Here is a 141,819-nt window from a genome sequence, read left to right as displayed (position 1 = left end):
GTGATCTGGCCAATTATCTCATCCGGCACCGGTCAGGTCCCGAGGTTGCCAGTCGGGAGAGGTTTAACCTGTACTCACTTCCCTTTATGAGTAGCTCTTATACATGTATATCCCCAGACACTGAGAAGCGCACTTGTTGTATGAACTGATCCTTGTGTATGAAGATTTAGAACAGATGGGATGAAATTCTGCACTCGCTTGTGCCAATGGCAAAACTAATTTCGGGCTGGCCCCGATTACACTCACATTGTATAAGGCTCCTGCGGGGCTTAGTGCTTCTGGGTGAAAGGCATATATAAATGCAAACTTTTACAATTAACAAAGAGGCTTGTGTCCAAAAAGGAGTTGGTTGTCACCTCCAAGGTGGACAGGAATGGAAATGGAGTCCTTCAGAAATACAAAATATTCTTCATATCTGGGAGGGGAAGGACTAGAGGGGCAGGAATGGTCAAAGCAAAGGAAGGTCCTACCAGCATTGTGAAGATTCTGTGTGGCTAGAATTTTAATCAGGTAGGAGTCAAGTTATGTTCATGATAGACTAAAAAACGTTTTGACTGTTTTAGACAACTGTTTTCAAGGTGGATGTTTTCCCACCATGCTTAAATTGCCTATCAAAAACACAGGGCATTAAGCTAGCTTCTGGGAAAGCAAGGGAAAGCATGCAGATGTTAAACACCTCGTTATACTGCTGAGTTTTTGAACTACAACAGTTTTCTCTCTGCAGCCTTCCTCTGTGTGAGCCACTTTCGCAAGGAACAGGTCTTTTCTAATGCAGACAGGGAGTCATTTCCAAGGGCATTCATTTGGTAGGGCATCAAAGTCAGTCACAACGGTGGAAGGAGAAGTAATGTTTAAGTGGTGCCTTCATAAAATAAAACAACTAACATCCCCTTTCATCTGTCAAACAGAGTCAAGCAACAACTTTGATCATAACACTGATCATAATACTTCCCCTTTGTGGTTAGGCCAAAATGTTAATGTGGAAAACTCCATACTCTTTCTTTCGTTAATGAACTGTTGCTGCCACATCCCGCTTCTTGACTAGCTACTGAATCTCATTCCTTCATTTAGGTAGCAGTATGCATTCCTGGCTGATTCTCTACACCAGGCGTGTCCAACCCGCGGCCTGCAGGCCGCATGCGACCCTGGACAGCTGGTAATGCGGCGCACAAGATCATAAACTTTTAACATTATTATGTGATTTATATACATTAACTATATTATATATTTTATATGCGGCCCAAGACAATTCCTCTTCACTCAATGAGGCCCAGGCAAGCCAAAAGGTTGGACACCCATGCTCTACACCCTTGAAAAATGTGAGTGCCAGCTTCAGGAGCACCAATGGTTTGCAGGCAAATGCATGTTTTGCCCATGAAATCTCTTCCGCCCACAATTTTGCAGGTTCCCCCAGAAAATCAGGCCCTCACTGCTTACTATGGGACAGCAGTTCCCAAACTTTTTCTGGTTGTGAAACAACTCGGATGTTACAGTGCTCTCTGCAGAACACTTCATATTTTTTACATCATACTAACTATGAGGAACATTACTAATTGACAATATTTCACAATAATATTAATTATAATTATTGTACGGTAAATGCAACTCAACAAATAATAATGAAACCAGAAATTAACAAAAGAAATACAGCAGAGACAGCAGATAAAACATAAATAAAATCAGCACGCTTAATTAATAAATGCAATGTGATGGATGATGAGCAAAGACACCTGATATCACGTGTGACATATGACAACTAAACCCCGCTCTACATCCTGTTTCCATCCTTAAAATATCAATGTCATCATGTGCATTTTCTTGTTGCAAGTTGTTTGAGGAATCAGCAGTAGGGACACCACGATCTCTTGTCAGCAATCCAGTTTTCAGCCAACAAGCCGCTGAATTTGAATAATATTTAATGTAACTATTCTAACTTTAAAAGCGGTAATTTGTTGAAAATTGTTGAATTATTCAAAACGTGAACACATGTCATACACACATCAGCAATAATGACTTTTTGCAAAATCTGCCAAGCCCTGCCTCAACTTACATTTAGCAGCTTTATTTACAGGAAATTACACCAGTAGTACGTTTGGTAGAGACCAGTATGGATGCCAATACCTACCCCCAGGGCTTGCCTGCACCCTCCTGTATTGCAGCTCCAGCCTCAGATCACACACTTCTCTGCACATTCCCCTAGTCCCGATTTGCAAGCACACTTTCAGTCTCAGCTTCCACGTTTCTGCCTCTGTCTCCACCACAGGGCTGCACAAAACCAAACACCCTTGCTCCACCCTCCACCCTGTCCCCTCTTTGAGGCCCTATCTCCTGCTCACTCCATCCCCCCATCCCATTGTGGATTGCTTTCCCCACCTTCATGCACATATTTTCACCAGGCTGGGACAGGTGGTTGGAGTGCAGAGGGGAGGAGCGAGGGCTCTGGCTGGGGTGCAGGCTCTTGTGTGGGGTCAGGGATGAGGGCTTTGAGGGTCAGGAGAAGGCTCTGGGGTGCAGCTATAGGATCTGGGGTGCAGCTGAGGAGCTTGAGGAGGGAAATGAGGTTCTGCGCTGGGACCAAGGAGTTCAGAGGGCAGATCAGGGCTAGGGTAAGGGGTTGAGATGCAGGAAGCAGGATGAGAGCTCTGGCTGGAGGTGTAGGCTCTGGGAAGGGGAGTTGGGACCCAGGGGGGTGGTCTGAGCTGGGATCCAGGGGTTCAGAGGGCAGGAGGGGGATCAGGGCTGGGGGCAGGGGTGCAGGCTCTGGGCAGTGCTTGCTTCAAGTAGCTCCCAGAAGCAGCGCATGTCTCCACAACTGTTTCTAGGCAGAGGTGTGACCAAGTGGCTCTGCACACTGCCCCATCCATGGGCACCGTTCCTGCAACTCCCACCGGTGGCAATTCCCAGCTAATGGGACTTAAAGATGTTATGCTGCAGGGAAGCATGCAGAGCCCTCTGGCTGCCCCTCTGCATAGGAGCTGGAGCATAGGTGACACATGAGGGTGCACAGGGGACCACGTGCACCCCTGTGACATCCCAAACACACACACACATCACATGTGCCATGTTGCTTTCAATGAGCACAGGAGCAGCGCTGCCCCTCCACCACAGCAATGTGGCCCAAAACAACTATTGCTCAGCCACACTGTGTGGGGGCAGGGGGAGTCACTACTTCCACATCCATCAGAAGTGGTGTAGCACTTCCATGGGAAAAAGCAGGTGAGTCATGGACAGAGCGGGGGGGGGCGGGGCCTGGGCAGACCAGGGACTGGCGCATTCCCTTTGATCCTTGCTACCCCCAGACCCCTCAGAGCTGGAGGGAAAACATGCTGCTGCTTCCAGAAGCCACAAAGCACCAAGGAAAGCAGGGAGTCTGCCATAGCTCTGCTGCATCCACTGGATTTTTAATGTCCTGGTCAGTTGCTCTTGCTGGAGCCACCAGGGCGTCTTTTTGACCAGGCATGCCCATCAAAAACCCCACACCGGGCAACCATACTCCGACTTATTGAAATAAGCAAGGCCCTCCAAATGTGCACTGATCTGTTTTGTATCCACAGGATGTCAATACAGATTGGCACACCTTTTTGCGTATACAGATTCAAATTCTGTACCCCACAGGATTCTAGGCCTATACCTCTCCTATTGCAATTCTAAAGCCCTATCAACCTTGCTTTGACCCCCGCCTTCATATTGCCTCCAGACCAACTCCAAGGGTCCATCTTGCTCTGTTCTACCCTACGCTGGGTTTGCAAACCCTCCCCCCGCTTACTTTGCAACCCCATGCTGCTCTACCCACCCGCATGGTTTGCAACCTGGGCCGACTGGCGTCTCCAGGGGAAAGGATGCACGGCGGGGGCACAACGAATGCAATATTGGCAGATGCGCAGGGAGCCGCGTTCCCACCTGTGGCCGCAACCGAAGGCTGCCCCCGCTCCCAGCGCACGGTCAGCGCGGGCGCTACAAAACCGCCCTGCCCCGCTCCGCCGCGCCCTTCCCGTGCTCCAGCCACGCGCGCACCCCGCCCCTCTCGTGCCCGGGCGCTGCCGCCCGCCCACCCCTGCGGCGCGCGGCGGCCCTCTGCCCGTCACGTGCTCCCCGAGCCAGCCGGAGGGGCGGAGCCTCTTGGTCGGGTTACCCGGTAGTGCCGTGTCCATGGCAACGTTTGTAAAGCCCGCGAGGGGGAAGTTGGGCCGGGCCCTGACTGGAGGAGTCGCCGCGACGGGACGAGGCTGGGGAGGGGTAAGAGCGGGGATCAGGGCGCGGGGAGCCCTAGCCCAGCCCAGCCCCTCACGGATCCCAGCCCCGCTCCAACTCGCCCCCCCGGCCCAGCCTCTCTCCTGGGCGCCTGCCACGCCCCTTTGACCCCAGCTCACCCTCCAGAGCCGCTTCCCCTGTGCAATCCCAGTCCCTCTTCCGGCCCCAGACCCCGGCCCCCTTCCAGCCCCTGCCCCCAGTGCAGCACCAGTGCAGCCTCCCCTGCGCAGCCCCTGCCCCAGCCCGGCTCCCAGCGCATCTCCAACCCCCTCCTGGCCTGTCCCAGCCACACACACCCCACACACACACCTGATTGCACAGCCCCAGGTTCCTTGTCCCCAATACAGGGTGGGGCCCCACTCCCAGCAACGCCTCTGCCCCCCATATGCACCTTCCCCCAGCACAGCCCCTAGTTCCACCCCCCAGAGCACTCCTCCTCCTCACTGTGCATAACAAGGTCCCCACACCAATCCCAGGGGGAGGGGAGTCCCCCACATGGCCCTGGTACTTCCTCTGCCCCCTTCCAGACATGTGTGAGGCTCTCCCCTCCTGCTGCTGCGAGGCCCTGGTCACAAGTGCCTGGTGGTGAGTGTGGCACAGCTAGGTTGCTAGAGAGGCAGGGTGTTGCTTAGGCCTTTCAGAGGCTGCTGCTTTGCTGGTGCTGGAGGTATACACCGAGCCTGCAGATCCCACTCTTTTGCTTCAGCCAGCATGCTCCAGTCTCCACTTGCCCAATATTCTTGTGCTTTTCTGAAGCTTGTCACAGCATCTCCCACTTTTGCATCATTCCAGTCTGGAGATCAGGCTACAAGTCACACAAGAGGACTGCCTGGGTCCAGCTGGGTCAGTCGTCATGTCAGTTCCTTGGCAGGCTGCTGAATCTGTTGACGTAGAACTAATGTATAAAATTGAAAAAAGAAAAAAAAAAATCCAGACTTCTTTGCATCTCAGATATGGTTGGGTTCAGCTGTAGTTCAAGATACTTATGAAGCTGATTTCTATTGAATCCAGGTATCCTATTTTATCTGCATGTCATTGTGTCAACTGAATCTGCACTTTGCCATGCAAGTCGCAACAGAATCACAAGTTTTTTTTAGTTATTGTGGTGAGATGCTGGCATTATTCACAGCATCCTAGTTGCCAAAACTCAGTTAGCACAAGTGGATATGGATGATGTCACCAACTCTGTAGTGTTTAGTGATTATCTTCAATCTGCAGCTCCTGGACTTATGTCATTATCTGAGAAATTCAGCTTTCATTTTGAAAAACATTAATACTCAGATTCCATGCCTGAGTTGTGGAGAAAGGTTTGAAGAGACAAACCTTAAAAGGTTTAAATCCCAAAGTCAAATAAAAATAACTCAGATATTATTTTGATTGTGTGTAAATCAATCTTATGTGTTTTGGGGGTTCGACTCATGATTTTTGAATGCTTGGATTTGTCAGTTCCATATCGAGGCAAAGAAAGCACTCTGAAAAGTGACAACAGGTGAGCTCTCCAAAACCTCAAACTGAATCTTGAGCTTTTCAGGATTTGGTGGACTGCAGTTGCACAGATCTTTTGCAGAAAGTTTGCCATGATTCATTTAGCAGCTGTGCTTGTCCCACAAGTTTGCTATATTAGTGAGGGTCCTTTTGCTATATGGAGTCATAGGCATTGTTCCCAAAAATAGAATTTTTACATCTTCTAATGCGTGTTGTCATTTTATTAATAATTGCAAACAAGTATTGCAAACTAGTGTACCAAGCACTTCACAGAAGGCTAAGAAAGACATGATCTCTGCCCGAAAGAGCTTATATTCACACTTGTGGAAATAAGAGTAAATGAAGGACACAAATGTTAGAGAGATGCTGGAGATAAAAAAGGACCTGTGAATCATGCATTTTGATGAATACCTGTTAGCTGGCTTCAGGTTTTGCCCAGATCAGATGTAGAAAAGTTTCCAGACGTACAAGGGTTCAGTACCCCACAGCTGCCATTGTGACACTTCTGCCCATATTTTCAGGTCCAAAGTACTGAGTTCTTTTCAAAAAGTAGACATTTATTTTGGTGCCTGAAGGGAAGCTGAGTTCTTTTATTTTGAAAATCTGGCCCTACCTGTATGGAGATAGAATTTGAGACTTGCTGAGGGCATGCAGCTCCAACTGAGCCACTGCTCAGCACATCTGACTCACATTATTAAAGAGGAGTTTGCAAAAATAACCCCATCAGAAGATCTTTCTGTTGCAATTGAATCTGGTGACGGTTGGTGACACATTATACCTCCAGTAGGATATGACTTGCTGTCTACTTTTTTGAACAGGAAAACCACTGTTGTCTTATCTAGGACCATAGGAATACACATCACTAAACAAGTTTGACCTCCTCTTAAGAAAGTGGCTGAGTATTAAACTGCACAGTACAGACATTACATAGTTAGAGAAATAATATATTTAACCCTCAAAAGAGTGGAAACCTTGAACCTAAAATGGAGACCCACAATAATGTTTGTTAGGCTATGTTACCTTTCTTTGGCTGATTTTCGATGTAGTTATATTTTATTAGGTGCCTAGAAGCCTTAGAAAGTAAAACGTATTAATTATTTTTATTAATGTTAATATTGTATTGATGCAATGCTTTTTACCAACTAAGGTCACAAAGCACATTCTTACTTTGCAACATCCAAGTCACTTCAGTGAAGTGCAGATCCTGGGACTGGAGTGCAGAAGCTTGGCAGACAGCTGGTACACAGCACATTCCACAACAAGAACAGGAAAGGAACGTTTTGGGCCAGCGACATTAGGGTGAACTGTTATTTTTAAAAGGGTCCTGGAGTCTTTAAGGTTATGATACTGAGCATAGTCATAGTTTGTTCTACAATGCTCTGGAAACATCCCTGCAGCGTGCAGGCATTCTTAGAGGGTAGATATATTTCAGTCTTGTGCAAAGGCTGAGAATTGGCACGCATGTGTCATTGATGCTGGAATATTAAAATATATAAAAATAGACCTGTGCCACCTCTGGCTATGTTATGTCTTGTGGATTCAGTTTCCTGAATTTCTATTTGATGGGTATCCGTGACCTAGAGATGAAAGTCTTTGTCTGAGGCCACAGAAGCCATCCAGGCTTACCATCATAAAATTTTAAATGAACAATTTATGCTTGGATTTGCAGGAGTTTCTATGATCAAAAGGAACACGACTTTAAGGAAACCAACAAATTGTTTTCATACATTTGAATGATTATAGTCAAGAACATTAATGTTGTGAACTAAACAAGTTAGATTAAATAACTATATATATTAATTAAATAAGGGTAGAGAGAATTAGGAGTTCTCAAACTTTATTGCATGACAACCCTCTTATGAAACAAAAATCAATACATAACCCTGGGAGTGGGAACTGAAGTCTGAGCCCTGCTGCCCCAGAGGGGAGGGTCAAAGCCCAAATCTTATCATCTCAAACATATCCAAAGCCTACAGACTTCATCCAGAGGCAAGGGGCTTGTAATCAAAAGCCAGAGTCTGAGCCCGAGGTGGTGGGATTTAGGTTTCAGCTTTGGCCCCGGGTCGCAGCCAGTCTAATGACAGTTGTGGGGACCCCATTAAAAAAGAGGTTGTGACCCGCTTTGAGGTGCTGACCACAGTTTGAGAACTGCTGAAATAGAACAACTTGGAAAATAAAATCTATACTGAGGCCTACATCTTTTGATTAAAAAATACACAATTATGTTCTCTGAAGTTCTTGCCTACATATGTATATGTAAATATACACACAAAATAGGTGCCTGTGTCTGTATGTATCAGTTATGTGCCTAGTTACTGTGACTGTATATACAGCTATAGTAATTGACCACACAAAGGACCAATTATTTCTGAAACTAATTGTCTTTCTGTGTAAATGCTGCAGCTAAACACAAAACCATGGTAATTGTGCATGCACTTTTGTGCACAGTCTTAGTGTAACCTAGCTCACAATATTCTAAAACTTCCACTAAAGCAAGTACCTTAAGTATGGCAACCACTAAATCTACCCATTTTACTGATAATGCATGGGAAAGAAACAAGGCAACTACCTCTGTGAAAATGAATAATCTTGCTAAATGTTATTGCTTCATAATGGCAAAGAAAGCGTTTGGTTGCTGAAAAAAGACATACAAACTTTGCTCTTTGTTGCAGGAGCTCCTGCCTGCTCTTTGTTCTCTGTTTTTCACACATGGAGTATAGTAAAAAAAAAAAAAAAAAGAGAATTCAGAGCGGGGGGTTCTTCAAGTTTCTCAACTAGACTTGAAATGTTTCAGTTCCTGAACATAGTTTTGTAAGAGCAAAACCCTGAAATAATAAAAGAGCTTTTCTGGTTTTGTTCATAAGCCATAAAGTCTTAAAACAGCAAACAGTTCATCATAATATGCATAGCTCTTCTGGCATCAGAAGTTAAAGAAAGCATTGGAAGTAATGTAAAGTACAAGTACCATCCTGAAAACCACTTCCTCTTTCTTGTCAGTAGCATCCTGTCTGATTTCCTGCTCCGGTTTTGTAAGAGCACTACAAATGAGAGGAATTTTCCTTTCAAGAAGACCATTTTCATTGCTTTTCTCTAACTTATTTTATTACCTTAAAAAATAACAACCAAAAAACCAAAATCCAACCTTTCTGAGCAGTCTACTGTGCAGTCAAACTGGTTTCTTCCTACAGTCAAAATATTTTCCCCTAACTTTCTATTATATAAGAAGGTTCAGCACACACAAGATACAAGAGGTATAGAAAAAACGTTGTTCCTGCTACTACATGTTTAGCATGTGATGCAGTGTAGTAATGTTTTTACTTCATGGGTAGAAACTTTTTTTCAGAATTAAATAATTCAGTGGTTTTACGAACTACAAAAATAGTGGTCTTTATCTCATCAAGGAATTCACTTTCAACTTTTGCTACTACAAAATCCCCCCTCCCAGCTTTGCAAATTAGTTTAAAATAAATGATACATACCATGTAACAATTCTAAGACTTCTAGGATACAACTCATGTAGGCAGACACAATAGGCTGGTCATTCAAGACCTAGAACCAAATTCTGAGGTGAGTTTACTCATCAAAATGGTTGCAGCCTGACCATTTTTTGGTTCCCTAAAAATACTTCTTACATAGTCTCAGAGCAATAGCCCTGTTAGTCTGTAGTTTCACAACAAACAAGCAGTCCTGTATGTGTTAAGTAATGAGCTTTCATGGAGACGGCCCACTTCAGCAGATTCTTACCCGTGGGAGCTCATTACCTAATAAATAAAATTGTTAGTCTTTAAGCTAGTACAAGACTGTTTGTTTTTTGTGACATCTGTTATTAGGCTGCCTTAATTCGATTCCTTTGGATTTAGTTATTGATTTAAACACTCACCTGTGTTACATTCTCAAATCATACCTGAATTAGTCCATCTAATTTGAGTATACTGAGCCTTCTTCAGCTGAAAGAGCGTGAACTGTAAGCCAAGAATCCTGGTGCAGCACCTTTAACTGCTGCTTTTACTACTATAGGTTGAATCTCACTAATCCAGAATTCTCTCGTCTGGCAAACTCCATAATCTGGCTTGATTTTAGTTAGTCAGACAACCACTTATCATGGATGTGGCCAAGTTTCCCATGGTCCCATAAAGCATGTTTACAGCCACCAGTCTTGGCTGTCAGTGTTCAGTGCTGTTACTTAGCTGTAATTTACCCATACTTATCTTCTAAGAGCCCAGTAAGCAGTGAAAGTGTTAATAATGTTCTAGAAAATGTTGACCTCCCATCATCCAGTAAATTCTCTCATCTGGCACTGTTATGGTCCTCAGGGTGCCCACGAGAGTTTCAACTTGTACAAGCAAGTGTAAAAAGTGTATAGTTAGTAACAAAAGTAGCCATCACTCCATTGCAGTTTACATCTTTTTAAGCATTCTTCCAGCATGCTAGCGTGGAAGTTAAAAAAAATTACCTTGCTTACTCTCATTTACACATTAACATCTGTACGTAAGTATATTTAAAGGACTGCAGAAGAGCTACACACCATCTCATAACCTTTTGATATGCATCTCGTTCTTAGTGTAGCCAGGGTTGTCTTGTTTTCTTTTGTCCGAGCACAGTTTATTGGAAAGGCATCTTCTGAAATAAACTTTTGGATCTACATACAGTAAGTGGAGTCTAAGGCTTGTTACATTCTAGTCACGTGGCTGTCCGCACTAGCAGATGACTTGTTCTTTACTTATTTTCTGTGACAAGAATAGCTTCTGGTTACTGCAGACTGGCACAAGTTGCTGGGAAAATTCCATGTTCTGAGAAATAAATGAGCACTAATCAGCATTGCCCTTTGTTTGCTCATTACAGAGCTGTGCTAGTTTTGGTTCACATGGGCTGGTGTAAAACATTTTGTACTTCTGGTTGACATGTGGCTTCTTGAGCACATCTCCCCTCTATCCCGTGCCTGCCCCAGTTTAAATTGCCATGTTCTGTCTGGTTTCAAGTCAATGCCAGAGAAAATCACTGCATTTGGTGTGATTCTCACCTTGAATCATACATTGGCTCACATTAGTTCCAAACTCAACCAGATTTTATATTAAAATTGAAATGGGAAGAGTTTCTTTATAAAATGCTTGCATAACTCCAGTGAATTGGGTTGGGTAGTTATGGGTTAACTTTAATTTATCAGAATTTCTACCTGATTCAAATTGTATTCAGAAATTGTTGAAATATCCCAGCTTCTCTGACCTTTTAAACATGAGAGCCCTTCTTTCATGATAGGTTCTTTGAGAAGTGTGGGGTCTTCAAGTCAAGTGTTCTGGCTCAGCATCTCTGCCTGCTCTTATTCATACCATAGATACAGATCAGTTCTAGCTCATAATTAGAAAAAATACTTCTGAATTCTAATCTCAACTCCACTTTTCATTTGTATAATCTCAGGCAAGCCAATTAACCTCTGAGCCTCTGTAAAGTAGGGATAATGATGCTTGCTTACCTCACAGGGCTTTTTGAAGCATCAATATGTTTGTGGAATGGTTGAATATGTATGCTGTCTGCTGAGTGATATTATCATCACCATTATTACAGGTAGATATATAGTAAATTTGTTTTCACAACTGTATTTGAAGTCTAATGTCTTGTGCTTTATTCCTTGCTTTTAATCTACCAGATTATATGAATCCTGATTTGTATGTTTTATATGTAATTACTGCCTTTTTAGGCTTTGTCTCATGTTTGGTTCATGCTGCAGTCTAGATGGCTGCTATTCACCTCAGTGTTTGTACTGAAACTGAACTGAAGTTCCTGACATCCTTGGGCCGAATCCTCTGCTGATGTAAACTGTGGTAGCTTCATTGCTTCAGTGAATTTACAGTGATCTGCATCAGCTGTGGCTCTGATTCCCTGCATTCTTCCATAAATACACGTTTGCACAGAGTGCTGATGAAGCAGGGGGAAATCCATAAGAATGTACCTGACAAGCTGATGCAAGCCATCGTGTAAACTATTAAAGCAAATATTGAAAGCATTTGCTTTCAGGGATCCTTAGATCTTTGACCAGCATCCCATTTTACTGCTCAGTTTAAACCCCCAAATTCAGATAAGACCCCATCCTTCAAACCTAAGAAGGGCTTACTTCATAGCTGGAAAGCTTCAGTCCTTATGCAACCAAAGAGACCAATGAGTGATTTAAGTTATGGGGTTCAGTACGTTTCTATTGTGCTGCCAAGCTCTGTGTCTCCTATGTAGCAGTGCAGAAGACCACCACCATTGGGCCTTTGGTCTGGTTGAAAATGTTTCTAAGATTGTATTAAAAATTAGACTATGAATACTAAATACTGGAAGACAGAAAGACTGACCTTAACCCCCACAACTGGCTTTCTTAGTACAATAGCAATGATGTGCAACTATCTAAGCATTTCTAAACAAGTCAAGTACAGTTTTTAAGAGCTGCCGAAGAAATCAGAAATGCATATGTAGGTTAGACAGATGGTTTTATAGGAGAGAGAAAACAACACACCCCAAAGACATCAGGCACTTGGACATTGAAAGCAAGAGTAGCTATATCGTAATGGCCAACACAGTGTCTTAATCTACTTGCTGATGAGTAAAGGATTTGAAGAATTGAAATAATACTGATTAAAGAAAAATGTGCAAAAAGTAGGATTAGACCATTATAATGATGTATATTTCATTAATGCCTAGGGGCCCCAACTGACGTCAGAGCCCTACGGAGCTAGGTACTGTACGGAATAGAGATAGTCACTGCCTAAGGACCTTGCAATCCTAGTAGCAGACACAAGGGCTATGTCTACACTTGCCCCCAACTTGGAATGAGGCATGGTAATCAGGGTGATGGGAGATTACTAATGAAATGCTGCAGTGAATATGCAGCACTTGGTTAGGGAAATTCTCCCTGAACTTCAAAGTGTCATACTTTGAAGTGCCAGCATGCCATGTAGCCACGGGCACTTCGAAGTTTCTGCAGCTGTATGGCATGCTGGCACTTCAAAGTTGCCGTGGGGGAAAATTTGCTGAATGAAGTGCTGCATAATTGCAGCACTTCATTAGTAATCTCCCATGACCCTGATTACCATGCCCCCTTCCAAGTTGGGAGCAAGTGTAGACAGGGGTAAGGCAAAATAGAATCTAAGTTAACTTAACCAGGGCCAAAGAGCAGGTCAGCCACAGAACCAGGTATAGCACCTAAATCTCCTGAGTCCTAATCCTGTGTGCTTATTTACTGGACCACAGTAAATAACCTACTGGCACTATTATACAGCATTTGAATCCTGTCCTCCATCTGACACTTCCTAAGCTGCCTTCCCCACTTGAAGAGTGTTGGATAGTACCAAGTACTCATGACATCCCATTGTTACAGCTATACATTGTTTTCTTCTTTTTCAGACTTAACCTGGAACAAAGATGACTGCAAGAGAAACATCTATGGGCAAAGTGACAATGAAGCCTAAATCCCAGAAGAATTTTCTTCCATTTGATATTAACACAGCATCACCACAGCAAAGAGAGAGGTATCTGGCATTTGCTGAGCCCACTGAGGAACCAGTGAAATCCATGCTGGCGTCAGAGATCTTCATGTTGGATAAACTTTCCCAGAAGCACTGCATGCGTGAAAGAGATGTGGAGCAAAAGAAGCAGGCAAGGCTTATTGGAGTTCTCAAGGCTGCAGAAGCCCGGAACCGCCTTCGAAATGTGAGACTCCGATTTCAGAACTTGAGAGTAAGTTAACTTCAAAATGATCTTTCATCAACAGGTATAGAGTTGTGCGAGATGGGACTGAGGAATTGTATGAAGCAAGGATCATTTCTGTATCAAACCCCAAGATGTCGCTTTTCATACCCATACCAATTTTTATATGTTGAAGGGAAAAAACATATTTTTCTTCCTAATGTTCAAAAAAGAGGAAATTTTATCCAGTTGCACCTTGAAACCTGTTTCATGAAACAACCAGAAATGCGTGGGAAATATTCTAAGTCATCATCTATGTTTGCAGCTGACAAACTTTTCCTCCTCCTAAAATAGCAAAGGGGTAAAAATGAAGATTATAATGGAGATGTAACTTCTGGCTCAGGTAGATATACCTATGCTGGTTTGATCACCAGAAGCAATGGTGTGGCCTAGCCAGGCTGAGTCCAGTCCCCCCCAAGATGCAACATACAGAGTCAGGTAGCTGATTACATCTCCAGCTCCAGTCTGTATACAGAACCCATATAAAGGAGCACATTTTCTGTGGCCCCTGTGATACTCCATTTCATTCAAGAATGTACATTCAAAGTCCATGTGCAAAATGAAAACAATCCTTTGGCTGGATTTGGCTAGGACCTGCAGAGTTGTACATGCATATGTTTGTATACCCAGGTTTAGAATGTGCCTGCCATAATTGTGCAGGAAGCCATAACAACTGTTATTGAGCTGATTATTTACCTATATAGTTTCCGCTGTGATGCATGCAACCAAAGTAACTCTACACAGTTGTCTTTCTAATTGGCATTAGAGCAGGGGTGAGCAAACTTTTTACAGTGGGCCCCACTCTTTGTTCTTGCAATTAGCAGGGCCCCTCAACCCATCTAATGTAATCCAAACCGATGGAAATTTCAGTTATGTTCATGTGGAAAACAAAAAAAGACTTTCGGCCCATGTAAGAAAATAAGTATGTAGAATATAAAAACTTTCCTAATTGTTATATAAATGTGAATATGCATACATAAAAATAGCAACATATTTCAACATTAATGGGATGGATGAGCCTGGCACCCAGCAGCCAATCATCCTGTGGCCCTATTATGAAATTTCACACATCCCCAAGGGGGCCTGCCCCCCACTTTGCTCATTTCTCCATTAGAAAATTCTAATTCTTAGAAGAAAGAGAGTTTGTGTGTTGTACCATACAACAAACTGCTGTTAGAAGAGATAACAGCCATACACTGTCATTCATTAAGAATGGAATTTTCTGAGTACCAAAGGCTGTATCTAGCCTAGCCCCCAACTTTGAAGGGGGCATGTTAATTAGGGTGTTGGGAGATTACTAATGAAGTGCTGTGGTGTGTATGCAGCACTTCATTAGGCTAAATCTCCCCCGCGGCAACTTTGAAGTATCAAACTTTGAAGTTCTGGCTTGCGCTGCTTTGAAGTCCCTTTACTCCCTTTACTCCGCGGCTACACGCAAGCTGGCACTTTGGAGTTTGACACTTCAAAGTTGCCACATGGGAGATTTAGCCTAATGAAGTGCTGCATATGCACCACAGCACTTCATTAGTAAGCTCTCAACACCCTGATTACCAAGCCCCCTTTGAAGTTGGGGGCTAGTCCAGACACTGCCTAAGTGAGTTAGGAGCACACACCCTATGGAATGTCAGTAAGGTGTTGTGGTTCTAACTCATTTGGGTACTTTTGAAAATCCCACTCTAAAATTCTAGTGTATCAACCAACACATCTCATCTCATCTCATCAAGTGCACTAAAGTAACCCTTCCCGTTTAGAACCGCAGACTGGAGTTTTTCTGTGTATTCCCTATGAGAAAACCAGTTCTGGAAAAGTTTCTTATTTTAGACCCTACAGCCTCAAGGAAGATATTTTCCCCTAATCCCAAACTAAATGATATCATACTTGGCTAGCACTGTAACCATGGTACTGAAGTTATTTATGACTCTGAAATTAATATAAACTATAGTTAGCAACAGTGGAACAGGGTTTCTTCTATACTGCTGTCCAACTGCCTTTCTCACCCAGCCCCAGGCTTTTCTGGAAATCAAGACAGACTGTCTCCAGAAGGTCTTTAGTTTGCAATAACCAAAGTCAGTTTCTTCTGATTTCCAAAACTTGGCAACACACAACCGAACATATGCAAAGATGCATCTTCTAAACATAAGATGGCTTTTGGCTGTGTTTTTTTAATTGATCTTCATTTGGCTGAGAGATTAGTTTGCTTTTGTTTAGGCTCTTTAAAGTGAATTTTAGTGTCCAAGACTGGCCTTGCAATGATGGGACACAGAACAAGGACTCAGAGGGGTAGCCAAGTTAGTCTGTATCTTCAAAACCAACAAGAAGTCCTGTGACACCTTATGTACTAACAGATATTTTGGAGCATAAGTTTTTGTGGGCAAAGACCCACTTTGTCAGATGCATCTGTTTTTGAAGAACAAGGACTAGCAGCAGCAATACAAGCTTTTCTGCACACTGATCCTCTATCCTGACCCTGCCCTACTGCAGGGCAGAAAGGGAATTTCAGTCCTTGTCTGGGATGCTGCTAAAGCTGCCTACAAGGGATCCATTGGGAGTGAGGATGTCTGAGAACTGGACCAATATCTCCCAAATTGATCCCTCTGCAGAGGCACCAGAGAAGCCCAAACAGAACACAGTAAAGTGGAGAGGAATAGAGAAAGCTGCATGATCCAGAAAACCCTCTTCTGGGCACACGTTACTGAAGGAGCCCAGGCAGCTCCCTGCTTTCACTGTGACCCTACGGCAGATAGCCAGAAGAACAGCTCATGTCCAGATCTGCAGATTCAGGCACACCCCATTGGCCCAACCTGTTTCACTCCGCTCTATGACACTCAACTCAGAGGGTGCGTCTACACTAGCCGGCTACTTTGAAGTAGCTGGCATAACGTCGAAATAACACGCGTCGCGCCTACATGCGCCGTGTGCTATTTCGACGTTGAAATCGACGTTAGGCGGCTAGACATCGCTATTCCCGTCCGAAGATCGTCGAAGTAGGGCGTGTGTAGATGATCTGCATCCCGCTATTTCGAAATAGCAGGGTCCTCCATGGCAGCCATCAGCTGAGGGGTTGAGAGACGCTCTGTCCAGCCCCTGTGGGGCTCTATGGTCACTGCGCGCAGCAGCCCTTAGCCCGGGGCTTCTGGCTGTTGCTGCTGCTGCAGCTGGGGGTCCATGCTGCATGCACAGGGTCTGCAACCAGTTGTTGGCTCTGTGGATCTCGTGCTGTGCAGGTCGAGTGTGTCTGAGAGGGGCCCTTTAAGAGTGGCTTGGGGCTTTGCTGGCCACTTATTTCAATGGGGAACACTTGTGTGTGTGGATGCTCCGCATTTCCTTCCAGGGCGGCTCCTTTCGACGTTCTCCGTCACTACTTCGACATTGAACATCAACGGCACCAGCCCTGGAGGATGTGCAGACGATACGCGTTGAAGTAGCCTATTTCAATGTTCTTACGTCGAAATAGGCTACTTCGACGTAGTGTGCTAGTGTAGATGTAGCCAGAGTGTCACATGTGCTGCCTTCTCCTTGGAGAGAAAATGAGGAGAGGGGAATCATCACATGAGGAGGAATATAAAACAAGAGGAAAGGCAACAGCAACAATGATAGATGGGGAAAAAACAAGGAAAAATATAGGGAGAAGGAAAACAAGTTCAGAGGGGAAAATAAATGAGAGAAGAGAAAAGGGCAGAAGAATTGGGCCGCACACTGGAAGCATGATGGGACACATTAGCTGTGTCTACACGTGCACGCTACTTCGAAGTAGCGGCACTAACTTCGAAATAGCGCCCGTCACGGCTACACGCGTCGGGCGCTATTTCGAAGTTAACTTCGACGTTAGGCGGCGACACGTCGAAGTCGCTAACCCCATGAGGGGATCGGAATAGCGCCCTACTTCGACGTTTAATGTCGAAGTAGGGACCGTGTAGACGATCCGCGTCCCGCAACGTCGAAATTGCCAGGTCCTCCGTGGCGGCCATCAGCTGGGGGGTTGAGAGAGGCTCTCTCTCCAGCCCCTGCGGGGCTCTATGGTCACCGTGGGCAGCAGCCCTTATCCCAGGGCTTCTGGCTGCTGCTGCGGCAGCTGGGGATCCATGCTGCAGGCACAGGGTCTGCAACCAGTTGTCGGCTCTGTGTATCTTGTGTTGTTTAGTGCAACTGTGAATGGGAGGGGCCCTTTAAGGGAGCGGCTTGCTGTTGAGTCCGCCCTGTGACCCTGTCTGCAGCTGTGCCTGGCACCCTTATTTCGATGTGTGCTACTTTGGCGTGTAGACGTACCCTCGCAGCGCCTATTTCGATGTGGTGCCGCGCAACGTCGAAGTTGAACATCGACGTTGCCAGCCCTGGAGGACGTGTAGACGTTATTCATCGAAATAGCCTATTTCGATGTTGGCTTCACGTGTAGACGTAGCCATTGTGTGGGCACAAGGGCTGCCCAGTTCCTCTGCTGTCTTCTTAGGGTACAGTTTGAGCAGTCGTAGGGGTTGCCTGTAACAAAGTAGGCAAGACACTCTCTGTTCTCCAGAACAGTTTTTGAATCATGATTTGATTGGACATAGCTGATTATTTTTCAGTACCACATGCTTTCATTCAGAGTAACAGTCTCATTCCATTGCGGGTCCATATCCCAATAAACCTTTTAATGCCTTCCATTGTCATTTCTAAAAGTCCATCTACACAGTAATAGGATTCTGCTACCTAAAGTAAATCCCTGCCCTTATTACAGGACTTAACAACACTGGCATTGGGCCCAGTCCTCCTTCCACTTCAAGTCAGTAGACTCTTGAGGGTTTCAGTGGGAGTCAGACCAGGCATTCTAAAAAAAACATAACAAGATGTTTTTAAGGGGGCATATGCAGGCACTGTGAGGGTTGTTTAATTTAGAGTTGTTTTATTAGATCATTTTCTTTAACCCCCAAGGCCAGATGCAGCCCATTGACTTCACAGGGAATTACCCTACAGATTTATTTGGCCCCTTTTGGTCTATCCTGGCTGCTTTTCTTATCTTTTGGTCTTTTGTTTTGTTTGTTTTTTCACCACAGGCTCAGGAAATAAACCATCTGATAGCCTGCCAGAAAACCGCCAGAGGCGCTGTGAGACTGGAGGTGTTTCTCCCACCCCGAAAGAACATTCAGAAACTAGCAGATAACTTGGACAGAGTTCAGGTATGTCTGAGCACATACCAGCACTTAAACTGATTTCTTCCACTATCTTATCTGTCCATTTCTAGTTTTAAAGGAGAGGGAGGGGGGCTTAGCAGGCAAGTTACTCTTGGAATGTGTTCAGTAACCGATGGAACTGTAGATCATCAGTAGAAATAGCCTGAGAGATGGAGATATTATTTAACTAAGTTTAGCACCAAGTAACTTATATTGCTGTGGTGGCCAGTCAGTTAGGGACCAAGAGCCATGGATAGGGTGCAAACAGCCATATACTCTGTCTGTCTGTCTGTCTGTCTATCGATATAATATATATCTAGATAGATAGATAGACAGAAGTAAACATGTGGCTCAATAAATATGTGGCTCATTGCCCTCCCACTCCCTCAGAGCCAGGCAACCCCAACAAACCCCCACTGTAACTCAGTGCCTTCCCCATCCCCCAGAGCCAGGAACCCCCAACCCGTCCCCTCCCCACACACTCAAACTCAATGCCCGAGACTCACTGTAGCCGCTACTGCCACCACGAACTTCTCCCGCCAAGCCCTGGGGCACATGTGCAGAGTGGCAGACAGCACTCCCAGTGCGCAGCTCTTAGGAGGAGCCACATTTAATGGCTCAAAGAACCGCATACGGCTTGAGAGCCATGGGTTGACCACCCTTGTTATACTGGTTAGAGCAGGGAACTGGGATGCAGGGCATCTGGAGTCTGTTCTCAGCTTTGCCAGTGTTTTAATATGTGACCTTGGGTAAGTCACTTTCCTGCTCTTTAGCTCAGTTTCCACATGCATAAAAGGCCTATTCCACAGCTGGCCCAGGTAGTGGAACTGAGTTCCCTGGAACTCTCAGTCTCAAAGAGTCCTAGGGGAAAATATAAAACTAGGTCCTGTCTGCTCTCTTTAACACCTCCTGTCTCAGTTGCGGAGAGACAGCTGGGTTAGTGTGTTTCAGTAAAACAGCACAGAGTCCTATGGCATCATAAAGCCTAACAAATGTATTTTGGCATAAGCTTTTATGGGTTGCAGCCCAAATACATTTGTTAGTCTTTAAAGTGCCACAGGGGTCCCTAGTTGTTTATGATTTCTGTGCACTTTTTATAAGACCCACCAGGGTTTAGTTCGCTGTCCTTGGCCGAAATGCTCTTCCCCATCTCCAGCACAGCTGTTTCTCATTGCACTGAGCACAGCTTATTTGCCTGGGCAGAACACTCCACCCTTGGGATAGCTGCAACTTAGGTGAGTTTATATAGGTTGTGAGGCACTTTGAGGCCCCTTGGGAGGCAAGGAGCTATATTAATATTACTCGTGGCGATACAGATAATGCATTACAGTTCTATATGAAATTAGCTGTGAGATGAATTAATTATAAAAGATTATAATTCCCAGTTCCCACCTAATAACTGCAGAAAAAACAGATTTGCTGCTTGCTGTCTATGACTGTTTATTAAAGATGGTTTCCTTTAGAGTGACAGCTAAAATACAGGGTATTAACTCGGGATTTGCCTCTGCCTGTCCTGCCTGCTCTCCCCTCCCCCATCTGTGAGCATTTGTAAACATGTCTTTCTGCTTTACTCCTGACTGCCTAGAGCAGATTCCTGGGATGTTAATGCCAGATACAGCAGAGGCCTTGGCCTGCTGAGAAGGGCAGACAGTCCCACAGCTGTAGCAAGATGGAACTGTATTACAGCACAGAGAACATGTAAATACACTGGAATAGTTGGCTAGCAAAGTCTTCACCCAAGCTTTCCAGGCAACTGAACCAATGTATTAGACAGGCCTTAGCCATCCCAGAGGTACCTACCCCCTCTCATTCTGTTGTGAGCAGCAACCTGCAGTGTCCAGAAAACTGAGCTCTCAGAAAACCCAAGCTGCAGCCTGGCTTACACATAACTGAATGGGAGATTGGCAGCACTGACGTGCTTGGACCAGGTACCCAAGCTCATCATTAATGCTGGGATGGGAAATCTGGAGTAAGAAATACAACAGCATGAAGTACCGTACAGTGCTAGTATTTGTATGTGTACCAGGCAAGCACAGTCTTTGCTGCACAAAAACAGGAAACTGCCCCTCCCTTCACCAGAACAGAGGAAGAGCTGCATGCCCATGTCTGTGTCAGAGAGATGGGGTGACGAGTCCGAGCAAAGGGGCAGGGGTAAGAGCAAGTTAGTCATTTCACCATCACCTGAAGAAGTGACAGTGCAGCTTTGACAGCTTTTTCTGGAGCACCATCTCTAGGCACACTTAAAACTAACCTGAATAAAGACCTCAAAAATAGATTGCTGAGAGATTCCTGCACTGACAGAAGGATGGGTCATAAAACATCTTTTCCATCTCTGATTTCTGAGGGTGAAGTCATGAGTTTTGCCACTGACTCCAATGGGGGCCCTGATTTCACCCTGTGATTCTATAGAATACAGGAACTCTCTCTCTTGGCCTCTGGTCCAAATTCCATGCAGGCTGGCAGCAACTGACGCTAGTTGCCATCTGACAGCTACTCAGTGATCCTACAAGAAATGAGTTCCCCCGTACCTTTCCATATCCACACCTTCATTGGCAGTGTCATCAGGGAAGCATATGATTAAATCTGTGTTGAGACTGAACAACCTTCTCTCAGCTCGAAATGGTTCCTCCAGAAAAGGACTGAGGCACTTTACTGGGATAGTGAGGGAAACATTCATTATTATTGTCTCAATTTGACTTTTTCTGTGGCTATAGAGAGGATATCTATCATCAGAATAGTCCTTTTTTGAGGATCACATCCACTGGAAATAGAAATGAAGCTTCTATATCTTTCTGTTAGCTTTTCCCTGCACCACAAATCTGGCATTTTTCTTGCTACAGGTGTAACTTTTGAAGTAGCATTTGAGTCCACATTGTCGCAGTGGAGAGCTTTATGCTGTTGTTCAGTCTTTCACTTTCTCTTTGTCTTTGTTTTACAGAGGAGTAGAGTTGAAGCGATTCTGGAAGATGAAAATGGTGAAATATTCATTAGAAGACCCTGAAACCTTGGAGGAGTTGGTTAGAAAAATGTGCTGTAGTGAGTGAACTGGGAGTGAGCCCCTAGGAGAGCTATAAATTTTCTCAGCTCCTGACAATTACTGTTAAATAAATCACTTCATTGTCTTCTCATGTATATCCAGAGATGTGCAACAATTTAAAGTATGAAAGGCAGATGCACAGATCTTACCAGGAAACTCCTAAAGAAATGGAAGATTTAGCGGGGCATGGGATCACAATCTCTTTTGTCTTATGCAGTTATAAACCCAGAATTGCTCAGCTGACTTCATTCTACTTAGTTTGGATTTACCCAGCATTTATGAAGTCAGAATTTGAACTGGTGGCCTTCACTTGATTAGTTGGAAATAGGGACCCTTTAGTATTAGGCCAAATTGTATGTATAACAGTGAATTTCCCCCTTTCATTATACATAGGTGAGAAACCCTCAGTGCCTTTACTAGCCTTTTCTTTCGTGAATCCTTGGCCTTATAATCTTAAAACCCTTAAGTATCAAAACACTGCTTGCTGACATAGTCGGACTGTGACGTAACTTGTTCCCTCCTCCACCTGACAGACAGCAGGACACCACTGCATGCTTTGAGGTGTGTCAAATATCACCCTGTAAAAACTGTGCAGTAAAGGTTAACAGTGGAAGCAGCAGAGGAGATGTGGTTTCATAATTATTGCTGTAGACTGAGAACCAAATGTGCAAAGTTCTGCTAGCTTAGAAAAGCTCTGATTTCAACAGGGGTGGAGGAATGGAAAGACTGCTGTTAGTAACACTGACCATAAAAGGGATGAGGTTTTTTAGAGAAATAAAAGTCATCAGATTGAACAAAGTGAGCAAAGATGAGGAAAAGATGCAGAGATTTTAAGTTCACTAAAGTACAATAAAAAAGCATATTGCAGTATGCGCTGCGTTAGTTGGTTCATGCTAACAGACCTTTCTGCTGCCTCCCTGCTTGTGCTGGAGAATTCCTTCTCTTAGAATATTCTCTGATCCCTCAGAAGACCTTTGCTCCCAGAGAGAGTCCTTCTCACACCAATATTCGTGTCATTTCTTTCTCCCACTGAGACCTTTGGTGCTCTCCTTTTCCCTCCTACATACCCACTGGTGCCATTTCACCTGTACGGAGATACTAGCTGAATACACTACACCTTATAACAGAAATCAAACCAAAAATCTCCTGATCTGTTTGAGTGATAAAATTCCCAGAACTGCTGTTCTCTCTTCAAGCTGTTTGTGCAGGTCAGCAAGGTGATTGGAGGACAGCAGGGAGCTGTTGCAGCTGGCATAATTTAGAGCAGCTGGGAAGTCTCTCTGAATTTTGCCAGGGGTAGAACTGGTCCCTGTCTGCCACAAAGATTGGAGAAACACAGTGGTGACTTTAAGCTACCTTCCCTTGTCTTCCCAGCCCGTTGACCATGGTCCTTCTCGAAAAGCAGCTTCACCACATCCAAAGAGCTGGCTCCGCACTCTATCCCTATATTTGCAAACTTTCACTTGTTCCCCTCTCCTTGTGTCATCTTGTGTCAGTCATGTTAATCACCCCATCTGGAAAACTTTGCTAAGAAGCCCTGTTTTATAAATCCCTTTGCAATTCTTAGGTGAAAAGTATTGTGGAAATACATACCACCATATATAGTGCTAAAACCAATTAAATTCTGAAAAGCAAGACACAGTATGATCTGGAAGAAGACTTTTTCCCTACTTCTATTTCTGACTTCACTGTCCAGTGTTAGTTCTGCTTGATTTTGTTTTGCAAACAGAAAACATTTTGGAAGCTCCCCAAAACAGCAAGCAATTCTTAGGCACATCACAGTATATAAATAATTCTCTTGAGAACATAGCATGGACTTGATTGTGCTATTGCTAAGCAAAGCTGATATTCTTGTTTCTGCCATACCAAACACAGTAATTTGGGGGCACAGCCCAGTAGTCTGTTCTTAATCCCTTTCCTGGCATGCTCTAACCAGCCGTTCCTTCCCTCTGCAACTTTTCCTATACCTATATTGCGGCCAGGCTCAAAAAACATCAGAGAAAAATTAATAGTTGGTGTTTATATGTCTTCACTGGACTTACTAGAAACCCCCAGAGAGAAAGCTGTTGGCTATGCAAGGCCTTCATTTACTCATCTTTCTCCTATGGCCTGTGTGAGAGCCATACTCCGGAGCTCCAAGCATTATAGGCTTGTCTACACTTGTGGAGGGGAGCGGGAGGCAGGGTTGGAAGAAAACTTTTCTTCCATAAATTAAAAAAAAAAAAAAAAAAAGAGCAGAGCATTCACATTCACACTGCTGTGCACAGAAAGCGGAGCTAAGTGGGCTTCTCCATCAAAATAATAACTCCAGCTCTGTGAATGACTTCTGTTGGCCTCCCCGCTGTCCCTTCCAAGTCGAAAATGAATGTGTGTGAACGAGGCACAGCTATTACTAGCTGATGTGAACCCTCCTTTTGCAATGCTGTGGCTGTGTGAACACAATTTTTTCACTACTTATTTCGACTTAGAGATGTCGAAAAAAGTGTCGTCAAAAAGAAAACATGCAGCGGAGGCACAGCCTATGTGCGTGAGGGCCTGAGGACAAGCTCCACCTCAAATTTCACCTCTGTTCCTATGATGCTGTCCTGGGAAAAGGACGGATTGTCCTGAGCCATATGTTCAAATGCTTCTCTGTCGAAAGGAGACTAAAAGGGGGATGAGGCTTTGCCAAACCTGGATGCAGACATCCAACACCAAGGGTATGTCTTCATTACCTGAAAGAAGGACCCTGTCAGGGTCAGTCTGCAGGGTTCAATTTTGTGCGTCTAGTAGGGACACGCGAAGTTGAACAATCACTGGTCGACAGTTGACCTGTGGACTCTTCAGTATCACACGGCATAAGGGAGGTTGATGGGAGAACTTTGTGGATCAATTGCAAGTGTAGACAAGCCTAAGTTGCTTCAGGCCATCAGGAAAAGGCAGACAGAAGGAATCCATTTGAGTGAAAGTAAACTTCACCCTTTGCTGGAACGATTCGCAGCATCCACACCAGTAACTGCCAGTGACTTTCCTGGCTACATATGCTGCTATCCATCCGATGGCTAAATCAGGACCTCTCATACCCAACATTGCACTTGAAAGCTTTCTGTGGGTTTCTGATACTCCCTAGCTGACAGTTGAGCCATGAGGAAGGAATGGGTTACAAGGAGATAATATAAATAACAAGCAGTCCTGTAGCACCTTAGAGACTAACCATCATATTAGGTCATGAGCTTTCATGGGCAAAACCCACTGCCCTAGATGAAAAATGGAGAGGAAAAACAGAATCCAGGTTTAACTGGGGGGAAGGGGCAGCGGGAGGGGAGAAGTGAAGAAAAGGTTACCTCTCATCAGGAGGCCCATGAAGTGGGTCTGTCCCACAAAAGCTCATCACCGAATAAATCATTTTGTTAAAGTGTTACGTTTCTGCTGCTTTGTGTTGTTGAAGTACAGACTAACACAGCTACCTGTCTGTTACTAGTAGGCCCAGGTAATGAAGCAAATTAAGTAGCATGCATCTCATTCCTGTGAATGTCAAAGGTGGGGAAAATGCCCTTGTAATGCATAAGATACTGTAGTTAAGATCTCCGTTCAGGCCAAGGTTTAAATGTGTCACATTTGTAAAGGAATTCCAATTCAGGTGACTCCCTCTGTGACCTTGTGGTAAAATTCTTTTGTAGAAGAATTGCTACTTTTTAATCCCGTAATGAACATCCAGGGAAACTGAAGTGTTCCCCTACAGGTTGATGTGTGTTCACATTCCTGAGGTCCATTCATCCTTTGGGGTGGAGACTGTCCAACTTGTCCAATATACATGGCAGAGGACCATTGCTGGCACGTGCCACGCAGATAGTATCCTTCCAAGAAATGACTTTGGCCAAACTGCACAGCTTCCCCTATATTGAGTGGATCTCAGACACAGAGATACCAAAGAATATGACTTTTAATGTCCAAGTCCCTGAGATCTAATCTACCATTTAATTAATTAATTTAATTAGTTTGGAAAAAAGAAGATGGGGGGGGAAATGAGAGCGGTTTTCAAGTATCTAAAAGGGTGTCATAAGGAGGAGGGAGGAAACTTGTTCTTCTTGGCCTCTGAGGATAGAACAAGAAGCAATGGGCTTAAACTGCAGCAAGGGAGGTTTAGGTTGGACGTTAGGAAAAAGTTCCTAATGGTCAGGGTGGTCAAACACTGGAATAAATTGCCTGCGGAGCTTGTGGAATCTCCATCTCTGGAGATATTTAAGAACAGGTTAGATAGATGTCTGTCAGGGATGGTCTTGATGGTAATTGGTCTTGCCATGAGGGCAGGGGGCTGGACTTAATGACCTCTCAAGGTCCCTTCCAGTCCTAGCATTGTATGATTCTATGATTAAACACGTTAAGGAAAACCTATGCATACTTCTCCTTTCTATAACTTCCACTATAGTCGCATTAATTCAAACAAGGTGCTGCCATCAAAGGGCCAAATCCTGAAGCCCTTGTTCGATATTTTTTCTCTGGCCTTGCATAAGGCCAAACTTCCACTGGCTTCCCTATGAGTCAGAAGTAAGCAGACATTGTCTAACTGGTGAGGGCTCTTTCCTCCCAAGGAGATAAGAGCATCCATCCCTACAAAAACGACAAGTCCTGTGGCACCTTATAGACTAATAGATATTTTGTCTATATCAAAATATTGTCAAAACCCCATGAAAGCTTATGCTCCAAAATATCTATTAGTCTATAAGGTGCCACAGGACTTCTTGTTTTTGAAGATACAGACTAACTCAGCTATCTCTCTGATACTCATCCCCTACAGCCATGCAGATAGCAGGAAAAATCTTACTGGATCAATCTTATTGGCACATTCACTAGGATGTGTAAATGTATGTAGGGCTGTTTTTCCAACGAATGCCTTGGAGAGCAGGGCAGAAGCACTCTGTATAATTACCTGTTTAATCCTCATGGGTGCACCATCTAGGAACAAATGGCAATTTGGAGACATTCACTCCTCTGGCATCTCTGTTGGTGAGATCACAATTCTTCTCCTTAAGATGTCTCTGGAGCAGCCATTCTACCACTTCATTATCGCAGGTGGGTTTGCAGATGGCAGGGGGAAGGATTCAACAGGGAGTGGGGCCATGCAATTCATGGGAAAATATTGAGAGTGGCTGAGTCTGTTCTCAGGTACTGATTGAAAGAGGCTTCTCTGCCCATAGATGTTCTGCCTGGAGTTAGTGAAATTCTTTCTATATAGGGAGAAGTCAAAGCTGCAGCTGCTTTTTCTGTGAGCTGTTATTGCCATAAGGTGCTGTGCTTCTGTAGCACACCTGTCTCTCAGGATCCCAAAGGTCAGGGTCCACCCAGTGCAGAACATGGAATGCCCAGTGTGATTCTGGAGTAGCTCCAGGAACACGTCACAAAATAAGAGCGACTGAGGCCAAATTTAGACCCTGCATCACCAGACTCCCAGTGGGGAAGACTGTCCCTTCTTATATGGCTACAGAGTGCCTAGAACATTGGGATGCAACCCAAATAATAACAGGCTCGCTTCCCCCACCAAGGAAATGCAGCTGATTCTGAGGTGGGTATCTGCAGCTGTTAACAGGGACAGCAGCTCTACCCACCACACAGGATATTCCAGATTTTCCTTGAAAGCCTTTGTTTCCTTTTGCCTTTTCCTAGTCAAGGTCATGGTTGTCTACAGTCCTGGACGCATCTGCTTGCAAGATGGTGGCTTCTAAGCAATGCCACTTGCAAGCTACCTGGAAAGATGTGCGGAGCGGATGCAAAGACGGAATCCCCAGACGCAGGAGGAAACCCCCCTCAGTGATTACACTCTTGCCCGCGACAATCGCAGGCTCGCCTAATGGTGGAGTTGGGCGACACCTACTGGCGAGACTCAGTATTACACCCCACAGCGAAGAGCTCGGGGACGCGTCCCCCGCCACTCGTGGCGTGGAGGATGGATCGGAGTGAGTGTTTAATTCAGTCACGCTGCAGTGCCTCACCTGAGCCCGCAGGTGAACACAGGTAGCGCAACTGCAGGAGTCTGGTGACGGGTTTTAGCTACACCCAGGGGCTGAGGTTAGACTTTATCAAGCTGCGGGGATCACACGTCATGTGTCTACACTACAGCAAACCCCCACTTACTCGGAGGTTGTGTTCTTGCCCAACGCGCAGGTAAATCAAATTTCGGGTAACTCGTGGAAGCCGGGAAACTGACCAGCGCAGCAGCGATGGTCAGTTTCCCAGCTCCCGCGAGTGAGGGGCAGCCCGGAGCCAGGCCAGCTCCCTGCCACTCGGAGTCCCCTAAACCCCAGATTCCCACAAGTTGAGTGACCACATCTGGGGGCTTTATTGTATTCTAACCTGCTGCCGAGCCGGCTCAGGGGGGATTTCCCTTCCTTCCTGGGTCCCTGTCAAAGCCAGGGCGGACTGAGCTTGGCCGGCCCAGGATTAGTGCAATGGGTGCTGAGCCCGTCTAAGGGGAGGCAAAGGGTGCAAACAGCCATGGGGGAGCGCTGGCCCATGGCTGTGCGGCGTTAGCACTTGTCCTTTAACTGAGATACTTTCCTGCCCAGCCTGCCTGTGCTCCCGGCGCGGATAACAAGGACGAGCTGCCTGTCTGTCTCACAGCACCTGCAGCCTGCGGTTTACTTCAGATAGTCTAACACAATGCTACATTGTTTGTAAGTTGGGGGGGCATTGTCTGCCTCGGGCGAGGGATTGGGGGACCCCACTGTATAGGGCGAGGGACTGGGGGACCCCGTTCTGTTCAGGGCGAGCAATTTCTTTTAAAAGGACCTCCGAAACCGTTACTGGTTCGGGGGCGGGGGGGGGCGCTACCGAGGAGCTGCTCCCGGGAAAGAAACACAAGCGGGACTCGTTGAGGAGACGAAAATCCACCAAGCGCTGAAGCTGCTAACGGAGCCTTGGACCAGACTTGAAATTCACCCCTCAAGCAAACCCAGCGGCTCGGAGCTGCATGCGGAGGCGGGGGGGGGGGGGGGTGACCGACAAGCGGCATCATTTAAAAGTGGAGGGGGGCGACGATTTGGGGAAGTTTATGTTGGAAGGGCCCGATCCTGCCCCCCCACTGAGGCTTTGAGGCTGAGTGCAGAATCGAGCCCCCCCCCCCCCCGCCCGGGGGAGGACACGAAGATCCTCCCGGCGCAGGGCTGAGGGTGGCTGGAAGCGGCGGGGGGAGTTCGGACCCTGCCGGGAACCCCCGTCGCGGGGCGTTTAGTCAATAAGCCCTGCCTCGGCTGGTGCCCTGCGGGTGACCCCGGACCAGCCCAGCGACGGGGGTGCGCCGCTGTGCGTTTGCACGGATCCCAGCGCCTCGAGGCCTCTGTTAAGGGCTCCCCCGGCACCTTCTGGGGAGCTGGAAAATGCACCCAGCTCTGCGCGCCGCTTCTCCCGGGACAGGGGCTTCCACTGCGGGTTTAAACCGCCCACAGGGGCAGCGCTCCAGCAGGAAGAAAATGCGGGTTTTATACCCGCCTGTCGTTCACACCCCCCCCCGAAGTTTTATAATGTGCTTTTTAGTAGCAAACACCCCCCGGCTCGGGGCACCCCACTCTTCTTCCCCGCCCCCCTCCTGCCTCTCCGGCCAGGCCCTAAGCACGGATCAAGGCCTTTGCATTTGCAAAACGTGCAACCCAGCGAGGAGGGAGAGGCGCGCCCTCGTGCACACAGCCAACCGACGCATCTCCCCCGGGGGGCAGCGCGCTCTGCTCCGCGCGGAGGTGAGGGGCTCCAGCGGCTCGCCCCCTTGCAGCAGCGGGGGACGGAGGTGCCCACTCGGGGCGCCTCTGAGCCTGGGCCCGCCTGTTGCTTTTTGCATCGAAAACGGCTGCTGCGGGGCCAGCGGCGGGCGGTGCAGGGTCGCGGCGGGCTGCTGCCCCGGGCGCTCCCGGGGTGGCGGCGGGCGGCTGCTTTTTGACGTGAGGAAGTGCAAAAACTGCAGTTGCTTTGGGAAGTCAATCGCAGGGGCCGGGGGACGCGTGCGCAGTGCGGCCCCTCGCCCGCCGCTCCAAGCGCCGCTCGCCCGGGGTGTCGATTCTGGAGCGAAAAAAAAAAAGAGGCGGCGGGGGACACGGATGCGCCTCAGCCACGGGCTGCGCTGCTGCGGGGGACTCGGATGCGCGGCGTGTGAGTACCCCTCTCTCCCTCCCCTCGGCTCTGTAGCCGGGTTCCCCCACCCCCTCCCCGGCGGCTGCTAGCAATGTGCGAGCCTGGATGCAAAAAAAAAAAAGAAAAAGCCTCTTGCTTCCCTTTTGTGCGAGTGGGGGGTGAGCGGGTTGTGCAGGAGCCGGGAGGGGGGAGCTCCGGACGGGGGGAACCCAGCCCAGCCGGGGAGGAGGGAGGAGCAACCCCAGCCTTGCAACCCCCCCACTTCCCGCTTGCAAATCCTCCATTCCCTGGGCATTGCTCGGGGTTTTATCTACTGGGAGAGAGGCACCCAGTCCCCCGCCTTCCTTGGCTCCCTGCCTTGCATTCACTGGGCTGCCCCGGCTGTCCCCGTCCCCCCACTTTAACGCGTGTCCCCCCTCGCTCCAATAAATGCATCCAGTGCCGCCGGTCCAGCCTTGGAAACTGCTGCTGGGGGAGGGTGTGAGCGCTGCGGAGGGGGGAGGAGAGGAATTAGCCCCCGAGAGCCGCTCCGCTTCCTGGGCAGCGTGCATTCCGCCTGAGCCCCTTCTGCATTTGCATCCTTGCTAATGAAACCCATGTGCAATGGATTGCAACTGATTAGAGGGCGGGACATGCAGCGAGGAGCTGCCGGGGGCGGGGGGGTCACTGAATTGCATTCAGACTACAGGCGTGGGGGAAGCCCCAGGGAGGAGGAGGAGGAGGAGGAGGAGGAAGAAGAGTTGGGGGCGGCGCTGCCCCTCCATCCTCCCCCCTTTCCCGCATTCACTGTATGGCTGACCCGGGGATGTGCCTTGCGCGGCGCGTGGCCGCGCTGTCAGCCTGCACGAGGCGGGGAGAGGCTGGGCCCCCGGCAGCTGCAGCGGGGTCTCCGCTGGGGGCATGCAAAGCCTGGGGAGGCGGGCGGATCCCTCCTTGCCGTGTCGTTGGGAGGATTCCCCTGGCACAGGCTAGGAGAACCTCAGACACTGCTGGGGTGAGGGGGAGGTGGCTCCCAGTGACAAACCCCTCCCTACAGGTGGCTGGGTGGGGCAGGATTCCTGGGGTTCCCTTCCTGCTAATTGCTTGTGCCACCCTTGTGTAAATCACCTATGTGTTCTGTGCCTCAGTTTCTGCATCTCTCAAGCAGGGATGCCCTGGGAGTATATAGGACTGGGTGGGGGGATAATACGGAGAGGCCCCACCCTGTGTCTGAGGCTCTGGGCGATAGGAGAGTGTCCGTGACATTTAAAGGTGCTGTGCAGATCTAGACCAAAGGGCAGGCCCTTGTTGCTTGCTCCCTTTGAGCATGACCTGCGGAGGTGCCTTGGAAAGGGGCAGGTTCCTGCGGGAAGCGTGGGTGCCTTGGGAAGCTCTGGCTGGGCTGCTGGTTTGGCGCGGAGCCAGGGTCTTTTTAAAGAAATGACATAAAAAGCCTTTAAAGGGAGTGGGAGGGATTTCCCAGCTGGTAGGGGAGTTGATTTCTGTCTCTGAAGCTGGCCCTCCCGGGAATGCCTCTGCATAGCCACCAAAGGTGTGAAGAGCCGGGTTCAGCCCTGCGCCAAATGGCAGGTATCTCCAGGCTGTTTTCCTAGGGGCGGATGCCACCTCAGACTTCCCTGCTTGGCCCTTTGCCCATCCTCCCCTCCTTGCAAATGTCTGGAGCTGCACGCTAATAAAAAGGAGCGCAGTGCTTCTCTCCCTAACCTTACTGGAGCAGGCAGTGGCCAGGGTGGGCTCTGTAAGATGCTTCATTAATGGCCTGGCTGTTTTCAGATTATTTTCGTAGGAGCCAGGGCACCAAAGCAGTCCTGGAGAGAGGGAACGTACAATAAGAAGTGACTTACAGTAAAGTCTGTCACAGTTATAGGGCATGCGTCAGGCCGCCCGTCTTTGCCTATCCTAGGGTGCAACATCCCCATTCTCCCTCACTGAGAACAGGCCTCTGGGTCTCAATTGTGTTTACCCAGCAGATCTTGCTGAGTTCAGGTCCCAGCAGTTCTTTCCTGTGGGAGTGTGACTGTGGCATTCAGGGACCAAAACACCCTTAAAACCCAGGTGGTGTTTGTTTCAACAACAGAAGCAAAGCATTTAGAGAAAAAGGATTTTGACACAACAGGCACACATCTATCTTACCCAGAGGTGTACGGTCCCTGATGTCAGCCTAGGCAGGCTTAATTTCCTTAGTTCCCTGCCCCGGTGTCTGCTCCATTTTCCCTTGAGAGGAACCAATTTTAATGGACAGAGTAGTTTGGTTCATCTGCATTTCCTGGCTTGTGCTATTGGGTCAAAACTAGGGTTTCAGCTTGGCCAGGCAGGAGTTAAAATCTTCAAAGCTGACAGTCTGGGCCTCCTCCCTTCACTTTCAGGTGTGACAGCTGATCCTCAGTCATTTCCTTCCCTTCCTGCATGTTTTTCTCATGAAGGTAAACCAATGTGCCCATACAGTAAACATGCCAATAACCGGGTCAACCTACACAGGACCTAGCAAGAGCAAAGCAGTGAGCAGTTCAGTTTGTTGTTGCCGTTGCACTTGGTTTCTTCTGGGATTCAGGGCACCATTTTGCCCTATTGTAACCCTCTGTGCACCAGAACTCACTCTGGGTTTGCAAGGCTTCCTTTGGCTTGTTTGGTTCCTTCCTTGGCCTTACGTGTGCACTTGTAAACAGCTCAAAGAATACAGGAAGTATTTTAAAGCAAGAGATTTAGATAGTTCAATAAATATTTTTTTTAACGTTGGACAGTATAAGCAATTCCTGAGGAAGAGGGTGAGGCAGGATGGGAATTCCCCTGTCATTTCATGGTGGTCTCTGAGGGGTCACTGTGTTTGTAGCTTCACAAAAAGCAAGCTGTCCTGTTCCACCTTAAAGATGAACAATTTTATTTATTTGGTGATGAGTTTTTGTGGGTAAGACCCACTTCATCAGATGTGGAGCAAATAATAAGGATCCAGGGTTTACGTAGTGGGGTGGGGGGGTGGAAGTAGGGGGAGAAGAAAGGGGATTCCCTCTCCCTTTTTTTCCTCTATCATTAATAGGACCAGTGGAAGAAGTGAATTAAATGGGATGGGGCCATTCTTGCAAATATCACAGATGGGGAATTTGCCCTTGTAATGCGTAAGATAATTGTGTTAAGTCTCAGGTGAAATGTGTCAAACTGGCAAATAAATTCTGATTCAGATTTCCAAAGTTACTGGAGGCCAGTTATCCAGAAACTTGAAGTCTGAAATATCTTAACCACCTACCTGTCCAGGATCATTATAACTCACTCTTACCAAAGCCTTCTAAAAATTTTGAGCTGCAGATTATCCTCTTTAATATCAAAGCACGTGCGCAACTGTCATCATTATGAAGGATACCAGGGCCCCTCCCAGTTCTAGAAAGGAGCTTAAATTATTTGTTGTGGCCAATCAAATTATTTTCCTGATTGCTTAGAGCTCCCCGTCACGGTTTTGTCCCTGCTTTAGATTTCATTCCCCTCTGTTCTGCTTCTGCCTTTTTTGAGTGGCAACCGAAGTATTTTATTCTGCTCATTTCTTTCTTAATTCTTGCAGTCCAAGCCAGGCAGACCCAGGGGAATTCTTGTGCTTTTGCTAGGGCTCAGTGGCAGCAGTGGGTGTCACTAGACACCAGGGCTGAGTGTTTTGTTCAGTTCCTAGAGGCGCCAAGCCATGTGCCATCGGTCATACTGGTGGCTGCAGTTTTAAGAAGAGTATTGTACACAGACTGCTGCTACGTTGCTCCACTTGCAACAAGACACAGTTGTAGGACAGAGAGCTTTACTGAGGATACAGAGAGGCCATGGGAGTTTGGGAGCCAGCAGTCTGGGGTCAGTGAGAGTTGCTGAGCTCCTGGAGGACATCCTGAACAGGTTCTTCTAGGAACCTGGCCTCCTTTCTCTAGTTCCAGTCAACATACTGTATTTCATATGACCATTTTTCTCCCCAGCCTGGAACTTCCATGCTTTGGGTTAGGTAATTTTAGGCTGTAAAAACACAAGGACATTATGATACCTCACTTGTTTTCATGGCCAAAGCAGATTTAACATTTAGGGCCCATTTCTCCTTGAAACTTGTACTGACATACTATGAAAATTGGGACAAGTATCAGAGCCGAGTTAGTACGTATCTTCAAAAACAACAAGTCCTGTGGCACCTTATAGACTAACAGATATTTTGGAGCATAAGCTTTTGTGTTAGTTTATAAAGTGCCAGAGGACTTCTTGTTGTTTATGAAAATGGGACCATTTCTAATTAGATTGAAAGGCAATAGTTCTGAGCATTTCAAATTTGGTGTGAATGGTTCATGCATTTTTGCTAAACCACCTCATGCCCTGACCCTGTAAAGAAGCATGCATGCTCGTAACCTTTTTGTGTGTGAGTGATCCTCTTGAAATCAGTTATGCATGCGCTTACATTTTTACAAGGTCAAGGATGAATGTGGAAGCCGTTCCTAAAGTTGTTAGTGAGTTGGCTTGTGTAATTAAACGCATTTAGCAATATTATGTCCGACTCAGTAATAAGCAGTCAGATGAGATCGGGGAGAACAGAATGGTTGTTGCAAAATAAAACTACATATGAAAAATGTTTGATAATTAAAATATTCTGCCACTTGCAGTCAGTAAAGAGCCATCTCTGAGCTGGGGCTCAGTCTTTCACCTTTCTGATGGAGTAGATCTTTCTTCCATCTCTGTTCAGGTAGAAATCCATTGTTTTCCCCTCTTCCTTCTGATCCAGGACAGAGAGGTGGGGGGAATTTCTTGTCCCCTCTGCTGTATCTGAAAAAGAAGGCCTTATTGTTTGAGCCACTGTATAGCTGTGTCTACACGTGCACGCTACTTCGAAGTAGCGGCACTAACTTCGAAATAGCGCCCGTCGCGGCTACACGTGTCGGGCGCTATTTCGAAGTTAACTTTGACGTTAGACGTCGAGACGTCGAAGTCACTAACCTCATGAGGGGATCGGAATAGCGCCCTACTTCGACGTTCAACGTCGAAGTAGGGACCGTGTAGACGATCCGCGTCGTGCAAGGTCGAAATTGCCGGGTCCTCCATGGCAGCCATCAGCTGGGGGGTTGAGAGATGCTCTCTCTCCAGCCCCTGCGGGGCTCTATGGTCACCGTGGGTAGCAGCCCTTAGCCCAGGGCTTCTGGCTGCTGCTGCGGCAGCTGGGGATCCATGCTGCAGGCACAGGGTCTGCAACCAGTTGTCGGCTCTGTGTATCTTGTGTTGTTTAGTGCAACTGTGTCTGGGAGGGGCCCTTTAAGGGAGCGGCTTGCTGTTGAGTCCGCCCTGTGACCCTGTCTGCAGCTGTGCCTGGCACCCTTATTTCCATGTGTGCTACTTTGGCGTGTAGACGTACCCTCGCAGCGCCTATTTCGATGTGGTGCCGCGCAACATCGAAGTTGAACATCGACATTGCCAGCCCTGGAGGACGTGTAGACGTTATTCATCAAAATAGAAATAGCCTATTTCGATGTTGCTACATCGAAATAAGCTATTTCGATGTTGGCTTCACGTGTAGACGTAGCCTATATGTGACTCTGTAGTACAGAGACAACAAGAAGTCCTGTGGTACCTTGTAGACTAACAGATATTTTGGAGCATAAGCTTTTGTGGGCACAAACCTGCTTTGTCAGATGCATGAGTGGGGGTTTCAGAGGAGGGTCTAACTTTATAGGCTCATGAAAAGGAGGGAGTCCCAGTCAAGAAGAGGGCCAGAGTTGACAAGGTCAGGTCAGTCAGGGAGGATGTGGCCCATTATCAGTAGTTAATGTGAAGGTGTGAACATCAAGAGAGACAAAACTGCTTTTGTAATTGGCCAGCCACTCCAAGTCTCTGTCCAATCCTACAATTCATTGGTGACCTTCCTGAAAACACCATTCTGGCCACCATGGATGTAGAGACCCTTCACACCAATATCCTACATGAAGATGGACTCCAAGCTATTAGGAATATTATCCCAAATGAGGCCGAAGCACAAGTGATGGCAGAGTTTTGTGACTTTGTCCTCACCCACAACTATTTCAGATGTGAGGACAATTTATACCTTCAAATCAGTGGCACTGCTATGGGCACCCGCATAGTCGCACAGTGTGCCAGCATTTTTATGGCTGACCTGGAACACTTCCTCAGCTCTCGTCCCCTAGCACCCCTTCTCTATTTGCGCTACACTGACGACATCGTCATCATCTGGAGCCATGGGAAGGGGGCTCCTGAAGAGTTCCACCATGATTTCAACAGTTTCCACCCCACTATCAACCTCAGCCTGGACCAGTCCACACAAGGGATCCACTTCCTGAACACTACTGTGCAAATAAGTGATGGTCCCAGAAACACCACCCTATACCAGAAACCCATGGACTCCTGTGCTTACCTACATGGCTCCAGCTTCCATCCAGGGCATACCACGTGATCCACTGCATACAGCCAATAACTTAGGCATTTGCTTCAATCCCTCAGACGACCACCTACAAGACCTTTACCAAGCTTTCCTGAAACTACAATACCCACCTAAGGAAGTGAAGAAATACATTGACAGAGCCAGGCATGTACCAAGAAGCTAGCTGCTACAAGACAGGCCCAATAAGGAAAACAACAGAACACCAGTGGCCATCACATACAGCCCCCAGCTAAAACCTCTCCAGCTCATCATCCATGATCTACAACCCATCCTGGAGGATGATCCCTCACTCTCACAGACCTTGGGAGGCCTCGCCTACAGACAGCCTGCCAATCTTAAGCAAAATTCTCACCAGCAACTATAGACCACACCACAGTAACTCAGAACCTGGAACCAATCCCTGCAACAAACCGCAGTGCCAACTCTGTTCACATATCTACACCAGTGACCTAATCACATCAACCATACCATCAGGGGCTCATTCACTTGCACATCTACTAATATTATATACGCCATCATAGGCCAGCAAGGCCCCACTGCAATATACATTGGCCAAACTGGACAGCCTCTGTGTAAAAGAATAAATGGACATAAATCAGACATCAGGAATGGTAACATGCAAAAACTTGTAGCACAATACTTCAGTCTCCCTGGGCACTCAGTAAAACAGATTTAAAAGTAGCCGTCCTGCAATAAAACGACTTCAAAAAGAGACTGCAAAGAGAAACTGCAGAGCTGCAATTCATTTGCAAATTTGATGCTATCAACCAAGGATTGAACTGAGACTGGGAGTGGTCGGCCAATTACAAAAGCAATTTTTCCTCCCTTGATGTTCACACCTCCACATTAGCTACTGATAATGGACCAGGTCTTTGCTGACTGAACTGACCATGTCAGCTCTGGCCCTCCTCTTGACTGGGACTCCCTTCTTATCATGAGCCTATAAATTTCGACCCTCCTCTGCAGCCCTCACGCATGCATCTGACGTAGCGGGTCTGTGCCTATGAAACCTCATGCTCCAACATATCTGTTAGTCTATAAGGTGCCACAGGACTTCTTGGTTTTGAAGTTACAGACTAACTTGGCTACCCCTCTGATACGCAGTGCAGAGGTGGCCCATGAAGAGGTATCTTCCTCCAGGGTGTGTGTGGGGAAGCCAGAGCAGAACTGTGATTCCTCTGGTGCTGTGAGCTGAGGATTGAAGTCTTTCTGAAGCTTGTTTTCCATTTCCTAGGTGCTTCCTCATTCCCCCAGTCCCAGCTGGTGATACCTGCAACTACCGGGCTTGTAAGTTACAGAGACTTCATGCCCGGCATGTCATTTTGGTAGAGCACCAAGTCTGCGGCTGCCTTAGGGTTATGGGCATTCCAGAGAGAAAAACCATCTCTCACTCAGTGTGACTGGCTCACAGTAAGTGAGTCCTGTCGTGGTTACTGACAACAGTGGGTTTAGTCCTAAATGGCAGGCTGATGTTTGAGTCCTCACCTGCCCCTGCCAAGCCTGCGCTTTGGCCTTTTTGTGAAATCCAGGGATTAACTTGAACAAAACAATGATTCTTAGAAACAAAAAGGGGTTTTCCTGGCCTTAAGTGTATCAGGCCTGTTCAATTCTCAAGCCGTGCTCACCCTTCAAACAACAGTTTGAAAGACTTGGTTTGACCCTCAGAAGATGTTCTGTTAACATACCACGGGCTCAGCACATTCTTTATGTGCATTTTAAATGTTTTTTGCCCAGAATATTTGACGCAGCATTTCAAATACAAAGCTTTCCCCTTCGCCGCAATGCTGACAATTTGCTGTACTGGTGCTCTCGCGTCGTAACGCTATCGTGAGCGGAAAGTCAGAGCGTGAAACGCCCGTCTTGCTGTGTGGGGTTCCAAAACCTGTGTGAGTGACGATAGCTGTGAGGAAGGAAGAGCAGCTGGCAGGTTTGCGTTAATGAGGCTTCTGCAGACAGCCCACTCTGTGGGAGCCTGGCCTCACTGCTAACGCGGTGTATCAGAGGGGAAGTCAGACAGCCAGCAAGAAACATTTTTTTCCCCCTTTCTCTGTCTCTTGCACAGACACAAAACTGACTAGTTCTTAAACAGTTTCCTCCAGCTGAAAGCAAACGTCCCAGCCATGTTTTGGAATAAAGTGCAAGAGAAGTGCAAATAGGTATATATCCCCCAATGTATAGTGCAGGCGAGCAAGGAAAGCTCAAAGATAGTTCTTGGGGAAGAAGAAAGCTGTGATATGGGCGCAGCTTCCAAGGCAGAGCACTTTCTTTTGCTTGTTGTGAGAGGGATTTTGGGGCTAGCGAGAGGTACAGGTTGAACTTCTCTCATCTGGAACGCTCTCATCCGGCAAAATCCGTAATCCGACATGATTTTAGTGAGCCGGACGCCCACTTATCACAGCTGTGGCCAAGTTTCCCACAGTCCCATAAAGTTGGTTTCAGGCCACCCGTCCTGGCCCTCAGGGTTCTGTGCTGTTATTTAGCTGTAATTTACCCCTAAATGTCTTCTAACAGCCCAGTACACAGTGGAAGTGTTGGTAATGCGCTAGACAATATTGACCTCTCATGGTCCGGCGAATTCTCTCCTCTGGCACTGGTTAGGTTCCCGGGGTGCCAGACGAGAGAGATTCAACCTGTATTTTAGCAACAGTCCTGGAAACTGAACTCCTCTATCCTCAGATCAGGTGCAGCCCAGGCAGCGTCAGCTCTTCAAAGCTCCTGTGCCAGCTGGCCTCCAGCCTGACCGAGCCCCTCTCCCTTCTTCATGAAGAGCGTTTGGTGGCCTCTCAAATCCTGGCTCTCCACTGAGACTTTCAGCAAGGGCTGAGCTGCGGTGTGACCCTTCCCCATCCCCTGGGAATGTGAGCGGAGACCCAGGCAGCTCATTGTATTTAGTGTCGGTCATGTTGATGGTGTTTTCCCCAGCCCTCTCATGCAGGCCTTTAGTGAGTAGCGACGTCCAGATGTGATGCTGCTTTTTTTTTTGTCACCTTCTAGTCTTGGCCTTTGTCTTTTGGAGACTGAGGCCCCTGTAGCACTCAGAGCTCCTGCCACCTGGATGCACCTTAATCCCAGTGCCTCCTCCCATTACAGTCCTAGCAGTTTAAATAGTGCAGGGTCTGCTGCCCTGAAGCTGAAGGCAAGGTTACCTCAGTTACCCAGATAGGTGTCTGCAGGCTAAGCAGGAAGAGGCAGAGGTGTTTCCGTTCACTCTTCATACCTGGGAGGGGCTCAGAAACCACAGTGACATGGAGGACATGTGAGCCGATAGATGGTCTTGCATGGCAGGACTGGCATGGTAAAACAGGAAGAAGAATGGGCTTGTGGTTTGTCTCCTGGAAGTGTGAGCAGGTCACCTGATCTGTACCTCGGTTTCCCCAGCTATTGTCTGAGAAGAGCTTAGGCACTCTGGTGAGAGGCGTCCCATATATATCTAGGTAACAGTGAAGAAGGCTGGAGGGGGCGGGGAGAGCTGGGTGCTGGCGTAGTTTTCTTTCTGTCTCAGTGGTTTCTAGGGGTTGATATTTACAGTGGTTCACGGTAAGTTAACTCTCCCATCTTCATGAAGCCGGTGGGTTGAGCTCCAATGTGCAGCCTTCAGAGAACCAAGACACTCAGCCATAGCAAATAACTAATTAAACCAGTTACACTTTTCTTTTCAGGAAGGTAGTAATTGCCAGGTTGGATCAGACCCAAAAGCCATCCTACTCAGTGCGCTGTCTCTGGCAGTGGCTAGTGCAGAGGAAGAAGCCTTGCGGGTGAGATGAAGTTAGGAGATAATCTTTTTTCTTTTTTTCTGCACTCCCAGGAGCTAGAACTTGGTTTAGCCCTCAGCGTTGCTAAACCAAAACTCTTGTTGGTTTCATTAATATTTGCTGTTAACACTGGATACTCTGTGTGTATAAATGTCTCGTCTTTTCCTGTAATCTGCTGAGTTCCTGGTCTCAGATAACTTGTAGCAATGAGTTCCACAGGCTTATTTGTCCTGTCTGGGAAACTGTCTCCTTTGTTTAGTTATGAATGTGCCCTTTTTAATTTCCTCCCTTGCTCCTCTATACCAGTGTTTCTCAACCTTGTTTTATAAAGTACCCCTTAAAAAAAGTACCCCCCAGATTTTTCTCATGTATCCCTAAGGGTATGCACACCACCGGTTGAAAAACATGGTCCTAAATTAATCTGAGGTCTTGAAACAAGTGCCGTTCAGCCTGTCCAGATTCCTGTACCCTTTGCAGGAGTCAGATTTGTTTTGTATACCCCCAAGTTACACCTCACTTAAAAAACACGTATTTACAAAAACATGCAAAAGTATCCCAGAAGACACCTACTGAAAATGTGCTGACTTTCTACCACCTTATAATCAAATAAGTGAATTGGAATAGAAGTACTGTGCTGACATTTCAGCGTAAGGCATATGAAGCAAGAGAAACAAGTCACTGTCTGAATGAACTTCTAGCTCGCGCTGACTTTACTAGTGTGCTTTATGTATCCTGTTGTTAAACTATATGTCTAGATGGGCTTACATGTCCCTGAAGGACCTCGGTGTACCCCCTATGTACATGTAGATCTAGTTGAGAAAGACTGCTCTATAGCACAGGAATGCTCAGGCAGTCTCTGCGTAGACAATTTCTGGGCAGGTAATGTCACAGAATTGTAGAACTGGCAGGCACCTCAAGAGGTCACTAAGTCCTGTCCCCTTCACTCATGGCAGGACGAGGCACAGCGTAGACCATCCTTGATGGGTGTTTGTCTAACCTGCTGTTAAAACAGTGTACCTTCTGTAAGCCTTTTGTTACACTGTGGTGGAGCTGAACATAACCAAGAACTAGAGTGTCTTTTGCAGATTGAACATGTGTGTCCCACTATTCTCTTAAACACGTGTTCTGTCTACAAGTATTCCTAATGCTTCGCTTGCTAAAGCAGCACAGGGAGGAACAGCAAGAAGAGAAGGAACGGTGTCTGGGGAGAGGGAGTGGATTAGTGAGCTGGACGTTAATTGTGAATGAGGTTTGGGGTGGAGGATGGCTGAACACTCATGTGTTCTATTTAAAACTTGACTTCTCTTGCTGAGAGAGCTTTTCTCCAGCCAGTGCTCAAAGCTTCTTGTGAGAGGTGGTGCCTTTTCCTTTGCAAGGCTTTTGGGGTTGCCGCCTGGTCCACTTTTTGTTTTGCTTTTGTTTTTTTCAAATTGGTTCAGTGGTTTGTAGGGTTTTTTGTGATCCAAAATGCTAAACAGACTTAAGTGTTGTTAACGAGGTTCTTCTCTATGTGTTTAAACCTGGAGGATGCTTTCCTGGATGTTTACACAAAGTTTCCAGAGCAACTCCCATGTGTTAGTCAAAGTGAGTGTAACTAGGATTGTCCATGGAAAGCACCATGCCAGCTGTCCTTCCCTCTGACTGGGGCTCTAAATCAGAGGTGGGCAAAATCAGCCCAGGGGTCCGATCCAGCCCTCCAATCATTTCTCTCCTGCCTGCCCCGCTGATTAGCAGAGCATGCATGCTTACAGCCAGCAGCATGTGTTCAGCTCCCCCTCCCTGCCCCTTGTTCCTTCTGCAGCTGAGCTGCTCGTAGGATTCTCCTGCTGGCTGTGCAGAGAGGGAGGGGAGAGGGTAATGCTGATGTCAGGGTGATCCCCTGTCCCCCATCTCTGCAGAGCAGGGATCAGGCAGCAGGAGACACACAGCGGAGCTGTTCCAGTCTGAAGCATGGATAGTCAGCGGCTCACTCGGTGCAGAGCGGGAGACAACAGAGCAGGGCAGATCTCCCTTAGAGACAGAGGCCGGCTTCTCTCAGAAACTCACCCAGCAGCTGCCAGCGCTCTTGTTCCGTGTCACTGTCACACTCACCCAGTCTGTGCCACACGCACACATTGTGACGGTCACGTGCACACTCAGTCAGTGTCATAAAGTCTCTCTCTCTCGTGCAAAGGGTTTCTCTTTCACACTCACACACCCTCTTTGTCTCTCGGCAGCCCCCAACCCTTCTGCCCAAGGCCCTGCTGCTTCTGGGGTCCCGAGCTGGCCTATGGCCATAACCAAAATGTGTGGAGTGGCCCCTCTGTGAAAATTATGGCCCACCCCTGCTCCAAAGTCTTACAAGAGAAGACGTGGTGTGAGATTGTTTCCCCCAGGTGCTGCTGGTGCTGGAAGAGTCCTTAGGAGTTAAGCTGATACCTGTGCCTCCGTGTGGTGGTGAAGAGGTCCTGGTGGTAGGATTGGTGAATTGTAGCGGAGACTCTCGTCCCGGCATTTAGGTGCATCCAGAGAGGTACTAGCATCGGCCTCGTGGTTCCTACTGTGTGAGAGAGCAGACAAGGCCAGGGGGACACCTTGGGGTGCCTTTGGAAGTGATGGTCCTTATGCCTGTGGCTGGCAGTGCTGATGTCCCTTCGTCCTCGCGCCGATGGAAGGGAAGCACCCATCTCATCTCTTGAAATGAAGTCTGGAGCAGGGTTCCCTGTAAGCAGGGTGCTTGGCTGGCTGCCCAGGAGAGATTCAGGTGCTGCTCAGCTGATTAGCAGAGCACTTGGAGCAGGCAGCTGGTGTTTCTCTTGGTGGAGCACAGCCGCACACACCTTGATGCACGTAACAAAGTCTGTCCTGTCCATGGATGGGAGAAATTAGAAGCAGCGCTGGGCTAGAGGCTGAGAGGTGTTGCACACGTCTTTGCTTTCTCAGCGTTTGGGTCCAGGTCTTACCCTTCTGTTACACTGTCGTGCGCCCTTTGGAGTTGGCGGGGAGACCCTGGGTGCCTGCAGACATTCCCAGGTATAAACCAGGGCCGGGTATTGCCAGTTCCTGGTGCTACCAGGACCTGGCTGGGGAAGAGATGCAGAAGGCAGCACTCTAGTTACTGAACTGCCCTAGTGTAGCCCACACACCTCCTGGGTGTCCCATGTGGTGGCACCTGGACCACTTACGGAGCAAGAGAGTGAGTCTCCTCTGCTGTCTGAGGTGAGAGCCAGCTGGCTTTTCATTCCATCAGTGAAGTCTCCTGCACTAAGCTCCAGAGGTCCCAGGTTTGGTGCTTCACTCGCATATTCCCAGAGGCAGGGCTGATCATTTCCACTAAGGAAGCTCTCGCTTGGTGTTGCAATGCCTGGGCTGCTGGATGCAGCATTGGGAGTATGTTGTGTTGTTCATTGCCATACGTGCGAGGGTGGGATTCACTTACCACCAGCCTGCGAGTGGAGAGCAACAGAGAAGAAAAGCAGATGATGGCGATTGGCTCTGTCAAGGGAGGTTCAGCAAGATTCCGCTGAAGATGGGTACAATATTTGGCTCTTGCAAGTCTGGGTCTATCCACAGCCCTTTACTAGAGTAGCTGATGTCCCCTGGCACAGGGCATGGTGGAGTTCAGAGTTGCTATACCTTTTCAGGGCATTGTATATCTTCAGTGCTTCACTGCACTTGTTCCTAGTTATGAAGAATTAATTAATTGGCTTCCACTGCTCATAATTATAATCCTCTTGCTTCTGACATGGTTGCTGCTTTGTCTGGAGGTCACTGTGATGGCAAAAGCAGATAATTGGGCTTCGGGGTGGGAATGAACCAGCAAACTTCATCTCTTCACCATTGCAGTTTGCGTGCAGCTCTCATGTTCTGAATAGAATTAGAAGAGAGGAGAAAAGCAAAAATAATCATCATCTTCCTTCAGGAAGAAAGTCTTCTCCACTGCTGTTCGTACTCCGCCCATGAGGAATCGCAGCACTGCAGGGCTGGAAGGGACCTCGAGAGCACTAAAGTAGGTGCAAGTAAATCTATTATCCTTGACTGGCGTCTGTCCAGCCTTCTTAGAAGCCTCCAGTGACGGGGATTCCACAACCCCCCTTGGAAGCCAATTCTGGAGCTTCATTGCCCGTACTGTTAGGAAGCTTTTCCTGAGATCTAACCTTCCTGCAGATTCAAACCCATTGCTTCATCCTGGCCCTAGGGAGTTGGACTTATAGCTGCATCTTCATATGATAGTGAAGAGGTCCTGGGGGTGGGATTGTGAATGGTAGCAGAGACTCTCATCCAGGCATTGAGGCTCATCAAGAGAGGTGCCTATCGTCAGTGGGGGCATTCAAAACAATTGAACATGGTCTTCTTTATGAGAACCCTTAATGTATTTTCAAACTGTTGTCGGGTCTCTCCTCTTCTATCTTTTCTCAAAGCTGAACATGCCCAGCTTTGTAAACCTTTCCTCAGGGGTGTCTAAACCGGTTATCGTTTTATTGCTCTCCTCTGGACTCTCCCCAGAAGTGGACCCAGGAGTCCATCTGAGGCTCATGAGTGCGGAGTAGAGCCGAACAATCACCTGCCGTGTCTGCTCTCCGAAGCACTTGTTGACGCCCTCGAGGAAGATACTCGCTGTCTGTTTTCCTGAACTCTTTGTGCTGCTTTGAGTTATGGGCCTACGATAGCTGTCAATAACCCTTTGAGCTTACGTCTTTCTTGGAAGCATCCAAGTGTGTCTTGCTCCTGGAGAGAGTCTGGCTAGACGTCTCCCCCTGACCGCAGCTGCCCCCCTTGTTCTTTCTTTTAACAGTCAAAGCAAACCTTTCCCTCGAGAGACTTCGGCTATGAGGATTTACTGGGGTGATCTCGGGCGCGCAGTATGCCGTGTGGAGCAAGAGGGCCCCTCGGAAAAGCTGATTCATGCTCTGATTTCCCTTGCTCTGCTAAAAACAGTGTGCTTAGCAATGATGCCTGCTGGCAGGTGGAAACCTCAGTGACAAAAGAGCAGAGCTGTATTCCCTGTGAGCTGCGCGCCTGGGCAGCCGCCCAGAGGAGAGTCAGGTGTCACCCAGCTAATCAGCAGAGCGCCCACGCTCGGCAGCATTTCTTTCTACTGGTGGTTCACGTTCGCACATGTCTTGGGCCACGTAAGAAAATGCATTCCACCCCAGATGGAAAAAAATAGTGGGAACACTGCTGGAGAGGTTCAGGCAGAAGGGCATGAGCTCCTGCATCAGGCGGCGGTAACCTGACGCTAAGCAGATAGCCTTAACCATCTTTTTTAGGAGCTGATCCAGCAGATTTTATTTGACTGTTCTGTATGTTACCTTAGGAGCCCCAGTTGGGAACTAGAACCCCCTTGTGCAAGGTGCTGTGCAAACACTGAACCAAATGCCAGCCCGTACCCTGAAGAGCCGATGGTCGATGTACTCGTTGGCCTGAAGAGAATAATGGGACGGTCTTGTTGCTTCAGAGACTTGGGGCAGTGTTCTTCAGCTGGGGTTTAAGAGTTCCTGCCTGTAATTATCTGCAGTTGGGGCACGTTTGTGTCCAGGCCTGGGAGGGTTTCATTTAGTAGGCTGAAATGGAAAACCCACACACAAAACCAGTCATCAGTTGCCTGCCTGGGCAGTGCCCTGCTGGTTCCACGGTTGGTCTCTGAGGTCGCCATCAGAGACACAGCGCACAAAGCAGCTCTGTCGCCCCAGGCTAAATGCATCCCACTCCGTGCACCGCCCAAGGACGGGGCACCCGGGTTATGTTTTATATGTTGCTGCCTTTGGTGTGAAACAAGGACAAGTGGTGCAAGATGCAAGGTGCATCCTAGAAGGCATCTGTAAAGCCAATTCAATGACATTAAAAAGACACCCTTCTGTGTTAAGGCCAGAGCTTTGCATCTCTGCCCTGTGAGTCCACACCCTGGTGCTGGCGGCTGCTGGAGAAAGTGCTCTGGACTCCCCTTGTGGAAGAAGGGCACTCCCTTTGCTGAACAGCAGCCCCTCTGGCCAGTCAAGGTAGGGAAGACAGGCTCCCACCAGTGTCCTGCTGAAACCTGTGGGGAGATGGGGGCGGAATGCCAGGCTGGTCAGCTCTGTTCTAAGGGTGCGGGAGCAGTGTGTGTATCTCATGCGTCTGGGGGCCTGGGCACAGTCCCTGAAGAAACGATCACGCCCCCAATGTGACTGGAGAAGGCAGAGTTGCCCTAGTGTTTAAATGACACACCCAGCATCAGTTGCTCCCCTGCTTTGCAAGCTGCTTGGAACAGGCGTTCCAAACAGCATGCAGGGCTGGATTCTGTGGTCTGGCCCATGGCCCCGCCACTTTGGGCGTAGTCTATGCAGAGCACCCAGCAGGGAGGGCTGGAGGGGGTGGCTCTGAGAGCCAAATGTTGGCCTTGCTGGGGAGTGAAAGTGGTGTATAAAGGACACCCTCTGGAGCGGATGCTCCCTGTATATGGCTTTGAATATGCACTGTCCTCCTTGGAGGTGGCATCAGAGTTCCCCGAGGGTCTTCACTGTTTTTCATCACTGAGTGACTTCCTTCTGAAGGGCCAGACTGGTGCAGTTTTGTTCCTGTTTAAAGACTAGAAGAACCTCTTATAATAAATAAGAGCAGGTCCCTGTTCAAAGCCCCTTCCCAAACTTCCATAAAACTGGAAAGAACCATCGACTCATCTCATCTGATTTCTTGCAGAACACAGGCCACAGAATTTCTGCCAATTATTCCTGTCTTGAGCCCAATAAATTAGTGTCAGCTAAATCATATCTCCCAGAAATACTTCCTGTCTTGATGTGAAGACTTCAGGCGTGTTCTCTCTGGTGCTTCAAACCCTGGGGGTGTTAAACTGGATGGAAAAATCTCTTTAATTAGCAAAGGCACCCAAAGGAGTTAGGCCCTCAAGGGCCCTTTGGCGGTGGAAATCAGGTGCCTAAACCATTTGGGTTCCTCTGACTGTCCCACCTTACACAACCAGCACATTTTCCAAGGCCCTCAACCCCACACAAATGTTTAAAGGAAGAAAACGAATGTTGTTTGTATCAGAGTGAGAGCCCCTGTTATCCCAGCTAAAAAGACTTGCTTACTTGCCTAACAGCAGCTTCGCCAAAACGTCCGTGGTTTCTAGCATTCTTGCCTGATGTCGGCATTTCTCAATTACATGGGAGGTTTGCTTTTGTAAACATTCATATGGGCTGAGTCCAATGTTCCCTCTAACTTTTTCCATCTATGTCCAGAATGAATTTTGTTACATGCACTGAGGTATCAGGGGATGTGCACCACCAATAAAACTTGTGCTGTGTGCACTCTGCTAATCAGCTGACTCTCTCCTGGGTGGCCGCCCCACGGCTCATTTTACAGGGACCCTGGCCGAGTCCCTCTCCCGCTGGTGACACCTTTATCTCTGAGTTCAAAATAATAGCAATCCTTTGAATGATTTGTTCCCCTCCTGGCTGTTGGGGCAGGAGGTGAATTTAAAGTGGCACCGTCGAATCCATGTCCTGACTTAAAAACAATCATTGTAACCAACGTGGAGAATGTTAGAACTGGCCATGCATGTCTAGGTCCATCCCATAGTTAATTCGAGGACTGGAAGAATTAACACGGGTCCTTTCCAATTTTCAAAGAGATGCCTAAAATTGAGCTGGATAATTCTGATTGATGGCTTATAGTCTAAATCTTACCACAGATGACATCTCACATTGCCAGTCTGTGCACAGTACATGCAGTAATCTTATTTACATATTAACTGTTCAAGTGGTAACAGAGAGCCATGTTAGTCTATATTCTATCAACACAAAAAGGCAGTCCAGTAGCACTTTAAACCCTAACAAAATAATTTGTTAGGTGGTGAGCTTTCATGGGACAGACCCACTTCTTCAGACCATAGCCACACCAGAGTGGATAATTCCTGTACTGAAGTAAGAAGTGCTCAGGTGAAATAGGAAGTGCAGTTCAATGGCAGGATAGAACTTCCCTGGATCTGAAAGCGTGCACCTGTGCGGCTTGAGCTGATGAAAAGATTTGAAGGAGCAGGGTTACTTTGGCTAGCTTATTTGTTGCCTTAGCTTTCACCATTGTCTTGTAATTGGACCCATATTTATCTTAGGCATCCTGTCTTCATTTTTCCCACTCTTTCAGCAGACCACTGTGTGGGTTGCTGGTACCAGTCCGGGCAGATCGTTGAAAGAGAGTTCAGTGTGCCTTCGAGGCAGTTGTAAGCAGATGCTAAACAAATAACGATTGATTGTTAAGGTATCTTTTCTGGAGCATCAACGATTGTTGAATAGATTTCTGTGTATCATGGTAGTATTAATCCTTTAATATGCTCTGTAACCTCCACAACCAGATTTTTTAACATCTTCACTTAGGGTTGGTTACTGTGTGCCCTGCTTAGTCTTAGTAATAAATGATGTTCTTAGGGCAGTGGAAGGCTAAGGCATGGCACCGTGACAGCTAGGTATGGAGGGCATTGATCTACTGCAGTGCATGGTTTTAATGAACACTTAACAAACCACAACTCTCTTTGGAGATTCCCATTAAGTCCGTGTAGGGCAGGGGTCTGCAACCTGCGGCTCCGGAGCCACATGTAACTCTTTAAGGGTTTTTTTGTGGCTCCTGACGCTACAATTGCCAAGTTAAAAAAACCGAACCAAACCGCCTGATTATTTTAAAACAACATTGAATGTCTGAAAGTCCCAAAATGAACAACTCATAACTCAATAGCAAACAATATGTGATCTCAAAACGATGGGTCGCTCCCCCTTTAATATGTGCAGTGCTTTGGGAGATAGGATACTGTATCTGTGTTTTGATGGTTTGGCTAAGAAATTCTTGATTTTGAAAAGGAAGCGCACGGCATTCCTGCTGTGCAGGACAACACGTGTTTTAAGAAAGAAAACTGAAATTAAATGTGAGATAAAATTGGCATAATTAAAGCGGAGTTGGAGTGGCACTTAAAACAGAGGTTACAAAAAGTACGGTTTGACATGACAGCAAGGCCCCCACGTTTGCAAACTTAACGTTCGCAAATTGAATTATTCGCGAGCAGCTGGAAGCACCAGGAGCCACTGCTTCCCCAGGGCTCCGAATCCCCCCTCCATTATTCACAAAAATCAACATTCGCAAAGGTCCTGAACACCGAACCCTCGCGAATGTTGCGCCCCTACTGGATTTATTAAGGGCCGTCTTGTGTTCACATGCAGTATGGCTCTTGAACTATTGAGTTGTTTTACCGAATTCGGAAAAAATGACTCTTCTTGTCATTTTGATTACTGACCCCCGACGTAGGGGAATAACTTTATAATTAAGCAACTTCTTTGACAGTTGTAACTTGTATCAGAGAGGGAGCCGTGTTAGTCTGTAGCTTTGAGAACAACAAGAAGTCTTGTGGTGCCTTATAGACAAACAGATATTTTGGAGCATAAGCGTTCGTGGGCAAAGACCCGCTTCATCAGAAGTTGTAGTTGAAGTTCATGTGAAGTTGAAACTTCACATCTGTACCCTGAGTTGACTGGAGTTCAGCAACCTCTTGGGATGTCACGGCTTTCTGGATGGCGCTAAGCAGAGGTAGCAAAATGCCCCTTGAGGCCCCAGTGCAATTAAATATATAACCTAACAAATGTGCGCCTCGTAGAATTTCAGAGCTGCTGAGGAAACCCACCAGATCCCCAGAGGAAAACAAACTATGCAGTGCTGAGACATATTTACGGCTGAGAAGTTTTCCGTAAGACAGACCCTTGGATTGGAAATTTCAGCACATGGAGTCTTGTTTGATCACTCTTTGCTGATTCAGGGCACAGGATCATGCTGAAATTTGGCACCCCTGCTGAAACAGTTTTGCAAGATGTTATCTGCTCCTGGAACTTGTCAGCCCCTGAACGAGGTTCTGCTAGATTTTAAGATAGCGGTTCCCTTTCCTTGCCTGCTACCCCTCAGCACTTCTGTTCTGTCGCTACTGTAGCTAAAATGGGCTCAGATCTATGGCATTTTATACAACCCTGTATAGCTGTGGACAGATTTAGGACAAAGCAGTCGATTTACAACTTGGTTCCCTCCCTCCCCACCCCATGGCGTTGCTCATAAAGAGATACAGTCACATGCTGATATTTCACAAGCTGTTTTTACCAGTTGCTTGTGAGCAGACCTCAGCTAATTCTGTTCCTTTTTATTCCAAAGGAGCTCGAAGTGGGGATGAGTGAATGATGCCACTCCGTTCCCACCTTTGTTGTAGATACAAAATATCTGGGGGGATTCTCTCCCGCTGGCATAGATTGTCACCGCTGGTCCAAAGTCGGGGGAGCTGTTGCAATTGACACTAGCCAAGAATCTGTCCCCTTGGTGTGGTTTAAAATAGACTTTGTTAGCCTGTGGTTTTAGTCAGCGTAGATCATGGTTGCCCAACATGGGGGTCGTGCCCGCCTGGGAGGGCATGAAGAAATTCCAGGGAGGCGCGGGGCGACCCAGCCGCCTTCCCCCCCCCGTCATTCGCCCTACCCAAAGAAAGAGCCGGCCTTTGCCTCCGGCTCTCAGCCCCTGCCATTTTATGTGGGTGACCCGGCACAGCCGCTATACAAAGCAGGCAGCCGATGAAGACCCACGTGGAGTGAGCTGCCTCTTGCAAAGGGCAGTGAGTGTGGGTTGGGGAGGGGAGGGGGAGGAGGGGAAGGATGAGGTTAGGTGGGGGCTAGGGGCTGCTGGCTTGCGGGAGGGGGATGGAGTGAGTGGGGGACTGGAGGTGCCTGGCTTGCAGGTGGGGAAGGGCTTGGCCAGGGGGTGGCTGGCTTGCGGGGCTCGTGGGGCTTGGGCGGCTGGCCCCAGCATTGCGGGGCTTGGGCGGCTGACCCCAGCATTGCAGGGCTTGGGCAGCTCAGGCGGGAGGGCGGCTGGCCCCAGCAGTGTGGGGCTCAGGCAGCTTGGACGGGCGGCTCTGGCAGCACAGGGCTCGGGCGGGCAGCTGGTGCAGGCAGCTCTGGCGGCTGGCAGGGGGCTCAGGAGGGTGGCCGGCTGTGGCTGCACCAGGCACCCTCAAGGAGCCAACAAAAACTTTTCAAACTGACTTTAATTTCAAATAACATTTTTAAGTCAAGTTTTTGCATTTATTTTAAATTATGAGTTGAATTTTTGATTAAAGGGGGGTTGGATGATGGTAAAGAAGAGGTTGGGGGGCATGAGGGTTTCTCAAAAATCAAAAGGCGGGGGCGTGATGCCAAAAAGTTTGGGAACCGCTGGTGCAGATGGAGTCACTGAACGTCCCTTCAGATTAGGGCGACAGATGGGTTTTGCCATCACATCAGAATGCAAGCGATGCAAATCGGTTTCAGGCCTTTAACCAATTACGTGTGGGATGTGGGGTGAAGCGCTCCAGGTAGGTGTGTCTGCTTGGCTTGGCCGAGCCGGGAGCATATCGAAGAGCATTGCCGTGCTGTACAGACGTCACACAGAGATTGAGCTAGCAAACAGCCGGCGCAGGGCTAATGGAGCCCAGGTTAGGGTTAGCGCATTGGGTGGTTCCCACAGCCATCTGCCTTCTACCGATCCAGTTTGTAAAAGTGTCCGGTAACCCTGTGTGAGTCTGACTGCTATCAGCAAGCCAATGTAGAAATTAGGCTTGGCAGAGGTGGATCTGAGGCTCAACTGAGCGCTGGCTCTCCTCTGAAGGGTGAGTGGCTGCAAGGAAGAAGCACTTCTCTCTCCTGATTAAAATCTGGCCATTGGCTGTTGAGCTAAATCACTGACCAGGAGACAAGGGTTCTCTCTCTTTTTTCCCATCCATGGGCGAAATAAATTTTATGTGCACTGAGGCATGTGTGAATGTGCACCACCAATGGAAACATAGGCTGTCTGCAGTTGTGGCGCTCGGCTAATCAGCTGAGCAGCCCCTGAATCTCTCCTGGGTGGCTGCCCAAGCACTCAGCTGACAGAACACTGCAGGAGACACCTGAGTAGGAAGAAGCAGCTTCTAACAGCCATGCTGGGCTTTGTCTCCTGCCAGGGCAAAAGAGAGGGCTGGTTTTCCAGCAGACAGGTAGATTGGCAGCAGCTGTGCTCCCTACCCCAGCAGGGCTGGGCCTCTCTCTCCCCTCCTAGGTTTTGTCGTTTTTTAGCACAGAACCTGTTGTCAAGCCTTGGGGCTCATTCCTCCTGGATCCAGCTCTCCTCCCTATGGCTTTCGTGCTGAGAAGGGGCCATCAGCAACGCTGAGGGCTTCCCAAACATGGGACGGACCTGCAGGTGAGTCCTATGGGTTGCTCCGCCCCAGGGTGTGCCCTCCTGCCACCTCTCGGATTCCGGTCTTTCCTTGTGCTGAATCCTTGACCCAACAGTGAACAGGACTGCACCTCAGAAAGAACTAAACTGGGGGAAAACTGTGCTGGAAATGGAAAATTTGATGGAGAGACAGCAGCCACCGAAGAGGAGCAGCTGTGAGCCAGGCTGCTAGGTCAGGGAAGGACTAGGGCTCATGAGAGAATGGTCACCAAAATTGCAAAAGTTTTCTGCCTGCTTCAGCCAGAGCAGCATGCTGTAACGGCCATCACTTCACCTGGCTAGGACCACTGAACAAGTAAGAACTGCCTGGGCTTTCTAGGTGAGCTAACAAGCCAGGAGTGGGTTTAGACAGGTGGAAGGGAGCTTGCAACATGTAACCTCTTGGACAGACAGCTTCAATCACCATTATTTCCCAGTTGGATTAATCACTTAAACCTGGGCAGAGCAGGTGTGGAATGTTGCCTGCGATGCAGAATCTCGACTTGGTTGTGTCTGACGTACCTTTGCCTAGGCTTGTGTGACCAGGTGTGGTGCGACAGTCAATCGAGAGCTTGTTTTGTTTCAAGTCACAAAGGGACGTTGGCCGGTCCGTTGTGGACAGCCTGGTGTGAATCAGTGAAATATAGGGCTGGGAAAGGACCGTGAGGTCATCATATCCAGATCCATGTGCTGAAGCAGGGCCAAATACATCTACACCCGCACTTCCCAACCTTTTCCCTAGCGCAGACCCCCAATCACTGCTCCCCCAAACCACTCACGGACCCCCATCAGAGCCAATTCTAGCTGCTACGTACACTTCATTAAATGGAAACGGAAACCACAGTGTCAGTTTTCGGACAGACATTAACATTATTGGAAGACGTTTAATTTAAAAATCCTAATTGGTTGTAACTTTGCAAATTATTTAAAACTTCTTTCCAATGACCCTTTGTATTTTATTTTTTTCACGGACCCCCTGCATTGCCCTCGGGGACCCCCAGGGCTCTGCGCACCCCAGGCTAGGAACCACTGACCTAGACTATCCCTGACAGATGTTTGTCCAACCTGTTCTTAAAAACCTCCTTTGATGGGGTTCCACAACCTGCCTTGGAGCCTGTTCCAGAGCTTTGCTACTCTTGGAGGTGGAAAGTTTTCCCTAATATCTCCACTAAATCTCCCTCACTGCAGCCAAGGAAGCCCATTCCTCTTGTCTTACCTTCCCTGGGCACAGAGGACAACTGATTGCTGTCCTCTGCATTGTTCCTATGAATCTTTTCCATCCATGCGGGGAATAGAAATGTTTTATGTACCACCAGTGGGAACACCAACCTACCTGTGGGCAGCATCTGAATTTCTTCTGGCCAGGCACCCAAGCACACAGCTTACAGGGGACACTGGTTCTCTGTGTAAGTAACATATTTGAAGGCTGTGATCAGGTCCTTGTTCAGTCCTTTTTCCCAAGCCTGGCTGTGCCCAATTTTTCAAACCTTTTCTCCTAGGTCCAGTTTTCTAAACTTTTGAATTATTTTTGTTGGTCTTCTCGGGATGTTTTGCAGTTTGTGTTGTGTCGGCTAATTACTTAGTTTTGCTGGCTAGTGAGATGTTGTGTTGATTAGTTGCCCTAGTTTTGCTGGCTTGTTAGATGTGTTGATTTGTGCCCTAGTTTTGCTGACTAGTTAGATGTTGTGTTGGTTAGTGCCCTAGTTTTGCTGGCTAGTTACATGGCATTGATTCTGCTCCTTGCCTGGATGTTTCATTTAACTAACTAATGATGTGAAGATGAAATTCAATACTCATTTGTGACCAGTATTTTTGCTTAAACTGTGTTTAACACAAACGTGCACTGCAGCAAGAGTCCTGGAGCTGATGAAAAAGGGAAAGGGTTGTTGTTTTGGGCCAATCAAAATTTATGTTCACGAGCGAGTGATTGAATATTCCTGGGGAAACATTTTCCACCAATGCCATGTACGTATTTTGGGTGGCGTTGGCCTCCTTGGTCCCCCTCTTTCCCATAGCAAGCTCTGTCCCAGTGCCTGGTTCAATAGGTGGCAAGAGAGGTTGGAGTTGCAGTAGGAAATAACATGTATTCTCCATCATCTGCAATGATTGCAAGTAGCTTGGGCCTTGCCTTCTTTTCTGGTTAGACCTACACTGCCCCTTCTCCTCCAGCCCACCCCTCACCCCCATCCCACCCCTCGCCGCCATCCCTGAAGTGTGAAAGAAGTGCTTGCCTTTTCGTTTGTGCTCTGAGATGCCAGCACAATTGTTGGGTGGTAAAAGATCCCATCAAACCATTTTGTCTCTTTCTCCCATGGGTAGAGATGGAAAAAATGCATAAAAATTGTGAATGGGTAACTGCTCGAAATTCTGTCGGATACACAGTGAAATGTTTGCCCAGAAGCCGAGGTGGGGGATGGGGAAGGATGGTAGAGGGGTGCCCCCATGCCCAGGGTGTCTGCTGCTCTCTCTGCACCTCGGGCTGTGCCGCCGGCAGGTATCCCAGAATGTACGTAGCTGGCAGGCAGGACCCTACCCGTGCCAGGATGCTGCCAGCAGCAGAGCCTGAAGTGCGAGGCCGGCTGCTGGGAGGGAACCTGGAAAATTTAAACCTTAGCAGCAATCGACGAGCATCAGTTAATCAGTTAAACTCTTACATCCCTACCCATCACACGCACAAGCTCCTCTGCATTTGTTCCTGGAAGCAGAATTTAAAAGAGTGAAATGCAGAGGGGAAACAAAGTGTTCAGGAGCATTGGTCTACTGGGAATCTCAAAGCACCTCGCAGCCCAGCTCGTAAGGGAATGGAGGCTTGGAGAGTTTATGTGACTGACAAGGGTCAGAAACTTGAGTGAGGCTTCCTGGGGGTGGGGCAGAATGGTGGTTGAGGGCTCAATGGACTACTGACAAGCTGCTGTTGACTTGGTTCCCAAGGAATTAATGGTGGAGCTAATTGGAAAATGAGGCTTTTGCTCTGAGGGAAATGTCAAGGCTTTTGGGGTGCGGGGGAGGAAAACCGAAACATTTTGATTCTGGAGCGCTGCTGGAGGCTTTCATTGGGGTGCTTCACGCTCCCCCTTGTGTCGGTGGGCCAAGCCCTCCTGGTTGGACTACATCTTGCAGATGCACCAGGGGCTTCCCTGCTGGGGAGGCGGTGTATTACGGTGTACCGCTTGGTTGTGGTGCATCATGGGAGATGTCGTCTGCCTGAGGAGCCTGGCCCAGAGAGGAGAAAGAGACCCCGAGGTCCCTGAACTGACCTCCCACGAGGCACTGTGGTGACATTTCAGAATTGAAGTCATTTGGTTTCCAGGCATTGGGTCATTTAGACCAGAAGACCCCAATTTCCCTCCCCCCTCCCCACACGAAGTAGATAGAAAATTTCCAATTCCCTAGTTAATTGGTCAAGGAAACCCTGTATGTTCACTGCACAGGAAGTAAATGCCCCTGTGTCTAACACACACACACACACACGCTTGCACGGAGGGGCTTTGCAAGGTTTCTCCATAAGGAGCTTTCCTGAGTTGCCATTGCTCCTGGTGGTTTGATCCCTGGCTCCCATTTGTTCCCTCTACCCAAGTGGCCAGCGGTGTGGGCAACTGAAAAAAGAGGACCGTGGGTCTTTAGCAGATGAAGGAGAATGGAAAACTCTAGCTGGTGCCTGCCAGCCAAGCCCGGCATTCGAGCTGTGTCTCTTTCCCCAGTCAGCTTCAGGTGGCAGGCACTGGGCATTTGTCTTTGGTGTTGAGGGAGTTGGAGCTGGACGGAGCGAGATTGCAAGTGGATGCAGCAGTGTCTGGAAGGGGGTTCCCCACGGTGGGCTCTCCTCCAGTGTTCCCTGGTGCAGCAGCTCGGGAGAGATTCGCATGCTGCCCAGCTGATGAGCAGAGCTCCCACTGCGAGGTGTTTTGTTTGTACTGGTGGTGCCCATGCCTCGGTGCGCATAAAAATGTACTCCGCGGCGTGACGGAAAAGATGAGAGGGACCACATTGCTCGTCCCCAAGAGACTCCGCTTGCAGAGTTCCCAAGGGGCACATCTGCCACAGCTGTGGCTGAGAGGGAATGCAGCCTGAGCGGTGCTTGGGGAGCCGTTGCAATGCCAGGGGCATGGCACTGAGGGGTTTCTGGTCGGGGTCGTTAGCAGGCAGTTCTGTTGTCCAAAGCTTGCCTGGGGATTAGAGGAGAAGAGCGAGTCTCAAGCAGCTGGCAAGGTGGAGCCTGCTGAGTGTCTCTCCTGAGAGCTGGCCTGTCAGTGTCTGGTCTGGGTTTCAAGCCCCGACTTCTATTCTTTTTTTTTCCTTTTTTTTTCTAATATATTGCTAAAGGAAAATACTGACTCTAATAATAGCGCAGATGGCTTCCTGCCCTGCTGCCAGGTGGCAAGTGTGAGCTGCCGCGGCGGTGCGGGGCACGAGCGTCCCAGGAGGTAGCGTGCCGCTCGCTGTGCGTGGACGATGCCAGGCGTTTCACAGAGGGGCTTAGGGAGCCTGGGGAGTTCTGACTGCTGCACCCCGTCCCATGGCAAAGGGCCTTCCCAGTGTGAATTCTGTCCTCTGGTGAGATTTCTTCCCCCTCCGTCTCCCTTAAAGTGAGTCCAGAGGGGCTGACAGCCACTGCAGGCCTGGGGGCGAGGTGGGAAGGGAGCCTGACTCAGCTCCCTGGGAAGGGGCGGGGCTTAGGACAGAAGGGGTGGGGCCTATGGCAGGAAGCCCTTAGCACCGCTCAGACTGTGGCGCTGGGCCCCTTCCCCTCCTCGGAGTGGCACAGCAGTACTGCTGGCATTTCAGAGGGGCTTGGGGCATTTGCCCCCTTTGCCCTCGCCCATCAGTGGGCCTGATTGACTCGCTCTGTTTCCAGCCCCTGGGGTGTCTCTTGGAGGGATTTAAAGTCCTGTCCCAATTGTGTTAAGAACCTGGGGCTCAATCAGCCAAACCACTTCCTGCGCCGTTAATGTCACAATGAGCCTAAGCCTGCCCACTGCCAAGGCCCATCCCCAGCCTAGTGCGGGGGGCTCTGGATCCCAGGCCTGCCCAGTGCTAAGGCCCCTCCCCAACCTCATGGGAGGAGCTACTGGACCCTGGGCCCGCCCCCTACTAAAGCCCCTCCCACAATCTAGCCTCCAGCAAAAAACAGGGACAGTGTTGCAGGTTTAAAACGAGGGAACCAGAGGGGGACACCGAGCAGAGACAGCACCCACTGCTTCTTGAAACCGTCTAGGGAGCCAGTGGATGCCACCCAGAGGAATTCTGCCCAGATGTGTGAGACAAGGGAGGAGCGGAAATAGGCTCCGTAAGCACAGAGCATGTCCCCATCCATCCTCCTCTTCCTGGATTTATAGATGGCCGCATTCGCGAGGACCAGGTTGACGAGGAGGTCCCGCGATGTCAGGGGGCTACGGATGGGGTGTACATAAATCTGACCGGAACACAGAGAACTGGCAGTATCTCCCCACCTCATGGTACAGCATGAATCTGCGGAGAGCATAGCTGAATGCTGCTGCAACCCTGCGTGGGAGTCCAGTCGGTGCTCGGAGTAGAGAGGCCTGGGGGAAATCCTGTGTGACTTGGGGCAAATCATTTAATGTCCGGGAGCCTTTGCTTCCCCCTTCCCTGTGCTGGAGACATTACCAGCCCCTGGGGCAAAGTGCACTGAGGTCTTTGGATCGCGAGCCCGGGTGGCAGGAATGCACTCTGCTTGGGGACCGTGTTCCAGTCCAATTCCAAAAGATCAGGCAGCGTCCTGGAATTAAAGGGTTAGAAGGGACTGCGAGAGTCATCTAGTCCAACTCCCTGCCAAAGAGGTCGGATTTGTTGTGTCTCTAAATATATAGACTGCAGCTCTCCTGCTTACAGTAGGACCCTGAGATACACGCACTTGGGTTGTGCTTATCTCGGGTTAATGCGACTCTGAGTGGCAGGGAGCTGGCACCTGGCTCCAGGCTGCCCACCACTCAGAGCAGCCAGGAAACTGACCAGCAGCAGCACTGGTCAGTTTCCCCTCTCCTGTGAGCTGTGTGTAGCCTAGAGCCAGGTTCTAGGCTGCAGGCCACTCACAGGAGATAGGACACTGACCAGCAGTGCTGCGTTGGTCAGTTTCCTATTTCCCCTGAGTTACACAACATTTGACTTATGTGGGGTTGCGCAAGAACGCAACCTCTGCGTAAAGTGGGGCCTACTGTAGGTATTAGTTGAGTGGTGGAGAATAATGCACCTGTGCTTTGTAATTTGCAAGGGCTGCCTTCTCTGTTCTTCGTGCAGTTCAAGAACCAGACTTTCCTTTATAAAGGTCTAAATTCTTTGGTTTGGGTTGCTGTAGAAAGTGGTGGCTCCCCTCATGTTCTGGCCCCAGGTGCTGCAGGGAAAGACCCTCTGTTCTAGTATTTTCTTTACCCCAACTTGGTCTAAAAGAGTCTGGATTTGTTTGTGGTTCAGCCACCTTGCAAAGCCTGTTCACTCAGGCTCTTCCCTGTAAGCTGAGCACTTGGGCGGCCACCCAGGAGAGATTCAGGTGCTGCCCAGCTGATTAGCAGAGCGCCCACAGCCAGCAGCCTATGTTTCTATTGCTGGAGTACATCTGGTGCTCATAACAAAATTTATTCCACGCCTCTATGGAAAAAATTAGAGGGAACATTGCAAAAGAAGGTTCTTCTCTTTTTTTTGCTGCAGGGAGGATAGAGGACGAATCTGCTAGTGCTGGTAGCATCTTGCCAGCATATTTTTTTCCTCCCTCTGTCTGTGCCTGTTCAAATCACACCAGGCAGGTGCACCAGGGGCACGCTGTGCAACCGAAAGCATCTCAGAAGGGTTGCTTTTCAGTGCATTCGTCTTTGGAACTGTAGAGAGTTGCTGTCGCTTTCGTGTGAGCACAAGGGTTTGCGGGTTGCCACAGTGTGAACCTGTGAAGTCTGAATGTCCAGTTTGCGACTTCACACTGTTTCCTTTGCTAGCACCGAATGTGCCGGTGTTTTGAATCAGTGTCTCCCACCCACTCGTATGGTTTCTGCATCCTGCAGCGAATCTGTTGTTGAACGCGCTCCTTTGTAACGCTGCAAAAGGTCATGACAAACCAAGACTTCCTTCCTTTGGGGGCGCGGGGGCAGCCCATGAAAGTTCTCATTTTGGCCACCTCCGACTGGAGGAGGTTTTAGAACAATGCAGCTTCAATTTTGTTTAATATAGTAACTGACTTCAGATGTGGTTAAAGGCAGCCTTCAGTTTGGGCTGTAATGGGCAGTAACGATAAACTGTGTCCTGCCCAGATCCTGTTGGTGCAGATAACAGGCTGGGATTGATGGAGCAGTTCTCAAATGGAGATTAACAGAAAAGAGCCAAGAAGATCCTGGAAACCCACATGAAAGGCCAGTTCAATTCATGCTGTTGACACGCTGCCGAAAAAGTAGGTGTCCTCTAGGAAAAGCCCTTCTTTAAACCCTGCCATTTTCTTCTGTTGGGGACAGGTGGTTCGTCTGATGTATGGACCATTCTGCTGTCTTGAATGAGGGGAGCCGCTGTTACAACTTCCCAGGCAGATTCTCCTGGAGTGTCACTCCCCCTTGTGATGTGTTTAATCCCGTGGCCCTGTGTCGTGCACCCTTCCGTCTGTGCCACTGGGATGGGAAATGCAGTTGCCTGGCAAGAGTCCCAGGTCCCTTCTTTTCTGATGCCCCAAGCCAGCTAGTGCAGGAACATCAGGCTTCTCTCTAAGGCCTTGTCTACACTAGGGTACAAAGTCGATCTCAGATACACAATTCTAGCTATGCCAACGGCATAACTCAAATCGACCTATCAGGATCAACTTGTTCCCTAGTATATATCGGGGCTCTTTGGGCTTGTGCCAACGTCCCTTACTCCATGCGATACCATGGAGTACCAAGGTTGATGACCGAGCCCAGAGAGATCAATTTTGCCGTGTCTTCACACTCGTGACAAAATCAATCTCCGGAAGATCAATGACACAGCTCATTGAACCCACCGTAAGTACAGACAGACCCTTGGGGTGATCTACACTCACCAGCAAATTAGATTGACGCAGCTACATCAATGAGGGGCGGGAGAAATGGCAGATGCAGCTAGGTCGATGGTCGAATGCTTCTGCCACCCTCGCTACTCTGCCAGGCAAGGTAACGTTCCAACGCTGCTGGAAAAACCCCTTCTGTGTACACCAGGGTCTCTTAAAATTCTTGAGACCACAGAACACCAAACAATGGTGTTTTTTATGCAGAACAGCGAGAAACATTTTCTTTTAGAGAAGAGTTGTCTGACCACCTCCACCCAGAAAAAAAAAATTAAAAAAAAAAAGCAAACACCTAGAGCAGAAACAAAAGGAAGGCGTTTAATCTGGTAGCGTAGCAATGAAGAAGTAACTTTGTATCTGGTTGCAGTAACTGCAAACACAGACCAACCGTGCGTGTCTCCAGATGCTCACGGCACAGCTGCGCTTTGTTCACGGAACACCAGAGTTCCGCGGAATGTCGTTTTCAGAAACATCGGTGCACACGATGTCTGCGATGGGGTTAAGCCGGCATAGCCAGCGGGATCGGATGGTCTCTGTTTGATTGACCTCCAGCCTGTGTGGCACTGGCCCTTCCTGTTTAGGAGCAGAGGGAGGCGCACACTCTCCCTAGAAGGCAAAGACATGCCAGTGGGATGGTGCCGTGCTCTATGGCAAGCGACAGGGTGGTGCCCGCTTGGCAGAGGGAAGGAGCGGGTGGGCTAACCAGAAAGCTGTCACTCCGAAAAGGGGAACCCCTGGTTTTCCGGCGCAGCGACAGACAATGACTTTGCAACAGGAACCCTTTCTTGGAGCAGCCGTTCGCTTGCAGGGGCTGAGCTGTGGCAGGGCTGCAGTGGAGCAGGTTTCGGGGTTAAGGAGTAGAGGGGACACAGGTGGTCCTTGTGCCCCTCCTCCCTTTTGAAGCTGAAGAAAACAGCTACAGGTTGAACCTCTCTAATCTGGAACTCTCATCTGGCAACATCCGTAATCCAGCATGAGTTTAGTTAGCTGGATGAGCCAAGTGTCCCATGGTCCCATAATGTTTGTTTCCAGCCACCAGTCCTGGCTCTCGGTGTTCTGGGCTGTTATTTAGCTGTAATTTACCCCTCGATGTCTTCTAAGAGCCCAGAAGACAGTGGAAGTGCTGGTGCTAGACAATATTCGCCTCCTGTGGTCTGGCAAATACTTTTGGCACCAATCAGGCCCCAAGGGTACTGGATGAGAGAGGTTTAACCTGTAGCGTTAGGCGCATGCTTGCACTTGACTGATAGGTAACCCGAGCACAGGCACACGGAGGTTGGAGAATCAGCTCGGTTTTTCTTTGGCTCTTCAGATCAAGGCACACTCCCCCACGGCACAGTCCCACTCTACCCACTCCTCCTCCCCGAGGCACCTGCCCCAGAGAAGCTGTAGAATTATCCTGTCCCATGTGCTCGCAGACCTCTGTGGTGTTCTCTTTGATTTGAATCCTACTGTTCTGTTTTTCCCCGTCGTGCTGCAGAATTGCTTCTTTCCGGCATTAACTGAGACATGGGGAGTGGCTGGTGTTTCCAGGTGTACGCTGGAATTGGTGGCATCGGTAGAGGAGGGAGGGGATGTTGGAGCGTGGCCATCTCAAATCAGTTTTCGCTCTGCTTCGGTCTCGGGTCGACATTCTGGGTGCAGAGCTCTGAGTCAATGGCAGCGAGTGGAGCATTTCAGTGAAAAAGGAAACTGAGGCTGCATTTCTGATCGTGTTGCACCCAGTCCTTGGCCATGCAGCCCCAAAGACTGCCTTGACCCCGTGTCTGACGCAGGAATATCTCCTCATTCGTTATACCCAGGTAACGAGTCGTAACTCAGCCCGCAGGCCAGGAGGGGATGAATCGGAAAGCGACAGCCCTTACGTAGGCTGAGAACAAACTTCTTTCGCTTCTGTTGGGATCCGGCACTATACGGGAGAGTCCCTGGCTCATGACTGCAGCCTACAGCGATGGAAGATTAGAAGCAGTATCCCACGCCTAGCAGTGAAGCTGGCTGCTTGTGGAAGGGACAAACAATGTAGACAGGTGACGCATTACCTTGTTGGGAAGTTGATTCAGGCTGAACATGCAGCTTTTACAGGTGATGCTGGCTTGTTGCTTACAGAGAGGCCATGTGATTACCAGAAACCTGTGCTGATCATTCAATAATGCCATAGAATCATAGAATCCTAGGGCTGGAGAGGACCTCAGGAGGTCATCTAGGCCAGCCCCCTGCCTAAAGCAGGATCAACCCCAACTCCCAGGGGATGACAATCAGCATGTCACGAATTGTATTCATACTGGTGCATCTTCGAGAGCCGTTTGCTGTAGTAAATCTATTTTACCATCAGGAATGCCAGGACATTCCAGGTGTTCCCAGCAAGCCCCAAACTTGTGTGTCCGTATTCACAGTTGTTCTAGCTTTCCAGGTGTTGGAGGTGTTCTGCCCTCAGGCAGAAGGACAGACTCATCTTTGCTTTTAGCTTAATGGCAGAAGCTTTTGGAAAGAGGCTTGTGCATCACAGGATGTTGTTATCTCAGAGCATCCGTCTTTGTAGCTGTGCCCATAGCTAGTTTTGCAGTGACAGTCTGTATCCTGCATTGCCTTGCAAACTACAATCTTCCAAGGCTCTTGAAATGGGAAGAAAAGATGCTTGTGTGATACTACAGGTTAAGCCTCTGTCATCTGGCACCCTTGCGACCTGACTGGTACTGAACAACAGAAATCACCAGATCACGGGAGGTCAAGATTGCCTAGCACCTTACCCACACATCCACAGCTTCCTGGGCTCTTGGAAGACAATTAGGGGTAAATTAGACCTAAATAACAGCATGGAACACTGAGAGCCAGGGCTGGTGGCTGGAAATAAGCTTCATGGGACTGCAGGAGACTTGGCCACACCCATGATAAATGGTCACCTGGCTTATTAAAATCATGCCGGATAACGGATGTTGCCAGACGAGAGCATTCCAGATTAGAGAGGTTCTTTCTGTACCAGAGTAGGTTTTGCACCATCCCTGTCTTTGACTTTGATCAGTGCTGTGCATTTTAACATCATCCCTCCTAAGAAAAGTGAAAGTGTGGGCAGGAGCATCTCCATGAGGATACGGACCTTTCTGCTCCCCGTTTGTCTAGTTACAGTAAATGTAAGAAACACAAGCTCTGAGTTTCCTGGGCCACGTCAACACAGCTGGGAGCAATCGGGGACCAGCTTGTCAGCTTTCACTCTGTGCAGGAAGGCTCACCGGGGAGGAAAGCTCATTGATGGTGCTTTCCCAAAAAAGGTCTGAACTCTTCATTTGATTCGGCCACTTCCCTTGCCACTCCCTTTCCTGTTAGAGGAGGTACTCGCTCTTGTATTCCTTTCTTCAGATCTGCCCGGCTGGTTAAGGGCTGCACGTAAACAGAGATGCTGCATCAGGAGCTAGCGCTGGGCTGCTGCAGGAGGGGCACTCAGAATGGCTAGATTGAAGGATTCCAGCCGCAGAACAGGTACAGATGTGGGACAGGGATCTGCTTGGCTGAATGGATTCAACTCACCCGCCCAGATCCTTTGGTCTGGGCCAGCGGTGTTCAACACAGGACAGGGAGCAGGGGAGGGAGGGTAGTTTTATGTGGTCTTTGAAGCTCCCCACTCCTGGCTAGCATGGTTTAGAGCAGCGACAAGGCTGCTCTCTTGTGCTGACCTGTACGTGTCATGTGTTGTTTAGTAAGACTGGGATTTTTCAGCTTGGAAAAGAGACAACTAAGTGGGGAATACAACAGTGGTCTCTAAAATCACCCACCCTCCTTTTTCCACCTGTGGGAAAAGGGAGAAAAGGAAGTGGTATTGAGTCCTCAGCACACAGGAGCTAGGAGTCACCAAATGAAATTAACCGGCAAGCCGGGCTAAAACAAGGCAAAGGAAGTATTTCTTCACATGTCAATGCACTGTCAAGCTGTGGGCCTCCGTGCCGGAGGATGTTGTGAAGGCCGAGGTTATAACAGGGCTGGAAGAAGAGCTAGATAAATTCAAGGAGGCGAGGTCCATCCACGGCTATTAGCCAGGATGGGCAGGAGTGGTGTCCCTAGCCTCTGTGTGTCAGAAGTGGGAATGGAGGGTGGAAGATGGATCACTTGATGATTCCCTGTTCTGTTCGTTTCCGCTGGGGCACCTGGCGCTGGCCACTGTCAGAAGACAGGACACTGGGCTAGACGGACCTGTGGTCTGACCCAGTCTGGCCCTTCTTGTGTCATGAGTGTATTGGGAGCTGATTCTAAAGCACTGAGGTTTAAAGGGGCAGCCCTCAAGAAGCCAACTTCCCAGCTGCTTTGCACAAGGAGACCGAAAACAGACCTAGCCCTCCACCCAGCAATGGGGGGGATACAAGTCACTCAGAGTGTCCGGCCAGCTACTCGTGCCTCCAGAGCTGCCAGCCTTGTGCAGAAGTTTGAGCAGCCAGCTCTGAGTCACATGCAGAACTCAGCAGGGTCTGAGCTTTGGCCCAGCGGCTGGGGTGGGCGAGGGCTGCATGATCATGTAACTGCTCTTTGAAAGCACCCAGTCCTTCCCTGGAGATGGTGTAGAATTCAGTGCACGCTCTCTCCTCTTGTGCGGTGCTGCTGCATTCTGGATATGCTCCTTGGTTAGAGGTTTCTTGTGTGATAACCCCCTGTGTGGCCTGTGCCCACGTGGAATCCCTGCCTGGTAGATGAAGTCAGCCCAAAACTTTCCAACTCAGAGACTTCTCGGTTCCCTCTCGTTCACACCTGAAGTTCTCCTAGTCTCTGTCCTCCTGTGAGAGCCTTAAAGTGGTGCTTCATCCCACTTCTAATCGCAGCGTCTCCCTTCCTGCTTAACTTGCTGTGCTAATTGTGATCTCTGTCGATCCAGGAGTGGTGCAAGCATTGTAGATCCCAACTGTGAGCTCGGCTGTACCAATCGAGGAGTTTCCCCCAGTCCCTAAAATGTAGGTGGAGAGTGTGTGGGTGCCGTGTTCATTTCAGTCCACCTTTGTCATTTGCTCTGAGACAAGCTGATGTCATGTCTGCACTGACACTTGTAGAGTGATATCTTGTGAAATAAATTGACAGTGAGTTTGGAAGCAAATTTGCATCCCGCCAATGGTGTTTGTACAGGTTGAAACTCTAATCTGGAACTCTCTCCCCTGGCAAACTCCGTAATCTGGCATGATTTTAGTTGGCACTTCTCATAGGTGTGGGCAAATTTCTCGTGGTCCCATGAAGTTTGTTTACAGCCACCAGTCCTGGCTCTCAATGTTGTTATTTAGCTAAAATTTACCCCTACATGTTTTCTAAGAGCCCAGTTAGCAGTGGAAGTGTTCGTAATGTGCTAAACAATATTGACCTCCCATCATCTGGCAAATTCTGTCATCCGGCACCAGTCAGGTCCCGAGGGTGCTGGACAAGAGAGGGTCAACCTGTAGTTATAGCCCATTGAAAGGTACAAACAGATCATTAAATGGACGTACTCTCAAACTGGGACATCTGACTTAGTGGTAGCTTACCCTGAATTCACAGGAAACTACTCTATGGAAAGGGGGGACTGTTCTCATTTATCGGCTGCTAGAAAAAATACACAACTTTTCTGTATGGCTTTTTACTCTCTCTTGCTCAAAATTATATTTTTTCTCTCTTGGTGAAATTGAAATTAACATGGCTTTTGTCGGTCTTTATCTGTACACAGACTGTTCTGTATTAGAGTTTGGACTGCACATACCTGTAGCATCAGTGTTATTTGCTTGAGAAGCTCAGATATTGCATCTGTATCCCAGGGAACGCTGTATCTCTTGGAGAGGAATAATATCATTTCTCAGTGGTAGGGAGCTGACTTTGAATTTTGAAATGGTAAAGACCTGCTCCGTTTAGGCTTTTAAAATGGGGACAGGTCAGAATCAAGATCCTGTGTACACCCAGAGTTTATTAAAAATATCCACCTCTGACCCCTCACTTCCTTTTTTATTACTGATGTCCACTCCACGTGTGTTTTGAAATACAGACCCAGACATCCTCATTTAGGTGCACAGTGGCTGCAACTATCCATCCAAAATACGCAGCTGTTCATACAAAATGTGTCTAACAAACCACTTGGCTGCACGCTGAGTCACTTTGCGCACGTGTTTGGTACCAGCTCACCAATTCAGCCTGCCCTTGCATGCCTGCCTTGCAAAGCCAAAGCCCCTCACTGTTGTTTTAAACCTACTTTGCACGCTCAGAGCTGTGGGCAGGGGCACCCTTTGCTGTAGACTTGTGAAGACCAAAAGTGAAATTGATAAAACGCCTGAAAATCTGTCAAAGAAGCACATGTCCGTGCAAATCCTCCCCTTCTCCCTTTCACGTCGCACAATTGCTGGCCTCAGAACCCCTCAACAGTGACTTCTGAGGCCCCTCATCACTAAACTCTGCCCCGCCCCCCAAGACAAGGGAAGCATGGTAGGGGGAGGGTAAGTGACGCAGAGGTGGGTTTTTGCAGACACAGCTGGGTAGCTAGTAGAGATGGGGAATAGGCCAGTTACATTGGGCTTTGGGAAGTTTTGCTGGACATGAGCAACGGCGCCTTTAAGGGAGGGTTTTTTTCGGTCCGCTTGGGAAATCTCCCCTGCTCACGGCTTCCTCTTTTCAGAGTTATCTCTCTCAGTTCTCGCACACACTCTTCCCTCTCATAGGCTCTTGAGACAAAGTATTTCAACTCCAACTGCTGGTATCAGCTGCCCTCGCCAACTTCCTTCTTCTGGGGGCTGCAGTGTGGCCTCCCTATAAATTGCTCTAGTGTCTCTCTGCACTGCCTAATCCCATACCTTTGGCCAGCCACGAGTAATACAGCCATAAACACCTTTAAAATACATGCACAGTATCAGTGGCAGAGGAGTTAACTCTCCAGCTGCATTGCAAAATTAATTCCCCTCTTCTGCCCCCGCACCAGTCCAGGCCAGCCAAGTGCACCAGGCTGCCCCAGTCAACACTGCAGCCTGCTCCGTGTGGTTCCGGATGCCGTGCTGCTATCCTTCCAAATTCCACGTGGTGGAGGCAGGAAGGAACCTGGGTTGTAGCTGGGGTGAGCAGACATCCATCATGCGCTGTTTAACTCCTCCAAGCCTTCTACATCCCTGAACGTTCAGCATCTTGATTTGTGTGTACCCTTGCGGCTCTTCCTATGGGCCAGTGTCCTTCTGCCTCAGCTTCTACTGAGGCTTGGTCTACACTGGGCAGGTACATCCATTGCAGATACGCAATTCTAGCTGTGTTGCTAGCATTGACTTATCTGCAATCGACTTACCTGGCTGTCCTCATGACGGAAGATTGATGGGAAAGTTTCTCCCGTCGACCTCAGGAGGTCAAATTCGTGCATCTTCTCCAGGTTTCCTGAGCGGGTTGGTCTGGGTAACGTAGGCATGGCCTGAGAGCAAGTCAGCACTGCCGCCACCGTTGGCGTGAGGGATTTCTTCGGCGTCACCTAATGAAAGCAAAAAATCTGCTTCCGTGTGCAGAACAGCAAGACATAGGTCTGGCCAGTGTTGCCTGGGCATGAGCCTTGCATAGGGCTACCAAATAAACCCTATAATCAACCCGCCCCGTTTTTGGAGTGCATGGGTTCCGTGGTGCCCACAGAAGGAAAGAGGGGTTCCCGAGGAGTTGTGTTACCTTTCGGAGTACTCTGTTACAAACCGACCCCTTCACTTGTGCATCTCCTTTGGCTTCCTGAGAACTTGAGGACAATATTTGTCTCCATAGTTTTCGTCCACGTGCAGATTTTTTCCATTCTTGTGCAAAATAAATTTTGTTGTGTGCCCCAAGGCCTGTGCGAATGTGCACCACCCAGAGAAACAACCTAGCTGTGGGGCGCTCTGCTAATCAGCTGGGCAGCATTGGAATCTCTCCTGAGCAGTCACTCAAGTACACAGCTTACAGGAAACGCTGCTTGAGGGCCTTGCATGTGAATGTATTGGCAACAACCCACCCTGTCAGCACGTGGCGTAAAGCTAGTCCACCCTTCCCCCACACCACACACACACTTTGCCTTCATGGGTGAAAGAGCGTTGAAATCTTTTGACCAGTTCTGCTAGACCCAGGGGTTGGCAACCGAAAGACAAGAGGAGACATTTTTTTCTGAATTCGGTCAAAGAATCAATCATTCAAGAGCTGCAATGCATGAGAATACGAGACGGTTCTTAATAAATTACTTCAAACCAGACCTTTTGCAACCCGTTTGAAGAGCAGCGCCCACACAATGATTTGTAATGTGATACATGTTGCAGGATGGTCACAAACTTTTTACATTTTCTATTTCCTCACGCTTATGAGTGTGTGTTTGTACCCCTGACTTTCACTCCCAAACCTATTTTATTTAAGCCCATTTTACTTTGCATTTAATTTCTGGTTTTTATTTCTTAAAAGGCCTGTTGCCCTTTGCGGCAGGAACGCCGCAAACTTCCTGTTCCTTTTCACAATCATGACTTTATTAGCAACACAACCAAAACACAGCTACAGTATCCTATCCCACAATGCACTGCGCGTATTCAAGGGGGAGTTGGCCAACATTTGGAGATCAGAGATCATTTGCTATTTAGATATGAGTTGTTCATTGTTGGGCTTTTAGACGGTCGCCGTTTATCAAAAATAATCAGGAGGGTTTGGGGCTTTTTTTTTTTTTTTTTACTTTGCAATTCTAGCGTTGGAAGCCACAAAGAAGTCCTTAAATAGCCACAGGCTGGAGACCCTTGGGCTAGACAGTGGCTTCTACCAGGCTACGGAACCACTTGTTTGCAGGCTGTGGCTTGTACGTATTACAGCACAAACAGGGTTAAATATACCACGCGCATCATGCCAAAAATGTCCCTGGTGTTTTTCAGTGCCTCTGGCTCTCCTTAGCAGTGCTGTTTCTCACTATCCCAAGGCCCTTTGCCACCCCACGGCAGGATGGTGCCATGGTCCAGGCTGAAAGCTCCAGTCTGAATCCTCTGATCTGCTGGGTTTAGAACTGGGACGAGCGGATCCTTGTTTTGCTGCACCAGGCCATGGACCTGTTCCACAGCAGCAAAGACAAAGCCTTTCCTCCTTCAAAGGCTCCCTTGCCTTTACGCCACCGACCTGCCCAGACACCATCGTGCTCACTAGTGTTATCTCCGTGTTTCTTTGTCCTCCCTCCCTCCATCCACTTGTATCAATCTGTTGTCCCTTCGCTTAGGTTGTAAACTCCTCGGGGCAGGGCCCATCTTTTTGTTCTGGGCTTGTACAGCCCCTAGCGCCAGGGCTCGTAACTAGGGTTCCTGAGTGCCCCTTCAGCATGAGTAACACTAAAAGCAGGTCAGTTCTAAAAGTCCAGCCTCCTCATGGAAGAGTTGTGCTCACCACAGGCATGCCCCTCGTGCCTGGGTGTGGGGTGGCAGCTCCTGACTCTCTGGCGCCCCCTTCTGATGGGCCTGGTGGTCACGCTTTGGTCTGTGTCTTTTTGTGACTCAGCCTTTTGGCCAAGACACATCAGAATCTCCCTCCTTCCAGGGTGACAAAGTCCAGAGTCCTTGCATGGGGTGGTTGTTACTGATTCTGGGCCTCCTGCACACCTGTGAGCCCCCCGAAGAGGGGAGCTTAGCAGAGGTGGAGCAGAGCAAGCCCTTTGTAGGCAAAAGGAGAAGCTTGCCAAACATTTGGGCGAGCCGGGTTCCCTCATGTTTACGCTGTCCCTGCACATCCCCCCGTGTTACTGAAATTAGAAGCTCTCAGCGCTGCGTTCCTGCTGGGAATTGCTACCTTGTTGGGCCGCAAGGGTTTGTATTAGTGGATAATTACTTCTCTACATCGTACTGGAGCCTTGGGTTAGTTATCGCGTGTCCCAAGGACAGGGGACCCAAACAAGGCCATGCCGCTTGTTCGTGGTTAACTGCTTCCTTTTCCTTGGAACAAAAGTAGGGGCAGTGCACAAGTTTTGGAGAGGGACTGAGGAGAGGTTGCTGCAGTATTTGCAGCTCAAGTTGACTGTAAAATGGAACAGCAGTTATCAGAACAGGAAAGGTTCAGTCAACGAGAAGCAAACCAGAAAGAGAGCAGCTTTTAAAGGCTGCCTGGTTGCAAAGCCCCCTTAAAGCAAGGCCGAGATTGCTGCAAAGCAGGTTGACAAGGTCACAGGCATCCTGCCAGCATTTGCAAGCTAAAAATAGGGACATTTGGCCAGGGAAATAAAGACGCTCCCTTTACACTCCAGAGCGATGTGGTGGATGGGAGAATTGTATAAACGCTGTTGTTAAGTGTCAAATCAAAGTAAATTTGTGACTGGCCCTTGTAAAGGAAGATGGCTTTCTTGTGTTTCCTGTGGCACAGAGCGTGCCTAGTGTAATTCGCACAAACACACAAACCCTCTGAACTAATGCCATGCTAGGAAAGCAAGCTGGACCCCGAGCACAGCTGGCTGTGCAGAGATGGACTGCTGGGTGTTGTCAAGCACCGTCACAGTGACAGGTCTGCAAAAACAGCCTCGCATAACATCCTGATTCACAAGCAGTTCCCATTATAGGGGGGGTGTCTTCCAAAGCGCAAAGGAGCTGACGCACCAAAGACCTCTCACCCTGTGCCTCCTGTTCTTGCAGTCCTCTTCCTGCCTTTCCACTTGGTACAGGGGAACAGGCGAAGAGATCACTGGGCTGGGAGTCAGGAGATCTGGATTCTGTTCTCCGCTTTCTCATTTCTTTGTGTGATGTGGCAAGGAACTTTGGGTCTCTGCTCCTGTTACTCATCCCACTCTTCATCTGCCTTATCAGACTGCAAGATCTTTGGGGCAGAGACTGTCTCTTGCTCCTAGCATGATGGTTCCCGCTGTCTGGGTGTGGTATTGTTTTACCTCTTATGTTATTATTTTTGGGGGGCGGGGGGGGGAAGGCTCAGATGCAGTGTGTTCTTCAAGAGGCTGAATCTGACCCTGCAGCAAGACTTATTGACACCTCTGGCACTCTAGAGCTGAAATATGCAGCAGATGGGAAAGTCGGTGACAAGCACCAAGTGATTTTGAAGTGTGGTTATTGACTAGGAAATTGACCAAAATATTTTCTGCTGCCTCCGAGCATTTCGTGCATTGGCTACAGGTATTGTACGACCAGCACAGAACTGTGTTGTAGGCGTTGTCGGGGTGGGGAGGGTGGGAATTGAAGGCTTAAGCTCATAAGTGGCTAAAACAGGATACATCAGTGCCCAGCAAATCTGCAACACAGTTCAAGGGTTTGCTTTTCCCTCCCTGCAATGGGCAGAGGCAGAAGTGATGGGTAATTTGGGTGAAGGATGTCAACTCTTTGTCCCTCATCTTTGGCAGCAAACGCCACGCTTCTCACTGCCCCGGTGTCCACAACACTACCCCGAAATGATGGCCAAGCATGTGAGCTGAATGTTTCTGTAGTGAAAAAATTAACCATTGTGCCATATCCGTTGTTGTCATTACGACCCAGAGTCAACGGTGGGAGGGGTGTTATACGTGTTAGAACCGTTGCTTTAGGCTGTCTTGTTTGCAGATGCAGGCAGCTGAGCATCGCCAAGTCAGGGCCTGTGGGGTTCGCATTGCAAAGAGGCTTTTGCAATCCCAGCGTTTAATTTTAATTCAAGCCTGCATTTGGGGGCATAGTTGTGCTGTTGACTCTGCAGCTGGAAAGCTGGGGAAGCTGTGAGCCTGGATGGAGCAGGGCCTTAAAGTGAGGTCCCATCATGCAGGGACATACCCAGGGTGGGAAAAGTGGATGGGCCCCAAATTTGGGTGGGTAGGAGCAGTGGGGTCACCTCTCCCCCTCCTCCAGTCAGTCTTGGGGGAGAGGGTGAGGCAGACGCTCTGGCCAGGAACCCCCATAAAAATGTGCACCCTGCGCCCTCACCCACTCCCCCCGCAGGCACTCAGCGCTTGCCCTGCACTGCCCACCTGGTGCTCCAGCTGCAGAGCAGAGTCACGGTGTCTGGGCTTGCCCTGCTGCTGCTGCCTACAAGCCCCGTCTCCCCAGGCCCAGCCGGAGCACCGAGCAGAGGGGAGCAAGTCGCTGTGCCCCGGCTGGAGCAGAACTGGGTTGAAGGTGTAGATGCTAAGTAGGTGAGCCCCAGCTCACCTGTGGCTACATCCTGCTGTCACGTAACACTGAAGTGAAAACTGCCGTACATAAGAATCAAACGGCCGGTCTCATGACCAACAAGGAAACCGGGGGCACCTGAAAGACTAGCAATTTGATTATGGCATAAGCCCTTGTGAGCTGCAGCTCACGTCATCAGCTCCATGTGAGTGGCAACTCAGGAGAGCTGATGCCATAATAAAATTGCTCGCCTTCCAGGTGCCACCAGACACCTTGTGTTTGTGGAAAAAGGCTACGATGTCCAGGCACCGAGGGAAGAGTAGCAGTAAAAGTGAGGTGACCCGCGGATAGTTGTATAATCAGTGTTACCATCAGTGTTCCCTGTAAGTGGAGTGCTTGGGCAGCCGTCCAGGAGAGATGCAAATGCTGCCCAGCTGATCAGCAGCACCCCGCAGCCATGTGTTTCTGCTCGTGGTGTACATCTGCCCAGGCCTTAGTGTGCATAGTAAAATTTATTCCACACATGGATGGGTTAAAAATAGAGGAAACGTGGATTACCATCCAGAGTCGACTTACGGGGTGGCATTACTATGCAGCTGTTGAGCGATACTGTGGGGGAAGGGGTGGGAGAGATACAGAGTTATAGTCTTTGAGTGGGGGCCTGGCTGCTGAGGCAGTGGATTAAGGCTTTTGGCTGGAAAGATTCTAAGCCCAAAGCAGGATGGATTGAAATAAACATGGTTTAAATCCTCAAGGGGAAAGCCTCAATTTCACCTTTTTTCAATTTGTACTTCTGTCACTTTCATGTATTCTCATTCACTATCAGAACCATTAAACATGTGGATTTACAACCTGAGCCTTTACACTGCATGTGGTCCATCTCTTTGCTACCGAGGAGGGTTTGCCCAGGTTACTTAAGCAGTTATGTAGCTTAATATTTTTCAGATTTTTATTACCTGTATCTTTTTAGTATGTTAGAACATGGTGAAAAATATGTTGTCTTTTTTTTTTTTTTTTACTGAATAGTTAATGTTTCGTTCATTATTTGTGTCAAGCATTAGGGTGGAAGCTGACATTTAATTAAATGCACTCAACAGCTTATACAATTTATTTTTATTAAACAAAGCAAGCCTTAACACAGTAGCTGACCTAGTGTGCCTTATTTATAAAGCCTGACCTCCAAATGTTGTTCTTCCCCACATTCTTTCTTTTTATAGAAAAGCAGCCTGTAACTCCAAGTTTTTGTGAGATGTTCGGGGATATTTATTCTTTTATTTAAATGTTTTAAAAGATCATCATAAGTTTAGGCCTTAATGTGTTTTGTATCCAATTCAAATTGTATTTTAAGAAGGTTTATTTTTAAAAAGATAAATATGTTGTAATTTAACAGGAAAAAAATCAGCTTCCCACATCACCCCTCCAAAAACCCATTCATTTTTTTCCACCTTGCCTGACGGGCTTGTACCCAAGGCAGAAATGACCTGGAAGCCTGGGGAAGGTTTATTTTCTGTGGCTTTTCCTGCTTAAGAAGTAGACTGCAAAATTCTTCCCACGTGGAAAGTTCCACATTGCCCTATGGACCACCCACTATTACTAAAGTGACATGCACGGAAGGCCAGGGCACATGAAGGTGCATGTTGTCTGACCATAACATCAGCATTGCCTGTAAGCTGAGCATTTGGGCAGCAGCCCAGGGGAGATTCAGGTGCCCCGGCTGATTAGCAGGACATCCACATCCACCCACAGTGGGCAGCATGTGTTTCTATGGGTGGTGCACATTAGCCCATGCCTTGTGCACACAACAAAATTTATTCTGCCCCAGATGGAAAAAATAGAGGGAACGCAGCGCAGCACTGACTGTGAGAGCTGTGAGCGCCTTCTGTGCCAATCAGCGTGCTGCTGCGTGTCATTCGGCACGCCCCACAAATTCTAGGTACGCCGGCGCCGTCAGCAAAACTTGCCATATCCTGGGAGACCGTGTCAGTTACAACTATCTTGCAGTTCACTGAGGGAGGTGGGCCGCTGATGGGGCCCACTCACCAGCCTCGATGGCCTGCTGCCCCAACTTGGGGCTACCTTGATAGGTGGCAGGGAAAGGTTGGTGGTGGCTAGGTCACTTCATTCTTGCTTCAGCACCCCTTGACCCAGCTGTTCTGCTCCTTGAGGGACTTAACCTTATGCGGGCATTGGTCTTGCTTTTGAGGGGTATTGCACTGGTGCTTGGAGACCCCATCGTGCAGAGACGGGCCTGGCTCCAGCCTGCCGACGAAGCTGGTTATTGTGCTGCCGTGGTTTCTGGGAAGCTGTGGAGTTGGCTGCCGTCCTTGCCTGGTGGTTTCCATCACCGGGGTCTCTGGTAGAAGAGGTGGAAGGACTTAGTGAATTGCTGCAGAATTGGGAGCTCTTGCAGAGGGAGGGCAGCTGGGTATTGCACCGCTGCTCGGGTCTGGTGGGTGCTGCTGTCATGCTACTCCACTGCTTCAGCAGTACTGGGGGGCTAACAGCGGCGCCCTACTTCCTGGGGTGTTGTGAGGGGAAGTACGGCTCCTGCAGCTTGTGAGGGGGTTGGCTGCTAGGATGCTGAGGGTTGTGACCAGTCCCTTGTCAGCCCCCTAGGGGCTCTGCACCTCTTGGCGGACTCACTGTGGCCATTCTCCTGCCTTGGGCCTTTCCAGATGCCGGCGTCTCCTCTTACCAAGTCCTTCTCATCACAGGCAAGTCATGAGAGAGGGAGCAAGCCCCCTTCTGAAGGTTCAGGCACCCCGTCCTTCCTCTAGGGCAGCTCTCCAGGGGAAGGAGGCAGCCCAGGCCCACCCACTACCTTGGGCTCTGGCCCAGGAACCCTTGATGGGAGGCAGCTGATGGGGCTTTACCCCTGCCCCAAACACAGCAGTCTTCCCTGGGCTGCTTTTCCCACTGCTTCCCTCCAGTACCTTCCCTTGTACCTGACTGGGCCACTTTTCTCTTCCAAACCTCAGTTCTCCAGCCTCTCTTCCTGGTCTGCTTCTCATCTCCTTCCCCCCTTCTGCCTGGGGGAAACCTTTTATAGCAGAGCCAGGCGGCCATAACTGGCAACAGGGGTCTCATTACACATTTTGCTGCAGACTGATTTTTAAGGAGTCTCAGCTGCCTGCCCTGGCTGCTGGTCCACTGTCTGCGAGCCCAGGTGGGGAACAAAAAGGCACCGACCCAGCACCTGGTATATTTGCCTTCCACCAGGCTCCTGAAGGATGCTGCCACTGGGTATAAAAGTACCTGTGCTCACTGGGTTTGGTAAGTGGATGGCAGCACCTGGAGAAGAAGCTGAGCAATACAGTCCTGGCATGTTGACGTTCCTCTGCCGCTAGGCTGGGAATTGTTCTCTGTTCTGCCAGGCAGCGTCCTTCCCCAGAGAGGTGGCCTGGAATTCAGTGAAATGCCATCCAAGTGGGCTGAGGGGGCTCTGCCATGGGAAGGCCGGGCAGACCCTCCAGTTTGTGCAGCCCACCACAAAGAGTCACGTTGCTGTCTGCTCGGTGCTTTCAGCGGCGATTCTGCCCCGTCTCTGGTGGAAGAGGAGGAGGTGGGTTTTACCCCTTTCACAGCCTGGGGGCAATCTAGGGAAGTTCTTATTCCCCTCTGCTCGGCACTGGGGAGGCCACATCTGGAGTATTGCGTCCAGTTCTGGGCCCCCCCAGTATAGAAAGGATGTGGATGTGCTGGAGCAGGTTCAGTGGAGGGCAGTGAAAATGATTAAGGGGCTGGAGCACAAGACCTGTGAGGAGAGGCTGAGGGATTTGGGCTTGTTTAGTTTACAGAAGACAAGACTGAGGGGCGATCTGATACCAGCCTTCAACTTCCTGAAAGGGAGCTCTATAGAGGATGGAGAGAGACTGTTCTCAGTGGCGACAGAGGGCAGAACAAGGAGCAATGGTCTGAAGTTACAGAGGCAGAGGTGTAGGTTGGATATTAGGAAAAACTACTTCACCAGGAGGGTGGTGAAGCACTGGAATGTGTTACCAAGACAGGTGGTGGAATCTCCATCCCTAGAGGTCTTAGCATAGTCCTGGCTGGGATGCTCAAGTGGGGGGTTGATCCTGCTTCAGGCAGGAGGCTGGACTAGATGAGCTCCTGAGGTCCCTTCCAGCCCTGGGATTCTATCATTCGATGATTCGAAGTCCTCCAGCCTTGGGAACCGTTCTGAATGCTTCTCCGTACGCGGGCAATTGACGCTTCTGTTAGCAAACGCAAGCTGATGTTTCTGATGCAGGCAGGTAAGAAATTTTTCCCTTCCCACCACCAGCGTCCCCTGGAAGCTGAGTGCTCGGGTGGCCGCCCAGGAGAGATTCAGGTGCTGCCCACTCGATTAGCAGAGCGCCCACAGTGAAACCTTCGTTTCTACTGGTGTTGCACCTTTGCACACGCCTGGTGCACCTAATAACATTTATTCTACCCGTGGGTGGCACAAATGAGCGGGAGCCCTGCCCAGTACCCTCCTGCACTCAGACACCACTGTCAAACTCCCTGGGCTGCTCCAGCCCAGTCCCATCCTGTGTCACCAGACTTGCCTCTGGCTCCTGAGACTGTCGACTCCCCTTCCACGTGCAGCTTGGAGGTAGAGGCAGCTGTGTCTGAGTGTGAGGCTCGCCCCGGGAAGGCAGCAGGTTTGGTGGCAGCGGAGAGCATGGGTTGCGCAAGCAAATCCCAAGCAGAGGGTTGGATCATAATATTTGGTGTAACACACCTGTTTCCCCGGCGTGTGAGGCACGCACAGCCAGGCCAGAGGCCGGCCCCGGGGAGAGCATTCGGGGAAGTTGCCTCGCTGCTCAGGAAGGGCTGAATGCAACGCTCGGGGGATATTTTTGAACTGCCTTCCGGGGGAGTCGGAGATCTGCCAGCTAGAAATCCTCCTCTCAACGAAGCCGGCCCTGGGCAGGCCGAGGCTTCGAGGGAGGTATGGCGGAGCTGGTCCTCAGGGCGGCCTTTCGCTTTGTGCCGTGACTGCACAGACTCCTGGGCAGGCTCTGGGGTGCCAGGGGCTCTCTGTGAAACTCAGCTCTCTGCGAGGAATATGGCTGTGTTGGGGGGTGGGGGGTCAAACTTTGCCCTGCCTTCTCCCATGGCATCAGAGGCGCAAACTGGTGCCGGGGCAGAGCTGACCTGCGCACGGCGCTTGCTTCCAGCCTTGGGTTCTCAGGGCTTGTGGGGCACAGGGGGTCTTTTCTTCTGCTCTTAGGCACCAAGTTGCCCTCCAGCCAGTGGGTGTCTAAACAGCCAACCCCAGACCCTGCCCCACCTCCTCCCCCGTGTACCTCGTCCCAGCCCCTCCTGGAGCATCCTGAGTGCCACTAATCAGCTGTTCGTGGCATTCCAGAAGCGCTGGGAGGGCAGGAGGAGACTCGGGCATCAGGCCCAGCAGCAAACGTGGCTACCAGTGGGTGCTGAGCACCCACTAGTTTTTTTCCCCCCGGGGTGCTCCAGCTTGAAAGCCCCTACAGAGACAGCACCTCTAATTTTGCCTCTCTCCAGCCCATCCACGGTGTCCCGCCCTGCTGTTCAAAGTCGCTCCTACCCACCCGTCTGCAACGGCCGGTCCGACCCTCTGCTATCCATCTGGTGGAGTAGACTCTCCCCAGGTTGGAGCAGCGTAGAGTAGGACGCGCCCCTGTTCGCCAGATCCAGGTTCCTCCTGGGTTTTTACCAAGGGGCTGTAGAGGTTTATTTGGCAGGGTCACAGGAGTTCATAGAGGCAGAAACTCAGGTCTTGTCATACCCCCATTGCCTAAGGCTGTGTCTGCACTGGAGGAGGCTGAGAAAAATTCCCACCCCGTGGGAGCTGTCGAGTCGGCAGGGCTGGATGACCCCAGGGCCACAAGTACAGCAGGGCTCCCAGCAGAGCCCACGAGCCGCCCACACTACCAGGCAAGGGAAAACCCCTCTGCAGCCGCAGTGGGGCTCTGAGCTGGGGGCACAGCGGTGTACGCTCCGAAGGGGCTGCAGGGGCAGGCGCCCGGAACTGAGCCGTCCTTTCGGCCTCCCGTTTTATTCCTCCCTTGCGGCTCTTCTTGGCTTGCCCCTCCGGAGTGGTGCGCTGGAGAGGAGCCCTGTTGACCTTGAGCACCTCCCTCCGTGGCTACGTCTTACCTACAGGAATCATGGCCTCGTGTCCCTGGCCTGCAGGAGGGGGTGTCCCTCCGGCGAAGGGTTCGCACCGCCGGCAGATTTAGCTTAAGAAATGCTTCTCTGCTCTCACAGGCTCCATCCAGTAGGCTGCAGAGGCCGTAGGTGGGTGTGTGGACAGTGCGGGTCACTGGCGCCTGGGCCGACGGGCGAGCGGAGGCGGGCCAGGAGGGAACGTGCACGCTGCCCATGCCAACTGTGTATGAAGCTGGGAAGCAGGTGAGCCGGATCTGACCTATTTGGAGGGGACAGCAGGAGACAACTCTTGTAAAGGAGAATCTTTGGCCGGCTGGGGAGAGCCTTAAGGAAATCCCAGTGAACAGCTAAGCCGGTAGATCCTGCGTTCGCCCTGCTAACGGCTGAGGTTTTGCTCATTGGGCAGCCAGGCTCCTCCGTGTACTTTGCATTCTGGGGGCAGAACAAGCCTGCGCCCTCCCCGCACCCCTCTGGGGAAAGAGGATAGATGTTTGCATGGGGGGTCTGGCAGCGTGCCCTCGGATTTCTTCCACCCATGTGCAGAATAAATGTTATGTGCACCGAGGCTTGAGCAGCTGCGCACTGCTACACGCACTGGTGGCAGAGGGGCGAATCTGGGTTTGAGGGAGTGTGGGGAGCGGGGTGGGGATAGAGCTGGGAGGGTGGCCGTAAGCCTGGCTCCTTTACCCTCTCCGTGCCCTTCCCTTCCAGTACACGGGGCCTGAATCCACAGAGAGACCCCCTTCGATGTCCCGGCATGAGACCTCTCCAGCGACAGTGCAGCCGGCTGGCAACCACCGCCCCAACGCCTGCTGCTTCTGCTGGTGCTGCTGCTGCAGCTGCTCCTGGTACGTTCGGTGCTCTGCTCGGTGTCGCGGTTCTCAGAGAAGCCGCCACTACCAGCACACCCACGTCTCAGGCCTGGGGAGGGGACGCCCCTGCTGCTGTTCCGGCACCATTGTTGGTTTCCCCGCTGCAACGTGTTCCAAAATCTTCCCCCATCCGCTCCATGTTGCTCCGGAGCCTGGTGCATTGGTCCGGGGAGAGACAGCAGCCTTCAGTTCCCACCGGCGGGGGGTGAGTTTAGCGGTGACAGAGGAACAAGGCACTAGCATAAGTCGAGCCGGTTTGTTTGTGCTTCGATTGTAGGGACCTTGCTGGGGTCTGAGACGGTGCAGAGCACAATGCACAACAGCCAGGCTAGCAGAGCGGAGCTCCTTTCCTGAGCCCAGCTCTGCCAGAGCCTGATGGCGCTGCGCTCCCCAGCCCCCTTTGGAGGGGTGTCTGCAGGCCCCTCCAGGGGGTGTGGGGGCTGCATTGGTCCAGGCCTGTGAAAACGCATCACCGCCTTGTCTTAAGCTGCCGTGAGAAGCTTGCTGGACATGTGCAGGAGCAGCCTCCCCCGCCCACCCACCAGGCTGAAAATGTCCCGGCCGTTTGTGTACTTGGTTGATAGTTGAAGGCTAATTGGGGCAGTGTTTAAAACCAGCCTGTAAACAGCGTTTGGAGCAGCTGGCCCCGTGTCGTGCTGAGGGCCGCTCTGAGCCCCGGGCATGTGCTGCGTGCCTGTTTTCACGCTCCTCCAGGCCGAGCCTTCGGAGAGCTGCACCCGGAGGGTCTCAGCCGAGTGCACGGGCTGAGTTTTCTGAAACGAGCAAAGGGTAAAGCGACTTACCGTGCAGGGGGAGCCCACGAGGCAGGGCCTTTGGAAGCTTGTCACAGCCCCAAGTGACAGGGCTGCCCCAAGACGCAGCGTGGCCCGGCGAAGCGGGAGAGATGCTTTTGGGATCAGACCTGGTGCCCATTTCAGGGGGGCGCAGAAATCCCATGCAAGTCCTCAGACTCTCACTCCCCCAGGATCTGTTTCAAATGAACCTAATGAATCCACAGTTGTCTCCAGATTCAGAGAGACGAGTGCCTCCCTGCCTAGGGCCAGCACAGCTTTGTGAGCTGGTGTATTTCCTTCTCTTGTGCCAACCACACTCACTACCCAGCCCTGGATTTCTGTGCCCAGCAGGTGAGGAGTCTAGTTGTCAGGTTACTCCTGTGCCTGGCGGCTCACTCATGTTAGGATGCCTAACAGAAGTTATTGACATTTATTTGGCCAGGGGAAGGGGGAAAATGACTCTTCCTTGTCAGTCTGTTACTTTCTCGCTGGAAGCCGTTTGCAGCCATATAAACACATGTGTAAGAGGAGCTGCCAGTGCCCCTGCCCAGGCAACAGGTCCTTGTTTTCAGCATTGGTGCTCTGCACCACAGGCACAGAAACGGTCACTCTTCCGAGCAGGCAGCCGGAGGCAGTGCAGGAAACCATCCGGAGGATGTACAGAGCGTTGGTTCCATGCCCTGTACTGGTGGAGAGCACGTGTGAACCACCTTCTTGTGAAAGAAGGTTCCACAGCGCCCCCCCTTTGCCCCCCATGCAGTGTTTGGCATGGGAAGTGTACGTGCATGGGCCCTTAGCCATGCGGTTACCCCCTGTGCCGACTTCAACCTTGGCCCCCTCTGGGTTGGAGTCATAGAATCATAGAACGCGATGACTGGAAGGGACCTTGAGAGGCCATCGAGTCCAGCCCTCTGCCCCAGTGGCAGGACCAAGTACTGTCTAGACCATCCCTATTAGATATTTATCTAACCCGTTCTTAAAGCTCTCCAATGATGGAAATTCTGCAGCCTCCCCAGGCAAATTATTCCAATTTATTTTATTATTAGATAACTAAATTTAAATGCGATTAATTAAATTTATTCCAATTTAATGTATTAGAACCCGACGTACCCCCTGAGGAGCTGTCTGGGTGACTGCGCTGACGTTCCCTTCTCCCGGCTTGCCTTTGAGCTGTCACTCAGCTCCTTCTGGCTGCCGGCTCTTCCTGCCCGTTTCATTGGAGCAAAACTGTCCCTGCTGCCAGATCAGTGGAGCTGGTGGCAAATTCCAGGGTGGAGTCTGGCCTGCTGAGGTCTTGGCTATGCAAGACGCTGAGTAAACCAGAGCTGGTGTAGCAGCCCCTCCCTGTACGGGCTGGCATAAGGTACCCAGGAGCGGTCTCCGCTCTGGGCCTGTCTGTCTGATGACCCCTTGGCTGTGCGTCAGCCCCTTCCCCACGCCCCCTCTGCACAGCCATGGCGGGAGGGCATCACAGCAGGTCTCTCCCAGCTGCACAGCTTCCTGCAAGCAAAAACCAGACCTGCTGATCCAGGCAGACTGGCAGTGGCCAGACCCTCAAGGACCCTGCAGCTCTGTTCTGCCTCCAGCAGGAACCCCTTTGCAGAGCGATTGTCCCCCCGCCCCCAGGTTCCCCAAGGCTGCAGAGGAATCGGATGCTGGGTGAGGAGGCAGGAGCAATGTCACGCATGCCCAGCCCCTGCTGGGCGTGCGTACACACACACACACACACATTTTCCAGAAGCAAATGAACCGTGCTGAGACCAGCCCAACTTGCTTCCTTATCCCTGGGCATCCTTTGGTTTTTGGCCTTGTGGATTCATACTGCTAATATTTTTTGTCCTTGCAATAAACTTCCCCATTGCAAACACCATCAGCCCGGCACGTGCTTCCCCCAGACTCTGACGCCTTCTGCCATGGCCTTTTCAGACCTTGCAAGCTAAGCAGCACTGGGCTGTGACTGTGCTTGCATGGGGGACTGCTAAGGAACACATAGTGACTGCAGGAGATGATATCAGCGGAGGGCCCTCTTCCCGCTGAGTCAGGACCAAGCAGCGCTCCTGCAGAGGGCTAGAATCGCAGGGTGCTGTCGCTTGGCTATGATCCCGTTGCAGTCTCTACTCTCCTCCCGTTCAGAGAGAACGGGGAGGGTCTACTTTCGCTGATCACATTTGGCTGCTTTAAATTTCCCCTGCACGTTTTGCTTTGCCGCCTGCCCTAAAGTGCTGCAGGGTGTAACCCCGCACTGGCTGAGCTCCACCCCAGAAGTGGCCGCATTGCAGAAGCAGGACGTGTGTCCCGGAAGCACCTGGCTGAGGGGTTGTGAGAGCCAAGGAGTGTTCGGAAAGCCCTTGGCAGTTCTGGAACGGGACAAAAGCTTTGAAGCACAACCAGCCCAGCACAAAACGATTTAAAAAGAGAGCCGGGCGCAAGCCTCCACCATGCTAGGCTGGGGACAGCCCAGGGACAGCAGGACCACCAGCTGCAGAGAGCCCAGGCCCGAGCAGGATAGAGGAGATGGGGCTATGATAAACTGGCTGATGGCAAGCCCCCTATCAGAGTGGCCGGAGCCAATCCCTGTGCGAGAACGGGCCCTGGGAGGCAGCGAGGGGTCGCCTTGTTCTCTCAGCCCCACCCAGCCGTGCGGCCTGGGCCTTGCGAAGGCAGAAGTGCCTGCGTTAGTCGGGCGAGAGCAGCGGAGGGACAGTGTCGCAAACAGGAAGTGCTGCTCCTGCTGCGGTTTTCGACGCATGTGAAATTGAAGAGGCCCCAGGGAAGTTGCCTGCCTGCATGCGCTGCTTTCCGGTTGCCACAGCCCCCTTCCTGGGGGGAGAGGGAAGACTAAGCCTTCACTGGGGCTTGAAAGCCAGCCAACCCCGGGGAGCAGCACCTCCCGGGGGAGCCGGGCCACCTTCCCAGCCCCGGCCGTCACTCCATGGGGCAGGCCCCGTGCAGCCTGTGGGGGCAGAGACTGGCCGGCAGATCCCCAATACGCAACTGGGCTGGGTTCAAGGCCTGCCCTCCCCTAGCTCCTGCTCAGCGCTGTGCTGCGCTGGAGTAGATTTCATGGCTGGAGCTGTGAGATGCTCTTCATGTGGCTGTTGCCAGGGCGGGGCTTCCGAGGCAGCCCGATTTGGGTCGCCCTTGTTTCATTGCGGGGAAGCCGCTCGTTCTAGGGAGAAGTGAACGGGTGCGGCGGTTAGAGAGCAGAACTGAGCCTCCCGAGTCCTCGTTTCAGTCCCGGCTCAGGCCCCAGCTTCCAGTGTGAGCAGTCGTACCTCAGTTTCTCCTTCGGGCGAATGGGAGGGGGTCGTCCTGACCCAACTCCCGGGGAGGTCTAGGAGTTAGGTCGGCCGTGTGAGCTGCTGGCCGGAGGGCTAGGGAAGTGAAAGCATTGCTGTGAAGCCTGCACAGGAAGCTCCTGTTTCAGCCGTGTTCATGCAGCTCAGCTCAGAGGCATAAGGGGGGAGGGATGGCTCAGTGGTTTGACCATTGGCCTGCTAAAGCTGGGGTAGTGAGCTCAATCCCTGAGGCTGGGGCTGGGGCAAGTAGATTTAAAAGCACCTGCTGTGAAGGCAGGGGACTGGACTCAATGACCTCTGAAGGTCCCTCTGTGAGGTGGTATATCTCCATGAGGAGGTGCCTCTTGTCAGGCCTGTCCTTGCTTGGTGGTGGTGGTGGTTACTCTCCTACCTGCTAGCAGGGCTCAGAGAACCTGGGCTGCCCCTGGAGAGGGCAGCTGATGCTGGTCTGTACTTTCACCAGGTGCTGGGCCTGCAAGTGTTTATCCCAGTCCCCTTCAGGGGGGAGCAGCCAGAGATGCTCAGCCCTGGATCTAGGGTGTGGGCCTTTGAAAGGCAGGGGTGCACCTACAGACCCCATGAGCCCCTCACTGGGTGCCCTTGCAGAAAGCTCAGTGTCCAGGAACTAAATTAAGCTGAACTCACAATACTGCCAAGTCATGGATTCCTAGGGCTGGACAGGACCTCAAGAGGTCATTGAGTCCGGCCCCCTGCTCAAAGCAGGACCAACCCCACCAAAATCCCTTCTCAGTCACTCCCTTTGCCTGAGCCAGCCTAGAAACAGGCACCAGCTGGCAACTCTGCTCCCCTCACAGGGGTTCATGTCTGAGGGTGAATGGCTCTTCCTGGGGCAGCAGTGACCTCTACTGGCTGGTGCTTGTAATTGCCACTCTGAATTTTCCTTCCGTGGGTGAGGGAACAGGAGGTCTGGAGAACCTCTGGGTACCCAGAAGCTGGGGTCCTTCCCAACAGACTTGGGTGCGCTCAAGGCTGTTCCTTCACCTGCTTGTCTCACTAACGTCCTGAGACCACCATGGCTATCACAGAACTGCATCCCTCTCACTGGGCATTTATATGGCTCCCCCAACCAGGAACCGAACACTCAATCTGGGGCTATTTCATGTGCTCCCTGCATCCTCGGGGCTTGGATTTTAGTACTGAGGAGACAGTGGGATCTAATCCCTCAAGTGCTGCACGACCAAGGGCAAGTCTTCGCGCCTCTGTCTTGTCCAGTCAAGCTGCAAGTTCTCTGGGGCAGGGACCAGATCTACACTAGACATTAAAGTTGATTTTAGATACACAATTCTGACTACTGTGGTTGCGTAGCTGGAATCGATGTATCTACAATCGACTTACCTGGCTGTCCTCACAGAGAGAGGTTGACGGGAGAAACTCTTCTATCGACCTCCCTTACTTCTCGACTGCCCACCCCAGGTACTTTGACTTTGCACGTTCCCACTACATGCATGAAACGAAACCCCAGAAGACTGACCCTGACCCGGTCAGCTTCTGCAGAACGAAGACCGTGCTATAAGCCTGCAGCACCTCGCACAAAGGGGCCCTGGTCTTGAGTGGGGTATTTCCTAATGAAACTGCAGTATTCATCCTAACAATAGCAGCCAGGCCTGGCCAGGTTCTTCTCTGTTAAAGACACCCCCAGATGCCTGACTTGGATGCAGGGAGGGAAGGAGTCACAGTGCTGATGATCTGGCCTCTGATGGAAAAACGCCAGAAGCATTTCCCATTGCGCTGCCGTGCTCGCAGCAGGCAGAGAGCAAGCGATCGCGGGCCCCTGGCAGGAGAGCGTGGCCAGGGCTAGTGTTGCTCCCTTGCAGCAGTCGCGGATAGCGTAGCCTGGGATGGTGGCATATGGTGCTCACCTGGCGAGCAGGTGAAGCTGCAGCAATAGATGTTTGTGTATTTGGGGGGCAAAGGGGGGGGATCAGAGACCAACTTAGCTCTGCCACTGTCCCCTGAGGGAAATGGAGACCTCCTTCAGCCCTCGTGATTGTCTGCCTGTCGGCAGTCACCTGTCCCGGCTGGAGGGGTTGGAAGCAGGGGATGTGTGCTCACGCTTGTCCGTGGGACACCACCATGAAATCACAAGGAGGGGCCCAGTGAGGATGTGGGTTGGAGGCTGCTGCCCCATCGACGGGATTTGCTGGTGCTACTCCAGGGCGCTATTCCCTGGAATAGCCGCAGTGCTGCAGGTCAGGCCAGAAGCAGCTGGCTGAGCTGCTGGGGGTAGAGTTCCTCTCTCAGCACTGAACCAGGCTCTGCTAGGGCTTCTGGTCGTTCCTGAATCATGTTAAACTCCCTCAAAGATGAGGAGGAGCATTGTGAGCAGCTCTAGAGAAGTGGTTTGTCCCCTCTATGGGGCACTGGTGAGGCCACATCTGGAATATTGGGTCCAGTTTTAGCGCCCCCCACCCCCCGGTACAGAAAGGATGTGGATGTGCTGGACCAGGTTCAGCGAAGGGCAACAAAAATGATGAAGGGGCTGGAGCACATGACCTATGAGGGGAGGCTGAGGGGTTTGGGCTTGTTTAATTTGCAGAAGAGAAGACTGGGGGGTGATTTAATAGCCGCCTTCAGCTTCCTGAAGGGGAGCTCTAACAGGGATGGAGAGAGGCTGTTCTCTGTGGTGTCAGATGGCAGAACAAGGAGCAATGGGCTGAAGTTACAGAAGGAGAGGAGTAGGTTGGATATTAGGAAAAACTAGTTCCCCAGGAGGCTGGTGAAGCACTGGAATGTGTTGCCTAGAGAGGTGGTGGATGCTCCATCCCTCGAGGTTTTTCAGTCCCGGTTGACAAGGTCCTGGCTGGGATGACTTAGTTGGGGTTGATCCTGCCTGAAGCAGGGGGCTGGACTCGATGACCTCCTGAGATCCCTTCCAGCCCTAGGATTCTATGATTCTATACAAGTCCACGACCAAAGAGAACCCCGGTTGGGCAGGTAACATTATGTGACCCTACAAATCCCCTTCTCTTCAGCATTGCTGCCCATCTGGGCCCCACTCTCTGCCTGGACTTCAAACATAGGAGAGGCAAATGCTCCAGCAGCTTGTTCTCACCCTGCTTTGTTTTAATATGTAATTGGAGATACACAACTCCTAGAGCAGGAGCTCATCTAGTCCAGTCCCCTGCCCTCTTGGCAGAACCAAGCACCATCCAGACCATCCCTGACAGATGTCTGCCTAACCAGCCCTTAAATATCTCCAGTGATGGAGATTCCACAGCCTCCCTAGGCAATTCCTTCCAGCGTTCAACCACCCTGACCGTTAGGAAGTTTTTCCTCACGTCCACCCTAAACCTCCCTCGCTGCGGTTTCCGCCCACTCTCCAGCTGCTTGCCAGAATGCTGGTGTTGTAAAACTGAGATCCCAGGAAGCAAGAATGTCTCTCAAGCCCAGTCTGGCCCAGGGGCACCTCTTGTCTGGGAGGTCCAGTTCTAAAGACTTGGCTTAAAGACACGCTATGTTCAGTCCCATGCAGAGTGCGTGAGAGGGGCTAATAGCTGCAGTTTCCCACTGGGTCCAAGCCAGAGCAAGGGTGGGGGCAGCAGGGGGTCTGCTGTGTTGGGAGAGCGGGGTGAGGAACGCCTCGCTCCAGGGGGCTCCTCGTGGGCAGCACAGCCAGAGCTGATTTCAACAGCCAGAACTCGGCGGGGCTGAGTCACAGACATGGCACCTGCTGGTGTGGAGTGGCTGTGTGGTGCCATTGTGGCAAGGAGTAGCAAAGGCTTGGCCGCCCTGGGCCTGAGCCGGCAGCTGGTCCCTGAGTGCCATTGACTACCTTTCCATCTCCTCGTTAGGAACGAAGATCGGGAGCGAGCCTGGCGGGCGTCCCGAGAAACCAAACTGGAGACCATTCCAAACTGTGAAGCTTGGTGAGTGGCTCTGCACCAGCTCTTTCCTTCTGTGGGGACGGCCGCCCGCGGCCGGGCCCTTCTGCTGAGTCCCGGTCTGAGGGTGGCCTTTGCTCCCGATGGCCGTGCTGGGCTGTACCAGCGCACATGTCGAGTGGGGTAGCCTGGGAACAGGGAGTCGGGACGCTGGAGTTCTGTTCCCAGCCTTGCTCCTTTCCCTTTGATCACTCGCAGTGTCCCCATTCTCTGCCTCAGTTTCCCCCAAATGGAGACGTTGTAATAACGTGTTCCCAACTCAGGGGTGAGCAAACTTTTTACATTGGGCTCCACTTTTCATCCCTGAAATTAGCAGCACCCTCCACCTGGCAATGTGTCTTGTAGTAGTAGGCATCCTTCAGTCTGCATAGACTATGGATCGCGCCCTTTAAAGTTTCAATTGAGGACTTCATTTACAGCATGTATTGTGACTATGAAGACCCACACGAGAGTGACAGGAAACTGATGGGAATTTTGGTTATGTTCCTATGGAAAAAAGAAACCTTTCAGCACATGTAAGAAACCAGGTCTGTGGAATGCACAAACTTCATTTGGTGGTGTATAAAAGCGCATACACCAACATAAAACCAGTAACAGATTTCAACGTTTTAATGTGCCGGATGAGCCTGAGACCCAGCAGCCGTTCGTGCTGCACCCCCCTTACCAAATTTCACGCCCCCCCGCCCCTCACTTTGCACACCCCTGCCCTAGCTCTCAGAGCAGCTGATGAGACTTAATTCGTTCCTGTTGGACGGTGCCAAGGGCGTTGGAATGCGGGGCTGTGGGAGGTACAGGTGGAAGATACCGGGTCAGACCTGGTCAGTTGTGTCCCTGCCTCCTCGCACCCTCTGCATTGGCTGCACACCGTGTGCCCTCTCGCTTTCACCGCCTGGGCTTTGGCTTATTCGCTCCCCCTTGCTCTCTTTTGCTTCTGTGTAAGATTTCCCGTTGCCGCTGTGCCGTCCGGCCAGTCTGAGGAGGCTGCAACGGACTAAGCTGCCCTGGCAGGACTCCACACCGCTGTTCCCTTGCAGCCGGGGCTCAGGTGCCAGGGCCGGAGGGGGTGGGCGGGAAGGGGCAGTGGATGGACACAAACAGAAGAAGTTGGGGAAGGAATAATGAGCCCCGCGTAGGTCTGTTCTCTGACCCTCCCTCCCAGCATCCAACCCCAGCTCCGCTTGCTGCTTGGGCTCTCCCGCTGCAGACAGTCCGCCGGCTAGAGGAACAATCCTCCCAAGCATTGCAGTGCTTCCACCCCCCGCCCAGCGTTGCTACTTTTGAGCATCCCCTGCAACAGGAGAAACTGACGCATGGAGAGAAGCTGAGTGGCCTGCCAGGGGTTGTAGCTGGTCCAAGCCCATTCCTCCGGCTCCCAGGCCTGTGCTTCAAGTGCGAGACGATGCTCTCTTTCCAACAAGAGACCACGTCGCCGTGAGCCCTGGTAGAACGGGAGGAGCGGCTCCCAGGGTTAAGGTACCAGCAGGCCGAGGCCTTGGCTGTGCCCTTCCCTGCCCGCATGTCATGCTGGTGCCAGTGGTACCCTGCTGCTTTGTGGGCCTATTTTTCCCACAGCTGAGCGATCTAAATATACTCGGGCCGTAAGGTCGTGGAATACCAAGGCTGAAAGAGGGTGGCCGGCCCGGCTGCTCTCGCAGCCGTTGCCATATAAGGATTTTATGATTAGCCGAGGGATTGCTCCATCCCGTTGGTAAAACAAGGCTCTGTTTGCCTGTGGAGCCCTGTGGGTGGAGGAGGCATGGACCTGCTGGTGGCCTGTGCCTGCTCCTCCCTGCACCTTGCCCTCCAAAGCCAGGAATCAGCCCTGTCCAGAGAGGCAGGAACCCCTTGGCAGCAGACTGGGCTGTGGAGTTTGCATGAAACCCCCAGGGGTCTGTCCATACAGCATGAGAGAGACAGGCTTGATTCGCTCTGAATCCAGCTGGGTCAGAGCGTGGCCCTGCTGCTGGAAGAACAGTCCCTGTGTGACACTGAGAGCCCGCTGGAGTTTGTTGACAGCTGAAATCAGGAGCTAAAACTAGGAATTTGCTAAACATACGTCTGGTATTCGCTTGGTGTGCTGGGCGGGGAGGTTAAACGGTTAATCTGCCCTTGCTGCTGAGCTCGGCAGCAGCCAGCTGTGCTGGGCCAGAGGAGCCCTGGCTGGGGAGGGCAGGTGGGCTGGGTGATGGGACCCCGTGGCTGTGGCAGGACCAGTGGCAGGACCTCACAGCTGGGGCCGGAATCCACAGATGCAATGGTTCCAGGTGGCAGGTCATAAGTTAACAGGTTAACTGCGAGCATTTAACCGGTTAGTCATTTTCACATCCCTAGTCGTGGTTTCGTACAGCACCAAGCACAGTGGGTTTCTGGCCTGTGACTAGGGAGCCGAGGGGCTACTGCAACCGAAATCAGAGAGGTCTCCGAGTTAGTCTGTATCTTCAAAAACAACAAGAAGTCCTGTGGCACCTTATGGACTAACAGATATTTTGGAGCATAAGCTTTCGTGGGCACAGACCCACTTCATCGGATGCATGGGGGGGGGAGTTTCAGATGAGGAAACCCTTTAAATCCTCCTCTGAAACCCCCCACTCTTGCCTATGACCAAGCGGGTCTTTACCCAAGAAAGCTTATGCTCCAAAATATCTGTTAGTCTGTAAGGTGCCACAGGACTTCTTGGTTTTGCAACAGAAATAATAGCAATAAAATATAACCGACGTCCCTGCCCAGTGACTTTCTCGCACCGCCTTAGAGAAAATGGCGAGGAACACTTGGTGATATCATAGACCTTCCTCGGCTCTGACAGTTGCCACGTATCCAAAACAAATTCCTAAGTGGACCACCATCAAGGCTGCCCAGCGAGAGATGAGATAGAGCAGAAGGTTCCTACCCAGCAGAAGAGTTCTGTGGTCACAGCTCAAGCACTCAGGGCTGGCGGTCACACGCATGTTGGGGAGTCACTCCAAAAACTTCCAGAAAGGAAACCAACAATAAATGTAGCTTTTGGGATTATCCTAACCTGACATTCTGCAGAAGCAGCTCTATTTTTTATCCCGAGAGGTTACAAAAGAGGGTAGCACTCAGGGCCCAAAGACAGATGTGCTGTCTTCAGAATTCTTTTGTTGCAGTAATAAAACAAGGATGGTTCTGTTTGCGGCTGTTCTTTCCTTGCCAGAATGCTGTGAAGCTGCCACCCTGCCGCGTGATGGTGTGTCTCAAACTGTGAACTTCAGTTGAGACCAAGAACAGCCTCTCCACTGGTCAAATGGCCGGTTAAACAAAGCAAAAAACCCTGGCGTGAACATTTCCCGAAAACTACCAGAGGTGCAACTAATACTAATAGGACATTCCAGCATTGCCAGGAAGTGTTTGACTCACAGGGGTCCAGATCCTGCAAACTATTTAGGAAGATCATTGAAATCAGTAGAAGCTGGAAGCCTAAATACCTCTGCTGACCTGGCCAGAGTAATGACCTTTCCTTCCCCTAGTGCCTCTCATGTCAGTTGAGCCCATGATGTTAGAACATAAGAACGGCCACACGGGGTCAGACCAAAGGTCCATCTAGCCCAGCGTCCTGTCTTCTGACAGAGGCCAAGACCAGATGCCCCAGAGGGTAGTGAACAGAACAGGTTATCACAAAAGTGATCCCCCTCCTGTCATCCACTTCCAGCCTCTGACATACAGAGGCCAGGGCCACCGTTCCTACCCAGCCCAGCTAACAGCCATCGATGGCCCTCACCTCTGTGAATTTATCTGGCTCTTTTTTGAACTCAGTTAAAGTCTTGGTCTTCACAACCTCCTCTAGCAAAGAGTTCCACAGGCCGACCGTGCGCTGCGTGAAGAAAAACTTCCCTTTGTTAGTTTTAAACCTGCGGCCCATTCGTTTCCTTTGGTGACCCCCAGTTCTTTTGTTACAGTTACAAGTAAATAACTTTTCCTTCCTCACTTTTTGCTACACCAGTCGTGATTTTCTAGACCTCTCTCATATCCTCCTGAGTGTCCTCTTTTCTACGCTGAAAAATCCCAGTCTTTTTAATCTTTCTTCACGTAGCAAACCCTGTTCCAAACCCCTCATCATTTCGTTGCCCTTTTCTGACCCTTTTCCAATGCCAAGATACCTTTTCTGAGATGAGGCGACCACATCTGTCCGCAGTATTCAAGATGTGGGTGTGCCGTGGATGTACCATGGGTAGGCAGGTTTAAGAGCTGATCAAACTGGAAAATGAAACGTGACCGTCGCAGCATGATTCCTAAATGCTATAGCCAGGTGTGTTTGGACCAGAGAGAGGCTGACTGGAGGAAAGAGATGGGCAGGTTTGCTAACAGGTGAGGAGGAGGACAGGGTGAGAATTTCTTGACTCAGGTTAGCCTCATAACTACCAGACTGGGGTGGCTCAGCGAAGGCAGGTGATGTAGGCTCACAATCATCCTCTGTTCTGTTCCCTCCTGTTCCTTTCTCTCCCTTTGTTTTGGTGACGCCGCGGCCCGACCAGCCTCAAGCCGACGCCCGACGAAGTGCAGGGCTGGGCCCAGTCGTTTGACAAGCTGATGAAGAACCCCGCAGGCCGGAACGTGTTCCGGGAATTCTTACGGACTGAGTACAGCGAGGAAAACATGCTCTTTTGGTTAGCATGTGAGGAACTCAAAACCGAGTGCAACAAGCACCTCATCGACGAGAAGGCCAGGATGATCTACGAGGACTACATCTCCATCCTCTCACCCAAGGAGGTACTGGCTCCCCTTCCCATGGGCTGGGGCGGGGGACGATTCTCTGGCCCCTGTGCTCCCAGGCTGCTGGGTAGCCATGTCCCAGTGGAGCAGGGCCTCCCTGTCAAGGCAGTCAGAGAAGCCCAGTCCGCGGGCTTACGTAGTGCAGCCTTCACTGGCCCCACCTGGGCAAAGGTGCTGATAGGCCCAAAAAAAGCTGGTTCCCCACTTGCGACTCGGAGCGGAATAAGCCCTGCCCAGCCAGGGCTGAAGCAGCGTTCTCTGCTGATATCCCTTGTCCTCACATGCCGTCTTGAGCTTCCCTGGGGAGCTGGAAGGGAGACTAAGGTCAGGGGAGTCAATGCTCCCAAGAAGATGGAAGCTGTTGTGACATCCTTCCCCCCTGTGAAGGCTCAAGATTGTTACAGGCTGGGGTCCAACTGGCTTGGTAGTAGTTCTGCAGAAAAGGACCTGGGAGTTGTAGTGAACGAGAAGCTAGACATGAGTCAACAATGCGCCGTTGTAGCCAAGAAGGCTAATGGCATATTAGGTTGCATCAAGAGGAGCGTTGCCAGTAGATCCAGAGAAGTGATTGTCCCTCTTTTTCGGCTTTGGTGAGGCCACATCTGGAGTACTGTGTCCAGTTCTGGGCCCCCAATTATAGGAAGGACGTGGATACACTGGAGAGGGTCCAGCAGAGGGCGACCAAAATAATTAGGGGGCTGGAGCATGTGACTTATGAAGAAAGGTTAAGGGAACTGGGACTGTTTAGTCTGCAGAAGAGAAGACGGGGGACTTGATAACAGCCTTCAACTTACTGAAGGGAGTTTACAAAGAGGCTGGAGAGAGGCTGCTCACAGTGGTCACGGATGGCAGAACACAGAACAATGGTCTCAAGTTGCAGTTGGGAAGGTCCAGGTTGAACATCAGGAAAAACTTTTTCACTAGGAGGGTGGTGAAGCACTGGGATGCACTACTCAGGGTAGTGGTGGAATCTCCATCCCTGGAGGTGTTTAAGTCTCGCCTCGACAAAGTCCTGGCTGGGCTGATCTGATGGGTTTGGTCCTGCTTAGGGCAGGGGGCTGGACTCGATGGCTTTTTTAGGTCTCTTCCAGCTCTATTGTTCTATGATTCTATGATTCTACGATGACGTCACTAGGAGTTGGCTGAGGGGGAGCTGTCGGGCTCAGTGTAAACCACCTGGGGAGCAAACACTGGCGTGGGTGCTCTGCTCTGGCCAACGAAGGGATGGCCGGACGTTTGAAGCTAGGCAAATTCAGACTGGCAAGAAGGGGTAGATTTTCAAGAGGGAGGCCAATTAACCCATGTGGAGTCGCCCTCCTTGGCTGTGTTTTAGTCCAGGTTGGAGCTTTGTCTGGGTGGTGTGTGCTAGCTCACAAAGGAATCGTTCCAGGGACGTGCTGAGGCCAGCTCTCAGCCGGAGGTCAGGCGAGGAGTATGCCTGTGCCGCAGTTAGGGAGCTGGGGCTGGCTCACAGGGCTTGGATTGGTAGTGGGGTGTCAGGCTGGAGCTGGGCTCTGGGCCCTGCAAAGCAGGAGGGTTCCAGAGCTGTGGCTGCAGCCTAGAATCCCTTCTCTGCAGTTCAGCAGCCCTGTGGCCCAAGCCCTGCAAGCCCACATCAGCTGTCACGGGCCAGTCGCAGGTGTCTAGCTGCAGTGTAGGTATACCCTAGATTGGGGCAGGCAAGATATGGCGCAGGGGCCACATCTGGCCCAACAGCCCTTTAATCCAGCCTGTTCTGCCCTTGCAGCAAGACAAGTGTTGCACCAAGCACCAAGCTGCTCCCTCTGCTGGGGGTTGGTGTGGGGGTCGGTTTCTGGCCGATTGGAGCAGAGAGATTTTCCTGGGGGTGGGAGCACAGCTGAAACCCTCCCATCCTCTGCAGCAGCAGAGAGCTGCATGCTCCCACCTAGGAGCAGTCTGGGGCACCTTAGGTGAGCAACTCCTGGCCAGATCCTGCCTTTGGCACCACATGCCCTCCTGCACCCTAAGTTCCTCCTACCCCTGCACCCTCCTTCCCTGCACCCCTACCCTCCTCGGTCCCTGGACCCCAAGCCTCTGCCCCAGCTGACACCCCTTCCTTCATCCAAACTCCCTCCCAGACCCCACACCCTCCCCTGCACTCTAGTCTGCTGTCCCGAGCTGCCTTCTACATCCAACCGCTGGTGTGACCCTGGGCCACTTACCAAAACCTTGGAGTATAGTGCGGTCCCCTATCAGAAATCATTGCCCGTCCCCGCCCTAGATAATCATAGAGGTACCTGGGTGCTAGGGATTTGTAGGTTAAAATGTTCTGGGACTGCGACTAGGAGCCAGGGCTCTCCACTTTCTCAGCCTGCCTTTGGCACTGGCCCCGTCTGGGATTTTAGGTAGGTCCCTCAAGTTTTGAAAGTCCCACGTCTCCCGCAGAGGTTGTTCTGAGGTGCCAGAGAGGTACAACCCGGCCCCAGGGCAGGGAGCTGAGGCTTGGCAAATTCAGACTAGGTATAAAGTGTAGATTTTGAACAGTGAGGGTAGTTCACACCTGGGACCGCTGACCAGGGGTCCCAGTAGATTCGTCAGCACTGGCGGCCGTTAGGTGAAGATGGGCTGAGTTTCTAAAATCCCAGCTCCAGGAGCTGTCCTGAGGCTGGGCTCTGGCCTGTGTTATACAAGAGGTCAGACCCCACCATCACCATGGTCCCTTCTGGTCTTGGACTTTGTGCTCGGCGGCCGTGAGGCTCGACTGCAGGGGCCGTTGAAGGTTTGCCCCCCCCTCCCCCCGAAAACTGAGCCGCTGGGGCTTGCTGCTCTGGTGCCAAGGGCCCTGGTGCTTGCCCCTAACAGCCTTGTCCCCTCCTCCTCCTCCTCCTCAGGTGAGCCTGGACTCCCGGGTGCGCGAAGTCATCAACAGGAAGATGCAGGAGCCCTCGTCGCACACCTTCGATGACGCCCAGCTACAGATCTACACCCTCATGCACAGAGACTCCTACCCCCGCTTCCTGAACTCTGCCATCTACAAGGCGCTGCTGCAGAGCGTCTCGCGCTCCTCCTCCGAGTCCTAAGCGCCTGCTGCCTTGGGCCCGTAGCAGCACCACCAGCCGCTCTTTTGTAAACTGGTGTCGGGGGGGCGGTCCCCGGCTTTGGCTAGGGCACGTGGGGAGGCCTCTGGGAGCTCCTGCTCTACCCCCCGGACCTGCACCATCCACCTCCACTTTTTAGCTTTAGCAATGAACATCAGCCCAGTTCCCCGGTCACTGGAAAACACTGCACCCCCCTCAGCCTGCCCCAGCCTCCTCTTCCCTTCTGCTGCTCCCCCGTCGCCACCGGTGCCACCCTTGGGCGCTGCTGAATCGGGCCGGGCCGGCGGTTGTCAAACTCAGGCCTCACTATTACTACTGAATCCCCATTGCCGTCTGGAGCAGATGGGGGCGAAGGAGGGGGTGAGGGGAGCCCCAGCCAGCTGGACTTGACTCCCCTGCCCTCCGGAAGAGGTCACTTTATCCCCTCCCTGCTGCACCTGGGAGCGCTCAGGTCCCATCTCGGAGTCACCCAGCGGGTTTTTTTAAAAAAAAACCACATTTTTATTTGAAAGGCTTTTTATTGGCTCGGGGCCGGGGGCGGATTTCCCAAAGCACACGTGTCTGTGTAAACACCACCAAGTGCCAGGTTTACATTGTTCTGCCTGTTCAATTGGCCGAGGGTCAGACCCAGGGCTGGGGGCAGGCCGGTGCCCAGCCGTCTGGTTACAGCTGTTCAGCGTTAGCACCTGACTCCGCCCGCTGGCGCTGGTGGCCTCCCTGCTCTGAGCGTGCGGGGGTCGCTCTGTAATACCAGAAGAGGCAGGTGCACCTGCCCCTGTCGTGCTCGCCCCCCATCCTCTCCCACTCGCGCCTGGTGCTGCCTCCAGCCCTTTCGAACAGAGCAGGGCCACCCAGCCTCTAAGCTGCCAAGCCATCTCCAGGGGCTGCCACCCAACGCAGCGGTTCCCAACCCGTGGGGCTGGGGGGCCGTTTTCAGGGCCCGATGGAAACCAGTGCTGTCCTGCCTGTGGGGGTCAGCGCGGGAGCCTGGGGCACGTCGGTTCCGCCTTTGCAGAACAAAAGTTTCAGGAAATTTTAAAATGTTTCCTTTTTGTTCCTTTTCACGATGCACAGGGGTTGGAGTTTTGTGCTTTCCCAGGCCCTGGGCTGCGGCAATGGGGAGACAGAACAGGACATGGAGACGCCCCACCCCTTTTCCTCGTCTCCCCGAGGGGCCCGTGTTCGAGAGCCAGGAGAGTGAGGGGCAAAGGGGGTTAAGCAATGGACAGAAGGGAGCTGAGATTATTTACCTCGGAGCAGCCTCCCGGGGTTAATGGAACTAGATTCAACTCGCTGCTTCTTGGGGCATGGCTCTCTTCTCCTCCCGCCCCCCTGGCTGGGCACGGCCCCTCTGCTTCCTGGCTCACAGGCCTGCAGGCGGGAGAGGAGAAATGCGCCGCTGTGAAGAGGCACGAGGCACCGGCCTCTCTCAGTTCACTGAAGAAGCCCTGCCTGGGGCACGTGCCCTGACCGGGCTGAAAGATGCTGTGGCTCTTTGGGACAGGGGTCAGAGACTGATGGTGCCCCTGTGCGCAGAAGAGCCAGACGGGGGGCAGCGGCCTCTGGCAGAGGAGGGAGATGGCTGTCAGCCCAGCTGGTGCACAGCTGCTCCCATGGGGAGGCCGAGCCGAGCGGCATGCCGCCAACTCAGCTCGCTGTCCCATGCCAGGCTGTCGCCTCCATCCGCTCCTGCCAGGCTGTCCCAAGCTGTACTTGCAGACAAGGGTAAACAACTAATAACCCAGAGGCAGAAGGGGGGGCCCCATGTCTGGGAAAACCAGCCTGGAACAGCTCAGCTCAGCTCAGCTCAGCTCAGCTCAGGCTCACAGCGCCAGGGTGGAAGACAGATGGGGACATCCCAGGAGGGGAGCAGGCTGCAGCTCCCGGTTCCAGCAGGATCCCAGTCCCCTGCTGAAGTAAGGCACTAATATACCCAGGGCAAAAAGCAGCAGGGAAGTCTTTGTCTACGTCCCGCGGGAGCATCGAGCAGGGCAAATGCACCTTATGCCCTGCCCCAAGAGAAAGCTGCTGGCAGGGGACTCTGCCAAGCTCCATTCCTCCCTCCTTCCCCCCACACCCATCCCCTGCCCTGACCCAAGGGCCGGTCACTGCTGCCCTTACACGGCCAGTTGCTCATGAGATTTGATTTAGTTGAGGGCTTGTGACCGCGGGGGCTGGAGGCGATGCTTAGAGGGCACCAATGTGAGCACTTCCCAGGCAGCTTTGCAATGCACTGCCCCCCTCCCGCCACGCACACCCTGCATCAGCCGCCGTGTGGGGCCTTTCCCCAGGGAGCCCCCGCAGGCATGCGCGGTGCAGCTGGGAGGTGACTCAGAGTCCCCGAAGGCTGAAGCCACAGGCTGCTGTTTGTGTCCGGATCCAGATTCAAACCAAGATCAGATGTGTGTGTGTCCCCCCAGCCCCGCCTCTCTCACTGCTCACTTAGTTCCACCCACGCCTGCTGCCCTGCAGGGCTCAGGGGCTACATGGCTCTCCTTTTTGCACCCCTGGGGCCAGGGCAAAGCCAGCTGTAAAGCAAGAGGCGCAGGCTCTGGGGGTGTGCTAGCCAGGTGACGCTGCCATGTCCTCTCCACTGTTTAACTGGGCCACTTCCAGCAGCGGTCGCGGATGCTGCACCCTTCTGTCTCTGAATACGCTCTTGCAGCTGCCTGCCAGGTCACTCCATGCATGCTGCAAATGGATGCAGCTGCAGTGAGAGCCAATCGCTGCCCCCAGGGAATCACAGTTCTGGATTAAACACCAGCCAGAACAAACCAACCCATCCGCCTTTGGGTGCCCCTCGGCGCCCCGTTTCCCCGTATTAATTTGTACAGACACAAGCATCCCTTATGAAAAGATATCCCAGCACACCGGCTCCTTGCACAGTGTCTTACTGTGCTTGGGGCCGTACTGCCAATCGCATACCTTTGGGAATTGAAGGGATTTCCTTCCTGACAGGGCGGGTGCAATCTTTCCCCCAGGGACCGTTTGCTCAGGATGAGCAATGCCTTTGGTGGAGGACGCAGCTGCACAAGAAGTGGTTTCTTGCCGCCGCCTGCTGCAGCTCCCCTAGTGAGAACATTGCGCAGATAGCTCCTGTCCCTTCCTGTGACACAAACCAGACTCCCCAGCCGAGCCAGCTGTGCCCCCTGGCCCCGCCACACGCACAGCCCAACGTGCTGTTGTATCTTCAGAGTATTTTGAAACGCTGTGGCCTAGCGTAAAAGGCGGCTGATTAGTCTTGACTGTATGTTCGGCCAAAAACAGCTTGTGGTTTTAATATTTATCCCCTCACGTCACACACACCCCCCTAAAAATGAAGGCAAAAAAAATCAGGAATGTTATTTCTTTTTACTGAAGATATTTTTAAACAAAAGAATTCTCTCTTTACTTTTTATTTCTTTCCTGGTGGTTGCAGCTGGAAAACTGTTGCAAGTGTCTCAGAGGGTAGCCCTGTTCATCTGTGCTTCACGAGTAACTCTGTAACACCTTAAAGACTAACGTATTCATTAATAACAGAGAGGTGGCCGTGTTAGTCTGTACTCCAACAAAACAAACCAGCAGAAATGTAGCACATTAAAGACTAACAAAACGATTTATTCGGGGATGAGCTTTTGTGGGACAGACCCACTTCTTCAGATCAATCTCATTTCCAATATTTATTAAGTCATGAGCTTCCTGAAGAAGAGGGATTTTCCACCAAAGCTCATGACCAAATATAGTTGTTAGTCCTTAAGGTGTTCCAGAGCTGCGTGTTGTCTGTGTTACAAAAGATTGTCAACTAGATTTTAAACTAGAAAGCCAAATCCCAGCTCTCTGTTGCCGCCCTGAAAAAGGTGAGCGCAATAAGAGTGCGCTCAGTTCTTAAGGCCTGATCTTGTTATCTTAATGAGCTGGTTGCTAATGACAAAGGCCCATGGGTCTGCGTGCTCACTGCCTCGGAGCAATGGCTTTATTGCAGCTTCTTTGGAAGAAGGTGCAGAATTTCAGCACGTAAAGAAGCTGTGATGACAGGGCCAAGTCCACTCACAGTTACAGGGGTCGTCTGCAGCGCTGGCCCAGTGGAAAACGCGTCGAGTGAAATAATGTGCCATGAGACCTGCCCAAGCACCTTTGGTAGACACCAGGGTGAGTTGCCTGCAGGCAGCATGGGGCACGTCTCAACACACATCCAAACTGTCACATGCCGATTTGAGTAGCTCAGCTCACACTCAGCTGGGTGGAAGTGGGGATTTGTGTGAGCACTCCCCACTTTGCACACTTGGAGAGAAGTGCACAGGCCAGGCTGGGGAAAATGGCACATTTCTAAATCGGACCCAGGCTTTCCTCTTCATTCGTTCACAGCAAGTGAACTGCCGGCTGGTTACTCAGCTCATCAGACTGCAGGGTCTCACTAGCAATGATGCGTGGGGCCAGCTTGTTCTCACCCGCCTTGTCTCACTGAAGTTAAAGTTCTTCCCTTTGCGACAACCACTTTGTGCCCAGCCACTAGCACAAAACCAAGGCCCTGGTGGAAGGGAGAGGGTGGCCAGAGCCCTGCAAATCAACAGCTGTCTGCTTTTTAGCAGCAGCCACGAACATCGCTGTGGGTAGGCGCAGCTCCTTTTTGCTGCTCTGGACATGCAGACGAATGTTGAATCCAGACAGGGCTCCAAGGCTGGGTTCTCCAGCTATCCAGCTTGTGTTTTGAGCTTAGCTTTAGGAGCAGGCTTGCTCTGACCCAACTCCTGCAGGCCTGACCCTGGCAAGAGGAGAGTGAAATTCCTGAAGGCAGCAGGGGGATCCAGGGTCATTGTGTTCCCTTTGCCTGACGATCCTGAGAGACGTGGGGAAAGGAGGCGCAGCAGGAATGCAGGGTGAGCGTCTGTGGCAGGAGGCAGAGACGGTGGAGAGAGACATCTGACTAACGCCACGGTGCCCAATACGCTGCCCCTTCGCCACATGTGGACAGCAGGATGAGGAGCCCGTGCCTAATACCCCCAAGGGACGTGCCTGCGGGGAGTGTCTTTGGGTGCTTGAATCCCGGGCCAGGCTAAACAGACATTACACTGCCAACACCCAAAGGCTGAGTTCTGCGCTTTGTTACACGTGTGCAGACTAGTGCCCCCTTGATTTTTTAACACCCATGTGTGGAATAAATTTTATGAGGCATGTGTGGATGTGCACCACCAACAGAAAGCCACGCTGCTGGCTGTGGGCATGCTGATAATCAGCTGGGCAGCATCTGACTCTCTCCTGGGCAGTTGCCCAAGCACTCGGTTTACGGGGAACACTGGTGCAGGCCCACTGGCTTCAATAAGCGCTGCAGGCATGTGGGTGCGGAGCATTCCGATTAAAAAAACAAATCAATGACGATCCTCGTTCAGCCACCATCAAAGCAATGGGGCCAGGTTAGCGGGATGCCACTGGATGAGTTGAAGTAACTGCTCTTATTTTACCAGGCCAAGACAGTCACTCCAAAGCCACTGTAATGCTTGTGCTTGGAGGGGTTGAAAGGGGCATGTAGCTCACTGTGGAAGTTTTCCGCCCAGGGTATCTCTGGTTCCATTCAGGGGGAAACTCAAGCTGCAAAATTCAGCAGCCTCGCCGCCACTGGGGTTTTCAGCACTGGAGTTTGTTTGCCCTGTTGTTACAGATGCCAGTTTAAGGACAGGTTTGCAAAGTCCCCAGCTCATGCTTGCATCCTGAGTGCCCCCTCCGCTGGAGGGTGGAACCATGCAGTCCTGGTTGGGTGCCTCTCTTCAGCACCCATGGGTCTGCCAGGGAAGCAGGGGACAGGGCGCTCACCCAATTTGGGCAGGGACTGCTGCTTAACAAAGCAGAGAGTTGCCAGTGACAGCCCGGTGACCTGCTCCCAATAGCTGACATGGGAGTGCAAATGCCCCCCACCCGGCTTTTCCCCTGGCATGACAGACAGAGGATATGAACTTTGCTGCTAATTTTCTTCTTTGCACCATTAAACGATGACGTCTTGGCTAAACCAGCACCGAGCGACGGATTAAGCTTGGACACAACTCACTGAAGTGCATTGGCTGAGAAATGGCAAACGATTTTTATGCTCAGAGCCTCAAAATAACGAATTCACAGCTCCACCGCCAGCCCTTTCTGCACGTGCTCAGCGCTCCATGTGTGATCACAGCATGAGCTGTGCGTGAGCTTAAAGTCAAACGTGGGTGTACGTCCTTGCAAGACCAGAGCCTGCAGGCAGGGCCATTGGGGGGAGGGGGCAACTCCCCACCAGCACCCCAGGCCTTACCTCTCCCCTGCTCCACCCCCCAACCCCTCCACCAGCGATGGGACCTAGGGATACCTGGGACTGGTGTCGCACATAGCAGCAGCAGGCTGCAGTTCTTGCTGCCCGCATGGTGACTGCAAGGGTGGGCAAGAGGAGAGCCTATTGCTGCTACCACAGCCACATGCAAAGCCAGGTAACCCTCCCTGCCTCCTGTCCATAGGATGGCTGGGGCGGCCGCCCCAGCTTGTTCAATGCTGGGACAGCTCTGGCTGCAGGACAGAGAGCGAGAGATGATGTACCTGGTGCAAAAGCAGCACCTTTCCCCGGCTCAATTTCAGCCCTGAAGGAGCTGTTGGTGCTGCTGGCTGTACTGGGTGGGGGATGTGACTCGCATAGGCCAGCACAGGGCTCTGCAGCTTCATTCACTTCCGCAAATCTCGGTGCTTTGCCGGCAAGCCCCACTTTTCAGCCCTTTGGGGAGGCCTGGATTGCAAGGCCCCTTGTGATCTAGGCTGACCCTCCTGGGTAACCCAGGACATTTGCTCAAGTGCTGTGACACTCCCACTTTCACTGCCTGCAAGACGGTCGAGCCCAGGCCAGGCCCGCCAAGTTGCGGGAAGCTGTCCCCGATGCTGTGCGAGGGAAGTGAAGCGCTGCCCGGGCACGACAGAGCGAGCCCAGTGTTGAGCACGGCTGGAAGGCTGAGGAGAACACAAGGAGCAACACTGACGCCCACCGGCTGGACGGGACCAGAGCCGGTCAGGACAGTCTACAACCAGGGAGTGGCTTTTGAGGCTGAGTTCAGAGGCTGGTGCCGTAGAGGGCAGCTGAATTTCCAGATGGGCACTTGGTAGGCCACACGAATGGCCCTCCATCTCCATGGGCTGCAGCAGCCCAGGGCCCACTGAGGCGCAACCTGTGGTCCTGAGGAGCCCCCGGCTGCTGCCCCTCCCTGACGTTCCTCTTGTGCACTGGGATGCTGGAGCCCTGCACCTCCTACCCATCCCTCACCTCCTCTGCACCTTCGGAGAGCCAGAAATCTACTGATCCTTCCCCAGGCTGAAACAGCTATGAACAGGGAGGCCACAGGCAGAGCCCCATGGGGCCGCAGGTTGCCCACAACTACCGCAGGGCCCAGATTGTGCTCCGGGCTGACATGGTTACTGCAGTGGTTCGGGGCCAGGGGGCAGCCGCTGCTACAGCTGGTATTACAGCCAGGGAACTTATTTCCCTCTCCGGCACATTACCGTGCCTTCAGGCATCCAAGCAGTGATGCTGAGGGGCCTCCAGGCCACAGGAGCACTTAACAGCTTTTTCCCTTTTCAGGTCTAGGGGCGGGTGCTAGATGGTAAAGGAAAAGACAATATAATGCAGATTTTTTTTTCTGGCCTGAGCGGGAAAGAAACGTTCATGAGGTGTGGGGGGGAGGGCACTCACACCCCCACCTCTTTAGATTTTCAGCTGACTAATGCCCCGCCAGCAAGAGGAACACCCCTGCAGCAGCACCTTGTCAGCTCACAAAGCTGCACTGAATTTCTTGCAGTGGCCGGTAGACCGTAGGACCCAACTCCATCCCAGGAGCACATCCCTGGAGAAGCACCAGCACTGCTAACTGGCTAGCTTGCAATGCCCCCTGTTCACACGCATGGGCCTCGTTTCAGTGGTAACTGCCAGGAACCTTTATTCCACCCCCACGCTGCTGCAAGAGGCTTTCAGGTCAGCAGGAGGTGGCCTGTAATTGAACATGTCCTAATAGGATTGGCTGGTCCTTGTAAATCCAACAGTCTCCTGCGAAGGAGAACCCTGGGTGAACCAGCCGCACGGAACCCCTTTCACGAGAGACGGGTGTTACTGAAGGAAACTGAAGCCCACATCATGGGAAACCATCAGAGTCAGGTCTTTAATGGGGCTCTTGAGCATGACCCATTCAGCTCTGAAGCGCGTGGAATTTTCTGCCCTCTTTAAATCCTCCTCTGAAATCCCCCCACTTATGCATCTGACGAATCGGGTCTTTGCCCACGAAAGCTGATGCTCCAAAATATCTGTTGGTCTACAAGGTATCACAGGACGTCTTGTTGGTTTTGAAGATACAGACTCACTCGGCTACCCCTCTGATACTCTGCAGCTCTGCTCAGCCTGCTGAAGGGAGAACTCAGTGGCAGCTCCTTTGTCATGCAGGGGTGCTGTGGTAGGAGCAGATGAGCAATAGAAAGAGTGATTATTTGCAAGCACCTTTGTAAGTAGCCGGAGGCAAACTGGAGCTGCTGTGTTATTTTATGATCAGCCACAGTCCAAACAATCTGTCCTTGATTTGTCTTTCCAAAGCCGTCCTTTACATCAGCCTCCCCAGCTGGCGGAGCCTCCCCAGTGGATCCTTATGTCTTAGGGCTCGTCCACACTATGCAGTAATGTGGCCTACGGAGGTGTGATTTCTAACACACGCTAATGGGCTGCTTGGCTCAGACTCGAAATGGGGGGTGCACTGATGGCGCCCTAGCAGGTGTCAACGTAATGCTGATTGAGGCATGTGATGTTAAAAGTGCACGAGGGAGCACTGCAGAGATCACAGGAGATCTGCATAACGTAAGTTTAAAATATGCACCGGAGAGAAAACATTAGCCATGACCACATACACAGAAAGCGCCCCCCAGCCCAATTTTTGGACGCCAACATATAGCTCCACAATTGCTAAAAGCAACCTCCCCAGGAGATTACTAACACACACTCACACTCTCTCTCTCTCTCTCTCTCCCCAAAAGACGCTCCAGCTATGTGCTACCACAGATGCTCAGTTCGGTGCTGGAAATTCAGCGTCACTCTCCGGGCTTGAGATCAGAGTCTCCCCCAGAGGTGGGTGATAGGCAGCCCGCAGGCAGGATGTGAACCAGCAGGGTTAGCCACTGGATGCTTTACCTGTCCATCCACAGGCATGGCTGCTTGCAGCTCCTATTGGCTGTGGTTTGCTGCTCTCGACCAGTGGGATCTGTGGGAAGCAGTAGCCCCGCCCACACTGCTGCCCACAGCTCCCAGTACCTGGGAACAGCGCACGGTGGCTGACAGGATAGTAAGTGGCCATGCCCACAGATGGGCAAGTAAATAAATCACCCGGCAACCACTTATTGCCCACCCCTGCTCTAGCCCCTACTCTGCCCGTTCCCCACATACAGTCCGTGTGCCATGTCCCACATTCAGTACCCGAGCAAAGCTTCCACTGACTCAGCTGGAATTTTTCTTGCGTCATGAGTGCAGGATTTGGCTCAGGAGATTTTGGTTCACGGGTTGATTAAAACCACAAGGGCATATGTTTAAGACAAGGAAGCCTCCTGAGAAAAACCCCAGGGTCAGTGAAACTGGCAGGCAGCGTTCCCTTTAATTTTTTCCATCTATGTGCGGAATAAATTTTATGTGCATCGAGGCATGTGCGGATGTTCACCACCAGTAGCAACACACTGCTGGTGGTGGGTGTTGTGGGCGCTAGGCTAATCAGCTGGGCAGCACCTGAATCTCTCTTGGGTGACCCCGCACGAGCTCAGATTACAGGGAACACTGCTACCAGGGCATTTTTCACAGCTGGCTCTGCAGCCTGTGTTGGATAGCAGGGGTGTGAAGGCTGACCCCTTTTCCAAGACCGCAATGGGCTCACACATTTCCATACCGCCCTGCCAAAAAGGGAGACCAAGTTTCAGGGTACACTAAACCCTCAATTTAATGGACTAATGGGGGGAAAGGGGTGTCTGTTAATGCCGAAAGTCCGTTATATCTGAATGGTTATACTGTGTGATGATGCACTGACCTTCCCAGCCCATCACTCACCCATGTCCTCTGCCCCACTTTCCCCTTCCTCCCTCCTGCCCCATTCTTCCCCTCACACCTCCATCTCCCTCTCCCAATTACTGGGAGAGGAGCTGCTCACTGGCCTGGCTCCTTCCACCTCCTGCTGCTCTCAGTGCTGCGGCTTCTCCGGCTCCGGGTAGCTCCAGCCACTCCAGCAGCTCTGGTGAGTCGCCAGCGTTTATTTAGCGGCACGGAGGTGCCAGCAGACAGCGTCCGGGATTTCCAAAGTCTGTTAAATTAGGGGTTTACTGCATCTAACTAAGTCTCTGGCAGGTGGTGTGGTTTCTGGCTGGCTGGTATCTCGGACGGTACCCACCCTCTAAGTCCATGAGTTTTAGGCAGGAAATGCAAAGTGCTGAAAGCAGCAAGTTCAAATCAAAGTCAGAAACTGGCAAAAAAAGTTTAATACTTTATGAAAAAAATGACAATACTTATCTGGATGAGAAAATACAGCCATAATGCATGAAGCGAACTCTCCTGCCAGTCTGTCTGTCTGCCCCCCAGATGCCAGTCTCACCTGCTCCTCTGCACAGGTTCACAACCCGAGAGCCAGGCCTCCCACCAAGATGATACACTCCGTGTGTGACACAAAGGAAACTCACTTGGGATACAGTACACAATGGCTGGAGACGTCAGAGAAGAAAGGTTGCAGACTGTCCAGGTCCGGCTGCCGCCGTCGGGCTCAGAGACAACTCAACAGAACTGCAAGAGATAGATGTTTGAATTAGAAAGTCCCATTGCACATAAGGGCCGAGGGCATCACTCGTCCACCACGAAGGAGCAATGGATCCAGATGGGTCTCCCTCCTTCTGGGCCTGGGGATATGCTCCTCCTAGAGCAGGGGGAACCGCCTCATCTAAAGACAGGTGGTCTTGCCAACCTCCCGCCCCACCATTCAGATCCCCGGCTGGGGAGCTACAGGCACCACACTGGCTACATCTACACTAGCCAAAAACTTCGAAATGGCCACGCAAATGGCTGTTTCGAAGTTTACTAATGAAGCGCTGAAATGCACATTCAGCGCTTCATTAGCATGCGGGCGGCCGTGGCACTTGGAAATTGACGCAGCTCGCAGCCGCGCGGCTCGTCCCCACAGGGCTGCTTTTCGAAAGGACCCGCCTACTTCGAAGTCCCCTTATTCCTATGAGCAGATGGGAATAAGGGGACTTCGAAGTAGCCGGGGTCCTTTCGAAAAGGAGCCCCGTCTGAACGAGCCGTGTCAATTTCGAAGTGCCGTGGCCACCCGCATGCTAATGAGGCACTGAATATGTATTCCAGCGCTTCATTAGTAAACTTCGAAATGGCCAGGCCATTTCGAAGTTTTTGGCTAGTGTAGACACGGCCGCTGTGTAAAAGGCAGTGACTAACACAAAGGAAGAGGAGAGAGAGCACATTCTAAGCACTCCTGCCTGACCGCTCCTTCCTGAGTGCTAGCAGGAAAGGCTGGCCGGGCTGCTAAGTGGCTGGCTACCAACTGCCAGGCCCCACAAAGAGATCTGAGCCATGATGGTCATCGAGCAGGAGTCCTGAGAGCTAATCCCGTCCCCAGGGACTCACTGGGACACGGTGTCCATGTCACACTCTGTCTCTCCCTGCAGCAGGTGCAAGAGGCAGTTCAGGGTTGGAAGGCAGCTAAGGACTGAGCTCTACGATGACAAACTAGAGTGGCAGGCACCATCAATCTACATGACCTTCACCACCCCCCGTCCCCACTTCAAACCCATGTCACTCATGCTCTACCTTCCAGCGGTTCCCACACTCATTACACACGACGAAGGTGGTCATGGGCTCATCGGAGCTGCGGGTCTGCACCTGCAGGAAGGAGACAAGGAAGGAAATGGAAGAGGAGACCTTCCCCCGGCTGGACCTTTCAGAGAGATTCATGGGGAGGTTTTCCCTCATGGGCCTCAATTACCCTGTGGGTTCATCAGCGAGCAACCAGCCTGAGAGCCGGGGGTAGGAGGCACGGAGCCTTCCGCACCCAGACGTGTGATTACTCGCTGCTCCCTCTTCCCCGCCGACCATCCTGGTCCTGGGCTCCTCTTCGCCATTCCACCCCCACTGCTGGGTCTGTGCTGCAGAGCCTACAGCGAAGGCTTCATTCATTCAGCAGCGAGTGCAATGAGGTAGGTTGGATTTATGGCCCATCAGCACCTGTGTAACAGGGTCATCCGCTTGTGAGCGCCCCTCTGTGGCCTCGTAAGGGCGCACCTGGCCACCTGACGAGACTCTGGGGCTAGGATCTGACTAGCTCCGTCCGCAGTGCTGTCAGGACGTGGGGCAGGCTTGCGGCCAATCTTTGTGGCAAGCCCAGGTCCAAGCTCAGCTTGCACTCAGAACTGTCCAGAGTGCTGCTGGTCTCCCAGCCAGCATGGAACTGCCCGAGCCAGACTCCTGAAAGGAACGGCCTGGCCCTAGCCCAGCAGCTTCTTTTATACTGGTCTGCTGGGCCCTGATTGGCCGCTGCAGAGACAGCCGCTCTATTTCCCTTAGAGGACCTCTTGTCTGCTCCTCTTACCGGGATGGTGTGGGGCAAGGCCTCTGGCCTCCTGTGGAGGGCGTTGGGCTTAGTCCACCCTTCACAACCTGTCTCCAAACTTATGCCTCATAGCATGCCTGTGACATGGGCACAGACCAAGCCAGAGAGCCCAGCCCTTCCAGCCTTAGAATTGCGGTGCTAGGAGCCAGAGGGCCTTCTCTAAATACCCTGAGCATGGTCAGCCCATGGCTCCACTGGGCACAACCCTGCTGCCCACTGGTGGCACAGAAATGGCTTCTCTGCTGAGACTGGCAGCCCTGAGGCTGCAGCGACAATGACGTCAGTCTCCTGCTCCCTTCCATTCCTCCTGCTGCCCTGTGCAAGGAAAACTCTGGCTGCAGCTCAATCCCACTGCTTTTCGACAGAGGTGGAAAAAGTACCCCCAACCCTACTTGAGTACAGGTGCAGCTGCTTGGGTGGGGGGTACTTAAGTACAAGTTATTGCTGTCCCTCTGGAAAACTACCTGAGTAAAATCCCATGCACGTGGCTCATCTAGATTGTACTCAAGTATCCAGAAATGAAAGCAGTTGTACTTTTACTCAAGTAATTTTGGGAGTACCTTTTCTGCCTCTGCTTCTCAACCACGCCCTCCCATCGCACTAGCCCCAGCAACATCAGGGCCAGTGGAAGTAGGTCACAGGGATTTCCAGCATCTTGCTAGATGACTGCCCACAGCAGGAGTAGGCAGCACGGTGGTGAAAATGCCATGTTACGCTATATTAGTATATATTAGTGTGCCCACCATTACAACAGACAAGACCCAAGGGCTCCCAAGGCAGAACTGTCAGAGCCCAGCATAAGCGAAGCTCTCACCCCTGGGGCATGGCTTCTCCATGGGGGACACTTTCTTTGACAGCACCATGTATAAGAATCCCCAGTGATCCGTAAGTCACTGCTACCTCCTGCCATGGGGGGTGGTCCGTCTGGCTGCTGCCATCTGGCATGACACCCTCTGAAACTGATCAGTGCAGAAGCAGCAGGAACGTCAGTTGGAGGGGCTAAATCACCAGCCTCATGCAGCCCGCCCCTAACGCAGAGCCCCACAGGCTGTGCTGTACGTGCTCCCTCTCACGGCTGATCCGTTTCCCCTCTAAAATCTGGAACGAATGCAGCTCCCAGAACCCACAGTCACGCTTCTGGCGCAGGTGAGGGCCTAAGGAAATTGCCTCTGTAACTCCCAACCCACCTGCCACTGATTTAAGAGGAAAACGTTAAAAGCACTGAACCCATTCCGTTTTACAGGCTAGTCCGAATGTCACCCCCATGGTTTGCCAGGACCACATGCTAGGTCACCCCGGCCTGCAAGCAAGCTACCAATCTGGTTTGTATTTACGCCTGTAGGGAATCCCGGAATTCAACCCTGGCCGTGATCGTTGCCTCAGAACAAGATTGTCAGATGCAGGGACTTTGGGGAACACTGAAAACCAGATTTTCAAAGCATTTAGGTGAAACTGGGTCATTGTGGCAGCTCATATTACTGCAGTTACCAGCACGTATCAGGCCACAGTACTTAGTCAGGGATAATTAGGGGGCTCTGCACGGTAATGACACAAGTCCGTCCTGGTAAGTACACAAGCAAATGAAGTGAGCATGTTTTGCAAACACATTGTGAATCTAAACAACGGAAAAATCTGGGCCTTTAGTTTCTCCTGATCAGCTGCAGAAATCGCACCCCCCCAGTGGTATCGAATCCCATGATGGGCCCAGGGCAGCGGGCAGATGCTGAGCATTGACAGCCACTGGGCTGAGGGCAGTGGAGATTGCTCAGCACCTGGCAGGTGGGTGCCCTTTACCAGCAAGGACAACAGCTGACCTGCGTGTATGTGCAGTTCTTCTTCTTGCACTTCCCACAGGTGAAGAGGTCGGTCTGGGTCCCTCCTGTCCGAGCAATCTGGTGCTCCCGGATTGCCTCCTTCGTCATGGCTTTCCTGATCTCCTTCAGCTCGTTACTGGCCATTTCCTTTAGGAAAGAAAGGCACATCAGCCCAGCTTTCCCACCGCCCTGCTGCCTGCCCACAGCAGGAGAACACAGCCAGCGTGGCTGGATGGCTCAAGGGATAGACAATGGCCACAGAGCCTCTCCGGGACAGGCTACCAGGTCCAATCCAGCCCATGTGGTCAATGGGAAGGGATGGGAATGCTCAGCCTTAGCATCCAGGAGATAAAGGTCCCCACCGCTGACTGGCCCCATTGTGTGAGATTGTCAGCTAAGTACCGAAGTGCCCATTTAACTGCAGGAAAGTGCTTTCTGCGGCCAGTACTGAGAGAGAACAGGGAGCTTGGGCTTCCACTTCCAGGGCTGTCCAGCACCAACCTCTGGCTCTAAACTCCTCCGAGTAACTCCAAAGCACCCCCTGCATATGGTTGACCCCAGCATGCTGATCAGAGCCCTAACGCTGTGGCCACCTTAAGAACATAAGAATGGCCACAATGGGTCAGACCAAAGATCCATCTAACCCAGTGTCCTGTCTTCCGATAGAAGCCAATGCCAGATGCCTCAGAGGGAGTGAACAGACCAGGAAATCATTGAGTGAGCCCTCTCCTGTCATCCATTGCCAGCAGCTAGGGACTCCATTCCTACCCAGCCTGGCTAACCGCTACTGATGGCCCTCACCTCCATGAATTTATCTAGCTCTTTTTAGAACCCCGTTAAAGTCCTGGTCTTCACAACCTCCTGTGGCGAGGAGTTCCACAGGCCGGCCGTGTGCTGCGTGGAGAAAAGCTTCCTTTGGTTAGTTTTCAATCTGCGACCCATTAATTTCATTTGGGGACCCCCCCAGTTCCCCTGTTAGGGGAACAAGCGAATACATTTTCCTTTTGCACTTTTTCCACAACTCTCATGATTTTACAGACCTCTATCTTCCCCCCCACCCGCTCCTTAGTCTCCTCTTTTCTAATCTGAAAAGTCCCAGTGTCTTTAATCTCTCTTCATCTGGCAAACTCCGTTCCAACCCCTCTTCATTTTTGTTGCCCTTTTCTGAACCTTTTCAGCTCAGCTGTTCACTTGAAGTTAGTCGGTGCCATCCCTTCATGCCAACGAAGGGCTTCCTCACCTCTGAGGTCATCACTGCAATCTGCTCGGGGGTAATTGCACCGCACAGCACGTTCTTTCTCAGCTCAGGGTTTTTGGAGTCCTTCAGGTTGGAGATGCGGCTCCTCACACGGTTTTTGTACTTCATGTCGGTGTTCTTGACATCTTGGTATATACGTACGAGGACAGCTAAGGAGCTACAATGAATTATTAAAGACCTACAACCTATCCTTAATCAGGATGCCACAGTCCAGAAGGCCTCAGGTCACAGGCCTGTTCTCTCCTTCAGACAACCTCCCAACCTCATGAGGATCCTCACCAACAGCCACAGTCTATACCCCAGGAACACCAGTCCTGGAACCTTTCCTTGCAACAAAGCCCGCTGCCAGCTTTGTCCACATATCTATTCTGGAAATACCATCACTGGACCTAACCAGGTTATTCACAGAATCACGGGCGCATTCTCATGTTGCTCAACTAACATCATATATGCCATCATGTGCCAACAATGCCCAGATGCTTTGTACATTGGACAGACTTATAACTCCCTTAGACAAAAAGTTAATGGGCACAAAACAGACATAAAACCACTCCAGATCCACAAACCGGTTAGCCAACATTTTAATGAAGTGGGCCATTCTGTTAATGACTTAAGAGTTTGCGTGTTACTGAAGAAAAATTTTCACACCACTATTGAAAGGGAGACAGCTGAGCTGTCTTTTATATTCAAATTCAGCGCATTAGCACATGGTTTGAACCGGAATGGGAAGTTTCTGAGTCACTATAGGGGCTCGTTTGCATACTTGGCTTAATTTAATTCTTGACCTTCCCCCCGCCCCCCGATTTGCTCACCTTGATCATTTTTTTCTGATTTGTCCTCCTTGATTACTGTTTTTGGTTCTCTGTGCCTTAAATATTGAGTCTGTTCTGATACAGCTATGGTCTGAAGAAGGGGGTCTGTCCCACAAAAGCTCATCACCTAATAAATTATTTTTTTAGTCTTTAAAGTGCTACTTGACTGCTTTTTTGTTTTCACAAGGGGAATAGTTAGCCCTGCCTGCCTGCCCTGGCTTGGATCCAAGGATATCAAAGCACTTTCCAAACATTAAAGCATTACACCTCGGTCCTCTGTGAGGTAGGAGAGAGTCACTGCAGCCAGTGGACGACTGAGGACACAGACACTGAGAGGATAAAGTGATAGGCCCAGGCGCATACAGCAAGTCAGTGGCAGAGTTGAGAGTAGCAGCCGAGAATCAAACCTCCCACACACTGACTGGCAGGCCAAATATCCTTGCAAGGTCATGGGTTCGCTTAATTTAACTGAACTCAAACATTCATAAAGGCAGAAATTATTCCTGGGAGATGTTAGATTCTTCCCTGCCTGCCCAGCAGGAGCCATTAAACCTGTGCTGGGAGCAGCACTGAGCTGCAATCCTCTCCAGAACAAATTCAAAAGGGGTTCCCCAAAACCAGGGTAGGACAGGGCGTAGGGGAGAGGGCATCCCAGTGCTGCAGCTCATCTCCTTTGAAGCAGTGATTTCTCCCCCATGCTGGACTGGCAGCAGCGTGGAAATCATATCTGATAAGAAAGTTCCTCCACGTGCTGTTGTTATCTGCGAGAAAGCTGTACAACCCCTCACGAACAGCGTGTAACTAACACCCTCCTTCTCCTCCCTCCTCGCTGCTGCCACACTATTGCCTTGGAAATTAGCAGCTGACACCTACTGCTGCATCTCACCTGGCCCCTGCCCCTTGGCCCGGTGGCAACAAGTGCCGTTAAAGGTGGGGCAGCTGTCAGGGAACGTCTGGGGTGCAGGAGATGGAGAATTAGGGCCATACCCACAGACTCTCATGCTACTGTCAATCACGCCAGCAAGGGGGCAGTTCTGAGTTGGCAGCAAATCTGTTGTGGGACATCATCTTTAAACTGCAGCCCTGCTCCTCGAGGGCAATGCTGTGACCCAGCCCAGAGCCCTGGTAAGTGAGAGACCTTTGCACAAACAAAGCCATGTGCCCCTATTTTCCTGCTGGCCTCTTAACATCCCTCCGTGGGTGCTGCTCACAGACCACTCAATAGCACAAGGATATACTCTTCAATCTGCGCAGAGAGGTGCTCACAGTCAGCACCAATGGCGATGTAGTCATCTGTAAAAGGAAAACCAGCACCATTACAGATCACTTGCAAACACTCAGGGCTCCCGGGTGCCGTACTTGGCATTGCGTGCCAGGAACCAACACAATCTCAGGAACTTACAGTTAGGCCCAAATAAGTAAGCCGAGGGCCTGAGTCTCATCTCACATTGGTGTAGCTTGGAGGTAGTTCCGCGCTGATCCATGGAATCCCACAGCAGTAAAGCTGGTGTAATCAGAATCAGGCCTTCACTCTACTTATTCTGGGCCAGTCTCCCTCCACCCACATCCTTATCTCCTCCGCCTTCCGACTCGCTCTAATTAGAGCGAAGAGCTGGTGAAATCCACTGATCAACCTCGACTGTACCAGGAAGAGCCTGAGCAATACGACTGTTGTATGTCTGGAGCCTGAACACGGCCAGTGGCTGAGGAGCAGGAAGGGCGTGGATGGACAGCTGCAGGCTGGGGTTCCTTGAAGCAGATGAGGGAGGTGGGGATATAACAGAGTTGTTGGAATGCTCTCTGGCCTGTCAGATCCACAGGAGCTCTGTGCATTTCTCTGACTCTCATTTCCGCTCCCGCATTCCAAGTTCAGACAAAACCTCAGCATGCAGCGGGCCCTCGTTGTCAATCTTTCATTTTGAACACCCCATTAGAGCCCCAAGGTGGCTCGCTTTGGAAGCTTTCACTGACTTCAGCAGGGACAGCACCTGTGTAACCGAGGGACAAATCTCACCCCAACCCCTTACAGACGTATACCTTCAAGGGGATCTGCTCTGATCGCTGTGCGCCCTGAGAGTGCTACCTCAGCTGCAGAACATTACTGGCTGTAGTGTGGTTACTAACACAACCTGTGTTCCAGCACTGCTTTCTCTCAGAGGAGAAACGGGAATGTCAGCTGAGTTTCAAAGCCACCAGAAAAGACTGGGTGATGGGGACTGAAACCAATGCCTTCAGGATTCCCTTGGCTTAAGGCTGAACTTCTTATTGGCAGACCAACTAGACAACCAGCAGAATACTCCTGGCAGGAGTGGTAGGCTGAAGTTGGCCACCCCTACTCTCTTCTCTTCTCTGGCACAGAGAGGTCACTTTCCACATCTCCTGAGTGAAAGACGCTTTAGCCAAGGGATAAATGCCACAGCCCTTTTGTTCGTGCCTGGAATTCCTCCCTAAGGCAGCTCTGACCTCTCTGCAAAGATGGCTTGGATGCTCAGAAGGACTACCCGGTGAAGGGCCTCGGTGGGACTCCACAGCCAGCCCCGTGGACCACACTGTCCTCAGCGAGGCTCTTGGTTACTTACTGTCAGTCTGCAGAGCGGACGTCAGCATTTCTCGGCACTTGTTGCGGACAGCGTCACAGGTGACGGGCACTGGCGGAAAGGTGGTGATTTTGGGTGTGGTGGGTGTCTTCGGTGGCTCCTGCCTTTTGTTGGAGCTAAAAGAGAAAGGTCACCTGTCAGGATTCAGTAGGGGTCAGCACAGGGCGCAGCTGCAGTGTGGTCAAGTGTCCTGTTCATTGGGACAGAAAACCCATCAGGACAAAGCAGAGCAAAGACCCTGGACAATAACTGCCCCCAAATTGACACAGATGCCAACCAATGGCGCAAGTCTGAATAGGAACACAAAGCAATTAGAAGTGGGGGTGGGTCTGCACAGGTGTGGCTGTGGACAGGTCCTTATAACCTATCAATGGCAAGTGACAAAGTATTGTCAAAGTAAGGCCAGTGTTCCTCAACCAGAGGTAGGTGTACCCGTGGGAGTACACTGAAGCTTTCCAGAGGGTACATCTATTTATCTAGATATTTGCCTAGTTTTACAACAGGCTACAGGAAAACTAGTAAAGTCTGTACAATCTAAAAGTTCATTCAGACAATGACTTGTTTCTACTGCTTCATACGCCTTACCCTGAAATGTAAGTACAATATTTCTATTCCAACTCATTTCTTTGATAATGAGATGGTAGAAAGTCAACACATTTTCAATCATTGTCTTCTGGGATATTTTTGCATGTTTTTGTCAGTAAGTAGTTTTTAAGTGAGGTGTAACTTGGGGGTATGCAAAACAAATCTGACTCCTGCAAGGGGTCCGGGATCTGGACAGGTTGAACGGCACTTGTTACAAGACCTCAGATTACCTTAGGACCATGTTTTTCAACCGGTAGCATGCATGAACTTAGGGGTCCGGGAGAGAAGTCTGGGGGTACTTATAATTTTTTTTGAAGAGGTGCTTCATAAAAAAAAGGTTGAGAAACACTGCGCTGTGCAAACTGATTTACTCCAGTGACTCAACAGAAAATAGTCACACCCTTGGCGGCCAGGAGAAAGGCCATTACAAAGCCACTGGGCACAGCCAATACTCCACACTTGGGCTGCATCTACACTTGCATTCCTCTTTCGAAAGAGGCATGCAAATGAGGGAAATAGAAGATGCAGATGATGTGCAGATTTACATATCTGGCATCTCATTTGCATATTCTTTCGAAAGAGCTTCTTTTGAAAGAAGCAGTGTGGACCCAGCTCTTTTGTAAGTAAGCCCCATCTTCGAAACAACCCTTCTTCCCATAAAACAAGGGAAGAAGGGCTCTTTTAAAGATGGGGTTTACTTCTGAAAGAGCTGCACCTACACTGCTTTTCTTCTTTCGAAAGAAGCTTTCAAAAGAAGAATATGCAAATGAGGTACCAGATATGTAAATCTGTACCTCGTTTGTATTGTCAATTTCCCTCATTTGCATGCCTCTTTCAAAAGAGGAATGCAAGCGTAGATGCAGCCTTGGGGTTTGACTTTCTCTTCTCTCCCAACATGGGGTTGGAGGAGTTTGGTGCTGGTATTTCGGCACACAGCCCCAGGGGAATGCACAGCTCCAAGCATGAGTTCCTTGGGATGTGGACCCTCCTGAAACAACATCCTGAAACCCAAAGAAGAGCTTGGTGCAGCTTGAAAATTTGTCTCTCTCACCAATAACGGTTGGCTCAATCAATGGCAGTACCATACTCCCCTTGCTCCAGCACCAGAGCAAACAGTGACTCCGCTTCACTAAAGGACTGCCCTTCAGAGATGGTGCTTTATATGGGGCTAGCCCAGAACCATCCCAGGTCATCCCTCCAACAGCAGAGCAAGGAGGTGACTTCGCACTTCCCCAAAGCAGCTTGTCCCAAGAATCCTGCCCCATAATCTAGAGTTGCCTGTTTGAAATCTCCAAATAGGCTCAATGCTGCAGTCTTTACTCAGGCAAATCACCAGTGAAGTCAACAGCCAATGAGCGATGATGGGATCCTTTGAGATCGCCTGACTCTTTTCAGATGCCACCTCTGCAGGGAGTTTAAAGTTAATTTTGCTTTCGGGACTGAATTCTGTTAGCACTGTGGCGGCACCAGGTGTAGGAGTGGGTAAGTGTTTTCACTTCCTTGGTGAACCAACGAAAAGAATAAAAGAGATTTTTTTCGTTGCAGAACCCCCACGCCAGCAGTTCGACTATCCAGTCAAACCCAAAAGTTTGTTCAAATAAACACTGTGTGCTGAAGGACAGTTCGTTCCATACCACGGACCCCAACCGTAGGTGAAATGCTGGAGTCAGGGATGTCTGTCCATTCTAGTGACCTGATCCAACATGCCCTGTACTTTGTAGTCCTATACCTCACTCCACCCAAATTAGACCCTGAGTCATCCTTTCAAAATGCAGTAAACATAAACATCATCTCATGTGCCCAGCATCTGCTGAATGATCTCAGGTGATCTCAGTCCAGTTCCGAAGGGACCACAAACTGCGCACTAACTGGCACCCTGGGACGTAGTTTCATCAGAGAGCCTCAGAAGCAAATGGGGCTGTGGTGACTCATCTCCCAGAGGCAGTCCCGCTAGCTCAGGCAGGGTCACAAGGGGAAGCTTGCACATGTGCTGATTGTGCTGCCGCTTCTGAAGAGCCAGAGGTCTTTAGTCCCTGGGGCTACGACCTCCTGGCCAAAACCCGTGTCTGTACAAGCCTCTTGGCTGAGCCAAGTGGTTGGAATTCAAGTTTCTAGAGCAAAAATCAGGCTGGGGTGGAAGATCATGTTAAGGTCCTCCAGACGTGGTGGGACTCGATGCATGTCCTCTTGAGGGACAGGTACAACAGGGTCTCTATGCCCTGGCTGCTGCAAAGCAAGGCCACCATGAAGAATGATTAGGAGGTACATTGGGAAAGAAGTGAAGGGATCCATGACTATATTGAGCATCACCCCAACCACCCCATAGGGGGGTACAGTCTGTCTGTGTTGCAGTCTCACCCCTTGCCTAGAGATAGAGGGATCTGAATTCTCAGTTTCCAGCCCTTTCCACTCTCCCCAGTTCCCCGCTACCCTGGCTTTAAACGGGTCGAGGTGAATTCCACCCACAACATGTGTGACTTGATTTCTGATGGCAATAGTGCTGCTTAGTGAATCCCCCAGTTGTGTGGGGGAGGGGGTGATGATTATTAGAACTAAGGATGGTAGCAGTTGACTGGTTAATTGCTAAGCCTTACCCTAAACGAATGAGGGTTACCTATTATGGTTAGCTGGTGGGGATGGCTGTAGCCCCTCACCTGTGGTGGGCTGGGGCTGCTCCAGCCCCGTGGGGCCCGTTGTGGGTGGGGGCACTCCAGCTGGATTGGGTACACTGCAGATGGGGGTGCTTCAGCCGAGCCAGAGCAGCTCCTGTCTGTGATGGGGGACTACGGCCCCCTGCAGCCACCTCCCGGTTTAATCGGTTAAACTTAATGCGTAACCAATTAAGTGACAAATAGCAGAACAAGGAGCAACGGTCTGAAGTTACAGAGGGGGAGGTGCAGGTTGGATATTAGGAAAAACTATTTCACCCGGAGGGCGGTGAAGCACTGGAATGTGTTACTGAGAGAGGTGGTGGCTTGACAAAGCCCTGGCTGGGATGATTTAGTTAGCGCTGGTCCAGCTTTGGGTAGGGGGCTGGACTTGATGACCTCCTGACGTCCCTTGCAGCCCTAGATTCTATGATTAACTAAATCAATGGGATTTTACATCTGTAATTAGAACCCAGCTGCAGATATTCCCTGTTTACAGCACGTCAGGAAGCCAGGCTCTGACTGAGAGTACTATCCAAATGTAGGAGAAAGGCAGAGTGCCCCTCACCCCCAGCACAGATTCCAACCTCTTGGTTTCTATGTTAAAACCTCAACTCCTTCTGCCACCAAAACAGTTCCATGGAGCTGAGCCGAAAGACAGCTTAGAGGCTGCAGAAAAAGTCAGCAGTAAAGACACTGAGCGAGTGAGCACAGGTGAGAGACCTGGGCTTCGTTTTCACAGGCGCATTCAGTGACAATGGGCCTTGCCACCAGAGCTCCTCGAACCTTTCCTCAGAGCACACGGGTTAGCAAAGACACCTCCAGGCTCCTATTCTTGGAACCAGCCCATGCCCAAATCTCCAGAGGGGTTGGGAGTGTGGACAACGGCTGTGAATTAACACACTAAAGCTACGTCTACACGTGAAGCCTACATCGAAGTAGCGACATCGAAATAGGCTATTTCGATGAATAACGTCTACACGTCCTCCAGGGCTGGCAACGTCGACGTTCAACATAGACGTTGTGCAGCACCACATCGAAATAGGTGCTGCGAGGGAATGTCTACACGCCAAAGTGGCACACATCGAAATAAGGGTGCCAGGCACAGCTGCAGACAGGGTCACAGGGCGGACTCAACAGCAAGCCGCTCCCTTAAAGGGCCCCTCCCAGACACAGTTGCACTAAACAACACAAGATCCACAGAGCCGACAACTGGTTGCAGACCCTGTGCATGCAGCATGGATCCCCAGCTGCAGCAGCAGCAGCCAGAAGCCCTGGGCTAAGGGCTGCTGCACACGGTGACCATAGAGCCCCGCAGGGGCTGGGGAGACAGCGTCTCTCAACCCCTCAGCTGATGGCCGCCATGGCAGACCCTGCTATTTCGATGTTGCGGGACGCGGATCGTCTACACGGTCCCTACTTCGACGTTCAACTTCGAAGTAGGGCGCTATTCCCATCCCCTCATGGGCTTAGCGGCTTCGACGTCTCGCCGCCTAACGTCGATGTTAACATCGAAATAGCGCCCAACACGTGTAGCCGTGACGGGCACTATTTCGAAGTTATTGCCGCTACTTCAAAGTAGCGTGCACGTGTAGACACGGCTTAATTGAGCAACTGCACCGAGAGTTGTGCATCACGGTCATTTCGGTGGGGAGGCGCAGCACAACTGCACACAGGCGGTCTAAAGTCAGGCCTCCTAGCGTTCACCGTTTTTATTTACAGGTGCGCTTACTGACTTGCCAGTCCTGGAGACTGGAGTCCTCTGAGCATTCCCGGAGCAGGTACAGCCCAAAGAGTGACAGCACAAGCTTCTTTAGCAACATAGCTCAACCCTGCAGTGGGATGAAGGGCTGTTAGGGCTTCAAAGGGAGGTGACAAGTATCAGAGAGGGAGCCGCGTTAGTCTGTAGTTTTGAGAACAATGAGAGGTCCTGTGGCACCTTATAGACGAACAGATATTTGGGAGCATAAACTGTCGTGGGCAAAGACCCGCTTCATCAAACGCACGAGTGGGGCATCTGACGAAGCAGGTCTTTGCCCACCAAAGCTCATGCTCCGAAATATCTGTTTGTCTATAAGGTGCCACAGGACTTCTTGTTCTCAAAGGGAGGTGAGTGTCTCTGCCTTCTCAGGCTTAGTCCTCATCAGCTGAGCTGCTAACAAGAGCCAGTGTGATGCGGCCAACCATCCACTAGGAAATAGCCTGACAGCACCCAGTCACTCACCAAAGGCTGCTTGACAAGAGGGTCTTTTCATTTCCTCCTGACCTAGGCTGAACATGACCTTGTGGCCTGGAGGCAAATGCCTCTGTATTGCATATGAAGGATGTTTGGTCCTCCACAGAAGCAGCCTGGTTCTCCACCCTGTTCTGCTTTCCTTGCACATTCAGGCAACACAACAAGACAAGCAAACATAGGCCTGCAGCTAAGGCTCCCCCCAGCTCTGGGGAGTCTCAGCAGGTACACAGTTGGACTTTTATCCACACCCACCGTGGCAGAGGGCATCGCAGTGTCAGCGAGGAGCAGTGGCCAAAGCCCAGTGTGCTCCAGGTAGCCACTGCCGACATATGGTCCCTAGGGACTGTAACCAGCTGTTTACCCTGCTCTGGGGCAGGGAGAAAGAATCAGGGATCTAGAACCAGCTCCCTGCCAGGGCAGTTGCACAGTGCCAGGTTTCTGTCCATTCTAAGGAAAAGGGAGAAAATGACTCCCTTAGAGCTGCTGGTTGCAGCCACAGAAACAGCCACCGCTGTCTAGGTGCATTTGTTTACCAAGGCAATGAAGCTGTGCTAAGATCCTCCGTATCAGAGAGGGAGTCGGTTAGTCTGTATCTTCAAAAACAACAAGAAGTCCTGTGGTGCCTTATGGATTACCAGATGTTTTGGAGCATAAGCTTTCATGGGCAAAGACCCATAGGCCTGCAGTTATGCAATTCTGACGAAGCGGGTTTTTGCCCACGAAAGCTTATGCTCCAAAATATGTTAGTCTATCAGGTGCCATAGGACTTCTCGATGTTTTTGAAGATCCTCTGTGTTTATCCTCTAACCCTGAAGACCAGTGCCATGATAGGACAATGGGACTTGGGCAGCTCAAGGAACTAACATTAGACTACTTCAGCAGGGCTAGTTCCAAGCCAGACCAACCATGCCATAAAGCCTTCCACTGCCCACTGCTGCACAAAAGGGGGCAGCAGGTTGACTCTGGTATAGACGTACCCATCCCAACTTCAAAAGCCCTCCCCCAAGTGACACCTAGCAACACAGCCAAGGGTGCCATGGGACTGGAGACTGAAGTGCCTGCTCAGGCCTACAGGTGCCCCCTGCAGGGCCATGTTACAAGGGGTAAAGCACCTTGGTGTGCAGGGCGCTTGGACCACTAGCAGTTGTTGAGGGGGTACACAAAAAGATTTCAGGCACTGAATTCTTTCAGCGGGAACTGGGCAAGTAACTTTCACAAAATCCACCAGGCACTCAGCTGCAACTTCAGGTACTTAAACACCTTTGTACATCAGGCCCATGGACTTTCATATGTATAAAAAGAGGTTGCACGAGCCCCAGCTGTGCATGCAATTACCATAACTGTCCAAATCCCCATTGAGATTCACAACAGGTTCTCAGCACAAGTGAATTACTATGTGCACATTTTTCTGAAAATACAGGCTAAAAAACCCCCTAGCATCACTGAGTACATAACAGCGCCACTTGCAAGAGATGCTGCAAAGGGTGTTTCATAATAAACAGCTGCTGTTTCGAATGGAGCACGTACCACCAATATCTGCAGTAGCTATGAATCTGTGACTCTCTGTACAGGCTGTACATATATGGCCGAATGTATATTTCTCTGGATCACCTGGGGCTCAAAGGTACTTCTAAAACTGTTACTATGGGTGTGTCTACACAGCAAAGTTATTTCGGAATAGTGTCTGCTACTCCGAAAAAACTTTGTGAGCATCTACATGGCAAAACTGCTATTTTGAAATAATTTCACCCACACCCACTCCTCACCTATACTCTCATGCACCCAGACCCCCTCTCAGACCCCCACACTCCAACCTCCTGCCCCAGGTCACAACCCCATCCCCGATCCTGCAACCTCTCCAACACCCATTCTCCAGGTCCAGAATACCTTCCTGGACCCTGCACCTCCTCCTGCACCCCAATTCTCTTCTCCCAGGTCACAACTCCATCCTTCACCTAACCTCCATCGCAACCTCACACCCCCTCTTCAACCCAATCTCCCACCCGCAAGCTCCCTTCTGCACCCAACCTCCACCCCAGATCCCCACACCTCCCTTAATATGGACGAACTCAGCCCCTGGACACTTACTACATTCTTGGCATGCTCCCCCCCCACCCATCAAAAATTATGGCCCACCCAGCTTTAAACAGACCACGAAAAAACCTCAACCAGGGCAGCATGCAAAGCCTGCCACACTTTGCAGCTCTTACACGTTTGTGGCTTTGATAGAATCCAGTGGCCTGAGAAGCCCCCATCCACCAAAGCTTCGGAAGATTCAGTTGCGCAAAGGCATATGGAATGATTTTGCCAACCTCAAGGTGCATTTGCTATTCTGCCCACAAACAGCACTAGGTGTCATGCAGATCAGTGCAGGCACATCTCAGGACCAGAAGTCACCCAGCCCTGGCTCCAGGAAGGTCCCAGCTCTAAGCTGCCTTTCCAGCAGCTGTCTGATTAGAAGTAGAAGCGATGGCAGCACAGAGAGAGAAGTCCAGCAGCCCATCAGAGAAGCAGAACAAGCTTTTCCTCACCCCTGCACTTTAAAGCCACATCAAGCCCCAAGCAAGACCTCAGCCGCTTGCTTTCGGCTCAAACAAAACTGATTTCCCACCAACCCAGGCAACACTTCCAAACTCTGCAAGAGGAGGTTTGTCTGTCATCACAAGAGTTGTCAAAGAAGAACAGTTTTGCTTCAGAAAATCTGGCAGGGGCGGGAAAGGAGGAGAGGGAGGAAGGGTATATATTACTCCTATCACACATGGGCATAAACCTCTCCCCATTTTACCCAAGTGGTGAATACAAACCCCTCTGCCTTTACAAAAGAAGGACAAAATGGTGTCATGCCAGGTGGCCAGATGCCGCATAGGATTTGGACTGCTGTGGAAAGGAAATTTCCTTACAAGAGTACACCGGCAGGCAACAAATCCAGCCTGTCAAATGCAGTGATTGATAGTCTGCATTGCTGTACCAGCCAGTTGAGAGACAGAGCATGCGGAACCATAACCTACTAGACATTTGAGAGAGTTTGTGTGGCTGCGTGTGGCTGTCTGTCTGTTGGTTCAAGAACTCCTCCTAAAGGGTAAGTGTGGGGACCACCAAATTCAGTACCCAGCTCCCTCTTATAATTTACAGCAAACTAAGGGTTTGGTTGTGCCAGGAAAATGGGATGTGCCTGGAACAGGATTGTGTCTTGTAAAATGGATAGGAAGGGCTCTGCTAGGTAATGACCACATGGGGGCAGCAGGGGTTGTGGGGTGGAAAGCAGGGACAGGCATACTGTATAATGACCACAGGGAGGCAGCCGGGGGCAGGGGTAGAGAAAGGGCCAGTTTCTACTCTACATTTGGAAATGTCTGTCTGTCCGCCCGCCCCAGCTGTGCCTACTGGAGACACAGTGGCCAAGGAGGGGTGCTTCTGACCTGGCTCCAAGCTGCTGCAGTGAGAAGGGGCTGGAGTGGTCCTTCCTCCCTGGGCAGCCTGCATACTGAACCCCTCCTCCCCAGAACAATGACTTAAATGAAGCCTGTCCCTTTTCATTTTATTTTCCAAAAAAACAAAAATTAATTACAGTAAGGACCCGAGCAATTCTGGGTGAATCTTCTAGTAGGCTATAACTTTGTAAGGAATACCACATACTCATGTAGCACATAAGGAGAACTTCCCCTACTACAAGTGCCACCTCCTCAATGGATGGCTGAGATACTCGAGATATACCTGATGATAGTTCCTTAGTCATTGCAGAAGAAATTCCCCATCTGCACTGCGGAAATTAAGAAAAGTCATGGGCCAGGAGGAACCTCAAATTTCTTCGCTGACATCAGGGTCAAGGCTCAGCCAAAATCTGGCAGACTACATGACCCAAGTTAAGTATGTTTCAACACTAGCTGACCTCTCTATTGCTTGGAGAGCAGCCCCATGAAACCAGCGTCTATCACCCATACATCCCATCTGACTCATTTAATCTCAACCTGTCCTCCACAGGAGGACACCGGGGCAAGTTGTGGCTAATAAGCTCTCTGGGTATCTCAGGACACGTTAGGAGTCTCTTTTGTACTATCAGAGGACGACACACTTTTCTCTCCGTAACAAGACAGCATGATTTTTTATGACTGACTATGGGCTACGAGACAGGAGTGAATAAATACTTCCAACAGCTGATTTCTGCTGCAGTTCCCCTCTGTGAAAGGGAGAGGGTACCTCTACTTGACAGCCGTGTTGGAAGCTTAGCACCTGCACCCCTCTTTGAAAAAGGGTAGTAACTGTGTCTCTTTGAGCCTCCCCAGGGGAGACCAACCAATTTGGTGGGTGGACTGATGATGTAATCCATTGGTCCTTGGTTACTGAAAAGGTGGAGTACCACCACACTGCTGCCTGCATGATCACAATAGGTCTGCAATTATCCCAGGCCGCTTCTGCTAACCCGTGAGTGACCTAACAGCCTGCGTTTGTTTTACCCACCCAATTCTCAACCTGTTCGCTCTCCCTGGAGCTTTTGAGGCTGACAGAGGGGTTGACAGTCACTGCGGGCCCAGGGGCAAGGTGCATGTCTGTGTGTAGGGGGGATGGCTGCAGCACCAGAAGAGGCGGAGCCTCTGACAGAAGGGGCAGGGCAGGTCTTAGCACCACCCGGAGCACAGTGCTGGGATCCCGTCCCCCACAGAGTGGCAGTAGTGCTCCCCCGGTGTTTCAAAGGGGCCCAGGCTCTGACCACCCCCCACCGCTGTAATAGCAGCAGCAGTGCCTACGAGCTCTGGGCCCCTTTGAATCGGTCGGCCCCTGAGCATTTGCTCCCCACTTGGCCTGCCCGGTCGGGGTGCCTGGGGGCCCTGAGGAACTCTGAGTAATGTGCAGGGCAAACCCCTTTACTTTCGAATCACAAGAATTTCCCAAGGAATGTCTCTTAGCGGCTAAGCCAGAGGTGCTACCTCCTGACTCCAGTACGCCATCAGCCGAGAACAAGCTCACAACACTTTCCCCACTGCTGACACAAACGAACTAAGGTTCACTCAATTCCCAGGCCAGCAAGAATCATTTACAGCCTGAGAAACGGGCCCACTAGGAGCAAGTGTCACAAGCAGGATTTTGACTGAAGGCGTTCCTCAAGTCCCAGTCCCGTGCTCACACCATTCCACTCCCAGCCTACAAAAAAAAGCACCTGTCGCTAAAAATACAGGATGCTCCGACCCATCTATGGCTGAAAAATCCTGACCTTTTACCAAATCTTCAGCTGAGAGTCCACGGTTCTGTTGTCTGTACAAGTAGCATGTAGGAACACCAGTCCTGGACCAGCACTGCACAAACCCAGAACAAGACACTGTCCATGCTCCAATTCAAACTGCGGTGTGGCTGGGTTTGATCAACTCAAAGCCAGAGGGATGTGCTGCTGTTAAAACGCTGCAATGCACATGCCAAACCATGATCACTGGAAACATTTCATTCAAGGTTACACACAAACGGAGGAGGAAATTTATGTGGCAAGCTGAGTTGTTGGAGCTCAGCTCCAGTGCTGGTAACTTTCACAGCATAAACCCTGCACCGAGTGACAAGCGTTTGAAAATAGCTAAACTGCAGGAGCAGCAGCGTGACAGCTCAGAAACAAAAAGGAAACACACTGCAAAGGTCCACTGTGCCAGGAACTGACTCACTGGCATATGCAGGGACAGACTTTACCGAGCACGGGAAAACTTACAAACCAGAGAGACAAATATAGACCTCCGAGAGTTACCAACAAACAGAAATGAGAATATGGCTGTTCGCCAAGATGATCAGGCATGGAACTCCTTGCTCTGTGTCCCTAAACATTTGACTGCCAGATGGATTACTCACAACTGCCCTCTTCTGTTCAGCTCTCTGCCGGCACCTGACACAAGCCATGTTGGAAGACAGCACTGGGCTAGATGGACCAGCGGATCTGACCAAATATGGCCGTTCCTACATTCGTATTATTAATCCTTTGGAAACTGACTAACGTACAGGTCTTTTACACCTTCTGAAATGGCAGGTTCCTGGAATCTGTGGGCAATTCTCGGCAGTGCCCTACCTAAAAGGGGGGATCTGTCTCTTGCGTCTGGGAGGCACAGCTGGAACGTTAGTGAAGCTGGTCCCAACCCATAACTTGCCTGTCCTCCACCCGTGCCCTGCTTCCCCTGACTGACTGTTCTAGCTACACCTGCCAGGTGGAAACAGGCTGGAAAGCAGCCACTCCATGAAGAGGAGCAAGACAGCAGTAGACCAGCTAGATGTGTGGGCAGGGCCACTGACTATGGGGTGGGCGGACGTCTTCCACTGCTTGTTAAGGGAAGATCATTGGGCGGGGACGAGAGGAAGGTGAGGCTCCTTCTAGGAGCATGTGACTAATTGGCTTCCATACACCAGATCTGCATGCCAAAACTGAGCATCATAGCTCCTCCAAAGGGTTACAAGCAGCATGGGGGAAAAAATGTAAAAATACAACACAAACAAAACCAAACCCAAAGGAATGTTTTATTAAGGGAGAAAGAAACCAGCACGAAAGAGATAGAAATGGAAATATGTGAAGGTGAAATAAATCACTTAAAAGAGAAAACAAAAAAACTCAATAACGCCACTGGATTTTGTAGATGTTTATTCTTCCATTACAGATGTAGTTTCTCTTTATTTTAGAAAACCGCACGGATCTACAGGCAGCCTGTCCTCTTTGCTGGACTCCTGGCACATCTGACTAGAATGAGGCACCTGAGCAGGCCAGTGGCACAGCCCAACAGACATGTTAAAGATCAAATGTTAACATGCAAAACCCCAAGTGACAGAACAACATGTACAATAGCATCATCTTTGGCTAAAGGGAAGTATTACCTTTGGTCTCTCGAGTCGCCGCTCTCCTTTGAGGAGGATGCCAACAAAGAACTCCTCCTCTTCTCCTCACTTTTGTCCTCTGATGCATCTGCACCCAGTGAGAAGAAGAAAAACAAACAAACAAACATTTAGACACTACAAAGGGTTCTGGGTTGGTCTTCATACCACAACCCTGACTACACGGCACAGAGCACAAAGGAGGGTTAAGAACTTGGATATTTGGTCTGAGGCAAGTTACTAGCTCCAAAACAGCAGCAAGGAAGAATAGGTCTACACAGCCTCAAGTACTTTGCAATGCTCCCATGGCAGTCTTTCTACTTGCCTTTGAGCGGCAAGGAGTCAGGCGACTGGCAAACGTACCACAAACCTTTCACTAGCTAGTATGAAAGGGTCCATCCTACATTCCCAGAGGAGATTGGGTTCTTCATGAGGGAAGACTCATCCCAGCCAAAGTTTCTTTTCTAGTGAGGTCCCTACTGCTGATTGCACAGACTGAGTGAAAGTTGCAAAAGTCACTTTTGAAAATGGGACTTAAATCCCATCAAATTTTCTGAAGTGCCTGTGAGGGCCAGCCCCTCTCTTAAGGGAGATGTCTCGGAGCCCAGGGAGCCAACTTAGTCTTTTAAGATGAGTATTTCTTTTCCAGATAGTTCAGTTCTATTGCAAGATGACAACTCCACACTCCTGGAGACGGAAGTTTTGGTGAGGAACAGGCCAGAGATAGGCAGGAAAGACTTCCCCTCATGACCCCACCATTATGCATCAACCCTGATATAGAAGAACCAGCCCTGGCAGCGGGTGGATGAAACCTCCAACACCAGTTTAGTCTTTAACTTCTTTGCCAAGTTATTTGTAAGGGTTTTCTTTGAGATGCAGACTGAAACTAGCAATACGTTTCACATATACCTTGAACAGCCTGTAGTAACATGGATTATAGAAAATATTTGTTTCTCATGATTCAGATAGACTCTACCATGAATGTCACCACACAGCTGTTGTCATGTGGCTCAGAAGCATGCTTCATACTAAAGAGATAAAAAGCCATTCCATACAGCTCACTCTTTTGATTTGAAATTAAAAGGTTTTAGGATTTTACGCTCTGTAGTCAGTAAAAATAATTCAGGGGCTCCATAAGCCATACAAGTATTTAGCTAAGGTATTTCCCTTGATTCTTGGAAATAACGCAGGAAAGGTTGTTTATAAAGCACTTTGATTTCCAGGCTGCTGTAAAGGAAGGAACATGCAGGTAGGAGAGAAATGCCTGAGCTCCAGTCCCAGCATGTTAATGGCTCACTAAGTAACCTTAGACAAGTTGATGGCCTTTGGAAAAAAATGAGGACCAAACTAACTAATTGCTTTCAAAGATGGCTGAATGGGTCAATGCTTTTGAGCAAGCAAAGGGCTACCAGCATGAAAAATTTTGTCTTCAGAGAGTTTATGAGTATTTTCGCCCATTAAGGGTTGCAGTACTGCATTCTGGGAAGTACAGTCGAGCAAGATTTTAAAGACCTCTCTCTCTCTCCAACCCATCCAATTGGAAATACTTTCTAGCATGTTTCTTACGATGCCACACTAGTTGGCTTTGGTCAGTTGTGTCAGTTTATTGATATTTTAATAAATCCTATCACTTTAAACTGCAGCAAAACATTCTGAGTACCTCAGTCCAAAGATGGAGAACTTCATAAATAAAATCACTGTATTATCATCATTGTCATGCAAACTATTCTTATTTCAAACTTTGCAGGTCCAGGCAAGTGCAGTCCTGGAGCCTTAATTCCACTGCTCTGTAGGGATCGTTTTCTTTTAAAATAGGACCTCAATGTGATTAAATGGAACTCACAATGTAGTGCGTGAAACTCTCTAGATGAGAAGTCACATTTTAAGTTTCTAATGACTGTGGCTTGCTAGAACTTCCTATTTGTACTGATGCAGCCACAAGATTGTGGAAGGAACACAGCCTACAGAACAGCCTAGGACAAGAAGCAACAGGCTTAAACTGCAGCAAGGGAGGTTTAGGCTAGACATTAGGAAAAGCCTCCTAGCTGTCAGGGTGGTTGGACACTGGAATAATTTGCCTGGGGAGCATGTGGAATCTCCATCACTGGAGATATTTAAGAGCAGGTTAGATAAACATCTATCAGGGATGGTCTAGATGGTGCTTGGTCCGTCTGTGAGGGCAGGGGACTGGATTCGATGACCTCTCGAGGTCCCTTCCAGTTCCAGTGTTCTATGAGTCTATGATATTAAAGCAGCAAGAGTCGTCTATTTGGAAAGCTGAATGCAACAAAACATGCTTTTTTTCTTACCTAGGAGCTTTTTCCAGGACTTGATAAGCGATTTGGCAAGTGATATCACTTCATCATCAGTGCTCTGCTTCCTCAGCGCGTTCACCGACATCCCAATCCGGGTGGACTGCAAACCAACATTCAAAAAGTGACACACTCAAGAACTAACTACCTAGTCCACAGCACTAACATTAGAGAACAACAAATCTCCATCACAAGACACATCAGCATGGACCAAGCTGTACAAATCCATAGGGACAGAGCCATCTGCTTGACATTGCTACGGAAGAACAGCTAACAAGGTGGCTTCTCTGGCAAGTACTGAATAGCTGTCATACATAGCATATAGTTCTCTCTTGAAGGACTCCATCTCCCATAGCACTTTTTCCCCCTTCCTAAGCACCTAGAAGCTCTCTCTCTCTCTCTCCACACACACACAAACCTTAAAACTGAACAGCATTTGAAAAAAAATATCCACCACAGTGTACTAGAAATTTTAAAACAGGGTCAAAGCTATAAACTGATGCATAGCTATAACAAATGATACTTCAAGCTATTAAACCACAAGCACTCTTCTAGGAGGATTTTCTTTTAAAAGGATGTTCATCGTCTTCATTGTAACGGGAGTGTATTTAAGTTTCAGCGCTTTACTAAAGCCTTTAAGTTTCATTAACTATTTAGCTTATCTCTACAAGCCATAAAGGTTTTGCCCTGCCTGAGAATTTTCCTTAGAATCTTATCTTGATGGAACATATTTCATGGACTCCATCAACTTCATCAATTTGGTGGGTCTTTGCCTGCAACCATCTTCCCCGACTCCCCACTTATCAAGCAGCTCGATGCTTTTCCTTGTTAATAATTTCACAAAAGCTGTTGTTTTAAAAAAAAAAAATCGGCTGCTGGGAGCCTCACATTTGCTGCTTCTCCAGTCTAGTTTCCCCTTCTTTAATCAGAGCCCTAGATGTGGGCTTTTTACTTAACATTTATAAAAGGAATTTTGAATTGTTTTCATCAATATAGTGAGACTGTACCCCAAGCACCTCTGTTGGTGAGGCTTTATAAATACAACACTATGTAGCTTTGTTTGGTTGATTTTTTTTCCTCTAGTGAGGTGGGGGACAGTGGAGACTGTATTAATCTCATTAAATAGATGAGCATTTATTCCATCCACATCTGGATTTCAGTTTTTCTTGCCTTAGCTGCATGATTTACCTGCAACAAGTCCAGAGTAATAGGCATACTTTTCAGTTCCTTCAGCAAATCCATTGCACCATCCTATGAAAGAAGAGGGGGGAAAATCCACAAGTTACTCAAAAAAAAAAGTTAGTATGGGCCACTTCTACCACATCATGCAATAAAGAACTGCTACCTAAACTCAGCCTATATGGGCCAACAAAGCAAACAGTAGTTCCTAGAACAAAACCAGTCGACCTCACTAGAAACAATCCTCATTATATTCCTGAAATTACAGAATATAATAAGGCCTTAGCTAAATTTTGGGAACCAATCGAGATAGAGAAGCCTTATTATGTAACAGATTTCTCCTGGCACACAGCACATTTTTATTGTGCCTACTACTTATGCAGTTTACTATTATCCCTATCCAGATCGTTTAATTATAACTCCGAAGCAATGCAGCTCAGACAAGCATTTCCCCTCTAAAAAATTACCCTCCGGTGACATTTGTCCTCTAAGAATAACCCTGTTAGCAAATCACCATTGTAAAGACCTGGCTGAGGACACTAATACCTTTGCCAAGGCATTGCATCAGAGCCTCTCGGAGCACTTCACAATCACCTCTGATGGTAGCAGTTAGTTTTCCCATAGTAGTACAGCTGCTGGCATTGTGTCCTTTGTGGGGTGAGTGGCTGGAGGGAAAGCTTATTTGCAAAAGTACTCTGGTTATCCACACCTCACCCTTAAGAAAAGCTTTTAACACTGTATCGAAATTGGTGAGAAGCAAGGAAGTTAGGAAGGTCATCTGAAAACGATATGTAAGCTTCATCGTAGCTAGAAATCTCAATCACTATATGGCTCTAACTACACTGGGTACAATTTAAAATATCAGTTACAGTTGCGAACTGCATGGGCAGATGTTAGCAAAGCCTCACTCCCGCAAACCTGTCAGCCTCCATTCTGACTGCAGTCTCCTCCCCACCTCTCCTAATGGACAAGGCCTTCTGGTGTTCACATTTAACAGCTCATTATTGAAAACACTAACCACTCCAGGCCCGTTTGGAACACAAAACCTACAGCTATTACAATTGCAGTGGCGTGAAGCAGCCTGAACCGACCGACATTTCAGCTGCATATCCCTCCCACTCCACGCAGAGAAGCTGGTCCCCAGTCATTTCAAGAAGAGATCTAGCTGTCGGCACCATCATGCAGGACAGATGCCATGAGAGCTAAATCAAAGTGAAATTGACAATTTCAATATGCACTTACACAGGCCATTCACTCCATCAGGAGGCTTATGGCAACATACCCAGAATGAATGATTTGCCAAATTTCTTTCCGAAATTCTGAGATCAAGAGTCAAATAAATCCTCCTTGCACTGTGCATATAATGGCCCAGTTCCTGTTCCCCTCAAAGGAAGTTTTGCCACTTACCTCAGTGAAAGCAGGGTTGGGACTAGTGCGTGTTAAAGTTAATTTCCTCATTTGACAAGGTGAGTAGAAAGTACCCGAGATGATTACGCAGTGGTAAAGGATTACCCCTACATTAACCAAAGGTTAGGATGCTAACTGATGTGCTGTGAAATGCACATTATACAGTAGTCAAAAATTGCAGGATATAGTCATCCGCCTTTTAAACTGAGCAGCTGATCACCCCATTACTTTATCCTACAATGCCAACCAGGTCATATCACCCGAAAAACTGGCTCTGCTTGCTGATCACTGACACTTGGAAGCCAATTCAACAATAATGATCTTTTCATCATCCCTTGTCTGAAGGACTTCCCACCACTTCGAGGCTGAGGGCCTCTTTAGCGATGTGATTTCAGGGGAAAGCAGAGAAGGTAAATTTTTTTGGTGATTCAGGCACAGAAGAGGATTAGGAAGAAAAAAGAGTTCAGGGAAGCAGGCCTGCATAGCGGAGAAAGCATATTGGGGATCTGTCCAAGGATCAGCAGCCCCAGAGAAAGAAAATTTGGGAAACAGCTGTTTCATAAAGGCAGGGTTAAGAGGAGACACAGATCCGCCCTTGAGAAAGGAAGTTGGGGACCGAAGAGGCAAAATAAGGGCAATCACAGAAGTTGGGGAGAACTGGTGGGTGAAAAAGACAGAAGAAAGGATGAGTCCCCAGGAGGCAGATGCAGGAGGGGCTGCAGAGAAGAAAAATGAAAAATTCCCTCACTACAGCTGTGAAAACCGATGATGAGTAGTCCCACCAAGCTCTCTAGGTTGGAAAGCAAATGGAAGCTGCAAGTGGACGGGAGACAGCAGAAATCTCCCTGAAACACTAGAAAGAAGATGGGAGCATGTGCCCTCTTCTCTGGCCATTTGAGAGGAAGGTGGCAGCTCTTACATCTCTGGCTACAAAGAGGTCAGAGGAGCCTGGGAGGGGCGCTCAGTAACAACCTTGAAATGGTTCTCTTCAGGGAGGGGAGCACCCTGGTGCCAGGCAATGAGGGGAGCAAGAAGGGTGCTGGGGGGGGGCAAGAGGCAGGCACACGGGCAGATGAGGAGGGAATAGGGGTGCTCCTGGACGCCCAGCCGGGTGGGGGTGCTGAGGCAGGAAGAGGGGGTGCTGTAAGAGAAACAGGGTGGACTGAGGAGAGAAGGAAGCTGTCGGAGGGGAGCACCCCAGGGAAAAGACAGCATGGGGTGCTGGATGGTACTGAGCACTCCAGGGGGACGTTAGAGCCGGGTGCAGGGGGTGCTGAAGAGAAATAGGCGTGCTCCAGCAGGGACACAGGGGTTGGGCATTGAGCACCAAGGGGCAGTAAGAGCAGGGCACTCTGGGGGGTGCACCCCAGGGAGAAGGAGGGCAGGGCACTCCAGGGGACACATGGGGCGCTGAGAAGAGAAGGAGGAGCTGTGAGGACACAGGGGAGTGCTGAGGAGAGAGGGGCGCTCCGGGGAACCCGGGATCCGGCAGGGGGTGCTGAATGGGAGCAGGAACAGGGCTCTCCGAGGGGGGGTGCCCCAGGGAGAAGAAGGGCAGGGCACTCCAGGGGACACATGGGGCGCTGAGAAGAGAAGGGGGAGCTGTGAGGGCACAGGGGAGTGCTGAGGAGAGAGGGGCGCTCCAGGGAACCTGGGAACAGGCACGGGGTGCTGAGTGGGGGCAGGAACAAGGTTCTCCGGGGGGGGCCGCCCCAGGGAGAAGAGGGGGTGCTCTGGGGGACCTGGGATTGTGCACGGGGCGCTCATGGGGGGCGCCCCCGGGAGAAGAAGGGGCGCTCGGGGGAGCGCGGGATCGGGCACGGGGTCTGAATGGGGGCAGGAACAGGGTTCTCCGACGGGGGGGCGCCCCAGGGAGAAGAGGGGGCGCTCTGGGGGACCTAGGATTGGGCACGCAGGGAGAAGAGGGGGCGCTCTGGGGGACCTGGGATTGTGCACGGGGCGCTCATGGGGGGCGCCCCCGGGAGAAGAAGGGGCGCTCGGGGGAGCGCGGGATCGGGCACGGGGTCTGAGCGCTCTGGGGGACCTAGGATTGGGCACGCAGGGAGAAGAGGGGGCCACTCCGGGGAACCCCGAATCGGCTGCGGGGGTGCTGAGGGTGACAGGGGCGAGGCGATCCAGGGAGCACCCCCGGGAGAAGAGGGGGCGCTCGGGGGACCCGGGATCGGGGCGGGGTTGGGGGTTCCCCGCCCCCCGGACTCACCGCGCTTTTCTTGGACACCATCTTGTCCAGCCGCTTGGCGATGCGCACGATCTCGTCCTCCCCGCCCATGGCTCCGCGCCCCGAGCCGGGGGACGCGGCGGGGCTGAAGCGGGGCGGGGGGCTGCCGAGGCTCTCAGTCACCCCAGTATCCGCAGTCCGTCCGACCCCGCTCGCCGATCGTCAGCCCTGCGGCGCGCGGGGCATGATGGGATCAGTAGTCCTTTTTGCTTAGCCCGCTCGGCACGGGGCCACACCCTGGGACTACAACGCCCAGAGGGCCGTGCGCCGGGGCGGTGCCCCTCCTTCGTCGCGGAGCATTGTGGGATTTGTAGTCCAAGTGGGCGCTTTGAGCCACACTCGGCTGGAGAGGTTAGGACTACAAGCCCCAGCAGCCACCGGAAAGCCCGGCTGAGAACGGCCCGGTGTGTCTGGCTGGGGCTCCCGCTGTTTTCAGGGGGGGAGATAGGAGATGGAGCGGACATGGTGCAGAGGGGGAGTGAATGGTGGGCGAGGGAAGGGGAGGAGAAGGAGTCGGGAAGGCACAATGGAGAGAGAGAATGGGGGCAGGGGAAGGAAATGGAGAGCGAGAGAATGGGGGAGAGGGGAAGCAGGAAGAGAGAAAATCCAGTGGGAGTGAGCAGGGCGTGAAAAATGATGAACAAGACAAGAGAAAATAAAGGGCAGGTGGCCTAATCTACAGCTACAGAGATAGGTCCCTGCAAGCTGTGATGTGATATACCTTGACTTCAGGAAGGCTTTTGATACGGTCTCCCACAACGTTCTTGTCCATAAGTTAAGGAAATATGGATTGGATCCTTAGGCTGTAAGCATCTGATGAAGTGAGTCTGTGCTCACGAAAACTCATGCTCAGAACTTTTCTGTTAGTCTATAAGGGGCCACAGGATCCTTCGTTGCTGGACTGTAAGGTGGATAGAAAGCTGGCTTGACAGTCGGGCCCAAAGGGTAGTGGTCAATGGCTCAATATCTGGATGGCGGTCTGTTTCCGGTCGGTTTCAAGCGGAGTGCCGCAAGGCTTGGTTCTGGGGCCGGTGTTATTCAACATTTTTATTAATGACCTGGATGAGGGACTGGATTGCACCCTCAGCAAGTTCGCGGATGACACAAAACTAGGGGGAGAGGTAGATACGTTGGAGAGTAGAGAGAGAATCCACAGTGACCTGGATAAATTGGAGGACTGGGCCAAAAGAAATCTGTTGCAATTCAACAAGGAGAAGTGTAGAGTCCTGCACCTGGGGCGGAAGAATCCCATGCATTGTTACAGGCTGGGGACAGACTGGCTCAGCAGCAGTACAATGGAAAGGGACCTAGGGGTTATGGTGGATGAAAGGCGGGATATGAGTAAACAGTGTGCCCTTGTAGCCAAGAAGGCTAACAGCATACTAGGGTGCATTAGGAGGAGCATTTTGTGTAGATCTAGAGAAGTAGTTGTTCCCCTCTATTCGGCACTGGTGAGGCCACATCTGGAATACTGTGTCCAGTTTTGGGCTCCCCAATATAAAAAGGATGTGAATTTTCTGGAGCAGGTTCAGCGGAGGGCAACGAAAATGATGAAGGGTCTGGAGCACAAGACCTATGAGGATAGGCTGAGGGATTTGGGCTTGTTTAGTTTACAGAAGAGAAGACTTAGGGGTGATTTAATAGCAGCCTTCTACTTCCTGAAGGGGAGCTCTAAAGAGGAGGGTGAGAAACTGTTCTCAGTGGTGTCAGATGGCAGATCAAGGAGTAATGGTTTGAAATTGAAGAGGGAGAGGTGTAGGTTGGATATGAGGAAAAACTACTTCACCAGGAGGGTGGTAAAGCATTGGAATGTGTTGCCTAGAGAGATGGTGGATTCTCCATCCCTCAAGGTTTTTAAGTCCCAGCTTCGCAAGGTCCTGTCTGGGTTAACTTAGTGGGGGTTGATCCTGCTTGAAGCAGGGGGCTGAACTAGATGACCTCCTGAGGTTCCTTCCAGCCCTAGGATTCTGTGATTCTGTAACCTTGCTACCAACGTGTCTTCACTTAATTTTGGCTCTCACAGTTGTGAGTGCCTCCTAAGCCAGTTTAGCAACACCACCTCTGCATCATTGGTGCTCAATCCCAGCTATGTTGCTAGGTCCATGCAGTGTCCATGTACGCACTGCATTTCTAATATCAACTGCTCGTGCCCTCTGGGAAGTGTCCTGCAATGCCCCACATTGACAATACAATTAATAGACATGTTCCTTTTGAGGACATGTCATTGATATATGGATCCAGGTGTGTACGTACATAGCAATTTACTAACTGTGATGGCTGCATACCAGCCTAAGTTAGGTCAGCATAATTTTGTAGTGGAGTCATGACCTGAGAACACACCACTGTACCAGGCTGCCCTGCTCTCACTGGTGCTGGGAAGAAATCTGACCTCCCCATTTCAGAAGGTGCTTCCCCCGATGCTCGTCAGTGTCTGGTGTAAAATAGATATACAACAATGGCGCCCACACAGCTATTTGCCCAGTGCTCGGTGGTCCTGCTGATCCCCTAGTCAGAAGAGCCCAGTGCCCAGTTTAGAGAGAGGCCTGATAGAGGCGACACAATCCAGTTGTCAATTTCATTTGATTGTTTCTTGAGATTATAAATGCAGCTTCATACTGTATTCCAAGGGCCCAGTCCTTCAACGGACTCCATGTGGCCATAGTTTGATAACTTCCATTCTTGGTTGTAGCTTTGTTGTTGCCACATTAGTCCTAGGACATTACAGAGACATGATGGGTGAAGTTTATTCAGCCAACTTCTGCGTAAGCTTGAAAGCTGATCTCTCTCACCAGCAGAAGCTCATCCAATACAGCTCACCCACCTTGTCTCTCCGTGCAGCACTCCAGTGATGAATGGGGCTCTCCATGGAAATGGGCAACAAGTCGCAAGGCCAGGGCTCAAGAAAGGAAAAGGAAGTGAAGTGTAGCTGTGACTTAGACACGCTTCAGGATTTCAGCCACCACCTGTAGAAACCCATATGGTGCAGTCAGCTGAGGGCATTAGGAAGGCAACAGGAGCTGTTGCTGGGGAGGGGGAGCTTATTGCTAGGTCACCCCGTGGCTGCTACTCCATTCACCCTCTTTCACAGCACTGCCAGTCGTTATCGTAGCCTGCTGAAGGCAATGACGCATTAAGGCTTATCCGCCATGGGTCTGCAGGGATGGGCACTAACTTGCATATCCAGAAGCGTTCAGGTGGTTAGCACAGACAGCGTTGTTGTCGTTCCCAAACCTTGTCCTGCCATCCTGTAACGACAGAGTAGAGTGACGGCCCTTTGATGCAGGAGGGAGGATACAGCCATGTTTCTGAGTAACAAAGCAACAGAATATATTCCAGCTGCCAGCCTGTGTGTAACATTCACAGCGAGAAAGCACAGCTGCAGCTTCTCATGGATAGTCGACACCCGGCGCGGGTCTAAAACCGCTCCCGTCTGCACCAGGCTGGCAGGGTTACTGCACAGCCCTTTCCAAAAGCTGAAGGCCTCCGAGAGAGCTTATTTTTACAAGGGAAACAAGATTTGAGACCCAAAAATATTCCCATGGAGTAGAAGAGAGCCATGGGCAAGCTTCATTTATTCATGACATCACTGACAAGTATAACAACAGTTGCCATTGCTGCTTACTGGGCAGAGATAGCAAACTACAAAATGCCGATGCCAATGGCTTCGGCTAAACCAAAGGGGCAATGAAAAGTCCATGAAGAAATAAAAACTGACTCATGAGTCCAGAGTTTGGCCTCATCTGTTTTTGTCTCTATCTGTTTCGTGTCTAACATAGGAACCTTTTAGTTGCTATTTCTGGGCATATACATGTTCCTCACCTTGGCTATATTCCCTTTCCTTTCTTCTTTGCAAGGTTAATGAAATCAATTAAGGTCGAGTTAAAATTGCTGTCTTGGAAACAGGTTGTTATGGAAGAAGGATCCCAGATACGTGGCTGAGGCAGATGGCTTCATTTACACATGCTCACACAGAAGTTCATTTCCTCTGGATCTCTTCATTTGGATTTCCCCAACCCTCACCTCCCACCCTGCCAGACAGAACTAATATATTTAGTTATAAACATATCAGGCATCAGTGTTTACCTGCAGAGCTATTGCATGCCTACTTTGCATGCAGTTCATGTGACTGTGCGTGCAAATTGGATGATTGTCCTGAATCGGTCTTTTGCATGTGCAACCTCCCTGTTTGCACAAAACTGTAATAAATACACACATCTGGTAGGCATATGACTGCATTCATATTTTGCATGTATCTTTGGTGCAATTTGGTGGAAAATCCGACCTGTCTAAAAAAAAACTACTTCTAAAAAAATGATCAAAAGAATTTGGTAAACTGATAAAGCAGCAAAACATACGAGAGTTATTGTTGTACTTGCCGATGCACACAGATGTAGGTACTATTGTACTATTGAATATCTAATTGGGAGATCTGCATGGACAAATGATGAATTTGCGAATGCAAATAGTATGGTAGACAACTAACTGTTCTTTCACTATGTCAATCCCATCCTGCACTGCATACGCATTAATTGCACCTGCTTATTTTTTCCTACGCCTCTAATCTTCTGGTGCTTTGAAAATCAGTCTCAGGGTGTTAGAAAGTGAGATGTTTTATGTACCACTTAATCTGGTAGACATAAAACAAGCAGTCCTATAGCATCTTAGAGACTAAAGATTGTTAGTCTTTAAGGTGCTACAGGTCAGCTTGTTTTTTGTGATGCGACAGACTAGCACAGCTACCCCTCAGAGACCAGCCTGTTAGTGTGTAAAGGCCAGCCATACAAGGCACATTCCCCTATCTAGCAATGGGACAGTAAGGTGATACAGTCCCTCTGTTGCGTGTGATCACATGCACTTTTCGAATTGCAAGCATCTGAACTTGCAACAGTCAAGGCAATATAATGAGCTAGACTTTTTTGGGTAGAATCATTGGTACATTGTTCTTTGTGGAGTTATATAATGGACAGGCCTGCTGTGACTGTTGTATAAAGCTGGATAGCAAAACATTTTTCTGTCTCATGAAGATTTTAAAGATATGGAAAATTAGTCCTGCTTTCTAGCAGGACAAAGATGGGATCGCTCTAAGGTTTTTGCCAAAGGAATACATCAGGAAGTACCTCTGTCCCACTTCCTGATTTTGCCCAGAACTCCCTTCTGGATCCAAGAAACTATTTCCCCATCAAAGGTTTTTCGAAACCCATCCATTCCCAGGACAAGTTTTTGTTTCTACAACGGGCGTTTGCCAATAAAAAAAAACTTATGGTCAAGAAATTCCCAACCATCTATCTTCTGCCTTCCACGCTAGGGTCTGCTGACATGCGTGTGGTATCTCTGTCTCTGAAATTCCTCTAGATGGAACCATTGAGCCACACAAAGATTATGTCAGGCTGCCTCTTCTGATGAAGTGGGTCTGTCCCATGAAAACTCATCACGGAATAAATCACTTTGTTAGTCTGTAAAGTGCTACATTTCTGCGGCTTTGTATTGTTGGAGTACAGACTAACACGGCTACCTCTCTGTTACTCGTCACTAGTGAGGTGGTCCAGTGGGGTGTACTCGTTAAGTGTAAAGCTGCTATTTATGGGACTTTTTTTAGAAAATGTTGCTTTCTTCATCTGAGACCCGAGAGGAGGAGCACTTTAAATTGCCTCCGCAGTTAAATAGGACCAGGTCCATTTCTTTCCTAAAAGGTTGTGTGTGGTTAAACGGCTGCTGTATTCTGCCCAAGGTGATGATACTGCAGTGGTGGGTAAAGAGAAACCTGCAGAAATTTGCTGTTATAGTCTGCAGAGAGGAGAGCTGGATAACAAGCCAAGAACTGGTGAGTTCTAACTGCAGCTGCAGCCCAAAATTCTGTGGCTTTGAACAAGTCAGGGCCACAGGTCGGAACTCAGGTGCCTCACATCCTCTGCTGATGTTCACATTCAGGCACCTAAATCTGCTACTCAGAATCATTAGGCCCCTGCATCTCTCTCTGAAGTCAACACTCAACACTTTGGGTGGCATTTAGGGTGCCAGGCACTCAATAAGCACACTGTTACTAAATGGACAGACCCTGGGCTAAACTCAAAGGCCTTGCTCCAAATACTCTCGTTTCTGTGGCCATTCAGAGCCACCTGGGAACATCACAGCTCAGGCCCAACTTTACAAACCAGCATTCTGTCCAAGCCAGAATTGGGAGACTTTGCAGCCTTTGGAAAGCTTCCATTACTTGGCAAGACCTGGGCTTGCAAGCGGGGGAATGACTGAGTCAGGGTTGGTCCTGCTCTGGGCAGGGAGCTGGAAGTGATGACCTCCTGAGGTCTCTTCCAGCCCTGGGATTTGATGAGTCTATGAAGGTCATTGCAGAGAGATGCTGTCTCTGAAAGAGAGAAGACATCTCAAAGCAGGCACAATGCTGTGGGAGCAGGATGGAGCTCTTCCATGCAGGAGTTCCTGCCCAGGGATGGGGACAGTGGGACACCCCAATACTCTGCCTCAGAGGAGCGCACAAGAGCCTCTGTGGATACTGGAAATATGGTTTCTATCATCTCAATTCAAACATGGTTCATAACCACAAATATGGACTGTGACGTGTCTGAGATTCCAGAGAGCTCAGTCACTCAGCACTGTTGTGGAGCACCATTACCCCCCTTGTCCCCTCCCCAGAGCAATAAAACCTTCCAAGTGTCAGCAAGTCCCCACCAATGTACAATTCAGCACCGCCTCCATGCACCTGGCCAGCAATGCTGCCTCCAGTGCCTTCTGCCACACTCCTGGAGGGGCAGAATGCAGGTCCAAAAATTACTCACCCTCTCCCTGTAATCCCCTCTAGCTTAGGGTGGGCTGAAAACCTTCATCCCTCGTCTGTCCCTAACAGAGACAGACCTTTAGATCCACGCCTGAGCCTGGATTTCTGATCTCAGCCTGTCCACAGTCCCCTCCACCCACAAGTTTCCTTTCAGAAAAGACAGGGAGGTTTGCAGAGTTTGTGGGTTTTTTGGACGACCTCAGCTGGGAAGCAGCAGTGGTGGCGTCGCTCAGCCCAGCCTCCTGAGTCCAGAATTAAAGGCTGGCCTGGTCTCTCGGAGCCTGGGTGGAGGTGGAACTGGAGGAAACTCCACCTTCCCAGGAGCCAACCTGCTGTAGCAGGAATTCCCAGAAAGATTCCCCACCCCTGGGCTCTTCTGCCAATGGATCCGTGACCTTTCCTTTACCGCTGACCAAACTAGCCCCTGAATGGGCTAAAAACAGCCCCGGGTTGCTTTTACGACTAGAGCAGCTTTGGGGAGCTTTGACTAACCCCTGCATGCTGAAAACAACCCCTTTACTGCTCTGTCTACATGGACTGCAGCTTTTTGTCTGCCCCTTGGGAAAAGGCCATGAAAATTGTTGCCCTCAAAACATGAAACTCACTTGGTCTCATGCCAAGTCTGGAGCTGACTCAGGTTTATTGGAAAGGTGAGAACCTCTGACCTTGTCTGGTTAGGTAGGTGGCTCAGGTGAACACAGGTAGGGCTGGAGGAGTTTTTCCAAGCTTTTGGACGTGCTTGACTCCTGAATGTAAAACCAACCCACAGGGTGCCAATGTCACATAGACCAGAGCCAGGAAAACCCCAACAGAACCCCATGAACTTAAGGAGTCAGGAAATCAGTGCTGCTCTCAGCCCGTCTGCATCGCTCAGATGAACCAACAGCTGAGCATGAACCACAAACCTAGTCTGATCTCCATCTGAACTCACCTAGTGTTTGGCAATGTGGGGATTGGAGCCAGGCCATTATTGGCGGGGATGGAGGGGCAGATAGCTGAAAATTTTGATTTCTATTTGTGATTGGAGATATGTCTGTCCTCTACATGGGTCCAGATACCATGAGGGTCCAAGGTAGCCCGGCCACTACACTGCTGATTCCAAATATGGGGCCTCTATCTCCTCTCCCTTACGCCAGCGGAGGAAACCTCTGGCTCAGACAACCTGAACGTTGTGGCCCTTTGGCTCCAGATCTTGTAGACCATCCAGCCATAAGTCATGATCTCGGCAACTCTGGGAAAGCTTGGACCCCAGTTCAACCTGGAGTTCTTCAGCCTGAGGTCACTGCTGTGTGCTGCTGACCACTCCGATCTCTCCTGCTGTCATAAGAAAGTCTGGCCCTTCTGTGCCCCAGGCTTACGGAAGGCCCTGGAGTATTTACCAGGATCTTCACCAGGATCCAACAGGGTTCTAGAGAAACTTCACAGCTGCATAGACATGACTCTGCAGTTAGCGGAGAGTGGTGTCTTTCTGTGCGTTTGGTTGACGAGGATGGACATAATAGCTAGTCTCCATTAACTCCACAGGGAAGTTCTGAAATGCTTGAGTGCCTTCTGTTCAGTTCCACAAGAGAAGTACAGTCAGTGTTTGCCCTGT

General features: G+C 50.5%; 3 protein-coding genes across 3 annotated transcripts; 2 read left to right on the top strand and 1 right to left on the bottom strand.

Moving 5' to 3' along the window:
- The first annotated feature begins 4,090 nt into the window (after nt 1-4,090).
- On the top strand, nt 4,091-21,737 carry LKAAEAR1 (LKAAEAR motif containing 1). Its single transcript, XM_075011556.1, has 4 exons — nt 4,091-4,236; nt 13,117-13,449; nt 18,489-18,611; nt 21,544-21,737. The coding sequence occupies exons 2-4, from the start codon at nt 13,135-13,137 to the stop codon at nt 21,604-21,606; spliced, it is 501 nt and encodes a 166-aa protein (XP_074867657.1). The 5' UTR covers nt 4,091-4,236; nt 13,117-13,134; the 3' UTR covers nt 21,607-21,737.
- Nucleotides 21,738-29,632: 7,895 nt separating this feature from the next.
- On the top strand, nt 29,633-96,276 carry RGS19 (regulator of G protein signaling 19). Its single transcript, XM_075011716.1, has 6 exons — nt 29,633-29,757; nt 78,355-78,498; nt 78,967-79,103; nt 87,033-87,107; nt 91,613-91,847; nt 94,703-96,276. Exons 2-6 carry the CDS (start codon nt 78,469-78,471, stop codon nt 94,889-94,891), a joined length of 666 nt encoding a protein of 221 aa, XP_074867817.1. The 5' UTR covers nt 29,633-29,757; nt 78,355-78,468; the 3' UTR covers nt 94,892-96,276.
- Nucleotides 96,277-105,367: 9,091 nt separating this feature from the next.
- Nucleotides 105,368-133,620, bottom strand: TCEA2 (transcription elongation factor A2). The gene is made up of 10 exons (XM_075011882.1): nt 133,418-133,620; nt 129,799-129,861; nt 128,608-128,713; nt 126,302-126,389; nt 113,981-114,114; nt 112,638-112,694; nt 110,572-110,726; nt 109,332-109,478; nt 106,719-106,790; nt 105,368-105,680 (listed from the first exon to the last, which is right to left on the bottom strand). The coding sequence occupies exons 1-10, from the start codon at nt 133,484-133,486 to the stop codon at nt 105,672-105,674; spliced, it is 900 nt and encodes a 299-aa protein (XP_074867983.1). The 5' UTR covers nt 133,487-133,620; the 3' UTR covers nt 105,368-105,671.
- Between the last annotated feature and the right edge of the window lie 8,199 nt (nt 133,621-141,819).

The sequence above is a fragment of the Carettochelys insculpta genome, chromosome 17, assembly GCF_033958435.1.
Source record: "Carettochelys insculpta isolate YL-2023 chromosome 17, ASM3395843v1, whole genome shotgun sequence".
In the NCBI taxonomy this organism is placed as follows: Eukaryota; Metazoa; Chordata; order Testudines; family Carettochelyidae; genus Carettochelys; species Carettochelys insculpta.
The sequence above is the reverse complement of the archived record's forward strand: the minus strand, read 5'-3'. Positions and strand labels throughout refer to the sequence as shown.

Coding starts and splice junctions, on each gene's coding strand:
- TCEA2 (XM_075011882.1), bottom strand. CDS start 133,486: ATGGGCGGGGAGGACGAGATCGTGCGCATCGCCAAGCGGCTGGACAAG. Junction 112,695..113,980: donor GTCCGCTCTGCAGACTGACA/GTAAGTAACCAA, acceptor TTCCTTTTACAG/ATGACTACATCGCCATTGGT. Junction 106,791..109,331: donor AGAACTGCACATACACGCAG/GTCAGCTGTTGT, acceptor TCCTTCCTGCAG/GTGCAGACCCGCAGCTCCGA.
- RGS19 (XM_075011716.1), top strand. CDS start 78,469: ATGCCAACTGTGTATGAAGCTGGGAAGCAG. Junction 87,108..91,612: donor ATTCCAAACTGTGAAGCTTG/GTGAGTGGCTCT, acceptor CGGCCCGACCAG/CCTCAAGCCGACGCCCGACG. Junction 91,848..94,702: donor CCATCCTCTCACCCAAGGAG/GTACTGGCTCCC, acceptor CCTCCTCCTCAG/GTGAGCCTGGACTCCCGGGT.
- LKAAEAR1 (XM_075011556.1), top strand. CDS start 13,135: ATGACTGCAAGAGAAACATCTATGGGCAAAGTGACAATGAAGCCTAAA. Junction 13,450..18,488: donor TCCGATTTCAGAACTTGAGA/GTAAGTTAACTT, acceptor TTTTCACCACAG/GCTCAGGAAATAAACCATCT. Junction 18,612..21,543: donor ATAACTTGGACAGAGTTCAG/GTATGTCTGAGC, acceptor TTTGTTTTACAG/AGGAGTAGAGTTGAAGCGAT.